The sequence below is a fragment of the Gossypium arboreum genome, chromosome 12 (assembly GCF_025698485.1).
Source record: "Gossypium arboreum isolate Shixiya-1 chromosome 12, ASM2569848v2, whole genome shotgun sequence".
In the NCBI taxonomy this organism is placed as follows: domain Eukaryota; kingdom Viridiplantae; phylum Streptophyta; class Magnoliopsida; order Malvales; family Malvaceae; genus Gossypium; species Gossypium arboreum.
In genome coordinates, this window is record NC_069081.1 from 105914211 (window position 1) to 106058389 (window position 144179).

General features: G+C 33.8%; 8 protein-coding genes, 3 long non-coding RNA genes and 2 pseudogenes across 14 annotated transcripts; 9 read left to right on the forward strand and 4 right to left on the reverse strand.

Annotated features, from left to right (window-relative positions):
• The first annotated feature begins 7322 nt into the window (after nucleotides 1-7322).
• On the forward strand, nucleotides 7323-11392 carry LOC108479523 (uncharacterized). Its single transcript, XM_017782185.2, has 6 exons — nucleotides 7323-7842; nucleotides 9017-9102; nucleotides 9188-9304; nucleotides 9438-10265; nucleotides 10356-10566; nucleotides 10673-11392. Exons 1-6 carry the CDS (start codon nucleotides 7551-7553, stop codon nucleotides 11197-11199), a joined length of 2061 nt encoding a protein of 686 aa, XP_017637674.1. The 5' UTR covers nucleotides 7323-7550; the 3' UTR covers nucleotides 11200-11392.
• Nucleotides 11393-11623: 231 nt separating this feature from the next.
• LOC108479525 (uncharacterized) lies at nucleotides 11624-13348 on the forward strand. Of its 2 annotated transcripts, none has more exons than XM_017782188.2 (3): nucleotides 11624-12405; nucleotides 12496-12577; nucleotides 12933-13348. In XM_017782188.2, the coding sequence occupies exons 1-3, from the start codon at nucleotides 12286-12288 to the stop codon at nucleotides 13094-13096; spliced, it is 366 nt and encodes a 121-aa protein (XP_017637677.1). In that variant the 5' UTR covers nucleotides 11624-12285; the 3' UTR covers nucleotides 13097-13348. The 2 variants fall into 2 exon arrangements, with proteins under 2 accessions (XP_017637677.1, XP_017637676.1); XM_017782187.2 differs by having other exon boundaries at nucleotides 11988-12405; nucleotides 12930-13348.
• Nucleotides 13349-13564: 216 nt separating this feature from the next.
• On the forward strand, nucleotides 13565-14544 carry LOC108477821 (heavy metal-associated isoprenylated plant protein 25-like). 2 transcript variants are annotated; one of them, XM_053022812.1, is made up of 3 exons: nucleotides 13565-13652; nucleotides 13944-14025; nucleotides 14139-14544. In XM_053022812.1, exons 1-3 carry the CDS (start codon nucleotides 13638-13640, stop codon nucleotides 14312-14314), a joined length of 273 nt encoding a protein of 90 aa, XP_052878772.1. In that variant the 5' UTR covers nucleotides 13565-13637; the 3' UTR covers nucleotides 14315-14544. The 2 variants fall into 2 exon arrangements, with proteins under 2 accessions (XP_052878772.1, XP_052878773.1); XM_053022813.1 differs by lacking the exon at nucleotides 13565-13652 and adding an exon at nucleotides 13694-13788.
• Nucleotides 14545-40198: 25654 nt separating this feature from the next.
• On the forward strand, nucleotides 40199-42837 carry LOC108476786 (aluminum-activated malate transporter 9-like). Its single transcript, XM_053023467.1, has 6 exons — nucleotides 40199-40788; nucleotides 40882-41019; nucleotides 41148-41417; nucleotides 41499-41635; nucleotides 41740-41883; nucleotides 42052-42837. Exons 1-6 carry the CDS (start codon nucleotides 40452-40454, stop codon nucleotides 42670-42672), a joined length of 1647 nt encoding a protein of 548 aa, XP_052879427.1. The 5' UTR covers nucleotides 40199-40451; the 3' UTR covers nucleotides 42673-42837.
• A 13633-nt stretch (nucleotides 42838-56470) lies between these two features.
• On the forward strand, nucleotides 56471-59437 carry LOC108476785 (aluminum-activated malate transporter 9-like). Its single transcript, XM_017779119.2, has 6 exons — nucleotides 56471-57419; nucleotides 57513-57650; nucleotides 57779-58048; nucleotides 58130-58266; nucleotides 58371-58514; nucleotides 58684-59437. The coding sequence occupies exons 1-6, from the start codon at nucleotides 57104-57106 to the stop codon at nucleotides 59305-59307; spliced, it is 1629 nt and encodes a 542-aa protein (XP_017634608.2). The 5' UTR covers nucleotides 56471-57103; the 3' UTR covers nucleotides 59308-59437.
• Nucleotides 59438-66607: 7170 nt separating this feature from the next.
• LOC108477820 (uncharacterized) lies at nucleotides 66608-70595 on the reverse strand. Its single transcript, XM_053022971.1, has 4 exons — nucleotides 70502-70595; nucleotides 70305-70396; nucleotides 67177-67461; nucleotides 66608-66875 (listed from the first exon to the last, which is right to left on the reverse strand). The coding sequence occupies exons 1-4, from the start codon at nucleotides 70593-70595 to the stop codon at nucleotides 66744-66746; spliced, it is 603 nt and encodes a 200-aa protein (XP_052878931.1). The 3' UTR covers nucleotides 66608-66743.
• Nucleotides 70596-85085: 14490 nt separating this feature from the next.
• Nucleotides 85086-89274, forward strand: LOC108479746 (aluminum-activated malate transporter 4-like). 2 transcript variants are annotated; one of them, XM_017782515.2, is made up of 7 exons: nucleotides 85086-86151; nucleotides 86257-86616; nucleotides 86707-86844; nucleotides 86949-87218; nucleotides 87324-87460; nucleotides 87549-87695; nucleotides 88401-89274. In XM_017782515.2, exons 2-7 carry the CDS (start codon nucleotides 86259-86261, stop codon nucleotides 89037-89039), a joined length of 1689 nt encoding a protein of 562 aa, XP_017638004.1. In that variant the 5' UTR covers nucleotides 85086-86151; nucleotides 86257-86258; the 3' UTR covers nucleotides 89040-89274. The 2 variants fall into 2 exon arrangements, with proteins under 2 accessions (XP_017638004.1, XP_052879044.1); XM_053023084.1 differs by having other exon boundaries at nucleotides 87549-87623.
• LOC128285559 (uncharacterized) lies at nucleotides 88288-88707 on the reverse strand. The gene is made up of 2 exons (XR_008276019.1): nucleotides 88587-88707; nucleotides 88288-88478 (listed from the first exon to the last, which is right to left on the reverse strand). It is a non-coding gene; the product is annotated as an uncharacterized LOC128285559 (long non-coding RNA).
• Nucleotides 89275-90729: 1455 nt separating the features above from the next.
• LOC108477295 (serine/threonine-protein phosphatase 2A 65 kDa regulatory subunit A beta isoform-like) lies at nucleotides 90730-96761 on the forward strand (annotated as a pseudogene).
• A 12172-nt stretch (nucleotides 96762-108933) lies between these two features.
• LOC128285695 (uncharacterized) lies at nucleotides 108934-109528 on the forward strand. The gene is made up of 2 exons (XR_008276237.1): nucleotides 108934-109003; nucleotides 109269-109528. It is a non-coding gene; the product is annotated as an uncharacterized LOC128285695 (long non-coding RNA).
• Nucleotides 109529-110565: 1037 nt separating this feature from the next.
• Nucleotides 110566-111408, reverse strand: LOC108479132 (CENP-B homolog protein 2-like; annotated as a pseudogene).
• Nucleotides 111409-130931: 19523 nt separating this feature from the next.
• On the reverse strand, nucleotides 130932-131645 carry LOC108477819 (uncharacterized). Its single transcript, XM_017780305.1, has one exon. The coding sequence runs from the start codon at nucleotides 131643-131645 to the stop codon at nucleotides 130932-130934; it is 714 nt and encodes a 237-aa protein (XP_017635794.1).
• Nucleotides 131646-141479: 9834 nt separating this feature from the next.
• On the forward strand, nucleotides 141480-142451 carry LOC128285139 (uncharacterized). Its single transcript, XR_008275556.1, has 2 exons — nucleotides 141480-141779; nucleotides 142082-142451. It is a non-coding gene; the product is annotated as an uncharacterized LOC128285139 (long non-coding RNA).
• Nucleotides 142452-144179: the final 1728 nt, after the last annotated feature.

Sequence of the window (144179 nt, forward strand, 5' to 3'; positions counted from 1 at the left end):
CTATTCAGTTTTAAGTTCATGGCTACAACACAAATGTTAAACCATATTTCCCTAAATTTAATGCTGCATTTCCTAAAAATGCTAAAAACATATTACACAGAGAGAAGGAAGATAAAGAATGAAGTTTTATGACTTCCTCTGCCTGTTTTACTTCTAAAGGGGGCAAATCAACAGCTGCAGAAACAACCATTTAAGAGAGTGTCCATCTAATTTACAAAAACCCAATCCGTAGCTCCAAAGGTTGAACCGCAAACAAGGAAGTTTTTGTTTACAAAAAAGGCCAAAGTCACAGAAATCGGTCTAGTGAACTTCATTTACATACATTTGGGTGCCTACCAAACATTTGGGTGCCTATCAAAGGTTGAACCGTAAACATTTGGGTGCCTACCATTTACATACAGAGGATCCATTTACAAACTGTGAATATGGTCGCAAGAAGAACCAGAGAATATGGTAGCAAGAAGAAACAAAGAATATGGGAATGAAAAGAAATTACTTACAAGAAGAAACAGAGAGACTTTGCGCTTCACAGGCTTGTCGGTCGTCGGAGGAGTTGAAGAGCTTCACAGAGAATTTGGTTGTTTTCTTCACAAATCTGAAAACAAATAAGGTTCGGGAAGGAATTGGGCCAAAATTTCAAGGATAAAATGGTAAAAAAAATAAATAAAAGTATGCCTATTTTCCCAGTTGCCTTTAATTGCTGCTGAAAGCTTCATTCCGTTTCAAAGACCAAAGAAGTGAGATTGAAATGAAATTTCATCAGACCGGACTGTGAACCAAGCAAATAGCTTCAGTGAGGTTGGGTAACCCAACTGAAACTCACTGGTAAAAAAAGCAGTACTAAAGGCAGCCTTAGTGATGTCATACAGTGCGAGGGCCCCTACTAAAATGCTTAACAATAAGTTGAAATTTTTTTGACATTTCCACAACGTTGATCGGAAAAAACCCATCAATAAGCTACACACCACTATCCGTCACTATTGAAAATCACTAACTGTTACCCAAATATTCTCCACTAGCTTACTTAACCATAGATCTAGTCAAAGAATAGAGGCAGTAGCCCTGTAAAGCAAAAATATGGCATCCAACAACACTAGTACTTCCTATTAAAGGAAGTGCCCCTTTCATGATCGAAGGGTAAGGTTAAACCCACAACCAAGGTTAAACCCACAACCGACTGCCATATGATCGGTATGTCATTATTTTGCCTAAAATAGCCAAAGAGCTAAACTCCAATATGATGTTGATGAGACCTCCAAGAGAATTCACTCACATCTTCAACTAGGATAGGCCAAGCGACATAATCCATTAGTCTATTGGTGACCAGTTATGGTCAATATCTGGTGAAAGAAAAGAAGAAATGAGCAAAAAAAAAAGTAAAAAAGAAAACCAATAGAGAGAACTCTAAACTGTCCGAACAGGAGAAAGACATGATGGGAGAAGGTGGGTAGATGATGTAAGCATCGATTAACCACGCTGTCAGAGATAAAGGATACCTTAGCTAGGGTTAGGGGTGAGCATTCGATCAAATCGAGTAAAAAAATTTCAAGTTAATCAAGTTGATAAGTCCTATTTTATCATCCAAACTCGATTTGAATTTCTTTTGAATTGATTCGAGTGAGATGAATTCGAGTCAAATCGAGTTAAATTATTTGAGTTAAATTAAAAAATTAAACATCTAAAATTAAAATCTTGTTATAATATAACTAATCCATGTTAGAGCATATAAATTTGAAACCATATATATTTGATGACTCTTTAAAAGCAAAATAGAAGAAAAAATACTTTAGTATGATAAAATTAAATTAAAAATTAAGTTCCTTAAATTTATGATGATAGAAATAAGCTTAATTTTTAAAACTCATATGAAATTTTAGAATTAAAAAATTATGAAAATTTTGAACTTTTATAAGTTTTTTGATTTTTTGAAATTATTTTAATTATTTTATTATTTTTTAGAGTGGCCAATTTTCCCATTTTTCGAATTTGACTAAAACCAAAATGGTATTTACACTAACTTGTTATTCAAATTGTAAAATTCAACTTAACTCAAACTCACAAAATCGAATTACTTATTCAAGTTGACTTGAAAAAACCCGAATAACTCGATTTAATTAACTCAAAATTTAATTTTTTTTGAATTTAGTCAAATCAAGTTTTTCTCATCCCCTAATTAGGGTTAGAAAAAACTTTTGAGCAACTTAGCGAGAGATAAATGAATACATAGTAATAAGGAGAGAAGAAAATTAATTAGATAAAAGAAATAATTTATCTCTCATTATGAATATCCATAATAATTTATTATTTGTAAAACTCCTTCTTAGATATCCATAATTACATTATGTGCCTTGTTAAAAACTTACTAGGAAAAACCTAGTGAATGAATAGAATACACATTATTAACACCATTGACTATTGAAAACCTTTACCAAAAAAGCTCAATAGGGCAAAATTATGGTTAAAGGAAAAATAGTGCAACATGTTTTTTACTCTCACTCATGATAACATCACTTAATATTTCTAAGTCAACACGTTCTAATATTGACTATGGAAATGGGAACGAGTGACTATGGATTTCGTTAGTCGGTTGCCCTTGACACACACTAAGAAGAATTCTGTTTGGGTTATCGTGAACCGATTGACTAAATCCGCCCATTTTATTCCGGTTCAGACAGACTACTCTTTGCAAAAGTTAGCGAAACTCTATATTTCTAAGATTGTAAGACTGCATGGGGTTCCTATTTTGATAATTTCTGATAGAGATTATCGCTTCACTTTACGATTTTGAAAGAAACAACATGAGGCACTGAGTTCGAGATTGGACTTCAGTATTGAGTTTCATTCTTAGACCGATGGTCAATTTGAAAGAGTGATTCAGATACAGGAGGATATGCTTCAGAGTTGTGTGATTGACTTCCGAGGTAGTTGGGAGGATTTTTTACCACTAGCTGAGTTCCCTTATAATAATAGTTTTTAGACTAGCATCCAGATGGCACCTTACAAGTAAGTGTCGTACTCTGCTATGTTGGCCTGAGTTGCGTGAACGACGGATTTTGGGTCCTGAGTTGGTTTTGGAGATCGAAGATAAGGTTAGACTGATTCGGGATCGTCTGAAGGTGACTTCTGATAAACAGAAATCCTATGAAGATCTGAAAATGAGAGATATTGAGTACTCTGTGGGTAACTTTATTTTTTTTTTAAGGTTTTTCTGTGGAATAAAGTTCTGAGATTTGGTCGTAAGGGCAAGTTGAGCCCTAGGTTCATTAGGCTGTATCGAATTCTGAAGTGTATGAAACTGGTCGCTTATCAGTTGGAGTTACCTCTAGAGTTAGACCGCATCCATGATGTGTTTCACGTCTCGATGTTGAAGCGGTATCTGTTTGATCCATCTCACGTTGTCTCTGTTGAGGAGATCCAGGTTAGAACGAACTTAACTTATAAGGAGGAGCCGGTTCAGATTTTGGATCGTGATATTCTGAGGAGGAAGTCCATACCATTAGTGAAAATTCTGTGGCAGAATCATAGTACTTAAGAAGCCACGTGGGAACCCAAGGACTTGATGCGTCAGCAATATCCTCATCTGTTCGGACCAGGTAAATTTTGAGATCGAAATTTATTTTAGGGGGTAGAGTTGTAACTCCCTGAATAATTTATTTCTATTTCTGTAAATTCTGACACAAGTATGTATCTATTTCAGTGGTTAAATGTCTTGGGTGTGTGTGAGAGAGGTCTTGGGTTCAATTCCCACTTTTGACAAAACTTTGTTATTTTAGATCCAAGCCTTACTGTTGTTGAGTGGGCTTATATAAAACTATCTGTTAATCTATATCAGAATGAGCCTGGTTCGAGTGGTAAGGGAGCTAAAGTGTTGGAGGTCCTATGTTTGAATCCCTGCGCGAGTGTGGATGATATTTTTGTTTGGGTGTCTGATAGAGTTTCGGTAGAGCTAAAATTCTGAGGTGGTTGTGAGTTAGTGGATGTAGTGAGATTGTGATCAAAGTGGTTTTTGTTTTTATTTTTTTATTTTATTAAATCTTTTTCAAAATTCCTCTCTCTCTTCACAGGAAAAACTAATATCAATGTTTGTTTTTCCTTTCTCTGTTCTTTTTGTTCTTCTTTTCTTTTGCTATTTCTTTCTAATCTGTTTCGATCTGTCATTAAATCTCTGTATCTTGCTTTTCCATTTTCTTTCGGTTGTTCGGTAAATGGGATTCTAGTTTGGCTGTAGTTTTCGATTTTCAAATTGTCGGTTGGAGTTTTATTTTTTATTTTAGTTGCAGTGAATTGTGAAGAACGAGGCTCTCCTCTTACGGAATCATTGTCGAAATCGTTCGGGGTGTTAGGGTAAGTGAAGAACGCTTGAATTGAATTGTTGTTGATTTCGTAGTTTCGGTTTAATCGTAAATTAAGACTAATTTTGTGAGTTTGGTTTGTCGATTTTAGGTTCTGATGGTCTCATCAAAATCAAAACAGGTGTGTTCCCAAAACCCAAAAAATCGAGCTTCGGCAAAAGTGGAAAAACCATATTATCGTCACTACATAGGCATGTGCTTGGCCATGTGGTTGGTCGTGTGCAAGACACAACCATGTGTATGATGAATGTGTAGCCGTGCGCAAGACAGGGTCGTGCGGTGGTGTAGGTGTGACCGTGTGGGCCACACGGGCTAGGCCAAGTAAGGCGTGTGGGCCATACAGGAGTGTGAGTTTTGGGCCAAGCCATGTGGGCCACATGGGTGAGGCCAATTTGGGCGTGTGAGCTCACATGCCCTTTTCTCTGAGGTTGCACGGGTCATTCCGATCGACTGTGGGCCTATTGTAGGGTCGGTAAGGGCTAACCAAACCCTAAATTATGTGACCTGATATTTTGATAGTTTAGTTTGAGTAAGACACTGTTATGTATGCTTGATTATTCTGCTATATATATCTAATATCTGTATGTGAACATGTTAAGCATGATATTTCTGTATTTGTAATCTGTAATTATGTTTGGGGTAGGGATTGTACACGTGGAGGAAGTGTTTTACATGACGACTTACGCCTATATTCTAGCAGCTTGGCTGTATATTATCTAATATGTGTCGTAATGACACAATATGGTGTGTAGGGATGGGTGAGTGTTTTTAACCCCACATGGTGCGATGGGATGATCAGAATTGATGTGTAGAGGATGGGGATAGGATTCTGTATATCTGTTCTGCATATCTGATTCTATTATCTGTATCTGTAAAGAATTTAGGTCCGAATCTGAATCTGATTGTATATGTGATTTCTGTACGATTAGTATGTCTATATCTGTTGGGTTACACAATGAGTTCATAAAAACTCACTTCTGTCTTTCTATTTTGTTCAGGTAATCCACAGATGTAGGCGAATCAATGCAGCGAAGTCTTGTGGTGACCACTAGACTATGATGAGACTTTAAATAAAGGTTTTTAATTTACTTTAAGGATTATTTCTGGAGTTTTGTAATAATTGAACTCTCCAGAATATTTGGTTAAATTTTGAGATTTGGATTTTCGTTTTAACACATTATTTGCGACGGTTATCTGAAAACATGGTTTTTACTAAAACGAAGGTTTTTCAAAAATACGAATAAGATTTTCAAATGTAACGTTTTCTATGACTTCCGCTGTAAACTACGCTTTGGCAAATAAATAAATTAAATAACGCTTTCGATAATAGATATAAACGAATATGAGTTGTAAAACTTGAATGATTTGTCGAAACGACTCGGTTTGCAAAACCGTTCTTTGTGACACTTCAGATTCAGCCAAACGTCCAGGCCGGATTTGAGGTGTTACACGATCTAATCCCGACTTGTTTCTAACGTGTATTTTGGGCTTCGATGACTCGTATAAGGGACAATATGTTTAATTTCGATTGATTTCTGACATGAATGTATATGATATGAAATGTTTGTTTATTTGTTCTGTAAACTCTGGTAATGCTCAGTAACCCTGTTTCTGTGATAGATACGAGTTAGGGGTGTTACAAAGTATGTATTAATTTAATAAAATTCTCCTTCTAATTCTCAAATTATAAAATGTCATTACATAGAATATTGGTTAACTACACCATAGACCAACCTAAAATAGCTTTGTTTCTATTTCGGTCACTTTAATTTTTTATTAATTTATTCACTCTAATTAGGATAATTGTTTGAATTGAATACTACCATTAAAATTTATGTTAATTCATTAACGGATTGATGATATGACATTTTTTTGACTTTTGAATAAAATTAGGGAGCTCTCTATAATTAGTCTAAAACACTTTTTTTTGTTTATTTGCAACATGAAATTTTAATAATAGCATTTTTAACGTTTGGATCCTCTTTAAGAAGAGAAAATCCAATGATGGTGATGACGAACCATAACCACGATCCCACCCTTTTTGATGAATCCACCCGCAAATATAATACCACAACGGCTACCCTTAGATTATATCATAAACATTGTTCATCATAGCATAAAAAAAAATCAAAAGCTAATTATTTTACAATTTTTTATTAAATTCGTTTTTTATCAGCCAAATTTCATAAAACCATTCATTTTTTTTTCATTTACTCTTTTTAATTCATCCAGCTTTGTATAGACATGAATTCTTCTTTGAAATCGAAAGATTTTCAAGATGGTAATTAATAGATCCAAGTTTTGCTTATTAGATTTAAATGTTAATAATGTGAGAATTGAAATTTTTATATTGTAAATAAAGTAAAAAATATTGTAAACTAAATTTAGTTAAAATAAATAAAAATTGAAATAATCAAAATAAAAAGTTATATAGGTTGTAATATAAGAAGTCCAAATTATTAAGGCCGAGGGGTACTAGTCAACGTGCACTTCACTAACATGTAAAGATAATGAATTTCTGATTTGTAGTTGAAGGTAAAGCGTTGAAAATGTAAGGGGTATTATTTGAAATAAATTACATGTAAAGCTTTATTTAACGTTAATGAAATGATTCATTAAAATCTAAAAAATTAGAGATGATATTGCCAACTAATTTAGTCTATTCTATTCATGAAATAGGCTTTGGTTTCTCAAATTGTTCCCAAAATAAAACATGATAAATTGAACTAAAATGCTAGAGAAATTTGACTTTTAAGACTCATCAAAGCAGAGCTTTGATTTTTAATTTTATTTTAAAAGAAAATAGAGAATACATTAAATCTGACAACTGGCAATGAAGGCTGAGGGAGTCTGAGTCCACCTTTAATAGAGCGGTAATTACGGGCTCCACTTCTCTTCTTTCCTCAACTTGTGTTTTGTCCTCTTCTTCAAAAAGCCCCCCACTTCTACATATATCAATTGGCCCGTAATTCCAATATCCCTTCAAGGGTATTTTAGGAATCCAGAACTTTCTTCTTCATTTCCTCCGTGTCATCCTCATCTACCCCATCCTCACCGTCCATTCCCAATCTCCAAAATAAAACCCTCCCTCGTATAAATTTTCAAATTCCCTCTCTCGCCCACCATTTTCTCTCTCGAGATTTTTGAATCCCCGTTTCTAAAATTCCAATCTTTCCCTTCTTCTTCTCGGAATTTGACATGGACGGTGTGACGGTGGCGTCGACGCCTTCGCCGTCGTACTCTACGACGGCCTATGTGAGCTGGGACGAGGTGAATGTTTCAAGCGATAAAGGAAGGAGAGTGGTTCACTATTATTTGAAGAGAAGGGACGGCGTTTCAGATCTGGCTGTGATTGGTAAAGAAAAGAGCTTGAGGCACATGTCTTATCATTTCGCTATTAAGAACCGTTCTCTTTTCTTCTCTTCGACTTCTTTTTACAAGCTCAAGTCTCGCCGGGAGGTCGTCAATTGGCTTAATTCTGTCGTTTCCGGTAATTACTGCTTATAATATTATGTTTCTCTTCCTCTTATTCGTTTATTGAATCTTGAGGTTTTTGAGATTTAGGGCTTTGTTAGGGATTGCGCTGGGCTCAATATTATTAGGGTTTTTGTTAGATCTGAGCGTTTCTGGTGAATATTGATGAGATTTGATTCTATTAGGGCTTTTTCTCTCTCTGTTTATGTCTCCCTCAAGCAAGCAGTTTTTCACTACTCGATTTTGATCTCCTTTCTCCTTTACTTTTTCTATTTTTAAAATTTTATCTAATATACAATTTTGCAATACAGGTTGATTATACTAAGCATTTTTTTGCCCTTTTCCATAGCAATAATTATATATGTTTTTTCAAAATTGGCTGGATTTTTTTGCCTGATGCAATGGATTGGTTTGGGTTTTTTCTCTCTCTCTCTCTCCCCCAAACAACCAGTTTTTCGTTACTATTTTTATCTCCTTTACTTTTCTATTTTTTGAAGTTTATATGATTTGTAATTTTGCAATACAGGCCAAACTTTTTTTTTTGCCTTTTTCAGAGTAATATTTATATATATATTTCAAATTTGGCTTGATTGGTTTTGCCTGATGCAATGGATTTGCCGGATTGGGTTTTTAGTTGGGTTTCTTTCGTCTATATATATTGTAAATATTCTCTTTTGAAATTATCCCTTTACCTTGATTTATTGTCTTTATTTTTAAACCTAACCCCTTCTTTCTTCTGGCTCTAAAGTAACCTGGGCTTTCTTCTCCGCTCCCTTTTTTGGATGAGGTTTTTATTTCTGTGATTGGCATGGTTCCGTTTGGTTCCACTCACCATTGTAAATATTAACTGTCTATAATCTGGGCTGCAGGATTGATTATTCACTTTTTAAGAGCCGATTGAGAGCGTCACGATTCTTACGCCCTCAAATATCTAGGTCAACATCTTTCATGACCAAACATTTTTGCTTTCAATGAACAAGTTTCATACCACAGAAATCATCTATTAATTCTTTTGAATGTGAAAAGAATCAATATAAGTTCTTGTTATTGTTTGCATCTGATTTTGATTTTCCCTTTCTCAAGTATAGTTGTTTTCATTATGTCTGTGGTATTGTTTTAGTCTTTGAGGCATCTTAACGGAATAGAGTATTTATGTTTTTGTCTTACTAATTGCTGTTTAAAATGCACAGATTCTTCTTCACGTGAGTCTCACTGTTCAGTTGATGGCATTTGGAATGGAAAGGACGTGAAAAGTATGGATTTTGGAGCCGTCAAGGTATGAATTGTATTTTGAGTATTTCAATTGCTTTCTCGTCTGTCAATTCTTCACGTAATGATATTTGAAAATTTTCATTCTACAGGATCTTCAGTCACAAAAGCTGGTCCAAAAAGAATTTTTATGGTTAGGTTCTTCGTGGACGTGCAAGAGAAAAAAGAAACACTATGAGTCTTTCCGCAGGAATGGTGTAATAATTTCGGTAAGTATAATGGTCTATATCAACCCTTTCTTCTATTTGTGCTTTGTCATTTAAGGTTTACTGCATTTTACAGCTTGATTATATAGCTCATTCTTTTGTCCTTTTGTATCATATTCCCTTAAAATCTTATCAGGTTCACGACTTCGTTTATGTCTTAGCTGAGGAGAATAAACGACTTGTTGCCTATTTGGAAGATTTGTATGAGGACTCTAGGGGCAACAAGATGGTTGTGGTACGATGGTTTCACAAAATTGATGAGGTTGATATTGACCTTCGTCACAATTATAATTGCAGAGAAATTTTCTTTTCTCATTGTCTTCAAGATCTCAGTATTGAATGCATAGATGGATTGGCTACTGTCCTTAGTCCTTTGCATTTCAAGAAATTTTTGAATGAGGCAACACACACTCGGCTGGAGCCATTTGTATGCTGCAAGCAATTTGAAAATGATGTTAAGCCTTTTGATGTGACTCAAGTTAAGGGTTACTGGAAACAAGATATACTTAGATATATGTATGGTCTTTCTCCTTCAAATGATTGTGTGACTCGTCAGCAACGTGCTGACGACCTGAAAACTGTTTGGGATGTTGATGACGATGTTGGGATTAGGCCTAGAAAGAGATATTGTCGATCAAAAGATGATTATATGCACATGCATTTCAGTGGCAGTAGAGAGTCAATGGATACATCATTTGCAGATGTGCAAGACTTTCACAAAAGCAAAAATGGAAATGCATCGTTCAATTTCAGTGGTGGGAACTTTGCGTTCCTGTCCACTGGTGAGGCTAAGCGATATTCTTCTCACCATTTAATGGTAGGTTCCGAGGTTGAAGTGCTAACTCAAGATAGTGGTATGAGAGGGTGTTGGTTTAGAGCTCGTATAATTAAGAAGCACAGAAATAAGGTGAAGTTGCAATACCAAGACATCCAGGATGCAGCTAATGAAGCTAACAAATTAGAGGTATATATACTTCATGGGTTCATGGATCTCATATTGTTTAACTTTTATGTTTGTAGTTGTTTAATGCTTATGCATGGTTTTATCTTCTAGGAATGGATTTTGGCAACCAAGGTTGCCACTTCTGATGAAGTGGGTATTCGTGTTTCTGGCCGGACAACTATTCGACCGTCTTCACAATTCACTAAAGGTAGTACTTCATGTATTGGTGTTGGGTCTGTTGTTGATGTCTGGTGGCATGATGGTTGGTGGGAAGGCCTTGTTGTTCAGGAGTTGGAAGATAAATTTCGTGTTCATTTCCCAGGTTTGTAAATGGCTTTAAATCTTAATGTACGATTTTTTTATGCTCATGAATGGTGGAATATATATTGTTGTTTTTTCTTCCAGATCTGACATAATTGCCTTTGCAGGAGAAAAGCGGGAATCAGTCTTTGGTATCGGTGATATAAGACAATCTCAGGAATGGATAGGAAATCGGTGGATAAATATGAAGGAAAGGCATGATCTTGTGAGTACCATCATCCAGGCCGGAAAGCAAGAGGCAAGCAAATCCTATAATTTCAATACCGACAAAAACACCATTTGTGTGAGTGGACAGTGTGGTAAAGAAGCCACTGAGTGTAAAGGTTCTGCTGTTGAACCAGGAAATGAGAGGGCACAAGATGCGAGTGTTGTTCCAGATCTTTCAAAGGATGGTCGGCTTTCTCAGTTGAAGTGGAAGTCATCTAGGAAGAGAAAACGTGTGACTTCAACCTGTGTACGGAAACTGAATTGCAGTCGAAACCTCATCAAAAGCACTGCACAGTCAGTTGCTTGTGAACGATTTTTGATCCCTGCATCCTTAAAAGTCGATAATGAGAACTGCAAGAACATAGGTGATCCGTTATTCAGTTCTTCAGTAGTGCCGCCGCTAACAAGCTTGGTAATGACTAGGTGATTAGAGTTGTTGCTTTCTGTTTTGTTTGGAAGTGTTCATTTCGGAAGTCTGGCATTGCGGCATCCATCTCCCTCTTTTATTTTCTTGTATGTAACTTTCAGCCTATGGGGCTCTTAACTTATGGAGTCTTGCAAATTTCAGGCTACAGTTTTGGATGCATTATAATAACCTGGTAGATCTCTAACTTACTAAACCTCGTTTGTCTAGGATGTTTCCATTAGGATATCTGCTTGTTTTGTATTCTATTTATTGTTTTTGGAAATAAAAATTTTCAAATTTTCAACTGTGAGCTCTTCATAGCACAATGCAGGGATGCTCGGTAGAATAAAAAATTATTCGTTAGAGGAAGTTTAATACATGTTACGCCATGTCACATTCATCACTTTCTACTTTGGTCCAATCAAAATAGTTAAAAGTTTACCCTTTTTCTGAACAGGTTTATTGTGCATCAAATATAAAATAGCAAATTCTTGTGTTAATTGTGGTTAAACAAAGATCGATAAACTTGTAATCGAGACATTGGAAACCGCTGCGTGAACTTGGAAGCACGAACCATTCATTTTTTTCTTTTAAGTAATGAAATTTATCTAACAAGACAAGTGCGAGTCTTTTTCTTTAAATTTGCTGGCATCGTCCTAAAATTTTGAGAGTTCCTTGTCTTATTCTACAGCATATCTCCTTCATGGTTTCTTTTCAGAGGACCATACCCAATATAACTATGACATGATGGATTAAATGAACTAAAAGTTGGACATGGATTTGAGATTGGTCCCGTAAGCAACTTCTTTTAAAAGTAATTATTATTGATGACAAATTTTCACCCCCAAGAAAAAAAAAAACCCTCAAAAGTAGGATGTGGGGGCGCCCTCTGTGACTTGAGCATCTTTCAACTAGGCATGAAAAGGACCCTTTTCTCATTTCCTTGTTTAACAGCTTAAGATGCTCTTTCTTCATCCTCAAAAAATGGGCTTGTTCTCTAAGTAGCTCAGTTGCAACAGGAGGCAGTTGGTGCGGTGATTTGAACTCGAGATTGACCCCTGGAACCTCCTCCTTATGTATGAAGTCCTTTAACAGATAAAAGAAGCTATGGTTCTCCCTAGTCAGGTGCCTAAGAAAGAAGCCAGAAGAATTGAATTCAACAACCCAAGGAGCTTTTTACTTCCTGGAAGTAGCCTTGCCTCTGTTGAATCCTTATCCATGCCTCTCGTTAGTGCTCCTACTCTCTCTTTTGTATGTTGAATGAACTGATCTTTAACAGTTTTTGGTTGTAAGTATTTTTCTATTTGCTGAGAGCAGGTCCACGAAGTTGTTTACTCAGCAGATATTAGATGTGCAGAGTGTCAAATGAGAATAGTAGACATAATCTCAAGAATGAATGGTACGTTTTCTTCATTACCTTAAAACTGTGGCCAGGATTCATACATGCTTCATACAATGAAATTTTCAGGGAACATTGGGGGTGATAAGGGGATGGCCAGTGGCCGGTTAGCGGTGAGGGTTTTTTGGGAAGTACTGCATGAATGCATAGTTTCACAGTCTCTAATCTGGTGTGCACTGTTTCAGATCAATGCCCGCAATTATTATAATAATTGCTTGCTCGATCCTAGCAGAACTTTCTTTGACAAATTTTCTGACAGTGACAGTTGCATGAGATCTAGCTAGAAACCAGGATTTATGGTCTTAATCCAGATTCCTGCATTAACCCAAATCTTAATTATATTGTTTCTTAGCAGATACAGATTCTGTTTTGGTAAATGTGTTGGAGAACAAGGTAACACTCACCTCTAGATACCCTGGAAGTACTAAGTTGGGTTCAAGGCAAGTTCCTGTTATTTATAGGAATCCTATCAGCACAATGGCCATGATCAAGAAGCTCTTTCGCTTGTCCCGTAGTTGAATACTGATGGACAACCATCCAACATGCTACAGAATTCTCGTATGGAGATTTGCTTGTTCTTATACTTTTTGTTGTAAAAAGGTTACTGTTCTCATTTTTTGGTCGTAATATCTCAAATGTATATGGAAACATAGTGCACTGTTGGACGTGTTTTAAGTTATCAACCGAATTCTTCACCTTTGTTATACTATGTTACTTGATCCAAACTATTCATTTTCTATAAAGCATCTGTATTTTGCGATATTCAGATAAGGGTATGAAGAGAATACCTGTAACTCTCTTATTATTTTTCTTGTCTTTGAGGCAAACTCAAATCAAAGGCAACTACTGATGCTTAAATATAATGATAATGCAAACAGAAACCTTAGTAAAAAAGAAAAGGATACTTCATAATCCTGTACAGGGCAACACAATATTTACATGAAAGAAAAGGATTCTTCACTTTATTACTTGATATTTAAGTCATGGTTAGTTAACCTAATATCATCATTTTGCTGGTCTTCGAAGAATCAGATTCCAAAATCAAACAAATGGAGTTCCGATGAGAGAACCAAAAGTAGAAATATTCTCCCTTGAATCCCTCTAATTTCTACATTTCCTTTATACCCAAACTATTAACACCAATCAAAAATCAAATCCAATCATTGATCTCAATTTTCTTTTGGTCACTTACCATCTTCATGTCAGGAAGGGCAAGTTTAAAGGCGGCATCTTCAATATTACCTATTTCTTCTCATTTCCCTGCTTATTTTAACAATTAGCTCAGACTAATTATCACTTACATTCATATATTTGGAAAGAGTTAACACTAATGATTCTTTTTCCTGTTTTATTTGCATGTTAGCAGCTCTGTTGCATGGTGCTGAGACTTAACATAGACTGCTATGGCTGTTTCAGGAAACTAAGAAGAACCCTTCTTAATATGAAAGGTAAGTTGTCCAACCCATTAACAATCTTTAAATCTGTGGGTCATTTTTGTATCAGTTAAAAGTTTTATGCAATGATAAATTTGACAAAAAGTTCCCTGGTTTCCACATTGAAGAAATAGAGACGCACTTGATAGAGAAGCAGCAATGCAAGGTAAGCGTATGTGGGAGGTTAAGACCCTCAGATGTGGCGATAAAGATAAGAAAGAAGATGAATCGAAGAGTAGAGATACTGGAAATTAATGAGGTTGAGGATGAACAAACAGAGCAAAATCAAATCACTGGCCAATGATTGGTGTTTATGTTTCAGCTTATGGAACCAGCCCTTAATCCATTATCATACTAGCTTCGAAAAGCTTTGAGTTGACTGGAACAAAGAGAAATTGTATACATTGTCATGAAATTCTGGGTAATTGTCGTCAAGAAGAACAATGGAGAATTTCAGACTTGCAAGTAGAAATGAAAGATGAAATGTAAATGATTATGGACATAGAAATTTATAGCATGTCTCAAATTCCATAATTTTATTGGTTTGGCAAACCAAATCAACTTTTCCCCTAATTTAGGAAGCAAGAATATTCAGTGAATTATGCGTTTGATTATTAAACAATTTTTAATAAACTTTTTCCCCCCCTTTTTTAATGATTAAAAAGGGGGGGCTCAGTCCAAAACTGAGAAATCTACAAAAACTCTAAATTATGGCATGGCCTCCTAAAAGCATGTTGGTGCAAACATCTCCAAAGGCCAGCTGGTGGGTGGTCATAGAGACTCCTCATCAGATTCAGAGGTGCATTTCAACAAATGATCTGCGGTTGTGTTTGACTTCGGAGCTTGATGTCCCAATCACTCCTCAAAAGATCGACAATACTCCGAGCAGAAGACGAACCTGCATTAATCATCTGGACAACATTTAAATTATCACATAATCACACTCCACAACAACCTTTTCATAACCCATATTCCAGGCCAGATCGATACCATCCCAGACTCGCCAAAGCTCGGTTTGGTTGACAGAGCAAACTCCCAATCAATTGCCCATATCCCAGACTCCCCATATCGATCTAGCTATCGACTCCCCCGTCGCAGTTGGCTTTAACCCAATCAACTGGGGGAACTAGCCACTCATCCAAACGGGACGCATTCTTCTGCTGCGACAAGTTCGAGAGCTATGCAGTGTTAAATTAAATTGCACAAGCCCTGCTTTGTGCAACAATACTAGAAGAATGAAATTGCCGAAGTCCTTCTTTGTGCACCAATACTAGAAGAATGAAGGCTCTCCCTGCAAAACATGAACTTACACCTAGCTTCAGTTTCCCATTCATAGTTCATTAAATTCAAAATAGCAGCATTTGAAATATTTGAGAGCATCCATCTTTCCAACGGGCACTCAAACAAACTAACAATTGCATCACTCGGCAAAATGCTCAACCAAGCAGCTCGCGCAGATCCACAGTCCCTCAGCTTGTGGAGTCTCGTTTCATCAGTCCTCGAAAATTTCACATTTATCCACAGCCGCTAAGCCTCGATGATATCTTTCAGCATTTGTGAGCACTTGCCATTTAACGACCAACCAAGGAACTGTTTCACTCTACGAGGGCTGTGCATTTTCTGTAGGATTCCAGGCCTCCTTGGACATCATAGAGTAGGTGCCCGAGACTGAGAACCGCCCCTTCGGACACCACCGCCACGATATCTTGTCTTTGGCACAAGCCGGATTAGGTGGGGGGAACAGCGGTCTCTCTAAGTAAATTGACAGTATCCAGGTTATTAGAGAAAGCATTCCAATTCCAAGACCCGTTAGGATCAATCACGTTTTCAACCGGAGCATCAAGGTCATCAATATGGCCAACATAGTGGTTACTCAATTTACCCGACTCCGGATCCAGCAGTCACTTCAAAATTCGCTGTTCACCCATCACTGAGACTCCAACAGAGGTTCTCTTTAAGAATTGTCCGAGTTAATTTCTGGCTAATCCTTAGAAAGTTGTTGCCCGAGTTAATTTCACCAATGCCGTGGCATTTATTCCGGCCCGTTTAATTACAGATAACATGATGGTGGCTTTTGAGATTGTGCTTCACATGAAGAACAAAGGCCGAGGTGAAATTGGGGAGGTTGCATTGAAAATCAACATCAGTAAGGCTTACGACAGTGTGAATTGGGAGTTTCTGAGGTTCATGCTGAAAAAGTTCAGATTTGATTGGCGATGGATTGACTGGATAATGTTGTGTGTAACTACTGACGGAATTCTGTTTCTTTTAATGGTGATGAACTTGGGCCAGTTTTACCACATCGAGGTTTGCGTCAGAGTGATTCGTTGTCTCTATATTTGTTCATTTTATGTGCTGAGGGTCTAAGTTTTCTGTTTAGCCAGGTGGAGGTATCCTGGTTGTTTCACACTTACTCTTTGCAGACTATAATTTTTTCTTCCTCCTAGCTTGAGAGAATGAATGTCGGGTGGTGCGTGACATCCTTGCTACTTATGAGGCAGCCTCGGGGCAGTGTTAATTTTCAGAAGTATGGGGTCCTGTTCAGTTCGAACATTATCATGGCTGATCGTTCGATGGTGCATTTGGTTTTAAGGGTCATGGCTTTGCCTGATCACGGGCGGCTTTCTCTCATTGGGCGGAACAAGAAACAAATTTTTGGCTTTATTCTTGATAGGCTTTGCAAGCTCTTGGAAGAACAAGCTTCTTTCTCCGCCAAGTAAAGAGGTGATGCTCAAGTCGATTGCACCAGCGGTTTCGGTATATACAGTATGAGTGTCTTTTTGTTACTCTTTCGTATTTGTGTTGATTTGCAATGGCTGATGAATTCGTATTTGTGGTGCTCAAATTCGGGTAACTCGGCTTGCCTTCACTGGGCCTCTTCGGAGAGGCTTTGTATGGCCTAAAAGGATGACAGCATGGGCTTTCGTAATCTAACATTCTTTCAATCTTGCAATGGCAGGCAAGCAGGGGTGTAGGATTCTCTCTAACCCGAACTCTCTCCTTAGTCGTCTCTTCAAGGTTAGATACTTTTCGAGGGGTGAGTTTTTTCCTTCGTTGGAGGGTATCAATCCCTCTTTCGTTTGGAGGAGCACTTGGATACGAATGTTATTGGTTTCGACCGGGAGGTGGGGCTTTAGGCTTGGGTATGCGAGGGGAGCTTGTTAACTTGGTGATGCCTATTCTCTTAATTTTGGCTTGTTATTGCTCGCTTTGATTAATGCTATTACCTTTTCTAAAAAAAAAAAAAAAAAGGTTTTCTCCAAATTAGTGACCCCATAGATGTTAATATAAAATGTAAATGTATGGTTCTGATACTGTGTTTTGCTTTTTAAAATTCTTAAGTATAGAAAGTAATTGCAAATAATTGGATGGGTTGGACTATTATCAGTTTACCAATTGGTTGCCCGCCTAAAGCTCAAGTTTAAAATCAATGTAATCGGTTTCGCATCGGTTATTATATCGCTTAAGTAACAAATAGAATGATCATTTTCTTTTTGTATTAGTGTAAATTTTGATTTGTACCAATTGCACCGACTCATTTCGACCATCTCTGGAGACACCGACCGGTAAATAAAAAATGTTAAAAACTAGATAAAATAATTATTTTAACTAAGATAAAAGGAGCAACCTTAAAATTTAAGTAAAAAATTAATAAAAATTAAAAGTAGATAATTTATATAACAAAAACTAAAGAGAAAAAAGAGAATTTCTAAATGCTTCACGAAATACAACATTTTATGTATAATTTTATTAAACTTTTATTTTATATATTTTGTATGGGATGATTCTATTGTAGATTTTTTTAAAAATAATGTTGCAGATAATTTTATTGTTTAATGAATGAGATGTTATCTTTTTCTTTGTTTACTTTAAATTTGTTAAATGATGAAATTTTATTTTGTGAAGTTTATTAATGAATATTCTATAGAATAAATTAAAATTTTTATATTTGAAATGAGTTAATCTAATTCATTTGATATATATTAAATAAATAAATATTTTTAAAAATTGATAAATTCAAAATAATATACAAAAATAAATTAATATTGATATATGGCAAATCCAATAATAATAAAAAGAAGTGTGTGGTTTTGACTACTTTAGTAAAAACATCGCCTAATTTAGACAAAAGAAAGCCCAATATGGAGCTTTTACTATTGACGGAATCTTCTCTCTTTTTAATGGATTTTGGAATTGACAAACATAATATATATTTTTTTTGTTAAATTTAGTTCTTAATCTTTTAAAAAAGTTAAATAATTTTTTATTAAAAATATTAATTAAAATTTATTTTTTAATAATATTCGCGTAATAATTTATGAAACAATTTATGTACTTCAAATTTCACATTGTATAGTAATTTAAAATTTATGAAAGTACTTAAAAATAAAATAACAAAATTATCAAATTAATCATAAAAAGTAATATGGAACACATATTAATGATAATATTTAAAAGTTTAATGTTTTAGTTAATATTTTTATAAAAAATAATTTATAAAAGAGTAAAAGATAGAGCGTCGAAATGGATGGCCACTCAGTAATTAAATGATTCATAATAATAACAATAATAATGTTGAAATCATTACTGTAGCATGCAATGATTGGAACATTCCTGTCCTACCCCCACATGTTAAAAAGAAAGGTGGATAAGGAAGGGGAGAGAGCCACACATGTTGTAGGATAATCCTCCCTCACATGTGAAACATGATAAGGATGTAACATCAACCCTCAATTTCTCAATTCAAGATGGCCACACCACTCAAATAATTGACTCCTCGTTTATTTGATTGTCAAATATATAATCAAGGGATATTACCACTAATACACGCACTGCACTTTTTGATTCTTGGCTGATACTGCACGTGGTAAGTCTCCACTGCACTTTTTGAACTAGATAAAAGCAAACATGGTCTACTGTATCCGTACATGTAGTATGTAAGAGGGACCTCACTCATACCGTACGCTCATTTTTGAGAAATTTTAACATCTGTAGAGCAAAGAAAATATTTAACCAAATGAGAGAAAGATAGATCCAAATCTTCATTTAATCAAGGATTTTCCAACAATCCTTTCATATTTTAAAAGAATTAAGGAATTTTTTTTTAGTTTTTTTTCCTAATGTGTTGTATAAACTACAAGTCAAAGTTAGAAAGAATGAGATATAATTAATAAAATAATTATAAAATTTTAAATATTTATAGAGCAAAAATTCATTTAACTTAAAATTATCAATCACATTATACTCAATATTATTGTTCGACGTCATTGTATGCTAATAGGCCATATGCTTGCTTGGATTAATTTTCATGAGTGCTCTAAAGATTTTGCCACAAATACTATAAAAACGGTCTTACTTCACACTCGTATAGGTTAATTCATCAAGTGTACATTGCAAATTAATATACCACTTATAAATGAAATAAATTTGATGTGAAGTTTACTCAATCTTATTTTCTTTACAATTTTAACACTATTTACACCATAATAAAGATATATTTATAATGTTCAATGAATCAACTAATGACTTGTTATTGCTCATATAAACCTAATTCATGGAATCATCAATCACATAGGTTGAGTTACCACCATTATTTAGATCTCAATTTGGAAGTAATTCCATTCCCCTAGATATTTTATTTATTAGTTTTGTCCCTAAAGGTTTAGTCAAAGAACTAACCAAATTTGTTTATGACTACATCATCTATGAATAGTGACTCTATCTTTTTGCAGTTGCTTTATCACACACTCTTAGATGAATATATCTACTTTTTTTTACCATCGACAGTTTTATTCCTTGTAATAGCTATTGGCAATTGACTATCACAATGCAAAAACACAAAAGGTTTTGTGCCCAACAGAATACTTCTTGAGAAGTTTTTCAAACACTTAGTCTCATTCCCAACAAACTCTAAAGCAATAAATTCTAACTCCATGGTAGATTTCAATATAAGATTTTGTTTGGTTGTTTTCCAAGTAACTGCACCACTGTCAAGGGTGGACACATAACTACTAATGAATTTTGTTTCATATAAATTTAAATGCAGTTAACACTATTAACCCAAATATTTGTGTACAACAGAGCACAAAGTATTCTGAAGATTGAACTCAAATGATTGAAAGGGAAATGTAATCATCAAGTTAATTACTAATGTTGGGATCGACCCGATTAAGCAACAAGTAAAAAAAAATAGCGAAATAAATTAAGAAATTGAACATACAAATTTAACGTGGAAAAATCCTTCCAAAGAAGATAAAAACCACGAGTAAAAATAATTTTACTATAATGGCAAAAGAACGAAGAGTACAAAAGATGGAAATAAAAACTAAACCCCGAAAACCCGAAAATAAAAAACCTTCAAAACATAAACACAAAATTCTCTAAATGTGTTATGAGGTCTAATATCTAATGGATGTATTTTCTAATGTTGTAAAATAGCCTATTTATAAGCTAAATTTATAGATCAAATAATAATAAAATAATCTAAACTAATCAATATTTGATTGAAACAAATAAACAGAGTTTAACTAGAAGATTATTTCTCAAATTTGACTGAAATAGAGTCACAATTGAATAACTAATAAAGTAACTATTAATCTAATTAATTTAAAAATTATTAGTGTAACAAAATAGAAATTGTATTAAAATTAATTTTGAATTAACAAATAAAGACACTAATTTAACCTTCTTCATTCTTGCTATAGACAATGCAAATGGTTGAAAGGATGGTCAATTGATTCATTAATAACTAACTAAGCTAATAAACGCATCTCGATTATCTTGTTTGTCATTCCTAACTAGGAATCTTCTCTCAGTCTCATCTTAAACTAGCAATTACCACCCAAGATCTGTTGAGAATTAATTCAAAGTAGTGGGTTGTTAACCAAGTATATTGGTAGAATATTTGTTAGTTTAGAATTTATTTTCAGATTTTATTTTCAGTTTAAGTTGTTAGCTATTTTTGGGTTAAGGTAGTTTTTTTGTAAGCCTATAAATATAGGCATTTATACCTTGTTTTTAATCAGTTCAGTGTTCATCAATAATAGAACAACTTTGATGCATATTGTAATTGTCTCTTTCACGTTTCCTTCTTCAACAAATTTGGCATTGGAGCAAGGTTCGATCTTTTAGGCAATTGAGTGAAAGTTAGGTTTGGGTCTATTGGGTATTTGAGAGAAACATCTTTTTTGGGTCTTTGGGAAACACGAGAGAAGAGAGTGTGTGTTCTTGGAATGGCATCAGCTAGTTTTTCTTCCTCTCAACCACTCATACCCATTTTCAATGATGAGAAATATGAGTGGTGGAGCATTAAGATGAAGACATTGCTTAGATCACAAGAGCTATGGGACTTGGTCGAGTACTGGTTTGCTGACATAGTTGAACCTGATGAAGAAGAAGAAAAGAGATTGAAAGAAACCAAGAAAAACGATGCCAAGGCATTGTTCATTATCCAACAAGCGATTCATGACTCTATTTTCTCACTAATTGCTGCTGCAACCACGTCAAATGAAGCATAGTCAATTTTGCAGAAAGAGTATCAAGGTGATTCAAAGGTTATATTGGTGAAATTGCAATCACTACGACGTGATTTTGAAACCTTAATGATGAAGAATAGTGAATCAATTGCTGATTTTTTATCACGAACAAGGACAATAGTCTGCTAATTGCGCTTTTATGTAAACAAATTTCAGACGAGATAATTGTAGCGAAAGTTTTGCGAAGCTTGACGATAATATTTGATCATGTTATGGCTGCTATAGAAGAATCCAAAGATCTATCAGTTCGCTCCCTTGATGAACTAATGGGGTCTCTTCAATCTCATGAGACAAGAATCAACAAATCAGCAGAAAAGAGTGAAGAGCAGGCATTTCAAGTGAAAGAGACATTCACAAATCAAGGCGACAATGAACGTTCAACAAACAATGATCGAGGAAGAGGAGGATTTCGTGGTGGTCGTGGCTGTGGTTATGGTAGAGGCAGAGGCAGTAGAAGGAATGATGGACAGAGGCAATATAATGAGCAAGGTAATATAAAATATGGCATAAAATGTTATCATTGGAATAGATATGTAACATCCCTTACCCGTATTCAACACCGGAACAACGTACGAGGCTTTACCAGACTCAAACATAAGCAAGCATATAAAACTGAGATATAAATCTCCATCCAATTTAAAATTTTTCACATTCATTTGGGTTTTCTTATCGTCTTTATTGTGTAAATTATCAGACATGGCTCATCTTTAAAGTATGTTTTTTAGTCTGTGATGACTATGTTTATTATGATTATATTCCTGGATTCGATAATAGGAATGGGGTGATGTCTGGATTTCTCTGATTTTCGTGGAAGGAATTATCTTTAGCAAAGGTATAAATAATGAGAGCACAAGTTCAAAATTATATGATGGATCTCTTCCCTCAGGTAAGCCTGACTAAAGTTAATGAGTTAAATCGGATATTCTGTTTCCTTGAGTTAATATGGTTGCAAGACCTTCGATTAACATGTTAAGAGAAATTTGAAAGATTATGTGTATGAGTTGCTTTATCAGCATGAAGAAAAGATTATTTTGATATGATATTATTCGATAGTTGAAATCAACTCAGTTGTTTTGTCAAAGTGAACAAGTCAATGGAAATATGAATTGAGTTGTGTGTATTTAAAGTATCTTAGAGTATGGTAATAAATTTTGTGTATTCACGAGTTTGTAAACGGATAGTCTAAATGAAGAAATGGTATTCTAGAAAGTATGATACAGAGATATGCCTATTGGATTGTCCTAATCGAGTAATATTATTATGATTAAAGCTGTTCTGCTTGATAAAGTTATAGCATGTAAAAATTTGAATGGTCAGTTGCATATTGCCAAAGTTGAAACAATTGAAGGTATTATTAACCGAAGCTTTAATTTCGAGTTTAGTTTGAATTAAGTAATGAATTTATGAATTTCAGTGATGCACTATCGAACAAATTGGTATGTGTTTTATTACTTGAATGTAAAGTGATGGCTCCGTTTTTCAGACGATTAATGTCACATTAAAAAGAATGGTTCGACTAGTGATTTAGAGACAGTCACTATTATGTCGGTATTGAGAATTTGATGACATTGTTTGTTCTACGAAGATTGTCACATGTTCCCTGATCTAAAAGTTTAATGTATCTAATGGAACAGAAAGATCTGAGTTTAAGACAGTAGAAATGATTTGAGATATTGAAAGATTTCGAGTAGTTATTAATTAATCATGGAAAAAGCAGTTATAGTTACAGATACCTGGATAGAAAATATTTGTTTATCTTTGTGAGTACGGGTTACTTGATTGATCTTATTTGATGATGGTCTAATTATAACTACATTAAATTCTAAAGTGAGGTTTTTTTTGTGAGACTGAGAAGCTCAGAAAATATGATAGCGTGGAGTAATCTAAATGAGTTCAAAATGAGATTACTCCTGATGTCGGATTTCAAGTCGGACCTGATTCCTGTTATTATTATTGTCCTGAGAAAGAAAGTTGTGAACAGATGAACCTTGAGCTTATGTAGAAGTCTTTATATGAGACTCAGTAGCAACACGTTTGTTTATACCAAAAGTAATAAGATGTGCAGTTATGTAAAGTGGATGCGTTAGTGATTGCGTACGTTACATGATATTTTAGATCCGTATTCAGATGCCGATTTGCTAACAGATAAAAGTCGATAACCAAGTATACTCAGGACTACTGCAGTCAGTGATGGTACGGGAGTGATTAAGAAGTAAAATTACTATAGACTTCGTATCAAGATTATTTTATCTCTAAAAAAGATGTTATCTAGATTGTGGTTGATATGATTTGTGATTTTGAGAAATTTGTGAAAGTAATTCATAAAAGTTGAAAATAACTTCTTCTGGTAAGATTTTCGGGGACGAAAATCCCTAAAGGGGGGAGAGTTGTAACAGCCCAATTTTGGGCCTAGTCGAAACAGTGGTTCCGAGACCACAAATCTGATGTAAGAAAATTTATTTTTATTATATTTTTATGGTCTACAATTTCACGAAATAATTTTTTGAAAATTTATTTTGAAAATTTTGACGTTTGGGCACTCAATTTAGTCAAAGGACTAAATCGTAAAAAGTACAAAAGTTGAGTTCTACATGCTAGAGGTGTCCAATTGTTATGAAATTTTAAATTGGAGGTCCTTATATGGTAGTTAGACCATTGGTCAACTTGTTGGACAAAAATGGACATGGAATAGGTGAAATAAAATATTTTTAAGTTAGGGGCATTTTGGTCATTTAGTAATTAAAATGAATTAAAAACAAAATTAAAAGCCAATTTTTGTCCATATTCAAGCTATGGCTGAAAATTACATGGAGAAACCATGGCTAGGGTTTTTCAAGCTTCCAAGCTTGATTGTAAGTTCGTTCTAGCCCCATTTTTAATGATTTTTACGTTTTTGCAATCCCCGTAACAAGATCTACCTATTTCTACCATTTATTTGAGCTAGGGTTGATGTTTAAAAACTTAAAAATGTACTACATGTGTGTATTTTTATGTTTAAGGGAGGAATATTAATGTTTGTTGTATGTTAAATGACTTTTGCTAAGTAGTTTTCGGTGAAAACGCTTAGAAGGACTAATTTGTAAAATTCATAAAATTTGTCATTAAAGTGTGATTTAGTGGAAATTGTGGGCTTCTATAGTTATGAAAATGATTCGGCTAGGCTTAAAGAACAAAAAAATTGAATGAAAATCATTTTACGAGCCTAGGGGAAAAAGTGTAAATATGTGAAACTTTAAGGGTAAAAACGTAATTTTACCATAATGTGATTTCTGGATAAAATTGAATAATGTGACTAATAAATAAGCTAAATGTGCTATTATAGATCAAGAGGGACGAGGGATAGACCTTGACCGAGGAAAAGATAAGGTTGTGGATTAAATCATAAATTACCATATTTTGCATCGAGGTAAGTTGTGTGTTAGTAATTCAAAAATTCCATTATTATGCGTTTAATAATTGACATTCTATGATATATGTATGTATGCCCTAAAGAAATTGGCTTGCGACGATTTAATGAAAGTTTGGTGATAGCTTTATATCTCGGAAGTCCGGGGTGACCCTGAGGAATGCTTAGGATTCGAAAATCATGACACCATGGTTAATGAGATCCCGTGTAAGACCATGTCTGGGACATGACATCGGCATCCGAGATTAGAGCTAGTGTAAGACCATGTTTGGGACATGGCATTGGCGTTGATATGTGTGCCAGTGTAAAGACCATATCTGGGATATGGCATCGGTATCAATATGTGATTTCATGTAAGACCGTATCTAGGATATGGCGTTGATATGAGATTTCATGTAAGACCATGTTTGGGACATGGCATCGATATATGGTCCCGTATAAGACCATGTCTGTGACATGGCATCGACACCGTTATGAGACTTCGTGTAAGACCATATCTGGGATATGGCATTGGCATCAGTATGAGATCCCATGTAAGACCATATCTGGGATATGGCATTAGCATCGATATGAGGTCCCGTATAAGGCCATGTCTGGGACATGGCACTGGCACCGTTGTAAGACTTAGTGTAAGACCATATCTGGGGTGTTGGCATCGATGTGAGATCCCATGTAAGACCACATCTGGGACATGGAATTGGCATCTTTTCATGTGTATGAGATTTTCGAGCATCCTTTAGTATTCCAAGTGGTTCAACGGGTAATTCAAAGATTATATCAAAGTTGTGATAATGTATGATTACGTTACGAAGTGGTATAGGTATGTACGCAAAACTCATGAGAAATGATTTCGGTTTATGATGCACCTCTAGTAAGGATGCAAATAAGTAAGTCATGCTTATGAGATTGAAATTGTGATGACCTTATGATTATGGGTCTAGGCTTGTGATGTATAAAAAAAATGTATTTTTACCATGATGGTGGAAATGATTTGTAAAGGTGTTATAAAGTTAGTATCATCACTTTACACTAAAACAGTTTTGGACAGCAGCAGTAATTCAGCTTTAAAAATCCACTAAAACTTGTAGAAATTGAGGTGGAGGTTGAATAAAATATGAAATTAAATCTTATTGAGTGTAGTCTTACATAGAAGAAACGATATAAGCAAAAGAATTTCATATTATGAGATATTTGAATTTTTGTGAGACAGGGTCAGAGTGATTTCGGGATCCCCTATCTTAAATTTGGAAAATCATTAAAAATTGTATGAAAAAAATTATCAGTTAGAACTTGTATGATTAAAATTATTAATGAGTCTATTTTCAAGAGAAATAGGTGGGAACATCATCCAAATCCCGTACTAAGAGATAATTAATTTTTAGTAAAGAAAGGTCGAAGCTGTCAAACAGCAAAACAGGGGTAACTTTGAAGAATAAACTGTACTTATTGGTTAACCCATAAATTCTAAAAACTTTATGGTAGAAAGATATATGAGTTTAGTTTCAAATTCTTTTAACAGATTTTAATTTAGAATTCTGTAGCTCAAGATATTAATAATTTAGTGACTATGATGCGAGTAAACAACTTGACATGAACATAAGTAAAAAGTGCAATTATGATTGTTTTACCTTGAGATCATGATGTGAGAATTGGTAGAAGCATGTTATTAAATTGCCTATTATTTTTATACGGACTTACTAAGCTATATAGCTTACCCCTTCCTTTTCATTTCTTTAGTGTTGTCAGGTTAGCTTGGGGTTGGAGATCGTCAGAGGCAGCATCACATTATCAAATTATCAATTTTGGGGTATCGATAAACCTTACGTGTTTTCAAGTGAGTGGCATGTATAGAGACTTAGTCCTTTGTGTTATGTGTTTAATGGTTTGGCCAAATGTATTGGCTTACAATGATTCAAGTGTATATAACCATGATATGTGGCTTATATGGGTTATGGGTTTGTGAACCTATTTATCCATGTGCAATGTGCTAACACCTTGAAATGTGATCATGTACTTATATGTACCAAGATCTTGTGTGATGTGGTTATACTTGTTTGCTATAATTAAGTTAAAGTTAATTAGTATGATGATAACCATGGTATAAAAGTATAAGTGGTATTATAATAGACAAGGCCAAATGAGTATGAGAAACACAAGCATGATGACATGCAAATGTTATGTGATCGTGTGATTCGTAACAAGTAATAAATATTTATAATGAAGATCAAACTTAGACTAATTATTATCACGACGAAAAGGCAAGCACACCTATCGAAAAATAGTATAGTAATGGCAAGACCGGGATATCGTGCCCAATGGAACCAAAAGTACTAGTAATGGCTATCTTTTTATTATCTAGCTTAAAAATAATGGGGTTTTGTTTTAATTAACTAATTAAACTAAGAACGCACAGAGAGAAGAATTGGGGAATTGCTTTTGGGAAAATCGATTGAATGAATACAATACCTAAGGAAAAATCCACCTAGACTTTACTTGTTATTCTGGCTTCGAATCGGACGATTTATTCATTCAACTTGTTCCGTAGAGATTTCTAAGTTATGTTATTATCCCTATTCAACACTAATAACGTCTAATCCCTAGATTTAATAACCGAGGCTTTTCTCTAATTAACATTCTAAGGTTGTATTAACTTGATTTATGAATCCCCTTATTAGGTTTCACCCTAATTCGGCAAAATCTTGTCACCCTATTTCTAGGCGTGCAATCAACTCCGCTTAATTATAAAAAAAGTACTCTTAGACAGGGTCTATTCCTCCTTTGAATAAGAGCATGTCTTGAATCAGTATCCTGGGATATCAAAACAAGAATTAGGAACACATAATTAAGAACAAGTTAAATATTTATCATACGATTCAGAAAATAATAACAAGATTCGTCTTAGGTTTCATTCCCCTTAGGTATTTAGGGGATTTAGTTCATAACTAAATAAGAAAGCATATCAGAAGAATAAAGAATACAAAACATAAAGAAAACCCAAAACTCCTGAAGGGAAATTGAGAAGAGATCTTCAGTCTTGATGATGAATCCGGCTTCTAAGATCAATTGGCTTCCTTGGGGGAATTCTTTACCTCTTTTCTCCTTCCCCTATTTTCTTCCTCCTCTAGTGTGTATTTATAGGCTTTGGAATGCCTAGAAACCCTCAAAAGTGGCCTTTTTCGAATTGGACTTAACTTGGGCTCGGCAGGGATACGCCCGTGTGACACACCGTGTGACGTGATTGCTAGGCCGTGTTCAATCCGTTAAATTGCACACGGCCGTGTGGGTCAATGGCCAGGCCGTGTAAATCGTGAAAGCCTTGGTCGACACCGACGAAAGACGTGGGCGTGTGAGCTGGCCGTGTGGCAAGGCTTAGGTAGTGTCATCTTCTCGATTTGGTCCGTTTTGTCCCTTTTTGGCTCCTTTTGACTTTTGGTGCTCTCCTGAGTACAAAAAATGAAATTAAAGCATTAGGAGCATCGAATTCACCAATTCTAATGAGAAATCATCTATAAAATGCATTAAACATGGGGTAAAAATATGTATAATTTACGGTTTATCAAATACCTCCACACTTAAGCATTTGCTTGGCCTCAAGCAAAATCCGCAACTCATAGTCAAAATAAATTCTCTCCAACTTATAATTCTTATCGATAATATCTTAAAATAATCCATAGGTAATGGAATATATTGAGAACCCAACTAAAAGAACATAAAAGTTTCAAGCATTCCAAGTTGAGTATATAATCATGCAAACATAGGTGTCTCTTCGCATCTAAGTAATTACCTTTGATTTAGAATATCATAAAGTTTCACATCCTCACTAAAGATTCACTCAAATCACTCGAGGTATTTAAGGACAATAAATGAAACACTCAATAGTCAATAATGAAAAGTCATTACCATAGGCTTGCATGAAAATCAAATCTCCACCACTGTAATTTAAGATGATACATCAATCAAAAGGTCTTTATAAGGTTGTAATGAGGCTTGGTTAGGGGGTGTGGTCACAAGTTGAAAGAAAGGGTTAGAATCAATATTGACTTGAGAAGTTGCCTTAACTAGAAAAAAGAGTTAATCTTCACTTGCGTACAACAGAGCTTTTCTCAGAATATGAAATTACAGATATGTATACATAGTTTTTTTTTTTTAAGAACAAGTTAAATAATATAGACTAAATATTAAGACAAAACATAGCTAGGCAATCCATTTAACTCAAATCTCGACAAAAATAGGGATTAATTTAGGGGATTTCAATAATAATGGGTTAAAGGTTAATATTAAGTGTAATACAAGAATTGGTTTGTTGGGCTCAAGGGGGTTTACGAGGGGTTAATCGTGGAGGTAGGCTTTTCATGGCATGAATGGGTTAATCCTAAGTGCCTTAATCATTTTGATATATCAAATCAAATGGTGTGGTCTCGATATGCATAATCAAGCAAGTTCTAGAATAACAGTTCAATACTGATGCATTCAAAGCAATAATAAAAGTGAGCATGAAAGGATGAATAGATGCTCAAAAGGCTCAAAAATCTCACAAAAAATTATGGCTTTTTGATGTTTAGACTCGTGAATTCTAATTCAAAGTAATACCTAGACTTGGGGAAACAACCTATAATTTTAATTTCTTAAAAATCAACTTATCATGCTTGATGCTCTAATGTCTTAAAGTTTAAATAATCAATGCATAAATCCCTATGTTTTAATTCAAGATATATCAATCAAAATCATAAATCTATTAAAATTTATCCTAAATATGATATGAGAGTTTTTCATGAGAACAAGGTGATTATTCAGGAATTTTTCTGATAGTGAAATAAATACCCCCCACACTTAAGATGTACATTGCCCTCAATGTACAAAGATAGATGTTAGAGAATAAAAATAAGATAGGGAGAGAAGTGAAACTTCCTGTATGATGAATTCGTCGAACTAGAGTTTTGGAGAGTGATCGGTTTGAGAGTGGAGGAGGATACTCCGGCGGTCGTAGAGGTTCATTAGGCCATAAGTCTTGTGCCAAAAGAATATTATATCTAGTGGTAGCTATGGTCGTGGTCGAGCAGGACATGGCAGTCGTGAAGAACCTTCCCCGGTGGAGTTGTAGTTCCTATGTGATGATGAGCTTAGGAGCTCTATATAACTGTGATAAAATCAGAAACTTTTTAGGAGATATTAGGAAGAATAAGGACTCGAAAAGAAATAACCAAAATAAAAAAAAATTCTAAAATCTAACAAAAATAAAAATTAGTTTTGATAAAAATTAAAAACATAAAATAATAAATAAATATTTCTAAACATCTTCATCGCTGGATGGTTCGTAAGGTGGGACTGGCGATGAGATGTGGATGTGCTGACAAATCTGCTGTAGAATAGCATCAATATTGTCAAATCGTTGAAAGCATTGCTGCTCGAATCAGGTGAGACGCTCAGAGATGTTAGCATATGAAGCCGCCGCATGAACTGGACGAGAGGGTGGCCGGGATAGGGATTAGGAAGTGGAGAAGGGTAGATTTCGGCTAGGGTTTTGAAAAGGGGGAGAAGATGAATAGTGGTTTGCTTATATATGGGAGGTTCACACGGCCTAGGGCCACGCCCGTGTATGTTAAGGGTGAGCCTGTGTTTTTCGAATTTTACGAGTTAAGTCGTGCCCGGCTACTATCCTACGCCCGTGTGTCTTGGGCGTGTGTCAAACACAGCAATGTCGCATGGCTGTGCCGAGCTTTGTTCGTTTCTCCTACGCCCGTGTGTTATGGTAGCAAGCCCGTGTATTGTTGTACATGGCTGAACGATACGGGCGTGTCTCAAGCCCGTGTCGAAGAAACAGAATCGAGCCTTGTCTCTGGCATGCCTGTGGTTTTCCATTCCCACACTCGTGGTCACTTATGGAGTTCATCCACGGCCATGTCGCACGGCTGTGGGGATGTATCGCATCTCGTGCTTTGGAGAAATCATGTACCCTGTTTTTACACGACCGTATCGCACAGCCGTGTTTGGTCCCCTGTTTGGCCACGGCTTTAGGCACGCCTGTGTGCCTGGTTGTGTGTGCTGAAAAACTTTGCAATTCAAAGATTAAGTTAATGATTCAAAGTGTTAGAAATTAAAAATAAAGAAATCGAAATATGATAGTGCTCGGGTTTCCTCCCGATAAGCGCTTATTTATAGTCTAAGCTTGACTTACCTCTCCGTTGAATAATCATGGTGGTTTGAGGAGTTCATACTCCTCATTCCTGCTGTCAATCTTAAAATAAGGTTTTAATCAGGTGTTGTTTACCTTAAAAGTGCCGAACTTGGGATGACTCACCTCCACCGTACCGAATGGAAAAATACTGAGTACCATAAGAGGGATTTCCTCATTTTATGTGGTAGTGACAATGTGGGGATCTGCGGCATCTAGTAAGACTTTATCGCCAACCTTAAGTTGATTAGAAGAGGTATCGGGCTTGTTTTGGTGTAGTTTTGGTTTATCATGTGTTCTCGATTTGCGTGCTCGCCATTCATCTAGCTCCTTTATTTGAAGCCTTCGTTCCTCATGGTTGTCTTTGTTCGTTACTGGATAATAGTGCACTGTTTCTGTTGTCTTGGTTCGAGGAGGTTTCTGCAAGAACGATTGAATATTAGTTTTTTCATCGACAAGTTTCATAGCATTATCTTGAGTCTTAGAGGTTTTGACTGAGTCGCGTGCTTGGAGTGTTACTGCGTCGTCTCCTGCACGAAGTGTTAGCTCTCCTATGCCTACATTAATAATGGTTCTGGCAGTTGCTAAAAAGGGTCATCCTAAAATTAAATGTACCTCGTTATCCTCATCCATATCTAAGACGACAAAGTCTACTGGGTAAATAAATTTATCAATTTTAACGAGAACATCTTCAATAATACCCTTAGGAAATCTAACTGTTTTGTCAGCCAATTGTATGCTCATCCTAGTCTATTTGGGTTTACTGAGACCTAGTCGTTTAAACATTTTATACGGTATAACATTTATACTTGCCCCTAGATCAGCTAAAGCATTATTCACAGATAGACTACCAATTAAGCAAGGAATTGTAAAACTCCCTGGATCTCTCAATTTGTTAGGTAGCTTATTCTTTAGAATAGCTGAGCAGATTGCATTGAGTTCCACATGCGATGTAGCGTCTAATTTTCTTTTATTGCTCAGAAGTTCTTTTAAGAATTTTGCTGAGTTGGGCATCTGTGACAGAACTTCAATAAAGGGTAAGTTAATATGTAATTTCTTTAAGAGTTTGACAAACTTACCAAATTGTTCTTCTGTTCTGTCTTTCGTCATTACTTTAGGATATGACACACAAGGTTCATAATTCGTACTTACCTGTTTAGGATCATCATCGTTTACCTCTTCTTGAACTTTGTTTATCACGTTGTCTTGCTATAATTCTGGCTCCGGTGCAATGAATTCTTCTTTATTTTGAGTACTAATTGCATTGAGGTGTTCCCTCGGATTAGGTTCAGTATTACTTGGTAAGCTACCTTGTGGTCGTTCGGAGATTAGTTTGGATAGCTGGCCTATCGGAGTTTCGAGTCATTGGATCGATGCTTGTTGATTCTTAAGTGCTGTCTTGGTATTTTGGAAACGGGTTTCTGACACCGAGATGAATTTAGAAAACATCTCTTCAAGGTTTGGTTTCTTCTCTTGTTGATAAGGTGGCTGATGAAAATCCTGAAGATTTTGTGGCTTTTGGTTCCCTTGACCACCCTAGGAGAAATTTGGATGGTTCCTCCAACCTGCATTATAAGTATTACTGTAGGGGTTATTTTGAGATCTAAAGTTATTGTTAGACTTGTTCTTCTTCAGTTGTAGGATTGAAGGATTGGTATTCTGTATGGACATCTCCGCCACTTGAGTCACACCTCATTACTGGATGTACCTGCGTAGAACCAAGTAAATCGTCAATCTTTTTATTAAGAAGTTCTACCTGATTAGAGAGCATGGTGACTGAATCGATGTTATAAACGCCAGCTGTTTTCATTGGCTTTGTCCTCATAACTTGCCACTGATAGTTATTCAGTGACATCTCCTCTATAAATTCATAGGCATCTTCTGGTGTTTTATTGTTGATGGTTCCGCCAGCAGCTGCGTCAACCATTTGCCGAGTCGAGGGATTCAGACCATTGTGACAATGTTTGTACTTCAAGCCAAAGCGGTAACCCATGGTGAAGGCACCTTCTCAGTAAGTCCTTGTATCTCTCCCATGCACCGTAGAGTGTTTTTAAATCCATCTGCACTAAAGAAGAGATATCATTACATAATTTAGCCGTTTTAGCCGGCGAAAAATATTTTAGTAAAAATTTCTCGGTCATTTGTTCCCAAGTAGTGATAGACCCTCGTGGTAACGAGTTCAACCACTGTTTTGCTTTGTTTCTCAGTGAAAAGGGAAACAACCGAAGACGTATGACATCATCAGAAATGCCATTGATTTTAAATGTATCGCAAAATTCTAAAAAGTTCGCTAAGTAAGCGTTGGGATCTTCATCCTGCAAACCATCAAAATGAACGAATTGCTGTATCATCTGAATAGTGTTAGGTTTTAGTTCGAAAGTATTTGCAACTATAGCAGGTCTAACTATGCTAGATTCAGTTCCTGTTAAAAAAGGTTTAGCATAATCATACATAGTACGTAGAGCAGGATTTTGATTAGTCGCAATTACGGGAGGTAGCTGATTGCCTTGGTTTTCAACCATCTCGTCGGTTAGGGGTCGAGTATCGTAAGCTGTGCCTTATTTCTCTTTGATTTCTACGGACTGTACGATCGATTTTTTCGTAAAAAAGTAATGGTCCCGACGGGTTTCTTCTAGTCATAAACTATAAAAACCTGCCAAGAGAGAGAAAAAGTAAATTAATAAATAATAAAATAAAATAAAATTCCAAGAAAAATAAATGGCTAAAGTAATAAAGATTTAGTGTTCCTAATATTTCAGTTCCCCGGCAACGGCGCCAAAAACTTGATCGCGTGATTCTTAACAAGTAATAAATATTTATAATGAAGATCAAACCTAGACTAACTATTATCACGAAAAAAAGGCAAGCGCACTTATCAAACAATAGTATAGTAATGGTAAGACCGGGATATCGTACCCAAGGGAACCAAAAGTACTAGTAATGGCTGTCTTTTTAATTATCTAGCCTAAAAATAATGGGGTTTTGTTTTAATTAACTAATTAAACTAAGAACGCACAGAGAGAAGAATTGAGGAATTACTTTTGGAAAAATCGATTGAATGAAGACAATACCTAAGGAAAAATCCACCTAGACTTTACTTGTTATTCTGGCTCCGAATCGGACGATTTATTCATTCAACTTGTTCCGTAGAGATCCCTAAGTTATGTTATTATCCCTGTTCAAGACTAATAACGTCTAATCCCTAGATTAAATAACCGAGACTTTTCTCTAATTAACACTCTAGGGTTGCATTAACTCGATTTATAGATCCCCTTATTAGGTTTCACCTTAATCCGACAAAATCTTGTCACCCTATTTCTAGGCGTGCAATCAACTCCGCTTAATTATGACAAAATTACTCTTAGATAGGGTCTATTCCTCCTCTGAATAAGAGCATTTCTTGAATCAGTATCCTGGGATATCAAAACAAGAATTAGGAACACATAAATAAGAACAAGTTAAATATTTATCATACAATTTAGAAAATAATAACAAGATTCGTCTTAGGTTTCATTCCTCTTAGGTATTTAGGGGATTTAGTTCATAACTAAATAAGAAAACATCTCAGAAGAATAAAGAATACAAAACATAAAGAAAACCCAAAACTCTTGAAGGGAAATTGAGGAGAGATCTTCAGTCTTGATGATGAATCCGGCTTCTGAGATCAATCAGCTTCCTTGAGGTAATTCCTTACCTACATTCTCCATCCCCTCTTTTTCTCCTCCTCTAGTGTGTATTTATAGGCTTTGGAATGCCTAGAAACCCTCAAAAGTGGCTTTTTCCGAATTGGACTTAACTTGGACTCGGTAGGGACACGCCCGTGTGACACGATCGTGTGACGTGATTGCCAGGTCGTGTTCGATCTGTTAAATTGCACATGGCCGTGTGGGTCAATGGTCAAGCCGTGTGAATCGTGAAAGCCTTGGTCGATACCCTTGAAAGACACGAACATGTGAGTTGCCTGTGTGGCAAGGCTTAGGTCGTGTCATCTTCTCAATTTGGTCCGTTTTGTCTCCTTTTGGCTCGTTTTTGGCTCCTTTTGACTCTTAGTGCTCTACTGAGTACAAAACATGAAATTAAAGCATTAGGAGCATCGAATTCACAAATTCTAATGAGAAACATCTATAAAATGCATTAAACATGGGGTAAAAATATGTATAATTTACAGTTTATCATTATGTTTGTAACTTAATTGAGAATGTTTAATCTTTAATTGGATACCATGTTCTATGCCTTTGATGTTGTATAAGTGTGTGAGGGATTAAGGTTGACCAAGGCTTTGAAAATAGCCTAAGTGTTGGCCACATGGACAGAGACACGGCCGTGTGCTTCAGTCGCGTGGAAGACACGGCCTAGCACACAAGTATGTGTCTTGACCATGTGACCTTAAAATATTGCTGACGTCATAAACAAAGAGTTATACGGGCTAAGGACACGGGCGTGTCCGAGCTATACTGGTGTGTAGGACCACATGGCCTACCCACACGGGCTTGCGACTCTCCAAAACTAAAAAATTTTCCAAGTGTTATAAAAAGTTCATAAGTTCTCGGTTTAGTCCCGAACCACCCCGATGTATGTTTTGGGCCTTGTAAGGCCGTATAAGGGACATTATGAATATGAATAAATGTTTTTAATTTGAACGAATTTTTTTTATGACCCGATTTTACATAGTTGTGTACGTTTAATTCTAGTAATGCCCTGTGCCCTATCCCGGCCTTGTACCCTATCCCGACCTTGAACTTGGGTAAGGGGTGTTACAAGATATGGGCATATAAAAGTTGATTACTGGTATAAGGATCAAAAAATTAACTTTGCAGTAAAAAGTGATGAGGAAAACAAGCTTTTTATGTCCTGTATTGATACTAACCATAAGCCAAGTGATTTGTGGTTTGTGGACAGCGGCTGTTCGAATCATATGACAGTCACTAAATCCTTGTTCAAAGTGCTTGATGAGTTACAAAAGATAAATGTGCAGCTTGGGAACAAAAGGGAGATGCAAGTTGAAGGAAAAGTCACGGTGAAATTTTTTACTAGCCATGGAGAAGGAAAAATTTTAGACAATATTCAATTTGTTCTTGATTCAGGATACAATTTATTGGGTGTTGGAAAACTAATAGCTAGTAGCTATTCTGTCATATTTGATAATGATGCATGTATTATTAAAAACAAAAAGTCAGGCAAACAAGTCCATGTCCAGATAACTCCAAACAATATGTTTCCGTTGGATGTTTCAAACATGGAGAACTTTGTTCTTGCTACAAGTGCAAAGGATGACTTAAAGCTATGGCATTTGAGGAATGGACATCTCAATATTAAAGGCCTGAAATTGCTAAGTGATAACAGTATGGTTCTTGGACTACCAAAAATTGGCTCTCTTGATTTATGTGAGGGGTGCATTTATGGAAAGCAAACTAGGAAGCCATTTCCTGTTGGAAAAGCATGGAGAGCTACTGAATGTTTAGAATTGATTCATGCCAATCTATGTGGTCCTATGCAAACCGAGTCCTTAGGTGGGAGCCATTACTTCTTGTTGTTCACTGATAACACTTATATATCTTATCAATTTGCTCTAGCTGTTTCAAATCCTCTGTATTATGAAGAAGCTGCTGATAAGGAGGAATGGCAAAAGGCGATGATGAAGGAGATGAAATCCATCGAAAAGAATAGAACTTGAGAGATGGTCGACTCGCCAGAAGACAAAAATGCAATTGGTTTGAAGTGGGTGTTCAAGAAAAAATTTGTTGCAGATGGAAGCATCCAAAAGCACAAAACTCGTCTTGTGGCGAAAGGTTATTCACAACAATATGGTGTTGATTTCGAAGAAACCTTCTCTCCAGTAGCTCAGTTCGAAATGGTAGGGCTTGTTCCAGCATTGGTTGCACAATTGCAATGGCCTATTTGTCAATTTGATGTCAAATCAGCATTCCTCAATGGAGATCTACAAGAGGAGGTTTATGTAGCACAACCAGAAGGTTTCATAGAGAAGGGCAATGAAACAAAGGTGTACAAGTTGAAAAAGGCGTTGTATGGATTGAAGCAGGCCTCTCGAGCATGGTACAATAAGATTGATGGGTATCTTTAGAAGAAAGGGTACGTGAGAAGTGAGAATGAGCCCACCTTGTATGTGAAAAAGGAAGGTAAAAATGATTTCATCATTGTTTGTCTTTATGTTGATGATATCATTTATACTAGTTCCTCTAACTTTCTTATTGATGAGTTTGAGTCTCAAATGATGAATGAATTCGAGATGTCGGATATGGGTTTATTGCATTATTTCTTTAGTCTAGAAGTTCATTAAGCTGAAGATGGAATTTTTATCTCACAAAGAAAATATGCCAAGGATCTTCTTAGTAATTTTGGCATGTTTAATTGCAAGTCTGCAGCTACACCCATGAATATCAATAAGGAATTGCAGCTAGAAGATGGAGAAGAAATGACAGATGCAAGGAGGTTCAGAAGCTTGGTTGGAGGTTTAATTTATTTGATTCACACTAGGCACGATATTGCATTTCCTATTGGTTTTATTTCTAGGTTTATGCAACAACCTTCAAAGGTTCATTATGGAGCAGCAAAACGGGTCTTGCTGTACATTGCTGGAACTTTAGAGTATGGCATTTGGTACTCAAAAGCTTCAAATTTCAAATTGTGTGGGTTCACAGATAGTGATTGGGCAAGTTCTTTAGATGATAGAAGAAGTGTATCAGCAAATATTTTCACTCTAGGTTTAGGGGTGATCACTTGGAGTTCTGAGAAGCAAGCTATAATAGCATTGCCAACCTCCGAGGCTGAGTATGTAGCAGCAACTACAACAGCTTGTCAAGCTATTTGGCTAAGGAGAATGTTAGTTGATCTTCAACAAGAGCAGAAATGTGCAACAGAGATATTTTGTGACAGCAAGTCAACTATCTCCATGACAAAGAATTCAACATTTCATAGTAGAACAAAGCACATCGATATTTGTTATCATTTCATTCGTGATTTGGTAGCAAAAGAGGAGATATCTTTGGAATATTGCAGCACCCAAGAGCAGCTAGCAGATGTGTTAACAAAGGCTTTATCAAATGAGAAGTTCAGTTATTTTAGAAGTCAACTTAGTGTCTATAACTTTGAATTAAGGGAGAGTGTTGAGAATTAATTCAAAGTAGTGGGTTGTTGACCAAATATCTTGGTAGAATATTTGTTAGTTTAGATTTTATATTCAGTTTAAGTTGTTAGCTATTTTTGGGTTAAGGTAGTTTTTTTGTAAGCCTATAAATATAGGCATTTATGCTTTGTTTTTAATCAGTTCAGTGTTCATCAATAATAGAACAACTTTGATGCATATTGTAATTGTCTCTTTCACGTTTTCTTCTTTAACAAGATCTCTTATCAATCTCACCTAGGCATGTAGATCTCTTCTCGGTCTCACTACTTGGCACAATCATATCATATTCTTATCCACGAAACTCTCCTCACGATCTCATTTATCTAGATTTTCCACTGGAATTGTCAATTCTAATGTATTAAACAATTTGATGTAATTGAACAAACAATTAACCAAGTATAGATGTCAACCTAATTAAACAATCAACATGAATTTTAGCATATAATAAAGCTTAAGAACCAAATAAACATTTCATCAACATTTGGTAAACAAAAGGTAAAAAAAAGGGTTGAGAAATGCTCATTTATAAAGGTAGATCAAATAGAGAGAAAGAGCCTAAAAATTCTCCATTTATAAAGTTTCTAACAAGAGTGAAGAAAGATCTACAACAAAATAATGCCTATGTTAAAAGCAAACTAAAGATAACCTAAACTTGCTAAGAATATTTTGTAAAAAATGAGCTAGACTATGAAAAAAGTTTGTAGAAATATGCTAGGAACATGTTTATATAGTTATAAACTAAAATGCTAGTATACCCTTACTAAAAATTCCATTTACAAATGTTAAGGACCTAAAATGACACCAAAATATCCCTTAAAACCATTTTAGATCTGAGTAGTTTTGTATTTCATTGTTGCGACTATGAAAATTCATCATTGCAAATGGCGTGTGGTTGCGAAAATGATGTATCTATCTTCAAGGATTCATTCCAAACAATGGAGATGTCATCGCGACCATGGCAATTCATCGTTGTGATAATGACTATGCTTGCATGGTTCTCTACACCATTTGAGTGCTTAATCGTGTCATCATCCATAGGGACCTAGAATGTCATTTTCACACAAGTATGTTCACATTTAAAGGGACATAATGCCAATACTCAAAATATATGTAAAAATACTAAAAAAATTATATCTAATATAACTTTTACTACTTAAGAAAAAGCACACAAAATTACTCTAAATGCAACTCAAAACATGCTCTTTAAGTGTAAAAATGACTTAATTTATCATATCAATCTACAACACATTACTTGTTTTCCACCAAGTTGACATATACAACAGTAGGAAGTATTGCCATCGTAGTATTGTTGGCAACATGTGAAACACTAATAGCAATTACGACGACACCAACATTGGTGACATCAATAGCAGGAACAATATCCAAAATATCTTTAAGATTCAAGGAGAATGGTGTACTAGGTAGGTTTCTGAAAAAAAGAGATGAGTCATAATGAACACTCTAGGTACCAAGTCTTTAGAAAGCAAGAGCATGGTGCACCTGGGAGATTCTAAGAAAAGAGAGACAAGCCATAATGAATACTATTAAGTACCAAATCTTTAAAACACAATAGTTAAACTTCAAGTGTATTGATGTATTGAAAACTGTCCTCGAAGATATTTCACCAGCAATATACCCCTCCCTTAGGGTTTGACAAGGATTTCTGTTACAAGAATAGGAGTAGGAATAATCTAATTAACTATATTTTAAAAATTATTATCCATTTTTACTTTTTTATTTTTTATTTTAAATTTTATTGAAAATCTAAATTAATAAAAAAATAAGCTACTTTTCTAAACAAAATCAAAACAATTGAAAAAAATATTGATATCTCGTGAAAATTGAAAAAAAAAATTGTCTGTTATTACTGTGAGATTTTTTTAAAACCAAAGGTAGTAGTTAAAAACAAGAAAATATAACCATTTGATTAAATCCCGTGCACCTTTTAAATTAATTACGGAATATATTGCGAATGCAATTTCTCTAGATCTTTAATAATGAAATCGGTTGAATTGGTAAAAGGATATCATTGAAAGAAGCCAAAAAGCTTTCGTCTTTACTGTCTTCATCTCACTCATATCCTTTTCAAAGCTATTCTTCTCTTCAATCACTGACATAGATTTACTCAGGTTCAACAGATCTGTTATCAAATTTCCACTCTCTGCAGTAAAAAGGGTGGCAAAAATGGGGTCTGTCAAGTGTAATTGGGCAGATAACAGTGGGGGAAAGCTTCCTCTTTTGGTCAGCTTCTGGGGAAATGAAGATGGAGGAAGTCGACGGACGGGACTGAAAGTTATGAGAGAAAAAATTAAGAATTCTTGGGTTGAATTCAACGATTTTGCTAAGAAAGTATTGGAAATGGGACGTTCTGATCCCAGGAAAGTTATGTTTGCGATAAAAATGGGGCTGGCATTGTCACTTACGTCTTTGCTCATATTCTGGAAAGGATCATATCAGGATTTTGCTCAATATTCAATCTGGGCAATCCTCACGGTCATAGTGATGTTTGAATTCAGCATTGGTACTTCATCTACTCATAATCTTTTTTTCTCTTTTTGGTGAATTTCATCAAAGTTTCATTATTGGTTAGACTGTTTGGTTTGCCTCTGAGCAGGAGCAACCTTCATCAAAGGATTTAATCGTGGATTGGGAACACTTTGTGCTGGGATACTTGCATTTTGCTTTGCTGAGTTATCTGTGGTGGCCGGAAAGTTCGAGGAAGTTGTCATTGTAATAAGCATTTTCTTAACAGGTCAGTGTTTTTCTTATTTTCTCTTCTAGAAATCCCCGAATTATATCCATATCCGGCTTCCCTGTCGATTTAGGTTGAAAGCAACGGACAGTTTTTAAGTCTTTAACATATTTCTTTGCCGTGGATAGGATTCTGCGCATCCTATTTGAAGCTGTACCCGACAATGAAGCCTTACGAATATGGATTTCGAGTATTCGTATTGACATATTGTATCCTTATGGTAGCTGGTAACCGGACCAGGGAATATAGTCAGGCAGTTTTAACTCGGTTGGTGCTTATAGCAGCTGGAGCTGGTGTTACTTTGGTCGTAAATATATGTATTTTCCCAATTTGGGCTGGTGAATCTCTGCATAAATTGGTGGTGAAAAATTTTAAGGACCTTGCCACTTCTTTGGAAGGTTGCCTTTTCATTCACGTAACAAAACAGTCTAACCACTCCTTACATTCCTTTCTTCACTAATTTTGTTCTTGTTATTCAGGTTGCGTCAACGGGTACTTGAAATGTGTGGAATACGAGAGAATTCCGTCGAAAATTCTTACATACCAAGCTGCCGATGATCCACTTTATAATTGTTACCGATCAGTGGTGCAGTCTACAAGCGAAGAAGATACATTGGTATCTGCAATTGCATGAGCTATAAATTATGCAACAGTTTTCACTTGTTTGCACAACAGATTCCAGGGGTTGAAATGATGTTAATCAAATCTGTCCTTTTGCAGCTTGGTTTTGCGACTTGGGAACCTCCTCATGGACCTTATAGGCATAATTATCCTTGGGAAAACTTTGTCAAAGTAAGCGGTGCTGTGAAGCACTGTGCTTTCACGGTTATGGCACTGCATGGTTGCATCCTTTCGGAAATACAGGTTAGTACTCTGCTTCATCTAGTGCATCCTTGTTATAAAAACTTATCTAATTAAGAAGCGCGTCATTGAATTGGAAAGTGTAAGGTAGGCTGGCCATAGATGAAAGCGGAATTTGTATTATTGAAGTACTGATTCATTTGGCTTGATGCGGAAATGTTATAAATATAGGCCCCTGCAGACCGAAGGCATGTCTTTTCCAATGAGCTTCAGAAGGTGGGGTCGGAAGGCGGGAAAGTGTTACGTGAGCTCGGAAGCAAATTAGAGAAGATGGAAAAACTGAGTCCAGGTGACATACTTAAAAATGTACACGAGGCAGCTGAGCAGTTGCAGCAAAAGATAGACCATAAGTCGTACGTTTTAGTGAATTCTGAGGGCTGGGAAATTGGGGGAAGGCCCATGGAATTAGATTTAGAAGACCTGATCAATGCGGCTGAAGATGAAAACATGAAACTGGGATCTAAATCGTTGAGTGAAGCAGTGCTGGAGGTGAGGTCAGTCTCTGTTGGGACAGCTTTCTGTTATGACGCCAAAAACACGTTAAGAACATGGCCATCAAATGTTTCAGCTAATGAGGGATCAGTGGTTAAGGGGGACGAATTCAAAACATACGAAAGTGCTAGTGCTTTGTCCTTGGCCACATTTGCTTCACTTTTGATTGAATTTGTGGCCAGATTAGGCAATGTGGTCAGCTCTTTTGAAGAACTCAGTCTAAAAGCCAACTTCAAAGATCCTCCCATCATCAACATGCCCACTGAACCTTGTAAAGGAGTCGCTACTCGGGTTGTTTAGGTAGTAATTATGTTCTTTTATTTCTTTTAGCTGGAAAGGATGCGAGTGTATGAAGGAAGAAGCATTATATTTTCTTTAGAATTCTTGATTCTTACGAGTGTATGAAACTATAATACCTTGTTTGGTTAATAGTTTAATAGAGGAAAAAAAGACTTATTTATTATATTCGTTAACTTGACTCAAAATTTTTTTGACTCGAGTTGATTCGATTCGAAAAAATTTTAAATTAAGTTTTGTTGCTACAATAGGATTTGTCAACCTGACTAATTCGAAATTTTTTGACTCGACCGAATGTTCTCCCCTACATAGATGCACATATCTTTTGAATTGTGCTTGTTTTTCCATTTAATACTTAAAATATTTTGAATTTATATATATTATGAATTATTTTATGTTTTATAAATTTCTTATTTTAGTAAGTGGTATATTATTAAAAATTGAATGTTTCAATTTAATAATTTTTAATATATTTTTATATTTTATATTTTGTATAATATTTTATAATTTTTGTTTTATAAAATTGAAATATTATATTTTTTATAAATTTTATATACAAGTTTGAGCCCGACTCATTCGTGAATATGTGTAAAGTACGACCTTTGTTTGTTATGGCCATAAACTTGTGCGCATTTGTCCTTCATGCAAGTCGGAATGCCAGTATAATGGCACATGACATGTCTTATGCATTTCATGAGTCTCAATCATCTGTGTGCTTCTGTCATGAGTTGCATATGGGAGCTTGTAATCATGGTGCACTTGAGTGATCCATCATGTTCAAGGGAGGTTATTTGATACAACCAGACTAGTCTGTTGCTTAAAAAGATGCGAGTATATGAAGAAAGAAGCATTATATTTTTGTTAGAATTCTTGATTTTTACGAGTGTATGGAACTATAATACCTAGTTTGTTAATAGTATAATAACACGAGGAAAAAACTTACTTATTATATATATATATATATATTACAATAATTAAACATAAAATAAATAATAATTAGTAAAAATATAAACTTGAAATTAGAAAGATAGTAATAGCTTTAGTAAACAATAAAATTTCTTTAAAGCAAGCAAAAGTTTTTCCTTTCTTTGCTAAAATAAATTATAATAATGACTAAATATTATCCATTAAATTAATTTGTTGTTAACTCATATACTAAAACATAAATAAAAGATAAAATAATTGGTAGCATTTTTCTATAAACAATCATATAACTTGTTTGTAAAATTCTATTTTCTTAATAACCCATTTTCAAAATCCTAAAACCACGCGGACCCACACATCTATGCACATATTTTTTGAGTTGTGCATTTTTTAATACTTAAAATATTTTTATATTTTGTATAATATTTTATAATTTTTGTTTTATCTAATTGAAATATTATACTCTTTTGAATTAAATAAATTTATTAATAAATTTTATATACAAGATTTTAGCCCACCTATTCGTGAATATGTGTGAAATGCAGCAACATCAAGCATTTGGGCTTGTTTCAATATATTAAACAACTGTGGATGAGAGCAGTATGCAAGTGTCTTTGATGAAACGTGGCCTTTGTTTGTTGTGGAAATGAACTCGTGGGTCTTGTCCTACATGCAAGTTGGAATGCCAAAATAAGGGCACATGACATGTTTTTATGTTATATTAATATAATTGTGTCATACCTCCATCCATCCGTATTAAGACATATATAATAAATTAGTCATCAACAAATCAAGAGAACACTTGTAAGCTCATCTTTTATTTTCCTTTTTAAATCCTTAGTTTTTAAGTCTTCATCATCTGTCATTCTCCAAAATTTTTAACTTTTCGTACTGATTGAATAAACTCACAACCACAACAACTTCCATATTCCTTCCTTGTTACATCTGTCAACAAGTTCCACGTTTATAAACAAATAAAATGAATAAAGGAGGCCCAAAGATAGAAGAGACAGCTAGGCTGTCAGATGTTATTGTCTAATTGATTAAGGCTAAATTAAACACTTAGTTAGCACACAAATGCCTACTTTAATTACTTAGCGTTGAATGCTCTAGATGCTTCAATTTTTTTAATTAATTCAATAATTATGATTAATTAAGTAAAATGTTTGATTTGATGATAATTTTAGGGTTTACAGTTTTTAAATTTTTCTTAATTTTTAGTTAATCATTAGTAAGTTTTATTAAAATTCAATTAATCAATTATTATTTTAAATTTTATATTAAACTATAATTAATATATTATGTTTTGTTAATTATAAAATTTATATACACTAATTTTCAGCATAACGTGTTGCACGTGATATCCATATTTATTAATTCCATTTTTAAATTTTAATATTAATTTTTTAACATTTTATACTGTAAATATAATTGTATTACAAGAAACAATATGTAAATAGATAGTCCAAATGAGAATGAAAATGTAATTGAAGTTAAGTATAAAGTGTAATTTAATATTTATTAAATTTCAACTCATTTAAATTTTTATTTAATTATTTTAATATGATAAAAATATTAATATATAAAATGCATCCTACTTAAATACTTTGAGTTTGAATAAAGTTACAACAGTAACTCTATCTTTATAATTCATATAAATATCTTAAAATTAAAAAAGTATTTTGAGCATATGAAGTTTGATTTAATTTGAATCCAACAATTTTTTGACCAAGCAACAGAGAAGATGAAAAAAATTTAGGTATTAAAATAAAAATTCCAAAACTACGTCATTTCAATATTATTTGGTTTAGAAACAAAAGTTGATACGAAAACTAAAAATTAGGTGGAATTTAAAAATAATGTTATTATTTACAAGAAAAATTCATGTTAAATATTTGCTTGTCATTTAAAGAGGAGTGATTAAAATAATTAAATTATGTAATATGATTATTTAAATTGTAAACTTTTTATTTGAGTGTCTAAAATGAAAATAAAAATAAAAATTTGATGGTCATTGTGTAATTTACTTTATTTTATTTACCTTTCACTTTTAAAAGAGTTTTAGTATTAAGGAGTCTAAACATTAAAATTTTAATAATTTAACTTTTTTTATATTTTTAAAATTAAATATTTTAGAAAGATATTTCCTCAATTATAATAATATATATAGATGTAGATGATATATAAATTGAATGCTATACAAAATGTAGATTGCCAAGGATTCCTCCATGGCTATTACAGGAGTATTTGGTTTTAAGTAATGTGAAGTTTTGGCGAGTAATATGAGATTTGTGTACAATATTTTTATGTTTGGATTTGACATATTATATTAGGATTGTACATTTTAATAATGTTACAAATTTACAATAAAATTTAAAACCACTTCTTGTTTAGTTAATTTTCATTTTATGACAATTTTATTTTTCCTCTTTGAGAAATTATTTTATTGACCCTTCCCATAATATTATCTATGGTCCCTTTTCAATTATTTAATGACATTTCAACAAAATTTTTCATGTCATTTACATATAATTTTAACATTTTTTTTTATTTTGAACCCCGAATCCTAAACCTCGAACTTTAATATTGAATCATGAACCTTGAATCCCAAACCCAAATCATAAACCTTAAACCCAAACTTGGGTTGTAACACCCCCTAACCCTAAACCATCACCAGAATAGAGTTACGAGGTATTACCGGATTATACACTAGCATTTATACAAAACCGAGTCATAAATTTGCATTTCAAATCGAAACTTCTCAAATTACACTATAAAGTCCCTAATATGGGTCTACGGGGCCTAATACATGTTTTAGAAGTAATTTAGGATTAAACTAGCAACTTTGGAAATTTTACCTTGAAGATAGGGCACACGCCCGTGTAGCCTGGGACATGCCCGTGTGGCCAGTCCGTGGGGTTTCCATGGCCGTGGGGCCAGGTCGTGGGCAGATCTGACTTGCACAAACGATTGTGGGAACAGCCCGTGTGACATAAACAGAGAGCCACACGGCCTGAGCACACACCCATGTGACTTGGCCGTGTGAAAACATGATTTTTGACCATTTTTAAGCTATTTTCACATGCTAAACACATCTAATTCATGCCCAAACATTTACTAATAGTTCTTAAATCAAATATCATTCGTTATGCCATTCAAACTTAGCAAATATTCATTCATTCACTTCAACACCTCTTAAGGATTATATACCACAACTCATCAAGATTATACTACATTATCATACTAGTCAAACTCATGTAAGTTTAACTTCCAAAATATGCATATTTTACACTAACTGTTTCAACATCTTTCATGCTCATTCTTATTATTTCCAAAATAAAATCTTATCAGCCTAGGTACATGCCATTTTACCAAAAGAAAAGTACTTCACCACTTTGAGTTCGGGATTGGTTTGGATGCTGAGTCCTTAACTTTCTTTCGTACCTAACCTGTGCACGGAAACAAACAGTACGCTGAGTATGCACTCAGTGGTATTTCTATAAACTAATACTTAAACAATAATAAGCTATGTATATACATTATAACTTAAACTTTACTTTCATAATCTTAATAGCTTCACCCCTTACATTCATTTTACATCTCTTTCTTGTAGTTAAGCAATTCATATATAAATAATTATATTTCATGTCATTCAATAACTTAAACATTCGTAAATCAGTCACAGTCACTTAATCGATATCAGACAGTCTTCAGTACTTTCATTTACCCCTATTAACATAACTCGGACCTAAACGGATACGCGGATCCAACCCACACACCAGGGATAATATACAGTGTTTCATCGGCCGAAACCGGAATACACCGTAGGGTAACAGTAACAGTCATAGTCAGGTGCAAAGTACCTCTTCGGAACGAATCCAGAACAGTCACAGTAATCGACACATATAGTGTCTCATCGACACACAGTCGGAATATCCCTGAGCACTTCCAATCCTATAGCATGCCAATTGTATTCGACTAGCCCGACACTGTTAATAGGGTATTTCAATCATTTCATTTACATACAAAAGTAGTAATAGTTTCCATCATACCATTCATTATACATTCTAATTATTAAAAATAACAATTACATTGTATTAAAACATTAAGCATAGTTTATAGAAATACATACCGAAATTCTCGAGTTTACTCAATATCCTCGTTCACTTTCTCCTTTCCCTTTTTCAATGATGTTTCCGGTGCTACGTTGGCTACATAAAATTTAACATTTAAAATTATCAATATATGTTATTTAATAACACACTCTTTAATTTCCATATAACTTTTACTATATTTTCAATTAGCTCCTTCCACCATAACCATTCTTTTTCTTCAAATAACCTTATAAATTTCATTATACCTACTTTTAACAAGTTTCAACTCTTAATATTCAATATAAAACATCAATTCTACAATTTAAACAATTTAATCCCTACTATAACAAAAACTTTTATCTATCTTTACAAATCAATCATTTTCCCACTTTTAACTTGAATTTCTATCAATTAAACCAATAATTCATCAATTCATACAACCTAATCAACATCAACAAATTCATTAACTTTCTAAATTTCAACATAACTCAAGTAGTATTTCTTCCTAGGATTCCATAAACACCAAAATTACGAGAAAAGGGATCAAATTGACTTACCAATTAAGAAACTCTAAAACCCTAAATTTTCCTTTTCTTTTTCTTTCCCTTTTTTTCTTATTTCTTTCCCTGCTATTCCTGCCCTTCTGTTTCCTTTTTCTTTATGTTTTTATTTCTTTTATTTATTATAACTATTATAACTATTATATTATTATATTTTAAATTATAATTATTTTTCTTAAATAATAAGTAAATTCTTATTTATACATACATTTGTACCAATCAAAGTAATGCAAATGTATTTATACATACCACACACTTGTCACATAAGACTTATTTGTTAATTTAGTCCCTTGGCTTTCCTATAGTTTATAATTAAACCTTCACACTTTATTCAATTTAGTCCTTTCACTAAATTAACCTTAATTAAACTAGATTTACGTAACTAAAATCTAATTAATCTCTCACTTAACTTCATAAATATTTCTAATAAAAATTTACGAATCTAATTTTCAGAATCAAAGACCTGAAAATTTACCTTTTTCAATAACCTAAAAATTTGGGTCATTACATGGGTTCAAGGTTTAGGGTAAAAAATTATCAAAATTATGTGTCAATAATATGAAAAAGAATTGTTAAAATATCATTAAATAATTAGAAAGGAACCATGAATGATGGGATGAGTCCATAAAATAACTTTTTCTCTATTTTTTTATAATTTTGTTAACTTTACCCTTGAAACCAAAGAAAATATCATGTTTTATTAAAAGAAAACTTTATGTTTCTCTTATCTTTCCATGGATATTATTCTTTTAATAATTGAGATAAACTTTAAAACAAACTTTAAAACATTATAATGATTAGTTGTATTTGATTTTGGATTAATAGAATCAAAACCATCTAAACTTAGAACTGCTCATGGGTCAAGTCATCCGCCTAAGTTCAAAGGCTCGCTCGAGAAAAGTGAGAGGGTTTAAACAAAAATACAATACTTGAAAAATGGGTTTGAGTAAAATTTTAGGCTCATTTTCTATATGGGTTAAACATTGGGTAAAATTTTTGGCCCAAGCTTGAGCCTAGTCCAGGCTGAATATATTATATTATAAAAATTAAATATATTAATTATATATTTAAAATTATATCTATTTATATTAAATCACTAACCCAAAACAATTAAACTCATTATCCAAAACCCAAATAAACCTACCCAACTAAATATGTAACACCCCTAACCCTTCTCCGTCGATGATTTAGGGTCACGAGCATTATTAACAAATCAAATAATTAATTTAATCATAATCAACATATAAGCTAACTAATAAAAATATAATACACAGGGGCAGGTCATGACAATTTAATACTTTCATGCTAGATTCTTATACATATGAATAATAAATTATGCTATGCATTTTTAAACTTGGTCTTCTACTGTCTACACTCTTATCACTATTTATCCCTTCTAGAATGTTAGAATTTGGATACATACAAGACTATTCCAATTATTAGCATCAGAGTATTAATCCATACTATGTCTATAGTTATATTTTTAATTTATCTTCGATCATGTTAGTAGAATGCACCTAATATAGGTTTGCTAATCCCTTCCAATTCAGAGTTAAAGTTACTCTTACAACCCTTACTACGAGTCTACCAGACCCTAAAAGTAGTTTAAAAATAGGCAGGGACTAATTTGAAATAATTCTGGAAGTTTAAGAAATAATTAAAAAAATTTAACTGCAGGGGTCACACGGTCATGTGGCTAGGCCGTGTAACTCACACTACCAAGTCACACGCTCGTGTGTCTGGCTGTGTGGGCATTTGAAGTAGGGCACACAGCTGTGTCCCAGCCCGTGTCTGTGCCCATGTAACTCACTGACTTGGGTCACATGACCAAGCCACACGCTCGTGTGCCAGGTCGTGTACCCTTCGAAATGGCCTCGCATGCCCGTGTGCTAGCCGTGTGAGAGTCACACGCCCATGTGCTTAGCCATGTAGACCTAAAATGTGCCTTAAACAACAAGTTTACCATTCCTACTTGCTTGGGCATTAAGCAACTCAAAAACCATTCATTTAATATATTCAAAACACGATCAACCATACTCAAAACATGCCAAAACAATCATCCTAAGTGTCTAACCAATGTACCTCGTTAGTACTACATTTATAACATCAAAACATATTGCTAATGCATCATTCAAATCCTAATTATAAACATACCAAAATCACTCCATTTAGCCTAGTTCATAATGACTTAAACATCAACTAAAATTCACAAACACCTAACCTATCTTGGTTCAATTCAACATATCATATTATGGCATCAAACACAAACACATGATTACATATACACCAACCAACATTACACCTATAGCTTTATTTACAATCCATCCACAAAATAACTATCGACTAAGCATCCTAGGTACATGCCGACACAAAAGATAAACATCACCACATTTGAGTTCGGGATCATTGCTGGATGCTGAATCGACAATCAAAAGAGAATTACCTAACCTGTACACGGAAAACAAAACCGTACGTTGAGTAAAACTCAGTGATATTTCTATAATCCAAACATTTAAAAACATAAAGATACATGAATGCTCAATTTAAATTACATAGTCACATTTCTATCTAACAAGCAATTGTAAATTTATCACCATATCAATTTCATGTACAAGAGCATATCATTTCATACTATACTCAAATTGCACATGCTATCATCTTTTATTTGTTTAACAATTATCTCAATTCACATCTCTTGCTATATAAATAGCTTTTCACATATTAACCAACATAACATTTATACAATGACACAATTCATTCCATGTTCAATTCATGAATATTTAACTCATATATTTCATTTGATCACAACATTTTTCACTTTTCATGATTCAATTCTCTATATCATTTCCCTTTCATATATCATGCCATTCCAACATCAATTTAGAAATTTAATATTTGATTACCCCTATTAACACGACTTGGACCTGGGCAGATACACGGATCCAACCAACACACCATTTGGCACCCAGTGCCTTATCGGACAAATCGAAGTAATAATTTTGCCCAGTGCTATATACATTGACACCTAGTGTCTCATCGGTTAAACCGAATCAAATTGGCACCCAGTGCCTCATCGACTCGAAGTCAAAGAAATCTATGAACTCTTCATATCCTATGACATGCCATCTATATCCGACTCAACAAGATATAGTTAATAGGGTTTAATTTCACATTTCAAATACAACCATTATCCAAAATAAAGTTTTCATATAATCACAGATACACATGAATTCAATTCAATCTATAATAATCAATATCCAACTTTCACATTTGTACATATATTCATTTCAATTCAATGATCAATACATTCATAATGTATATACCAACTCAATCCATATCAATCAACTATCAAAATGTCAAATACTCGCCTTAAACACTTACCATATGCATTAAATCAAATTACAACAATTAACAACTAGGTTCGAATTATAGAAATACAAACTGTGGATTCCGAGCTATTCGACGTCGATTTTATCCTTCCCTTTTTTAGTTGAGGATTTCGATATGACGTTAGCTACGAAAATAAAACAATTAAAATACATCAATACAACACAATTAATTTTTACATTGAATACTTCAATTTTTACTCAATATTTACCTAAATTCCAATTTAGTCCTTAAATGAGTCTAATTTTTATTCTTCATATTTAATTTATATTTTTATACAAATTTTACTTTAAAATAAATTTAACTCCCTATTTTCACTTAAACCCCTAAATTTTGAAATTTTCACAATTTAGTCCTTCATACTTAAAATTTACAATTTGTTCTACAATTTAATCCTTTTCCATTTCTAGCTTAAAAATTTATCAATTCGATCCTGAATACTAAAACTATACAATATTTACAACATTTAAAATCTTCATCAATGTTAAAATTACAACATAGGTCGGGTAGCCCTAAGTATCAGAATTCCAAAAATATAAAAATTACAAGAAAAGGGACTAAATTGACTAACCAATTGAAATTTGAAAATTTAAAGCCCTTAGGTTGTGCCTCTCTTCTTTCTTCTTTCTTTTCTTTTTCTTTCTTAATTTTACATGTCTTTCTATTTCTATTTCTTTATTCTTTCTTTTAATACCTATTTTGTTTTATTGTAGTAATTATTATTATATAATACATATTAATTTCATTTTACTAAACATGATATATAACTTATATATTTTAAACTATTATAAGCTATGATGCACACTAATGTCGTCCACTATACATATATATAGGTATAATTATTTCTTTAGTCCCTTTAATTATTTTTAAATCATAATTAAACTTCTACCTTAAACATGATTTAGTCCTTATACCTAATTACTTTTAATTCAAGTAAATTCTGTAACATCTCGATTTTGGGCTTAGTCAGAACAGTGGTTTCGGGACCACAAATTCGAGGTTGAGAAAGTATTATTATTATTATTTTAGTGTCATAGCATGATTAATTGAGTACATGAAAATTTTGGTGAACTAATTTTGGCGTTTATGAGATAATTGTGAAAAAAGACTAAATTGCATAAAGGGCAAAAGTTTTGTTTTAATAGCCAAAGGTGTTAAACTGCTAAGGAACCTTAATTGGGGGTATTTAAAGTGCAAATAGACCCTTTTTAGGAGAGTGGCTGGCCATAGGGGACAAGAAAGGTCAAAGGTCAAATGTTAGGTGTGTTTGGTGACTTAATTGAATAAAATAAAAATAAAAGAAAGAAAAAGAGATATTATCTTCTTATCATTTCCTTATCCACCGAAAATACCAGCAAATTAAGGGTTTTGTAAGCTTGAAATTTTCAGCCACTCTTCATCTTTGAAAGTAAGTAATTTAGATAGCTTTACTTGATAATTTTTGTATTTTTGGAACCCCTAAAGCTTAATCTAGCTGTTAAGGGGACTATTTTGAAAAATGGTTGAGAGTTTAGGGTTTTTCCATGAAATCATAGATGATTTTAACTGAAATTTTATGGAAGAATATGAGTTATGGTTGTGAAATAAACAATTTTTGCAAAGTAATTTTCATGGAAAACACTTGAGAGGGCCATTTTGTAAAGTTTGTAGAATAGATAGTAATGTTGTGAAATAATGAGAATTTTGGGTTTCTATATGAGTAAGAAGGGTTCTGCTAGGCTTAAGACTTAAAGAAATCAAATAAAAATCGATTTACGAGCCTAGGGGTAAAATCGTAATTTTTACGAAGTTTAAGGGCGAAACAATCATTTTACCAAAGTATGAGTCTTGAGTTAAATTTAATGATTTGAGTATTAAATAAGCTAAATTTTGACATTAGATTCGAGACTTGATCGGGGAAAGAATAAAGTTTACAAGGATTAAGCTCGTTCCCATCATTTTGTGTCGAGGTAAGTACGTATAAAAATAATGTGTCATGGTAGCTTACTTTTAAATGTGTTGATAACATATATATTTAAATGTTGTGTTGTTATCATGTATCATAATCTTACTTGTTACCATGAAAGTATAAATAATGCGATATAAGAGTAACCTACATTATGAGCAAGTCCGATGACATCAGGTTAGGTTTGAAATCCTGTTGAACCTCAAGAATAGTATAGGATACACAAAGTATGTCATGAGAAACTATGTGGTCTGAACTCATGAGTTGTGTCTGAGTTCATGATATGAATGTTATATGTAATGTGGGTCCGAGTAATGGCTTCGTGACTAAACCCGTGAGTAACTCGCTGAGCGAGCAATTCATGTTAACGCTATATGGGTCCGGGTGCTGACTTTGTGTACAGACCCATGAGTAGCTTATTGAGCAGGCGTTACATGATAGTGCTATGGGGTCCGGGTACTGACTTGGTAAAAAGGCCTGTGAATAGCTCAAAATGCGAGCATTACATAGTATGAGGTAGCTCTGGCTACTTATATGGCACTTGGGTGCAAACTTCCCGTGTATCCATTAGTATTCCGAATGTTCAACGGGTAACTCGAAAAGTGAGTTGGTGATAATTCCAATGGGATATGTCATTAGAGAGAATGAACTTGAGTTATTTTACGGGTGATTACAAGTATGTGTACTAAACTTATAAATAAGGCCTTCTTATGTGACGAGATGTAGCAAGTATGCGTAAATGAAGTGAACAGTAAGATAGAGAGGTCTAAATGAGATAATCATTCAAGTTTAATAAATTATCATCTGATGAATGAGTTCCTATTTATATATTATTTGCATATATGTACTTACTAAGCTTTATGCTTACTCCCTTCCTTTCCATTTTCTTATAGTGCTGTCAAGCTCGTATCGGGGATCAAGGGACGTCGGAGGCATTGATCACACTATCACTTGAAGCTTTTGGTATAGTTAATTTAAATGTTGTAATTTTGGCATGTATAGGGACTCGAATCTTTGGTTTAGTGTCTTGTTAGACTAGACACAAGTGTTGGCTCTTATAATGGATGTGATAACATTTTGTATAGGCCATTACTGTTGGCTAATATCAATTATTATTAGATGCATTTGATGCAAATTTCCAATGATTGTGGCTGATTTGGTTATATACGTTACACTTGTATTGGTTTGGTTGATCTTGTGTAAGTTAGTGTAAGTAAGGGTGGCAAAGAGGCTTGGTAACTAGCCTTAATTTTGTCAACATGGGCAGACATACGGGCGTGTGTCAAAACTTTGTACGACACATGGTCTGCCCCACGGGTGTGGAGTCCGGCCGTGTGTCCCCTGCACTTCAGTTTTACAAGTCAGTATGCATGGTAGTAAACATACGGGCGGAGACACAGCCGTGTGTTTTAGCCGTGTGAAGGGCACGACCTAACACACGGGCGTGTGCCTCGGCTGTGTGACCCTTAAGAGTTGATGATGTTAGAAACAGAATGTCAAGGTTTTTACACACAGGCTACTCACGGGCGTGTGTTGGGCCATGTGAAAACCCCTGTAGATTCGAATTTGGAATTAAATTCACACAGGTTTAGAGCACGGGTGTGTTCCCTTGTGCTTAGCCCGTGTGAATCACACAGGCCTTTAGCATGGCCATGTCAAAATGGGCACACGGGCGTGTGGCCCTGTTTCATAATGAAAATTTCCTAAGTCCTCAAACATTTCTAAAGTTTTTCGGTTTAGTCCCGAACCACCTCAATGTATAATTTGGGCCTTTTAAGCCCGTTTGAGGGATGTTGCACATGAGAACGAAAAGTTTTAAATAGAATGAAATTTTTTTATATAGCCCGGGTTTGGCTGAATGCTTATGTTAAAGTCCGATAATACCTCGTATCCTGTCCTGGTGTCGGGCACGGGTAAGGGGTGTTACAAATTCGCTTAACCGTAACATAATTAACTACAGAACCAACTTAAAAATATTTACGAGTCCAATTTACGGAAACGAAGTCCCGGGAATACGCTTTTCGACACCCCTGACTATCGAGTCATTACAAAATAACTCAATCCGAAATATAAAATTTTAAAAATCATATTTAATACAACAAAATATTTATTATATTTGTTGCTACGTTGGATGATATGGTCTAATCGCAATTATTTTGTTTGGACAGAGGAAGATGTGGTAGCGGCATTAGTCATTCGGCTGCTGATGCTTTTCAGACCCATTGGTAGCAGTCAATTGGGGTGTTTGTTGCGACTGATGCGAGTAGTGATTGCGATGAAGTGACTCGTGATCGAGAAATGGCTAGTTGGGCACCTTTACAAGGTGACTTGCTAAAATGTAATGAAAATTTTTCATGTTTGGAGCAAGAAGGGCTACAGGGTATGCAGCCGTAGTTCAGGATTCTACGAGTTGTGTGCTTAAAAGTTTTTTAAGTTTTATTTATGGTTATTTCAATCCTTCCATAGCTAAAGCTTTTGCCATTAGGGAGGCCTTGTCATGGTTAAAATCTTTTTGGCTTCGATAATTTTATAGTTGAATTGGATTGCCTGCTTGTAATTTCGAATTTGTCACGCCCACCTTCTGATTTTTCTGAACTAGGTGTGTTGTTACGTGATTGTTTATTGATGAAGAATAAGTTTCAACACACGTCTTTCTATTGAACTTATTGGTGTGTCAACAAGGCGGCTCATTCCTTAGCTCGAGTGACTTTGTTATATGCAAATCACATGGAATGAGATGACTTTTCCATCGTTTCTTTTAATAAGGATGTTTCGTCTGTAACTGAAGATAATTTGATTGAAGAGTATGGTTGATAGGTTCAAGTGTGTGGGGTGAGCCTACTATCTTGGGTTTTAATGAAGTTAAATTATTTTAGTTGTTTATCCTGTCATATCTATTTGCTTCCAAAAAGAACTCATTCGTATCTTGGTGAAAATTGACTGATCCTATTGTACCACATGGGTCATGGAACCAACAATCAGCCATTAGCGGTAGTATAGGGACGTGACGCGGCGGTGTTACTTGTAAGGCTGTGGGTTGAATGTGGATGGGCAAGTACCAGTGATTGTGGAAAGATCCGAGCAGGAAGAAACTTGAAAGTGATGGCAGGCTTAGGTAAAACAAGTTTGAGCGCAAGAACAAAAGGTTCAATGGCGTCTTCAAGCCATAAACGTCACACGACAATGATATTCATAATTGTTAACTTGGAATAGTTTAAAATTCAAATTGGATTTGATTATAAAATTAACAATCATTGATTCAAATGATCTGATTCTACTAATTAAAATATAAAAACTATAATATATCATTATATTATATGAAAACACCTCTTCAAAGCACAAAAAGAAAAGACACATTTATTAGTAGAAAATTTAAGCACTTGAAGATACACTGTAATTCGGCTAATGACAACACTAAAATTAAGATACCTGGACAATGACTATAAATTATAAGGAAAAAGAAAAAGAAATTCTCGTGAATTCAGATCGTATTCAAGCCGCTGAGAGTCCTTATTGCTCCTCACATGGCAAATAACAGTGGGGGAAAGCTACCTCTTTTGGTCAGCTTCTGGGGAAATGAAGATGGAGGAAGTCAACGGACGCGTCTGAAAGTTATGAGAGAAAAAATTAAGAATTCTTGGGTTGAATTCAACGATTTTGCTAGGAAAGCATTGGAAATGGGACGTTCTGATCCTAGGAAAGTTTTATTTGCGGTAAAAATGGGGCTGGCATTGTCACTTACGTCTTTGCTCATATTCTGGAAAGGATCATATCAGGATTTTGCTCAATATTCAATCTGGGCAATCCTCACGGTCATAGTGATGTTTGAATTCAGCATTGGTACTTCATCTACTCATAATCTTTTTTTCTCTTTTTGGTGAATTTCATCAAAGTTTCGTTATTGGTTAGACTGTTTGGTTTGCCTCTGAGCAGGAGCAACCTTCATCAAAGGATTTAATCGTGGATTGGGAACACTTTGTGCTGGGATACTTGCATTTTGCTTTGCTGAGTTATCTGTGGTGGCCGGCAAGTTCGAGGAAGTTGTCATTGTAATAAGCATTTTCTTAACAGGTCAGTGTTTTTCTTATTTTCTCTTCTAGAAATTCCCGAATTATATCCATATCCGGCTTCCCTGTCGATTTAGGTTGAAAGCAACGGACAGTTTTTAAGTCTTTAACATATTTCTTTGCCGTGGATAGGATTCTGCGCATCCTATTTGAAGCTGTACCCGACAATGAAGCCTTACGAATATGGATTTCGAGTATTCGTATTGACATATTGTATCCTTATGGTAGCTGGTAACCGGACCAGGGAATATAGTCAGGCAGTTTTAACTCGGTTGGTGCTTATAGCAGCTGGAGCTGGTGTTACTTTGGTCGTAAATATATGTATTTTCCCAATTTGGGCTGGTGAATCTCTGCATAAATTGGTGGTGAAAAATTTTAAGGACCTTGCCACTTCTTTGGAAGGTTGCCTTTTCATTCACGTAACAAAACAGTCTAACCACTCCTTACATTCCTTTCTTCACTAATTTTGTTCTTGTTATTCAGGTTGCGTCAACGGGTACTTGAAATGTGTGGAATACGAGAGAATTCCGTCGAAAATTCTTACATACCAAGCTGCCGATGATCCACTTTATAATTGTTACCGATCAGTGGTGCAGTCTACAAGCGAAGAAGATACATTGGTATCTGCAATTGCATGAGCTATAAATTATGCAACAGTTTTCACTTGTTTGCACAACAGATTCCAGGGGTTGAAATGGTGTTAATCAAATTTGTCCTTTTGCAGCTTGGTTTTGCGAGTTGGGAACCTCCTCATGGACCTTATAGGCATAATTATCCTTGGGAAAACTTTGTCAAAGTAAGCGGTGCAGTGAAGCACTGTGCTTTCACGGTTATGGCACTGCATGGTTGCATCCTTTCGGAAATACAGGTTAGTACCTACGCTTCATCTAGTGCATCCTTGTTATAAAAACTTATCTACTTAAGAAGAGCGTCATTGAATTGGAAAGTGTAAGGTAGGCTGGCCATAGATGAAAGCGGAATTTGTATTATTGAAGTACTGATTCATTTGGCTTGATGTGGAAATATTATAATTATAGGCCCCTGCGGACCGAAGGCATGTCTTTTCCAATGAGCTTCAGAAGGTGGGGTCGGAAGGCGCGAAAGTGTTACGTGAGCTTGGAAGCAAATTAGAGAAGATGGAAAAACTGAGTCCAGGTGACATACTTAAAAATGTACACGAGGCAGCTGAGCAGTTGCAGCAAAAGATAGACCATAAGTCGTACGTTTTAGTGAATTCTGAGGGCTGGGAAATTGGGGGAAGGCCCATGGAATTAGATTTAGAAGACCTGATCAATGCGGCTGAAGATGAAAACATGAAACTGGGATCTAAATCGTTGAGTGAAGCAGTGCTGGAGGTGAGGTCAGTCTCTGTTGGGACAGCTTTCTGTTATGACGCCAAAAACACGTTAAGAACATGGCCGTCAAATGTTTCAGCTAATGGGGGATCAGTGGTTAAGGGGGACGAATTCAAAACATACGAAAGTGCTAGTGCTTTGTCCTTGGCCACATTTGCTTCACTTTTGATTGAATTTGTGGCCAGATTAGGAAATGTGGTCAGCTCTTTTGAAGAACTCAGTCTAAAAGCCAACTTCAAAGATCCTCCCATCATCAACATGCCCCCTGAACCTTGTAAAGAAGGAGTCGCTACTTGGGTTGTTTAGATAGCAATTATGATTTTTTTTTTCTTTTAGCTGGAAAAGATGCGAGTGTATGAAGAAACATTATATTTTTTTTAGAATTCTTGTTTCTTACGAGTGCATGAAACTATAATACAAGTTTGAGCTTGACCCATTCGTGAGTATGTGTAAAATACAACATTTGTTTGTTATGGTCATAAACTCGTAGGCCCTGTCCTTCATGCAAGTTGGAATGCCAATATAATGGCACATAACATGTCTTATGCATTTCATGAGTTTCAATCGTCTGTGTGCTTCTGTCATAGGTTGCATATGAGGAGCCTCTAATCATAGTGCACTTGAGTGATCCATCATGTTCAAGGGAGACTAGCCCGTTGCTTGGAGAGATTGAAGACCCATAGACAAAACATGGCAAATATGTAATGTAATCTTCGAAGATATGCAATATTGTGATGATTTGTAACCTTAGAAGATATGATTCTGTAAATCTTACAGATTTGATTTTGTAGATAGTTAATCTTACCTACTGATGTACTTTAATCTATACCGTTATATTTGGGGAGGCTCAACTATAAATAGAGATCTCTCCCCTTCATTGTAAATTTCTTCAGTTTATTGAGTAATAGAAGAAGTAATAGAATTCTTAAGAGTATTCACTCAAACACTCTATTGTGCTTTTATGCTTTTGTGCTTTGGCTTTTCTCATCTTTCAAGTTCTTTTATCTTTTCGAGTTGCTTCTGCTTTGCGTTGGTGGCTTAGAGAAATTCTATTTGAATCATCAATTGTTAGGAGTTTGGTTGACTTTGGCATTTTTTAAAAAAATAAATTGCCTAAAATTGAATGGATTGCGAGACTAAAGTTCTAGTCCTGTGACACTTGCATTAATATAGTTGTATTATACCTTCATCTGTGTTAAGATATATGGTAAGTCAAGAAGATGTGTAAACAATAAGTTAACCATCAACAAGTCGAGAGGTCACTTGCGAGCTCACTCTCCATATTTCTCTTCAAGTCTTTATTATCGTCATTCTCAATAACCTCCAACTCTTTACTTTAATTGAATAAATCGACATCCAAAACAATCTCCATGTTCCTTCTTTATTGTATCACTATTTCAACCAGTTGTATGTTTATAAATAAATAAAATGAATAAAGGAGGCCCAAAGATAGAAGAGACAGCTAGGCTGTCAGATGTTATTGTCTAATTGATTAAGGCTAAATTAAACACTTAGTTAGCACACAAATGCCTACTTTAATTACTTAGCGTTGAATGCTCTAGATGCTTCAATTTTTTTAATTAATTCAATAATTATGATTAATTAAGTAAAATGTTTGATTTGATGATAATTTTAGGGTTTACAGTTTTTAAATTTTTCTTAATTTTAGTTAATCATTAGTAAGTTTTATTAAAATTCAATTAATCAATTATTATTTTAAATTTTTATATTAAACTATAATTAATATATTATGTTTTGTTAATTATAAAATTTATATACACTAATTTTCAGCATAACGTGTTGCACGTGATATCCATATTTATTAATTCCATTTTTAAATTTTAATATTAATTTTTTAACATTTTATACTGTAAATATAATTGTATTACAAGAAACAATATGTAAATAGATAGTCCAAATGAGAATGAAAATGTAATTGAAGTTAAGTATAAAGTGTAATTTAATATTTATTAAATTTCAACTCATTTAAATTTTATTTAATTATTTTAATATGATAAAAATATTAATATATAAAATGCATCCTACTTAAATACTTTGAGTTTGAATAAAGTTACAACAGTAACTCTATCTTTATAATTCATATAAATATCTTAAAATTAAAAAGTATTTTGAGCATATGAAGTTTGATTTAATTTGAATCCAACAATTTTTTGACCAAGCAACAGAGAAAATGAAAAAATTGACATCTTTAATTTAGGTATTAAAATAAAGATACTAAAACTACGTCGCTTCAATATTATTTAGTTTAAAAATAAAAGTTGATATGAAAATTAAAATATTAGGTGGAATTTATAAAAAAATTCATGTTAGATTTTTGTTTGCCATTTTAAGAGGAGTAACTAAAATAATTGAATTATGCAATGTGAGTATCTAAATTGCAAACTTGTTTATTTGAGAGCTTAAAATGAAAAAATTAAAAAATTGATGATCATCTGTGTAGTTTACTCTTTTTATTTACTTTTCCTTTTAAAAAGAGTTTTAGTTTAAAAGAGTGAAACCATTAAAATTTTAATAATGAATTTATATATATATATATATATATATATTAAAATTAAATAATTTAGAAAGATATTTTCCTTAATAATTTTTAATAGTTTTGGAGTTGATACTTATAATAATAAAATATATAGATTTAGATGATACATAAATTGAAGGCTATACAAGTATGTAGATTGCCAAGGATTCCTCCGTGGCACTTGAGGAGTATTTGGTTTAAGTAATATGAGGATTTCGTAAGTAATATGAGATTTGGATATAATATTTTCATGTTTGGATTTGAAATATTATATTAAAACGCTACATTTTCAATAATTTTGTAATTTTAGAATAAAATAATAATCTTAAAACTACCTCTTCTTTAGATAATTTTCATTTTATGGTAATTTTGTCTCTCCATTTTGAGAAATTATTTTATGAATCATCCTCACCACATAATCTATGGTTCTTTTCTAATTATTTAATGACATTTCAACAATTTTTTCATGTCATTGACACATAATTTTGATATTTTTTTATCCTAAACCTCGAAATCGAACCCTAAACCTAAGTTCATGTTTGAGGTTTAGGTTTCGGGTTTGGGATAAAAAATTATCAAAATTATGTGTCAATAACATGAAAAAAATTACTAAAAATGTAATTAAATAATTGGAAAAGAATCATAAATGATATAGTGGGATGGTGTAACAACCTGTTTATCAGTGGTGTCAGAAACAGTGGTTTCGGGGCCACAAATCTGACAAGTAAGTTCGTAAATATTAGTATCTAATATTTATGAGTCAAATATGGTATTAAAATAAATTTTGAATTGCTATTTGAATGAATAATTAGGTTCAAGTGGTATGATCCTAAAGTCAAGTGGTTTTAGAAAATGAGGTATCGGGACCTCGTTTCTATAAACTGAGCTGTAGATATTTAATAAAATATTTAAAGGAGTATTATTAAGGTTGTATTAAATTTTCGTTAAGAAATTTTGATATTTAAATGATTCTTCATTCTTCATTTCACAATCGAATAGCTATGGTAAGGGGAGGAAAAGCATTCGACCAAGCTAATTTTTTAATTCATGGTATGTGTTTTGATCCCGTTTTTAATGATTTTTATGTTTTTAGGCTCATATTAGCTTAATCTATCTAACCTGAGGGTCAATTTGTTAAATTTTTAAATGTTTAAAAATTTACCATGAATTGATTTGAGATGTTTTTGAAACTTTATGGTAGAATCTTAAGCTTGGTTGCTAGATAAGACTATTTTGTGAAGTAATTTTTGGTAACTTTAATGTTTAAGGATTAAAATGTGAAATTAGTAAAAGTACAAGGACTTGCTGTAAAATAACAGAAAATTTGGGCTGTAATAGGATCCCAAAAAATTTGGGTAAACTTGAAATTGAATAAAAATGGTTAATATGCATGTTTTGGGCTGAAGGACTAAATTGTATTAAAGTAAAATGTTGGGGGTAATTTTGTAAAAATTTCAAAAAGGACTTAATTATATAAAATGAATTCATTTTTCTACTAGAATTAGTGAATTGAATGGAATTATTATTTTAGATCAAGAACGAGTGGTAAATCGAGGAGAAGAGAAATTTACCAAATAGCCCCTGTACTTAGTCGTTACTGCAATTTATTCTAGTAAGTTCGTATAAAATGTAATCACTTAAAATGTTGTTTAAAATGAATGTTCATTATTTTGTTTGATCTAAATGAATCAAAATATAAATGTATCAAAGCTATGATGAATTGACAGATATCGAGTCCCGGTTGAACCTTAAGAATTCTTAGGATACAAATGACATGTCATTAGGGATTTCATGTTTTAGGTGTTGGTCTTGAATGTCCTACCGATGGCTGAGGTCTTACATTTGTTGCGGATTCTCCACAGAATGTGTGAGCAGCATCGTGTAGCTTACATTTCGACCCATAGCTCGTATGAGCATGCCCACTTCAAAGCTTGTGTGAGCATTCATGTAAAGGAAATGTTACGGTTATATGTAAAGGCATAGTTCATGTGAGCTTTCCCGAGTATCCGATGTAATTCTAAATGGTTCAACAGGTAATAAAAGGAATGGAACAGTAAGTGACTTAATGGAAAGGTTTATGATTATATGAAAGAGTTGATGCTTATGTAATGTATCTTATGAAATTCTACTTATGATGTAAATGAGTTTATATGTGTTGTTGATGAACCTATTAACATGTGAGTTCAATGATGCTAAATAGGCTTATACTAAACTCAAGGAATTGATAATGGTTTATACTTAACCTTTGAATTGTAAGATTGGAATAGTAAGTATGCAAATGGAATGAATCATGACCGTATGGTAACGATGATGAACTAAATGTTATGTTTACACATGATTGACTTCATTTAAATCATGAACAGATGTACTAACTTGTGAGTTTGATGGTATTATATAGGCTTCTACTAAGCTTATGACATTGGTAACGGTTTGTACTTATTCTATAAATTTCACTATTGAAATGGTAGGTTATGTTTTAAGTTTATACGAGCTTACTAAGCATTCATTGCTTACGTAGTTATTTTCCTTTATTTTATAGATTATCGGAAGCTCGATTAGTTGGAAGCTCGTTGGAGACCTATTACACTATCTAGTAGACAATTTGGTAGTTTTTGAGTAATTTGACTAAGGTGTATAATGGCATGTATAGGGTGTTTGTAATGGTATTATGGTGTATGTATTAATGGTGCGTTGGCATGTATAAGCTTTGGAAAGCTATGTTGGTTTGGTACACTTTGATGCCTCACTAAGTTATGTGATTTTGGTTACTTTAAAGTGCTTGTTTATAAGGTTATCTTGGCATGATGATGGTGGCTTGAAAATGTTTACTTGTGACATGTTTTAGTTCATACTTGAATTAGGTTATCATGTATGAACATGGCAATGTTAACATGTATAAGTCTTTTATGTTGCTGGTTTATGGATATATAAAATGGTTGATTTAGTATGTCTAGGTCTTTGAAGATGGTGTTAGTTGAGGAACTTATAAATCTTGTTAAGTAAAGTCTTGTTGACTACTTTAGGGTAATTGAAATGTATGGTGTTATGGTATGCTTGTAATGGCTTGAAAGTGATAGATGTGGTATGATTTGGTAGGTGTTTGAATTAGGTATTTTTGTTGTGGTTAAGCACATAATGAAATTAGTCTTTATGCATGGAATTAGGTAATGTTAACATGTTTTGGTAAATGGTGTTGAATGTAATTGTGGTGCCTTTGAATGGCATATCGGTTAGGTGATTTTGGTTGTTTGAATTTGCAAGATTATGTGTATTTGAATGATGTTTAAGTCCCTTGAAAGTGTGCACAAACGATATACTGAGTTATGCATGAAATGGTTGCGAAATGACTTGTTTATAGGTAAATTTTGGGTTCACACAGCTTAGCATATGGACGTGTGAGGCACACAGTCTGGTGACATGGCCCTGTGTCATCGAAGGATTTCTTAGGGTTCAAGTCAGAGAGTTACACAGTCTGATACACAAGGGTGTGACATGGTCGTGTGACCCTACTCAAAGAGTTACACAGGTGAGACATAGGCTAGGACATGGTCGTGTGTCTCTTGTTTGAAAGTTACACGGTTTGGGATAATTCCATATGGCCGTGTGTCCTATGTTTTGAATTTTCGCAAGTTTTTCCTAAGCTTTCCTAATTGTTTCAAATTGGTCCTGAATAGCTTTTAAGCTATTTTTAGTGCCTCGTGGGCTTGTTTTAGGGATAGTATGCATGTATATGTATGGTTTATGATGTGATTAAACTATTGAATGATATAATGTTTGAATGTTTTTTATTGTACGGTAATGTTTCGTAACCTTAATCCGGTGACGGAGACGGGTTAAAAGTGTTACAGAAGGGTCCATGAAATAATTTCTACTTTTTTATTTATAATTTTGTTAACTTTACCTTTCAAACCAAAGAAAAATATCATGTTTTATTAAAAGAAAAACTTATGTTTCTCTTATCTTTCCAAGGGTATATTTCTTTTTAATAATTGAGATCAACTTTAAAATATTTATATTATCCATGAAATTACAATGATTAGTTATTTTTTTTTTATTTTGGATTATTAGAATCAATAATTTTATTTCCTTAAGTAATTTAAACTCAGAGCTGCTTGTGGGTCAAACCACCCGTATAGGTTCAAAGACTTGCTCAAAAAATCAGAGAATTTGGATAAAAATACAAGACTTGAAAAATGGGCTTGATTAAAATTTTAGGCTTATTTTCTATATGGGTCAGGCCTTGAGTAAAATTTTCGGCTTAAGCCTAAGCCCAATTTAACCAAAATATATTATATTATAAAAATTAATTATATTAATTTATATATTAAATAATAATTATATCTATTTATATTGAATCACTAACCTAAAACAATTAAACTCATTATTCAAAACTCAAAAAACCTACCAACGGTGGGTTTGGATGGACAATCGCTTTACTTGCGGTTAGTGTAAAAACAACGGTGACTGTGTGATTAGATACTGTAGTGTGAGATAAAAAGTAAGCTAAACGTATTAGATTGCACCCAATCGTCCATCCAAACCCACCCTAAATAATCCAATCAAAAATATAAAATTTTAAAATTTATATTTAATACAGTAAAACATTTATATATTTATTTTGTGTTTTTTAATATAATAAATTATTTATTATATTTGGTGTTATGTTAGATGATATGGTCTAATCACAATTTTTTTTTTTTTTTTGAAAAAGGGAAGATGTGGGCATGGCATCAATCGTTCGAGTTGTTGATGTTTTTCGAACCCATTGGTAGTAGTCAATAAGGGTGTTTGCTGCGACTGATGCGAGTGGTGACTAGGACGGAGTGACTCGTGGTAGAGGAATGGCTGGTTGGGCACCTTTGGAAGGTGGCCTGCTAAAATGTAATGTAAAATTTGCCTATTTCGAGCAAGAGGGGGCTATGAGGTATGCGACCAAAGCTCGAGACTCTACGGGTTGTGTGCTTAAAAGTTTTTTATGTTGGAAAATATGGACATCACATATATAATAAGGGTAATTACATATTATTATTTACTATCATAATAGGATAGCCCAAATTAAAAGTGATCTAATTTGGTTAAAATTTTATTAGGATTTAATTATTAAATAAAGTATGGGTCAAATAGGTGTAGATACTCTAGTAATTGAGTTCTAATCAAATTCTAATTAATGATGGGTTTGTAAGGCCCAATTTCTGCCTGGGCCTAATCAAAACGGCCTAAAGCAGAAACCCAATTTTCCTAGCCCGCAACCATTTTCAGCACCACCATGCACCCACATTCTCCACCACTCCTCCACACCAGCATACCCACGAACGGTTTCTCTCCACGCCATACACACCTGCAAAACATATTAACAACTCACAGTAATTGATAGTAGGAAGAAATGACAGCAAGGAATTTGTATTTTATTTTTTTATTTTTTTGGCTATAAAACCGAATAGAATCAAATGTATATGGGGGGTCGTTTCTTTTTTTACGAATACAATAGCAAAGGGAATACATTTGAATAGAAATCGATCAAAAAAGAAAAGAAAAAATTCAAAAAGGTGATTCTCAGGTCTCTTTCTTTCGATTTTTTTTCCTTTTCTTGCATCTTTGTTTCTTTCTTTGCATGTGAAAATAAAAAGTGAGGGACATACCTTCACAAGTGCGCTATCGGAGCCTTTTCTTCTTCGTTGCAATTGAAGCAAAGAAAGGTCTTTAGGGTGGAAATTATTGAGGCTTCTGAGCTTGGTTTTAAGAGAAGAAAGAGAGGCTAAATGAGGGATAAAAGAATGGGGGGTTAGGGATTTGTGTTGATCTTTGTAGAAAATGGCAGATTGCCATTCAATTTTTTTTCCCCTTTTAGTTTTAATAATTAATGAAACGGTGCTGCTTAAGAAAGAGAGGAACCGAACATCACAAACCCCACGATCTGCGTGATTCTGCTTTTGGGCTAAATTGTGAAAATGGTCCCTCCTCTTTTCTGATCCTTTCAAATCGGCTCATGGTTACCTTTTTAAATTTCGCCCAAAATATTATTTCAATTACATTTTGGTATTTGTTAGAACGGTGCCATTTTGATGGTGTGGGAATAATCCCATTTTGGTCCGTCCCCTTTTGCGCGTGTTTTATTTTGATCCCTTAATCGGACATGTTTTTATTTTTGAAAATTCGCCCCAAAATGTTGCCCCAATTGCAATTGAATCCTTGGCCATTTAATTTACATATTTTCAACTTTTTCTTATTATTTATTTTATTTATCTTCATTCTTTCGCATCAAATAGATTATTCATTTTTTTTATTTGGTGAATTTCATTATTACTTATGTTTTTATTAATTTATTATTATTATGTTTGTTAATATTTTTGTATTATTATTTCTATTATTACTATCACTATTATTTTAATTAGTATTGTTATTATTATTAGTAGTATTACTACTATTATTATTATTATCATATTATTAAATTGATTAGCTAAATACTTAGTCTTCATTCGTTTGTTTATTTACTCATTATTTTTATATATAAATTCGTTTTTCCCATTTCATTTGTTTATTTCAAGTTTTACATAATATTTATTTCCAACCCTTATACATATTATTTATTTTAAATGTACTTATTGTTTATTTTGAACTTTTTACTTCATGTGATTTATTTTGCTTTTTATATATGTTATACATTATTTTTTTGGATTTTGTCATATATTATTATTATTTTTCTTAAGAAATCATTTTGTATATTATTGATGTTCAGATTTTTTTCCCTCACATTTCTATTTTTTAGCTCATTTATTATCATTTTCAATTGTTTTTACACCCAATTTCGATTTGCTTTTTTTATTCGTTGTATATGTCTTTTAATTTATTTGACTTCAATTATCATGTTAGTTTGTAAATAATGTATATTAGGTGACCATCACAAATTGTCTTATTAGTGCATTCGATCTTGTTTATGTGGCAATTACATTCACATATCATGGTTTCAAAGTAAAATACACCGCTTTAAAAGCAAAGCACTCGATATTGTTATTCAAAAGTTTTAGAAAATAAGACAATATTTCGTGTTTAGAAATTCGAGAAATCGTGCCCGTGTTTAGAAATTCGAGAAATCGTGCCCTAACGTGTTGGGTCTCGATTTACTGTTTGACCAAATAACCGAATACCCTTTTTAAATTTCGTTGTGTGTTTTGGAAATCATGAGGTGATCTCAGTTTTTGGAGGCTTAAAATATCGTATCCTAACGTGCTGGATGTGGTATTTTATTTCTTTGGAATGAGTGAATCATAAAACCTAACTCAAATTGTTCACACATTTTTAAAAGGGACCATATTTTAATGTTTTTCCTTCAAAATTTCAATGATAGGACATTAAACAGTCAATTGGTACTAATTTTGGGCGTTACGAGGGTGCTAACCATTCCTCGTGCGTAACCGACTCCCGAACCCTTTTTCTCAAATTTCGTAGACCTAAAGTTATTGTTTTAATAAATCAAAATGTTTTATTAAAATGATTAATCTCAGGGTGATCCGATCACACTTCGAAAAAGATCAGTGGCGACTCTATACCCCGTTTTAAAAAGTCGATTTCTGTTTTCCATTAAAAATGGTTTCGACAGCTTGACAACTCCACTGGGGAGAATAAGAGAGTCAAGCCGTAAAATTGACCGTTGTATTTCATGGGTTTTATGGTTTTTGTCATTTTATTTGTGTTTTGCATTTTGAGTTTTTCATATCCCCTCGCATCATCTTGCATGACCATTGTGGCCGCACCTTTTTAAGTGGAAGTGAGAAACTATGCCTTCGTGAGGTTTTCACCTCCGCATGGGCTAGTGGCCTACTTCCGGGATACATCCGTACCTATGTCTTCGTGAGGTTTTCACCTCCGCATGGCCATAGGGAAATATATTCTCCTGAACTAAACTCGATCCACATGAGCCTATAACGGGTGAGGGTTGAGGAATCTGCTGGTTCAGGTACCCTTTCCTTAGAACTGAGCCACATATAGTGAACTCTAAAAGCCCACCCTAGATAGAGCTATGTTGAACCCCAGCGGTTACCCAAGTAGGTATCCTATATTATCTTTTTCCTCCTGTGCTAACGTGTTTTGTTTTGTTTATGACTGCATTGCATTACATCATCATAGAAAGGGGGGGTTGATTTATATTTGATTGCTAAATAGAATAGTTTGTCATAAGAAAACGAATTTCTTGATAAAGTGGATTATAATGCGGTTGTCTGAATATGGTCCAATTAAACATAATGAAAGAAGGCTGATAGTTCATAGAGGAAAATAAGACTTTACCTGAGGATTCATTCATAGAGGAAAATAAGACTTTACCTGAGGATTCAAGTCGATAAAGATTATTCGAGAGCCATCACGTCCCGACTTCTTTAAAGGAGCTAACAAGCATCGTAAGGATAAGTGAGTAATAAGTCGCAGCCCGGATTAAGCAAAAAGGAGCTAATGGATGCATCTATTGGAAGTTGGCATGGTTTGACTTTTACAGAAAAAGAGATCGCCTGGAATATGAGGGCAAAGCCGCATATGTAATCTGTTTTATGCAAAGGAATTTGTTTTCTAGAAAAGTTGTTCGAATATAATTGAATTCAGAATCAACGCCTTACTTTCTTTTGCATTCATTCCATGCATTTGCATTGCATTGCATCATGTGCACTAAACTTCACAAAAAAACCCTAATTAATTAGAAATCGTGTTATAGTTACCCTGGAACATCACTACTACACACGAAGAAAAACTAGAGTTATGGATCAAAAGCTGGAAAAACTGGAACAAATGCAGAAAGAAATGCAGGATCAACTGCAAGCACAGATGCAAGAGCAACTGGCCAAGATTCAGTAGGATATGAAAGATCAGATGCTAGAATCATAGAAGAACATGATGAATCAGTTAACCCAGTTACTGCTTGGAGGGCCAGGAAAGGGGAAGATCCCTATGGTCAACTCCGGGGATGATAGTGAGGACCCTGTCTACCCACTGGGTTTTGCCCCCAACAAGCACCCCAATATAGCCCAACGCATATCCACCAAGGGTGTCTGTTAATCTCAGTCCTCAGCATCAAGCCGGCATTTCGGCATTAACACATTTCCCGACAAGCTCAGGCACCGAAAACAATCTGGCAAATCTCGGTGCCCCTGATTTGGATGACATGGTAGAGGTAGAAAGGGTAAAAGGAGAACTCCCAAAGTAGTTGGAAGACTGATACAAATGGCTGGAAGAGAAGTTCAAAGCACTGGAAAGTACTGATTATCAGTGTGGTATGGATGCTAAGGAGTTAAGTTTGGTTCCGGATCTAGTGCTCCCTCCGAAGTTCAAAATGCCAGAGTTTGAGAAATACAATAGAACTAGATGCCCTGAAGCCCATATCACGATGTTTTGTCAGAGGATGACTGGTCATGTCAATAATGATCAGTTATTAGTTCACTATTTCCAGGATAGTTTGATTGGAGCTGCGGACAAATGGTACAATCAGTTGACTCGCACCCAAACCAAATCATGTAGGGACTTAGCACAGGCCTTCTTGAAGTAGTATGGCCATGTGACAGACATAATGTCTGACAGGATCACGTTACAGAATATGGAGAAAAATTCGAGTGAAAGTTTCAGGCAATATGCCCAGAGGTGGAGGAGAGTTACTATACAAGTCCAACCACCACTGCTGGAAAAAGAAACAACCATGCTCTTCATTAATACTTTGAAAGCACCCTTCATTAATCACATACTGGACAGTTCAACTATGAGTTTCGCGGACATAGTGATATCCAGTGAAATGATAGAGAATGCGATAAGGTGCAGAAAGATAGAAGTTGGGGAAAACACAATGAGGTCAACCCCGAAGAAGAGAAAAACGAGGTTAGCAATGTGAGCGTGGGTTATGCAAAACCAATCACAGTAAAACAATCAAGAACGGTGGTTACGAGCCAGCAAGCTTCACCAAGACAAGAGCCTAATACAAAGCAAAGTACGGAGAAGCTTCAGTTTACTCCCATTCCAATAACGTACCGAGAGCTGTACAAAAGTCTATTTGATGCACACGTCGTATCCCTTATCTAATTAAAACCGTTGTAGCCCCCATATCCCAAATGATACAACGCAAGTACTCAGTGTGAATACCATGCGGGAATAGCGGAATACTCGATAGAGAATTGCTTCTCTTTTAAAAAGTTGGTCGAAAGGTTCACTGAAATGGGAATTGTGTAGTTCGATGATTCCTCAGAACCAAATCACTCTGACAATGGAGTAAATGCGATATTTGAAAGTAGGGGAAAAAGGGTTACGATGCCTTGAACAAATCAGAAGGGAAAGGAACATCGAGGAATCTGAATGATATATCCGAAGAGAGAATCGGGGAATAAAAGTTTCCAAATCCTTGCATACTTGGGAGTGTTTTGAACAATGGCACTGTGGAAGAGATCCCTGTATTTTTAGAGCTAATCTAAAGTAATATTCAAAACATGCTTATTGCTTTAAGCCTAGAGTCAATAAGAATCCTTTTGTAATATAGGGTTGTGTCCAGAATTTTTATTTCAATAAAATGCATCTTTTTGAGCAAATATTCTTTCATCATTTCCATTTTATAGTATACATTCTTTTGTTCTTTGGACTGTCTTTTAAATATTCTTTTATTCTTTATTTATGATCATATCATACAAATAATCATCCTTAGAATCATTTATTCTTTGAAAATATACCTTTGTACCTACAATAGGTCCCCAGATATCAACGACATGAGCAACGCTGTAACTGACACCCTTTTAGGGTGAGATATGTGTTTAAGTGGATCTCAAGACTTTGAAGATGACAGAGATTGTAACCTATATCCTGATTTTGTTAAGGATGGTAGAATGAGATGAAAAATAGATCCTACTCTACAAAGGGTCAGTAGACATTGTGAACAAGAGGTAAAGATCGGATCGTGCATTGCTACGAAGACAAAGCAAATCGTCATTGAGTTACTCCAAGAATTCAAAGATGTTTTCTTATAATCATGTCAGGATATGCCTGGGCTACTAATATTTATGGATGCTAAAAAAAGGTCCATATCGGTGTTAGAAGGCAACATGCTAATGATTTTATGTTAGCCAAGCTAATCATGAGGTTCAGGTACTGATAATCCACTAAGGAAGGGGATTGTATCAGTTATGTCGTAAATGCCAAATGGAGAAAGACAAGACTTATGTGACACCTCTATTTCTTCACAGATTTTCTATATGTGGGGCATGGTTGTTGTCAGGCCGTTCTCGTCTAATATACACCGACTCATCTTGGTAGTCGTCGATGTCTTCACGAAGAGGGTGAAGGTCGCTTCATATACCAATATTACAAGGTCGATAGTCATAAAAAAGTGGTGCCGACAGGTAATATCAGAAAAGATCATGTCCAATACAACTGTACAATGTCAAAAGATTGCAGTTTATTTAAAGATTAGACATCATATCAAAGTGCAGCAAAAGTAGCCAAAAAGAAAGAAACAAAAAAAATAACAATAACAATAAAAAAAATTGTGGAAGGTGATCGAGACTTGTAAAGATTGACATAAAGAAGTTACCGTTTACCCTTTATACTTATCAAACGTCGACTAAGACCTCCATCAGAGCAACGCATTTCTCATTAGTTTGTGGAATGGAAAAGTTTTATCCATCATCTTTTTTCTCTGAGTCTTGCCAGAACTAAAGGTTGGATGAGGTAGAATGGATCCAATCTCAATATGATCAGTCGAATTTGAAGGATATACGTCACAATCAGATAATGCAGGCTTGCGAAAAGGGGTTCATCCTAGAGAATTAGGGACCTGACATTGAAGAAGATCCTTTCTATACAAAAAGACTTTAGAGGGAAGTAGATGCCAAACTAGGAAAGACCTTATGTAGTACAGAAGGCCTGTTTTGGAGGAACATTGATATTGTCTGAGATGGATGGTAAATACCTGCCCAATTCGGTGAACTCAAATTCAGTCACAGTTAATAGTTTAAAAAAAACACACACAAAAAAGGAAAAGAAACTAGAGAGGCTAATGCGAAAACTCGCAAATGGCGCCTTGAGACCAAAGGGGATTTGAGTTGAAAACCTTAAAAGGGCTGCTCAAATTTGGATCAAAGTGGGGCATACAATAGTCTTGCTATGTCTGAATTAACAATGAAGAAGTATGCTACATCTTGAGGGCATCGACAAAGTACTCTGGATTCCCTAAACACAAATTGAGCTCAAAATGGTCCTCAAGAAGTTGGTACAAAGAAGTTCAAGCTGCGATATCTAGGGCATCTAGTTTTCTATTTTGCCTATTTTAAATTTGCTATCTTTGATTACTTTATTCTTTTAAAGATACGTCTCAATAAATTTCCTTCTTATTACGTTTACTATCTTTGATTAATTTATTTGTTTCGAGTTATGCTCCCAATTATTCTCTCTCTTATCCATTGTTATGATCTTTTTCAAACATTTTGCATTGAAATAATGATTAATGGACTAATAATACCTTCACAATAGAGGTTCTGTATATTACTCTAGAAGCTTCTAAATAATACAAGAACCTAAAACAGAACTATTGTTTAGAACTTACCAAACTTACCAAACTTAAGGGTTGGAAAGAGGAGTCTAAATTGTGACTATCTCTTTAGATTTTTTATCAAAAGTATCAGATACAAGATATTTCATCGGTGATACAACCTCGACGAATGACGAGAAATGTTCACCCAAGCATTAAATGGGATCACCTCGGAAAAGAAAATTAATATTTTGCATACGCATTTGGTCATGTTACCCAAAAAGGGGTGTGGCAGATCATTTGATTGAAGAATATGGTACAAATATTATACCTCTGAATTGCAACAAGATGGATAGAAGAAACCAAATGTTATTCCTCTGAAGTTGCAGTGGGAAATACAAACTTTATGTCCCAGAAGGTACAATGGAAGGGACTTTGAAACTACAGTGGGGCAAGTTTGCTGAGCAGAATGAGATTGTTTCTTTGGGTTTTTTGTCAAGAATAGCAGCCAAACAAGATGGCAATGTAATACGTTAGTGATAAGGCCCTGATGAACAACGAGTAATGATACCTGAAGCCTTTTAAAAAGGATCATTTACATTTTTGCATTCATATATCATTCATAACACATCTAGTTAGGAGCATTTGATTTATTTTGATCATAGCATCCTAATTATTTGGCATAAGCATAGATACATGAAACTGATTCTACAGGTTATGTCCTTAAAGGACAGTGTAGCAACATCGGTGAATTCACTAGCCTTATCCCCCTAAGCAGTAGGGAAATAGGCTAAAAATGACAGACCACCCTATCTCCCTAAGCAGTAGTGGAGTAGGTTGAAGACGGTGAGCTTTAACCCCCTAAACAGTAGGGAAACAGGCTAGAAATCACAGATCTTATCTCCCTAAGTAGTAGTGGAGTAGATTAAATATGGTGAGCCTTAACCCCCTAAGCAGTAGGGCAACAGGCTGGAAATTACAAATCTTATCTCCCTAAGCAGTAGTGGAGTAGATCGAAGACGGTGAGCCTTAACCGCCTAAGTACTAGGGAAACAGGCTAGAAATCACAGATCTTATCTCCCTAAGTAGTAGTGAAGTAGATCAAATACGGTGAGCCTTAACCCCCTAAGCAATAGAGTAACAGGCTAGAAATTACAGATCTTATCTCCCTAAGCAGTAGTGGAGCAAATCGAAGACGGTGAACCTTAACCCCCTAAGCAGTAGGGAAACAGGCTAGAAATTACAAATCTTATCTCCCTAAGTAGTAGTGGAGTAGATCAAATACGGTGAGCTTTAACCCCTAAGCAGTAGGGCAACAGGCTGAAAATTATAGATTTTATCTCCTTAAGCAGTAGTAGAGCAGATCGAATACGGTGAGCCTTAACCCCCAAGCAGTAGGGAAACAGGCTAGAAATCACAGATCTTATCTCCCTAAACAGTAGTGGAGTAGATCAAATACGGTGAGCCTTAACCCCCTAAGCAGTAGGGTAACAGGCTGGAAATTACAGATCTTATCTCCCTAAGCAGTAGTGGAGCAGATCGAAGACGGTGAGCCTTAACCCTCTAAGCAGTAGGGCAACAGGCTAGAAATTACAGATTTTATCTCCCTAAGCAATAGTGGAGCAGATCGAAGACGGTGAACCTGAACCCCCTAAGCAGTAGGGAAATAGGCTGGAAATTACAGATCTTATCTCCCTAAGCAGTGGTGGAGCAGATCGAAGACGTTGAGCCTTATCCCCCTAAGCAGTAGGGAAACAGGCTAGAAATTACAAATCTTATCTCCCTAAGTAGTAGTGGAGCAGATCAATGACAGTAAGTCTTATCTTCCTGAGCAGCGGTGGAGTAGGCTGAAGATTACAAATCATATCTCTCTAAGCAGTAGCAGAGCAAATTGAAACGAAAATCCCTATACCCCTAGAGATGTAGTGGGTTAAAGCGAGGCTACTTGAAGAAGAGAGGCCAAAAGAAGTCAAGACTCAGTGAGACCGGGCAAAATTGGACTTTTAAAAGTCTTTGCTCCTTTCTCGTTACACGACAACAAGCAAAGAGGGGTAGCTGTAAGGCCCAATTTCTACCTGGGCCTAATCAAAACAGCCCAAAGCAGAAAGCCCAATTTTCTTAGACTTAGCCCACAACCATTTTCAGCACCACCATGCACCCACGTTCTCCACCACTCCTCCACGCCAGCACACCTACGAACGGTTTCTCTCCACACTATACACACCTGCAAAATAGATTAACAACTCACAAAAGTTGACAATAGAAAGAAATGACAACAAGGAATTTGTATTTTCTTTTTTTATTTTTTCGGCTATAAAACCGAATAGAATCAAATGTATATGGGGGGGTCGTTTCTTTTTTTATAAATACAATAGCAAAGGGAATACATTTGAATAGAAATCGATCAAAAAAGAAAAGAAAAAAAATTCAAAAAGGTGATTCTCAGGTCTTTTTCTTTCGATTTTTTTCCTCTTCTTGCATCTTTGTTTCTTTCTTTGCATGTAAAAACAAAAAGTGAGGGATATACCTTCACAAGTGCACTGTCGGAGCCTTTTCTTCTTCGTTGCAATTGAAGCAAAGAAGTGTCTTCAGGGTGGAAATTATTGAGGCTTCTGAGCTTGGTTTTAAGGGAAAAAGGAGAGGCCAAATGAGGGATAAAAGAATGGAGGGTTAGGGATTTGTGTTGATCTTTGTAGAAAATGGCAGATTGCCATTCAAATTTTTCCCCCTTTTAGTTTTAATAATTAATGAAACGGTGCCGCTTAAGAAAGAGAGGAACCGAACGTCACAAACCCCACGATCTGCGTGATTCTGTTTTTGGGGTAAATTGTGAAAATGGTCCCTCCTCTTTTTTGATCCTTTCAAATCGGCTCATGGTTACCTTTTTAAATTTTGCCCAAAATATTATTTCAATTACATTTTGGTATTTGTTAGAACGGTGCTGTTTTGATGGTCTGGGAATATTCCCATTTCGGTCTGTCCCCTTTTGTGCGTGTTTTATTTTGATCCCTTAATCGGACATGTTCTTATTTTTGAAAATTCACCCCAAAATGCTGCCCCAATTGCAATTGAATCCTGGGCCATTTAATTTCCATATTTTCACCTTTTTTATTATTTATTTTATTTATCTTCATTCTTTCGCATCAAATAGATTATTCATTTTTTTATTTGGTGAACTTCATTATTACTTATGTTTTTATTAATTTATTATTATTATGTTTGTTAATATTTTTGTATTATTATTTCTATTATTACTATCACTATTATTTTAATTAGTATTGTTATTATTAGTAGTAGTATTACTACTATTATTATTATTATCATATTATTAAATTAATTAGCTAAATACTTAGTATTTATATATAAATTGATTTTTTCCCCATTTCATTTGTTTATTTCAAGTTTTACATAATATTATTTCCAACCCTTATACATATTATTTATTTTAAATGTACTTATTGTTTATTTTGAACTTTTTACTTCATGTGATTTATTTTGCTTTTTTATATATGTTATACATTACTTTTTTTGGATTTTGTCATATATTATTATTATTTTTCTTAAGAAATCATTTTGTATATTATTGATGTTCAGATTTTTTCCTTACATTTCTATTTTTTAGCTCATTTATTATCATTTTCAATTGTTTTTACACCCAATTTCGATTTACTTTTTTTATTCGTTGTATATGTCTTTTAATTTATTTGTCTTCAATTATCATGTTAGTTAGTAAATAATGTATATTAGGTGACCATCACAAATTGTCTTATTAGTGCATTCGATCTTGTTTATGTGGCAATTACATTCACATATCATGGTTTCAAAGTAAAATACACCGCTTTAAAAGCAAAGTACTCGATATTATTATTTAAAAGTTTTCGAAAATATGGCAATATTTCGTGTTTGAAAATTCAAGAAATCGTGACCTAACGTGTTGGGTCTCGATTTACCGTTTGACCAAATAACCAAATACCCTTTTTAAATTTCGTTGCGTGTTTTGGAAATCATGAGGTGATCTTAGTTTTTGGATGCTTAAAATATCATATCCTAACGTGCTAGATGTGGTATTTTATTTCTTTGGAATGAGTGAATCTTAAAACCTAACTCGAATTGTTCACACATTTTTAAAAGGGACCGTATTTTAATGTTTTTTCTTCAAATTTTCAATGATAGGACATTAAATAGTCAATTGGTACCAATTTTGGGCGTTACGAGGGTGCTCACCCTTCCTCGTGCGTAACTGACTCCCGAACCCTTTTTCTCGAATTTCGTAGACCTAAAATTATTGTTTTAATAAATCAAAATATTTTATTAAAATGATTAATCTCAAGATGATCCGATCACACCTCGAAAAAGATCGGTGGCGACTCCATACCCCGTTTTAAAAAGTCGATTCCTATTTTCCATTAAAAATGGTTTCAACAGGGCTAATTAGAATTTGATTAGAATTAATATGCCAATGTTATAAATATTAGGGTTATGGTCCCCAAATTATATACAGGATATCTTTTCTAATATTCCATCATTAGGAAAGAGTAGATAATAGAGAGCACATATTCTCTGAATTTCTTGTGTGCTATTTTGGAAGATCAAATCCCCAAGATCGGGTAAAACTTCAAGAAATTCATAGATTCAGGTACGCTTCCGCATCTAGTTTTGTTCTTAATTTATTCTTGATGATTAGACATGATAGATCCTAGTTTACAGTTCTAATTCTATATTACATATTATTTAAAATTCTAACAAGTGGTATCAGAGTTTTGCCATGTTGAATCATTGAGAATGAATTGATTCTTTATTAATTTTGGATTGATTCGTTTTTTTTTTAATTTTATGGATTTGATATTTTAATTATATATTATATTTAATCTTTGAGATTCTTGATAAATATTTTAGTTTTAATTCTTTAAATAAAGTTTTAAGGTTTTATAAATATAATCTATTTTAATATTTGCATATGCTATTCGAAAGATGAAGGTTTATTTATTTATTTATAATCAATTGATAAAAATTGATTTATGAGATTTCTTTCTTCTTTTCACACAATTATTTTATAAATTTTGGTTAAAGTTATTATTAAATTAAAATTATAGACTTACAACTTTTTGTAATTGAAGAATTCCAATTAGGTTGTATAATTGGTTTTGAAAGTTAAGTCACTTGATAATCGAATAAATGAATGTTGGTAAGATATATTTTTTTCGCACTATTTGTTTCAAATTTTCTGTTTGTAGTTGAATATATATGGAATCATCATCCTTTATCTTTATTTACGATGGATTATATTCACCATTGAATTCAATTCATATATACAAATGATTACTTTTGGTTTCTTTTATAATTATTTTATGTAAGTTTTAGTCTTTATGGAATCTGGCTAAAATTAAAATATTTGGGATTAATTTTTAAATATGGTGGCTATGAATTTTCATAGGTAGTTACATATAAAGACCTTTCTATAATTTGAGATTTTTTTATATTTTGTGGTTATAGAATTTTTTAGTATTTGTGCGTATAAAGAAGTTTTATGATAATGTCTTTAGTCATGAATATAAATTTGAGTTTACATGAAATATGTAAGCCAAGTTAGTATTATTTTTATATTTGTGTGTATATATATATTATATGCATATCAATGATTTTAATGATTAATGCATGATTATAGTTTGTGTGAACATGTGTTTATAACCATTATTCAATAAGATATCTTTTATAGTTTAATTGGTGAAATTAAGTTTTGATGGATATCATTGAAGTTAATTTTTTTTGTTATGGCTATATATTCAATTTTATGGGTACTTTGGTGCAAATTCATGTCAACTATATACATATTTAAATATTTTGGTTTTAAATTTGGTTATATAATCTTAGGTTTTGGCATCTTATGGTTCCAAATATTTGGTTTAATTATGATGATATGGTTTATTGTATGAATTGTGGGATATGCCAACTATTATGATTTTGTTTTTTGAGATTTATTGGCTTGAAAATATTTTTCAAGTATTTATGTGAATATCTGTTTAATCATAAATACAACTTTAGATTTACATGATAAATTCATGGTAAGTTTTTCTATTTGATTATGAATACATGTATATGCGTGAATTACTTTGGTGTTTTTATCCATGCCAAAATTACGAATACATGTGCTTGTTAATTATTTGGCTTTGAACCACTATATTATTTCTATTTGGTTTTGATATATATGATTTTGGAACAAAAAAAAAAAAGAAGAAATAGTCAAAAAATGAAGGTTTTCGATTTTTTATTGCATTATTAAGACGACCTTATTTTGGATTATTTTAGAGTTTATAAAGTAATAAAAAAAATAGTTTTGACATTTGACTTTTGGAGAAATTTAAATTTGAATGTTGGTATATTTATATATATATTTTAAAATAACTTAATTGAAGCAAAAAGTCACCAAAGTGATTTTTTCTATAAATTATTTTGTTTTAAAATATAAAAGTTTATGCATGTAACTTAAGTTATATTAATATTGATTGGCCCAAATGAAGGTTAATAATATTACATGTGCAACTATGGTGATAAATATGTGATGGTTATTCGGTTTTACATGTGAGTAATAAATTAGCCCAAAGGAAGATTTATTATTCGACATGTTCTTATTGTCAATGTTTGATTACTCCACCAAGATATCACTTACAAGTTAATATTTTGTCCAAAGATGAAATATTAATGGAGTGTCCGATATCTTGATATGAGGTTTTCATTTATTCAAATTATTTTAGTTTAAATTTAAAGTCTTATGTGATGTTATTTTGATTTATTCAGCTATTATTATATTTGCCAACATCACTATATGTTGTTTTGGGATAAATATATATAAATATATATTATTATCTTTTAATTTGGTTGAAAGATGAAATTAAGATAAATATTTTGAAACAAATAAATTCAGATTTTGGCTTTTAATTAAGGATGTCTAATATTTTAAATAAATTAGTTGAAACAAAATGCCGCCAAAGTGACCTCTTTTGTGTAGATTAGTTTATTTGAAATATTAAGATGATTATATGTTTTTGTGATTCATGCATTTATTAATTGATTCCAAAGGTAAGTTAATATTTGGCAGAATTACAACGACATCTGTGGTGATAAATGTGTGGCAATTATAAGGTATTTTATGTGAGTAAGAAGTTAGTCCAAAGATTAATTCATTGTTTGACATATTTTATTGTCAATGTTTGATTACTACAACAAGAGTTCCGCTTACTGTTAATATTACTGTCCAAAGACTTGATATTAATGTTGTGTTTGGTATCTTGAGATGGGATTAGCCATTATCCTGAATTTATTGTTTACTTATAAATATTGATGTAAGCTTTTTATTTATTTTTTGTTCTATATTCAGCTAATTCATATTCTACTGCCACAATATCTGCTAATATAAATTCTATACCCATGCTTAAGGGGACTAATTTTAAGGAATGGAAAAGGCACTTACTTATAGTGCTTGGTTGTATAGACATAAACCTTGCACTAAGGGAAGAACAACTTGCACATCTCACTGCAGAAAACACCCCTTATATTAAGAGAGATTTTGAGAGGTGGGATCGGTTCAAATTACATTAGTCTAATGATCATGAAGCACAACATTTTAGAAGCCTTTAGGGGTATAGAATCTGAAAAGATTACTTAGGCCAAGGTATCCTTGACGAAATTGAAAAACATTTTGATAAAAATGATAAAGTTAAAATGACATCATTTCTAACTTCTTTGATGTCTTTAAAGTATAAGGGTCAAGGAAATACTGAGTGATCTAAGGGCTATGAATTTTATGATCCCACAATTAAGAATATTTTTGAGACGAGAATTGCAACATTCTTTTAGGATGTTGAGTTTGGAAGGAGAAATAAGGTTAGAGACATTGTTTTTAAGGAGGAATTGAACTTTAACTCAGTTCCTACTATCACTTTTGATGATGTTTAGGTTCTCATACCTATCATTGATTAAGAAGTGAATCTAGAACCTCAATAAGACAATGTCAAACAACTCCCTATTCAAGATGAGGTAATTATTCTAGAAGAACAAACTCAACAACCTCAAAAATAAATGTTATTAAAAATGTCCACTAGGGAAAGGGTTATAATGGCTTTAGTGGAGTATTTTGGCATTAAGCTACATCAGATGAATATTAAGTTAATGGTTTCTCAATGGTAACATTGATCATACATTTATATGGTGCAATTAAAAAACTTTGTGTCTGATGATGCAAAGGTAATGATTTACAGATTAAAGAACTTCATCTATGGGTTTTAGTAGACTTCTCGTCAATAATATTACAAAATTTACGAAATGATTATCTCATTCGATTTAGAGATGAATTTTGTTGATAATCGTATATACTATAAGTTTAGTGGGAGTAAGGTTCTATATTTGATTTTATATGTTAATGGCATACTGCTTGTCAATAATAAGTATAGCTTCAATCAATGCCCTAAGAATGATTTTGAGATTACAAAAATGCATAAGATTTTTTACATTTTAGCAATGGAAAATCTAGTGTACATTCAAGTTTATATACATTGGAATATTGTGTATATTATTGGGATGTTAGGCAGATATTTTAAGCAACCCTGGTTTGGACCATTGGATAGCATCCAAAAGGGTTATAAGGTATTTTTAGAGAACAAAAGATTATAGGCTCACATATCGGAGATCTAATTAGTTAGAGATCATCAGGTATATAAACTCCGATTTTGATGGAATATGGATACAAGATTTTGTCACTAAGGTGCAAATTGTGAAAACAAATTGCAATCTTTTATTCCAATAGCAACAGGAGCACATTAAAGTCAAAACATATAGACTTTAAGTTCCTGGTTGTTAAAGTAAAAGTTCAGAGTGGTTAGGTGCTTATTAAACATATTACGAGAAACTCCATGATTGCGGATCCGCTTACTAAAGAACTACACCTAAGGTTTTATAAGAGCACATTGCTCATATGGGTGTAATGTCATTTAAAAGATATTTGGTTTTAGTAGGAGTTTGTATTTTTAAATGCTTTTCTGTTATAGACACATTTTCAGTTATTTCAGTTTAAAGATAATAAGTTTATTTTCTGCAGAAATAAAGTTTATTTGGTTTATTCACACTTTGATTTTGGTAAGGTTTGATCTCACTAAAGAGGACCAGTTGGAAATAGACGTGTTTAGATCATATTGCATGTAATTTCCATGCTACACATCCATACTTGATCTATGTCATTTGGTTGTGTTAATATACGTGATCATGGATGGATTTAGTTATGATATATGTAACGAAAGTCGCATTGGTTCTATGTTAACATAATTAATGGACGAGATTGTTCGGAATACCTTTTGGATATGATAGTAAAATTTTGAGCTCATAAGGTTATATAATGACATGTAATTATAGAGTAATTAGTATATATATGTGGTCCAAGTGGGAGATTGTTGGAAAATATAGACATCACATATATAATAAGGGTAATTACATGTTATTATTTACTATCATGATAGGTTAGCCCAAATTAAAAGTGATCTAATTTGGTTAAAATTTTATTGGGCTTTAACTATTAAATAAAGTATAGGTCAAATATGTGTAGATACTTTAGTAATTGAGTTCTAATCAAATTCTAATTAATGATGGGCTAATTAGAATTTGATTAGAATCAATATGCCAAGATTATAAATATTAGGGTTATGGTCCTCAAATTACACACAAGATATCTTTTCTAATATCCTATCATTAGGAAAGAGAGAGCATATATTCTTTGAATTTCTTGTGTGCTAATTTGGAAGATCAAATCCCCAAGATCGGGTAAAACTTCAAGAAATTCATGGATTCAGGTATGTTTCCGCATCTAGTTTTGTTCTTGATTTATTCTTGATGATTAGACATGATAGATCCTGGTTTACAGTTCTAATTTTATATTAGATATTATTTAAAATTCTAACATTTCAGGCTTTATTTATGCTTGTTTTAGTCCTTCCATAGCTGAAGCTTGAAACTTTTGCCATTAGGGAGGGCCTTGTCATGGTTAAAATCTTTTGCCTTCAATAATGTTATAGTTGAGTTGGATTGCCTGCTTGTAATTTTGGATTTTTCATGCCTATCATCTAATTTTTCTGAACTAGGTGTGTTGTTACGTGTTTGTTTACTGATGAAGAATAAGTTTCAACACACGTCCTTTTGTTGAACTTATTGATGTGCCAACAAGACGGTTCATTCCTTAGCTTGAGCGACATTATTATATGCAAACCACATAGAATGGGATGGCTTTCTCACTGTTTCTTTTAAAGGAAATTTTTTGTCTGTAATTGAAGATAGCTTGGTTGGGAAGTACGAATAATAGGTTCAAGTGTGTAGCGTGAGCCTGCTGGCTCGAGTTTTAATAAAGTATCACACACATAATTTTTGTTCTTAAGTTCATTTAATTCATACGAAATTCCTTTGATTCTTTTAATTTTCACCAAAACTAAATTTGAATTTTTAAAATGTTTGAATTTCTTTCTTTGTACACGCTTCAAAAGAAAAAAAAAGAAAAGAAAAGATAAGAGCTAATACTATAATAAGAAAAAATTTGTAAAATGTTGATTTAGATAATTTTATGTTTTAGAAAGTAAATAATAAAATTTTGTAATATAACCAAATGAAAATTTGATAATTTACTAAATGATTTTATATTATGATATTTTTATTATAAGAGTAATATTACATTTGATAAATTAAATGGATGTGGTTGAAGATGTGAGTATGATTGAATGTTAGTGAGAGTTAAAAAGCGAAAATGTAATCAAAGGGTAAACTGTGGCAGACATATCAGCAAAACTTCCATTCATCCCCAATAAATCACGAGACTATGTCTGCCTTAGTAAAGTATCCACATAAGCCCAATGAAAGAATTGCAATAAGCCCAATTGGAGCAATCTTGGTCTAAAACCAAGTTTCATTGCCAGTTGTATTATTATGGTAATGTAATGTACCAAATAATTAAATAGTGCAAGTAGATATGATAAGCTGTACTTTTTTTGAGTGTGGGTAAGGAACTTTAAACAATTTCTCTTAGCCATAAATATGAAATTAAATTATTTTACATGTTTAGCCTTTCATATCTGTTTGCTTCCAAAAACAACTCATTCGTATCTTGGTGAAAATTGACTGATCCTATTGTACCACACGGGTCATGTAACCAACAATCAGCCATCAGCGGTAAGAGAGGACATGTGACGCGGCGGTGCTACTAGTAAGTCAGTGGGTTGAATGTGGATCGGCCAGTAGAAGTGATTGTGGAAAGATCCGAGTAGGATGAAACTTGAAAGTGATGGCAGGCTTAGGTAAAACAAAGTTGAGCGCAAGAACAAAAGGTTCAATGGCTTCCTCAAGCCATGCACGTCAGGACAATAGATTAAAGAAAAATAGCAAGTATCTGATTCAGATCGGATTAGATTATAAAATTAACAATCTCACATGCCTAATCACTAAAACAAATCTTCAAAGCTCAAAAAGAAAAGACACATGAATTAGTAGAAAAATTAAGGACTCGACGATGCACTGTAAGTTGGCAAATGACAACAGTAAAATTAAGATAAATTATAAGGAAAAGGAAGAAAGGATTCAAGCCGCTGACAGCCCTCAAATCGGTAGCGGCGAAAACAAATCTGTGTTATTCCTCATTGGCCAACAAATGAAACAAACCAGAAAAGATTGATTGGAGATAGTGTTATTGTTTTTAATCTTTCTAATCATTTATTGTAACACTGAATTTTATAAAGCAAGATGAGGCACTTCCTTCAATGATGCTAAGCATGAAGTAGACAATGATTTCTGTCAAAACTCAGCTAATTATGAATGCAAATTGTATTTATTGAAAACCAAGTGGGTGGTGACCCGTGGAGCCAGGTGATATTGAGCCTCTCTCTTCCTACTCTACGACTCTTTCATAGTTTCTGTTTTGGATACTTTGTTTTACATTCAATCCTCCTTTCCACTTCGATCAAAATCTACCACCTACCTTTCAATTCTATCCTCACAGAGACCGAACACTTTCTCACCACTTTATCTAGATGTATGGACTCGTATGCTCTTCCAACTTGTGGTTCTACCCCTAACTTCATCTGATCTGTTATTCACCTTTTATCAGGTATGTTTAAAGAAGTTCAATTTTATGATAAAATAAAAGATTTTGTTGGGGATCTTCTACATCACTGTTTATGTATTTTTGGGGGGGTTGGATCTGTTGTTGCAGAAATGTCGGGTAGGTCTTTTTTGCGGGGTACTGAGAGCAAAGAAAGGCTGCTTCCAAGGAAAGGGTATTCGGAATTTGGTTTCAACAGCTCGGATGTTTCCGAGGATCGAGTTAAATGCAGGTGTTTTCGATCATGTTGTGATTCGATTGATAACTTCTGGAGTGGATTGCAAGGACTCTTTGTCAAGTTATATGAAATGGGTCGATCAGATCCCCGCAAGGTGATTTTTGCAACGAAAATGGGGTTTTCGCTAATGTCTATATCATTGCTTATGCTTTTCAAAGAGCCTCTAAAGGAAACTAGTCAATATTCTATCTGGGCAATTCTTACTGTAGTCGTGGTTTTCGAATTCAGCGTAGGTATATGATCCAATATTCATGATGCCCCATTTCTGCTACAATCCAGACTGCCTGCTATTTTAGTTCCTTTTAACAATTTCTATATTATAGGTGCAACACTTAACAAAGGGTTCAATCGAGCTATAGGGACTTTCTCTGCTGGAGCCCTTGCTTTAGGCATTGCACAAGTATCAACATTGTCTGGGAAGTATGAAGAAATTATTATTTTGATAAGCATTTTCATAGCAGGTTGGAGTTCTAGCAGTTAATACTATATAAATATTTACATATGAGAATTCTTGGGTATTGTGTTCATTCAACTTTATAAAATATAAAATTTCATTCTGCTTTAGGATTTGCTGCTAGCTATTGCAAATTGTACCCTCCCTTGAAGACATATGAATATGGTTTTCGGGTATTCTTGTTGACATTTTGTATTGTACTGGTGTCTGGGAACAACTCAAGAACCTTCTTCAGAACTGCTTTTTACCGGTTGTTGCTTATCTTCATTGGTGCTGGCCTGTGTTTGATTATAAATATATGTATATACCCCATATGGTCCGGAGAGGATTTGCATAAATTGGTGGTTAAAAATTTCAAGAATGTGGCTTCTTCCTTGGAAGGTTAGCTTTACTTTTCAAGTAGTGCTCTCTGAGTAGTTTCTCATTGGAATTCCTTGATTTACTGTGCTAGATTGATCAATCATAACCTTGAACTTTCATTTTTAGGTTGTGTTAATGGATATCTGCAATGTGTTGAATATGAGAGGATCCCTTCCAAAATTCTCACTTACCAAGCATCTGATGATCCTTTGTATAGTGCTTACAGATCAGTTGTGCAGTCTTCAAGCCAAGAGGATACTCTGGTATGTTTCACATGCCTTCATCCTGTCTTCCTTTATCTCCAAGAATGTAGGAGTTCTTTTCTTTGTTTAATGTACTTCATTTTTCCAGCTAGATTTTGCCTTATGGGAGCCTCCACACGGTCCTTATAGATCATTCAACTACCCATGGAGAAACTATGTCAAAGTAAGTGGTGCATTGAGACATTGTGCATTCATGGTCATGGCAATGCATGGCTGTATACTTTCAGAAATTCAGGTGAGAACACCATCTCCTTTCATATCTTCAAAGAAATTATTTATACCGAATGCATGATTTTATCATTATATACATCTATAAATCAAAATCTATCTGATCCACTCCTCCTAGACCTCTCTTTTTCCAAAGCATGAAAATAGGTTGCCAGACTTTCCTTTCTGCATCAGTCACTTATTTACAGGAACCCCTACCCGACAGCTGTAAAGTGCCTATATATCATATAATCATATATGATAGGTCCTCTCAGGATCATGCCTGATTTTATAACTTTGTCAAAAAGGAAGACAGCAAGACCCCATTATCTTTGGCTGAGCCTAAAAAGAAAAGAACACATTGGCAATCGTTCCACTTATGCAATGATACAATGTTCTCTTTATTTTACTTTTCCTGTTTATTCCAACACCGGAATTCATCGTATCATGTATTCATGTCTTCAATATTAGGTTTCCGCTTACGCAATGACTTTAAGTTGTCTTTATTTTACTTTTCCTGTTTATTTCAACTCTGGCATTTGTAATTTTTATGTCTTCAACTTGATGATAAGAACCAAAATTGTAATGTTAATAGTAAAAGAAATAGTTCCTCAAGGCCATGAAAGAAACCTCTGCTAGAAGTTGACTTGCATTGCTGATTTGATATTGGCAAATTTACATAGCTCGATATGTTAGCTGCATAATCAGATTTTATGAATTTCTCTACATGCAGGCACCAGCAGAGAAGAGACACGTGTTTGCTCTTGAGCTGCAGAGGGCTGGTAATGCAGGAGCTAAAGTGCTACGTGAGCTGGGACAGAAAGTTGAAAAGATGGAAAAGTTAAGCTCCGGAGACATACTGAGGGAAGTACACGAGGCAGGAGAGGATTTGCAAATGAAGATAGACGAAAAGTCATACCTTCTAGTCAATTCAGAAAGCTGGGCAACTGCACCGCCTCACAGGGAATTGGAAGAATCTGGGAGCATGGCTGATGTTAAAGACAATGAGCATAAAGTGATAAAATCCCTGAGCGATATGTGGGAAGTTCAGCACACGATTGATCCTCGTGCGCCGGACTTAATTACCTCGGAGAGCATGCTCCAGAAACCATCATGGCCCCGTCTCTCGTTTACTGCAGAAGCATTGCTACAGCAACAGGAATCTAAAATATATGAAAGTGCTAGTGCTTTATCCTTAGCAACGTTCGCATCACTATTGATTGAGTTTGTTGCAAGGCTCCAAAATCTCGTGGATGCATTTCAAGAGCTTAGTGAGAAAGCAAATTTCAAGGTTCCTGTGGACCAATCACCTCAAAAGGAGGCTCCAGGATTTTGGAGAAGATTAAGAAATTGCTTTCAGTCAAAGAACTAAATTCTATAAAAGAAGACAAAATGACAAAAGAAAAAAAAAAAGAAAAAGAGAGTGTGTTTTGGAACATATATTTTGGGCGTTTTTGGAATTAAGTAGGTTCAAATACAGTTGTTAAGGGAGACAAAAGCTTTTAGATTGATTTCTACACTGTTGTAACTTTCCAGATGCATTAAATTTGCATTGATGGGAAAGAACCTTCATATAGAAAGGCAAAGGGTGAGCTTGGAAACTGAAATTATCTTGCACAAAGCTTCTTTTCTTCAAGTTATTTATTAAATATGTTAATGGTAAAGCACAGTAATTGAAGTTTCTGAAGGAATACATGGAGAACTGAAAAAACAACATCCTTACCTTTCTGATGGTAATAAAAGTTCTATCTATCTCCAGCTTCGATCTTTCTCTTTATCCAATCAACTCGTTTTCTGATGTTTCTAGTGCGGGGGATCTATTTATGCGGAATGAATGAATATAATTATTACATTCCTAATTTGTTATAATATCAATTAATATAAAAAATCCATGAAAAAGTATAAATATATATAAACCGATTTGTTGCGTAGTCATATCAATTACAAAATATAATTATTTGCTACAATGCGGACCTTAAATCTATTGCTATGTGTCTTTAATAAATATTTAAATAAATAAAATTTTTTAATAATATGATCATATCTATTTCTTTTGATACAATCTTTATAACTACTCGTAGTTTTTCTTAACTTATAAATAGGTAGATAATGTACTTCAGCGCACTAAAACCTATTTTCTCTTGCATTGATAGTAATATACATACAATTGAGCTATATTAAAATAAACAATTAGGAAGAAATGATGGTGGGTTAAGGTGGATTATGAAGAAAATAATCAACTACCAATAATAATTGAGTTTAAAAGAAATGATGAGGTTAAAAACTTTTGGAGGGCCGAAATAATAATTTACCTATTTCCCCTTCTTCTATTGGCCCAAAATCCTCATTAGTTGGGCTTCGGACGTTTTTGTAAATGAAAATAGTTCATGAGCAATTGATATGATTCCCATCACTTCTTTTTAAGAAAAGGAAGAAATAAATACATACAAACAAACGAAAATACAAAACATTTCATTTCTCTTACTTTCTGTTTATTGGGAAACAGCCGGCGGGAAGGCGTCGAGATCGGTAACATTACCTCTCCCCATTTCTTAGTTTCATCCCCCTTAGCTAACATTTTCATAAATAACCATTGGTTCTTTTAGTTATTAATTTGGAATTTTATCAACCTCCTTCGTCAATGTTGTTATCTCCCGATCTTAGGTGCCGGGTATTTTCAAATTTTAAATTCGTATTCAATTTTCCTTGCTTTTCTTTTCTTTACATCCAAACAAGGCCGTGGTTTTTTAATTTTTTCCCCTCCTCCATGTTTATTTTTGGTTTGTTTACTTTCTGGTGTTGCATTCCAGTGTTTGTTTGAGATATTGTTCTTTGAAGTGAGCTGTTTATCAACTTTTATCTGCGTTAAGTGCTTGTAAGATCTATGAATACGATAACATCACTAAAAAAGTATTATTGAATCTTGAGATGTTAAGGATCAAAAGATGGGACACTATTACTGTATATTTGTAATTAACGATAGGTTACGGGTTTTCTTTTCTGTACTATTGCAGGTATAACTAGTTAATTGAAGCTTCCAGACTTTGAAAAAATATGTCTAAATAGCTGTCCTGATAGATGAGCTAAAAAATGATGACATCCAGCTTCGTTTAAACTCAATCCGTAGGCTTTCAACCATTGCTCGTGCTCTTGGGGAAGAGCGAACCAGGAAGGAATTAATTCCTTTTCTGAGTGAAAACAATGACGATGATAATGAGGTGCTTCTTGCAATGGCTGAGGAGCTGGGAGTGTTTATTCCCTATGTTGGGGGTGTTGAACATGCCCATGTTTTGCTGGCCCCTTTGGAAACCCTTTGCATTGTTGAGGAAACCTGTGTAAGGGACAAAGCTGTCGAGTCATTATGCAGAATTGGATCTCAGATGAAGGAGAATGACTTGGTTGACCGGTTTGTTCCTCTAGTTAAGGTTAGATGTTCTGTTATTTTCAATATTTATATTAATGCCATTGTTTTTCAATACTGTTTAGTGATATTTAGCTGCTGTGCACAAAGCTATAAATTTGAGCTTATTAGATACTTATTTTATATGCCAAAAGCTGTTAATCAGGTTGTACTAACTGCAAACAATGAATTTTAAGAGCTCAACTTTCAACAACTTATGAACATTGCTAATATAAAGGACAGTGAAAACATTAACAGAAAGGAATTTAAGTAGTAAGGATAACATGGTTTATGCGCCCTAAACTTGGTAGCCATATTTCTGTTTTTGATGTTTTATTTGTTTATTTTAAATCTTCAGAGGCTGGCTGCTGGTGAGTGGTTTACAGCTCGAGTTTCAGCCTGTGGGCTGTTTCATATTGCTTATCCAAGTGCCCCTGAGATGTTGAAAACATAATTACGGTCAATGTACAGCCAATTGTGTCAAGATGACATGCCAACGGTAAGAAGGTCTGCTGCATCAAATCTGGGGAAATTTGCCGCAACAGTTGAAAATGCTCATTTGAAGGCTGAGATCATGCAGATATTTAATAATCTTACACAAGATGGTAAGTGGAAGGGTTAAGACATGCTTGATTGAAAAAACCTCTCTACTTGTTTTTTTCTTGGTTCTAGTAAAAGATTAGTAGCTGAAATGATTTTATTTGAATATGAGTTCTCACAAGAAACTTCTTGTTTTAAATTGTATGTCAGATCAAGATTCAGTTCTGTTATTGGCTGTTGAGGGATGTGCCGCTCTTGGAAAGTTGTTAGAACCCCAGGATTGTGTTGCACACATTCTCCCTGTAATTGTCAATTTCTCCCAGGTATATCCATAGATGCTTCTCCTGTTTACATTTAATATTGTGTGAATTTTACAAATTATTTCTTATCTTCTTTTCAGCAGTCTTGCCAGGTATCTTACGAAAAATGGAACTGTTCATAGCCTCATGTTAGTTGTTGGCATGTGTCACTAAAACTCTGTAGCAAGTTTTTAGTGATTTTTCTAGTGAATAACTTTCTAATGTTTCATGATCCATGGAGTATCATGTTGAAACCACATAAAGTTAGGGTTTCATAATGTGGAGGTTGAAGTTTAAAAGTTGGTCTTTAAATTGTGAGAGGAAGACTTTATTTTGTTGCATTAGTAATATCTGTCATATACTGCGGATTTGACCTATTTCATGCTTTAACTAAAATTTTTTAATTTAGGTGTGGGGTGAGAATGCTATTGAGTGACCTGAGTATTCCGTTGCATATAAATAATTCTGTAGTGAGTTCAGGCATCTTTAGCAGGAAAACAGCTTCTTCTTTTTTTTTTCTTTTAATTCCACATGTGCTTATATTTGTTCGATTTTGTGTAATTAACAGGATAAATCTTGGCGTGTGCGTTATATGGTTGCAAATCAATTATATGAACTTTGTGAAGCTGTAGGACCACAGCCGACTAGGTATTTATGTACTGCAAAGCTTCTGATAAAATATGCTAATGCTATATGAGGAAAATTTCCTCTTTATCAATGATATGTATCACTATCTTACACAGTTACATGGTCAATTGTTTTCAGCTTGTTGTGTGTGGGCCAGAAATTGTATTTCTTTGATTATTTGTCATACTATCCTAAGGTGGTTTATGTTTTACTTTTTACATATGTTGATTGTGCTTTCAGGATGGACTTGGTGCCTGCATATGTGCGCTTGCTTCGTGATAATGAAGCTGAAGTTTGCATTGCAGCTGCAGGAAAAATAACTAAATTTTCTCAAATTTTGAGTCCAGAACTTGCAACCCAACACATTCTTCCTTGTGTTAAGGTACTGATGTTTATGTTAAGAAGCTTATGTTCCTCAAATAAAATTTCCTGTTAGAGAAGAAACTGCTGTTTGTTTCATGTTACATTAAATATTGGTCATCTTCTTACCCCAAAGCATTGCAATACCTTTTTTAGGAGCTGTCGTCGGATTCTTCGCAACATGTCCGCTCTGCTTTAGCTTCAGTTATTATGGGAATGGCTCCTGTCCTTGGAAAGGTAAGAACATAGAGTAATTCCTTGATTGGGAAGTACCCTAGGAAATTCCAGGGTCTGTTTAGTGCTGGTAATGCAGGACAAACACGTACAAGCTAGAGGTACCAATATAAATTATCTCCTATGGGATTGGACTGATAGAAGGTCTTTTCATTCAGTTGTGGTTGTTATAACAGTTGTCTCAATGTTCATGCTGGAGGTATCAGAAACTGGTTTGAATTGGGATTATTGAATTTCATTTGTTGGTCCTTGCAGGATGCAACTATCGAGCAGCTTCTTCCAATATATCTCTCTCTTTTGAAGGATGAATTCCCTGATGTGCGTCTTAACATAATCAGCAAGCTTGATCAAGTGAATCAGGTTAGGTATAAGTTGGAGCTTCCCTTTGTTTCTATGTGTGCTGTTCTGCTTATGTTTTGCATCCTCGGTTGTTTTTCGTCTGCTCGAGATTCAGCTTTTATCCAACTTAAAGCTATTGAAGCACAATGGCACCCAGGTCTTCTGAGTGGCTATTAATACTGAATAAATTTAATTTTAGTTACAACTTGTTAATTGGTATACATGCTATTATTGCGTTCTACGTGCAAACATTATATTGACATTAACTGCATGTTCTCAAGCAGCTTTTTAAGTTTTCTTTTTTCTATATATAAACTGACTCTTTCTCGCAGGTTGTTGGAATTGATCTTTTGTCCCAATCCTTATTACCAGCCATTGTTGAGCTTGCTGAGGATAGACATTGGAGGGTTTGGCTTCCTATAATTGAGTATATACCATTATTGGCTAGTCAGTTAGGTGTTGGATTTTTTTATGATAAACTTGACACCCTTTGCATGCAATGGTTGCAGGATAAGGTCTGTGTTTTTTTATCTTGCATGTGCAATAGCTATAAGTTTAAAACACTTATTTCTTTATGTATTAGTCATTTTCTTTTTGGCAAATTTGCTATATTTCTGTACTCTCATGGTTTTATTATATTTTTTTATTTTCTTAGAACCTTCATATATATATATATATATCTAATGTTTTTCTCTGAGAAGACTGATACTTTTTGAGGGTGCATTGACTAAAGACCCGATATGAAAATTTGTAGTTTATTCACCATCTAAGGTTTCATGAAGGGAAAATAAATTTTAAAAGATTTCAAATGATTAAACAGTGGAATTCCTGATGTTGATTAGTTTACAAAATATCGTTCCTATCTAAAATTTTCCAGTTTGATATTGCACAAGTAAAATGGGTGTAATGCATCCACATTTTTTGTTATGCTTTGTATCACATGTTCGTAAATGATATCAGGAAGTACCAATGCTTTTGGCTTGTGATTATTGCTATTATTTAGAAGTCTGCAATCGGCATTGTAAGTATTGTTGTAAATTGACTGGGAACAGATTTTTTGGCTTCTATGGGAAAAAACTGGAAAGTCTTTTTTAATAAGTGAATGCTTTATCCACTGTGTTGTTACTATTAATTTACTTATTGCAAAACAATGACATAATTTTGATTAATTTCTAAACTAAGCACTATTTTTGCATGGTATTTTTACAGGTTTACTCTATTTGAGATGCAGCTGCTAATAATTTGACGCGTCTTGCTGAAGAATTTGGCCGAGATTGGGCAATGGAGCAGATTATTCCGCAGGTCTGTGCAATAATATTGACAATTGATCCTTACCAAGCAAGTAGGAAGTATTTTCTAAAAATTATACAGATGCCTGTGCTAATCCTTCAGTTTTTTCTTGTATTATGAGAATCCTCAGTGACAACATAAGACTTTATGCACTATAACATGGTTTTTACAGGAATTCCCTTCCATTTCTCATGTGCTTTGCTTGGTAGAGTAGATAGAAAAGTAAAATGATAGAAAAATGGAAGAGACAATGGAAAACATAAATTTCTTTCCATTCTTGGTAGGAAAGATGCAGAAGTTGGAAGCAAATATAAATTTCTTTCAATCCATTACTTTGTAAAGTTTTTATCTGAATATGATGAATAATATTGTTGATGTATAATACTTAACTCGCATCTTTTCCCTTTTCTCTCTTATCCTTTCAATTTGAAATAATGTGATATTGTGAATAAAAGCAGAATATTAGTATCTTTTCCATTTTCGTTCCGCAGTTTTTTCTATTACCAAGCACGTCCTAAAATCATTTTCTTTCCACTGTCCATCATCTTCCATCCACCCTTCCACTTTCATTCTAACAAGCACACGTTGTTCTTTTTCTCTTAAGCCATGCGTTACCACACTTTGAAGTAGTGAGATATGATGCGATAGCATCCATATGGATTTTTGACTCATTGTTGCATTCTTTGGCTTGCTAATAATTACACAGAGACCTTTTCATTGTGTTAGTTGCCCCTTTGTTTAATTTATATTTTAATTGGTTTTTTTGTTTCTTTTGGGCATCAACAAAGTTGGTTTATAGTTTTGTTTAACGGGGAAGTTTGGATGTTATGTGAACAGGTACTAGAGATGGCAAACTCTCCACACTATCTGTACCGGATGACCATTCTTCGTTCCATTTCTATACTTGCTCCTCTTATGGGATCAGAAATAACATGTTCTAAACTGCTGCCAGTTGTTGAAAATGCATCAAAAGACAGGTTTGTAAACAAAATCAATATGGAAGGTGTATGTAGCATTCTGATAAAGTATCTGTAATTGGTGGTCTGCATTTTGCTTTCTGCAGAGTCGCCAATATTAAGTTTAATGTGGCAAAAGTTTTGCAGTCTCTCGTTCCTATTGTTTATAAGTCTGTTAGTATTCCAATTTTGAACATACTTGACCATCTCTTTCAATTAGTTCGAGTTCTTCCCTTCCGATCGCACCTTTCTTTTATCCTTTTTTATTGGTTTGTTATTGTTGGCCAACTGATTGCTGCAAATAGGTGGTGGAGAAGACAATCCGTCCATGCTTGTTTGAGCTGAGCGAGGACTCAGATGTGGATGTTCGTTATTTTGCTAACCAAGGACTTCAGTCGATCAATCATGCTACGATATCCTGTTCGGCCTAAGCCAGATTTATTTACCACGTTGCTGGGGGAGCTTTAGATTTTTGCTTGCTAGGTTTGGTTTTGTCATTTACTTTCTCCAATGCTGATTTTTAGTTGGTTAAAATATGCCATAAAAATCCCTGTACTCTTAATAAATTTGAAAATTAATCCTTGTACTTTTATTTCTAACAATTTAGTCTTTCTACTTTTTAGATTTTAAAATACAAGTCCAATTGTTAACACTCAGCACTGTCAAAATTATTTTTTTTGTTGCATGGTTTACAAGTATCTTTTTTAATTTCAAAATATCACATCAATAAATTTAACTAAATTAATAATTGGACTTAAATTTTAAATCGAAAAAGTAGAGGAATTAAATTCTTAAAAATAAAAGTATAGAGTCTAAATTTCAAGTTTATAAAAATTACGACATATTTTAATCTTATCTTGTGCCTGTGGCTGGCTTGTATTTTTTTTTTTTTTTGTTCAACACCTGTGGCTGTCTTGTAGAAAGTTACTTTTGGCTACTGAAAATTTGCGAGACTCACATCCCAAATTAATCTTTCTAATTTGTGATTTTTGGTTGAGCTCATGATTGATTAATGTAAATAGAAATATGACTATATTTTGGTAGTTCAATGGTTTCTGAATTTGAGACCTCTAAAAGCAGTTAATAATTGAAACATTCCTGTTGGAAAAATATTTGGACTTTAAATTTTATGAGTTTAACGCATGTATGTCATATGCTATGAAGTATAATAAGAGATACAATTATATTTACGTGATAAATTTACCCACTTAAATTAAGAATTGATCGATTAATTTAACATAAAATTGGACCGTTCATTGAGTTTAATTTCCTAATTCTTTTTCCAGTAAATCCATGTCTAAATGACTTTTTTTTTTCAATAAAAGCGAAAAGCTAAAAAAATTTCCAAGGGGTCATTTTATTTTTGAAATATTGCTTCAAGCTTACTAAAATGACCTTCATAACATAAGACAAGTCTAAAATCATATTCTACGCATGTTACTTTGTTTGATAAAAGTGTTTAACAAATAATATTTGAAAATTCATTTCCGTGCTTAATAAAATAAAAAAAATCAATAATAACTTAGAATTTTTAACTCTCATTTCATTATAAACTATAAATTACTAACCTTTTTGATGAATTAAAATTATTAAACACACTACTGAAATAAATTATTTCAATATTTTATAACATGATAAATTGATTATTTATTAACCGGGCTGTGATCAATTGGGCCTTGGGTTTTAGTAGGGCACAATGTTAAAACGACAAAGTTTGTAAGGGCGGAACGCATTTGGTAAATTAGATCACGTGATGTGGTAGGTAATGCTTAAAGAATTAGGATGATTTTATAATCTAACAAGTTATAGTCAAGGCAAGGAAGGAGAGAGACTCTTTCTCTTGTTCATCACCAATAAATTTCTTTCTTTTATAAAAAAAATACATTCAAAATTATAAATAAATTAATACCTCTTCTTCTCTTTTTCTAACATGAAAATTATTTATTAAAATAATTATTTTATAAATAAAATAGCTATTTTTTAAAAACAAAATCGTTTAAATCAAATTTAAAATTTTCCTTATTTTTAGTTTCATTTTATAAATTATAATTTATTCATTATACATCTGTCATCTTTCTTTAGTCCTCAACAAATTTGTCGAGCCTTGCGATCGCCTATGCCCACAACCACCGACACCAATACCATTACTCTGAACCCCTAATTATGCTTGCCCTCAAGTACAATCTCAAACGCAACAAGTTCATTCTGGACAGCAATCTAAAAAAATTGATTCTTACCTTTTTCTACCTCCAACATGTAATTTTTATCCAACTTGACCATGGTGGTCTTCATGTGTTTTTCCTTAAATAATTTTATTTTAATAAATAATATCACATTAGAAAATGAGAAAATAGACATTAATTTACTTATAAATATTTATAGAATTTTGTATATATTTTATAAAATATTATGTATTTTCATAAAATGAACGTTTAAATAATTTATTTTTATTTTTTGAATTTTAAAATTTTAAGAATCAATGCTAGATTGACATAATGTGTAAAGTTGAGAATTAAATTTGTTGAGTTTTTAGATTTAGAACCAAATTGATAGAATCTATAAATATTGGTAGGCTAACTTAAGTTTAATCAAGACTTTATATAGGGAGATCCTAGAGAGTTCAACTATGATTAAACTTAATCACTTAAACATTAAATTAATATAATATTTATCAAAATAAATATTAAATTAAATTTAACATTAAATCTTATTAAATTAATAAAATATTTATCTACAAGATAAACATTAAATTAAATTAAATATTAAGATAAGTATTAAATTAAATTTAATATTAAATATATCAAAATAATATTATTTTTGGAATAGCTAATCTAAAATCAAATTTTCTAGTAGAATTCCAGTACGAGTGTAATTCTTCCACTGCTCAACCATTGAAGACCCCCTGCCATCGACCATTTTTCGGCCACTAGAATGCCACCGTTGCAACCGCCGACATCCCAAGCTGGTTCAATTTCTGCCTATCCGATTCGGGCCAGTGATAGCTCGACCGGTCCGGTCCAACCGGTCGGTCCGGTTTCACATACCAAGTCTAATTCGACCAGTTTTGGGTCTTGGTCTTGGATTTGGGCTTTTAAGCCCAAGTTACGATCTTAGATCCAATTTTCAAGTTCAATTACCCATTGGACCGATTGTTTGTCTTGAAAATTAATTTCTAAAAATATCATATTAATTTTAATTAATTTAATTTTACTTGATCAAAATTAATTTTCTCAAAAATCACTTAGATTTTCAAAATTAATTTTTCAAGAAAATTCTTTAATCAAATTCTCTAGTTGAACAATTCTTATGACTGCCCAATTTAATTTCACATCAAATAAATCGATTCAATTAAATTATTTCCACAGATGTAGAAGTTTCTTTTGATTCAAAAGCAATCTGATCGAGCTTTTGTTGAGCTAGTGGAGGGACAAACCAGACATATACAATTAAGCTCTAATAATTGCAATTATATCCAGAAGTATCGTTTCGATAATTCCCAATTACTTAATCATGGAGTCAGTCTACAAGAAGTAACATGATTGAAAACTCCTTATTGTATACTCTTTACGAAAGCAATTCATCCAACTACTTTGTCCAATGACCTCGTCATGTGTGTGTTACCCTCATATGATCCAATGACCTCGTCATGTGTGTGTTACCCTCATATGATATCCTTGATTCCTTTGAGTTAAATCCGTTCACTCAATACAGTCTTATTTTATCTCATTGTTACCATTGTGTCTTCTTAATGATTAATATGATCACTGTTAACAAATGACTATGATAAATGGCTCGTTTAAGAATAAGCAACCCGTGGTCACATTCCATATTTATCAATCCACACAATGCCAATGAGAGGATCGTTAACTTTTTAATTGAGTTATGAATTCCACTGTTGCTAGTAAAGTCATGCCATACACAAGTCATGTACCCAACATACCGGCTATCGGCTCAATCATCTCTAGAGTATAAGCCTCCACTTATATCAAAGTACATGAGTTACATACGCATGATCAGTGACTAACTCAGGATTTATGTAAATCACACCATGTATGTCACAAGTGAATTAATTCACAAACGAATTCAGAATTAATTCATCTTGGCTTCAATCCAATGTATTGTTTTGTCAATGAATACATCTATGTCTCTACCCATGGAGTCAATTGCTCTGATAGCCAAGACTAGCCATCTCCTCAATTGGAATTGTGGACGACATAATAATCATTCCCAGCATTTGAATCAAATGCTCACTTTGATTCTTTTATAGGATTACAGACTCGTTAGATTATCTACTGAAGTAAGTTGTTTTCTTGCAATGTAAACGTTCTTACAATGCTACTTACCATTTTTTTGAACTTAGACAATCAATGAGCTAATATTTGTTTGTTACAATTTCGCTATGTATGCAAAATATGAAAGATAGAAATACAAAAGATATAACAGTGAAATGTGAAATTAACTTTGTTTATTTATTCATCGTTCAAATACATAGAAAACAATTACATGTTTACTACAATATGGACACATTTCCCAACAGTTTGCCCCTTTAAATTTTTTAAAAGTACCTAGTTGGTACTTGAACTTGTATTTTGTGAAAAATAAAATAAAATAAAAATAAAATAAAGAACACATAAATTTTACGTGAAAACCCTTTCGGGAAAAAACCACGGGTAGAGGAGAAGAAAATTCACTATGTCGAAAATTTGAATGAATACAAGAGGAATAGACTATGTCTATTTATAGGCTTGTAAAACCATATTCTAGTGGGATTGAAACACCTTATCCTAATCAATATAAAATAGATGGAGTTTAATAAGGTTTAAAAAACCTTATTCTAAAATAAAATAAAAGAAGTCTTGTTCTATATGGATTTTACTTTTATTTTATTTTCCATTGTATTTTATTTAAATAAGAATTCGGGTCACTTAATTCTAACAATCTCCACTTTGACACAAACTCTTAATGAATAAGTTCTTCATCGCGAACTTTTAATGAACAAGTTCTCCACCTTTTCCATAAAACCCCTAAAGGGTTTAACTTCAACAATGAACACCAACCAAGTCTAAGTAATGCTCAAACTTGGTTATAGGAAGTGACTTAGTCATCATATCTGCAGGATTTTCATGAGTACTAATTTTGCTCAAACAATATCACCACGAGCAATAATATCACGAACAAAATGATACCGAATATCAATATATTTTGTTCTCTCATGAAATGTTTGATCTTTTGTAAGGAAGATGGCACTCTGACTGTCACAAAATACTGTACTGATTTGAAGGTCTTCATTGAGTTCACTAAATAGTCCCTTTAACCAAATAGTTTCTTTACAAGTCTCAGTAATCGCCATGTACTCAGCTTCAGTGGTAGACAAAGCGACTGTAGTTTGCAAAGTGGCTTTCCAACTAATTGCACAACCTCCGATTGTAAAGACGTAACCTGTGAGAGATCTTCTTCTATCAAGGTCTCCAGCAAAATCAGCATCAACATACCCTATGACTCCATCTTTAGTTCTTCCAAACAGTAAGCAAACATCAGTAGTGCCTCGTAAGTATCTTAAAATCCACTGAACTACTTTCCAATGTTCTTTACTGGGATTTGCCATGTATCTGCTAACTGCACTGACTGTATATGATAAATCTGGACGTGAACAAACCATAGCATACATGAGAGATCCCACTGCACTAGAGTATGGAACATGTGACATGCACTCAATCTCATCATCTGATTGTGGAGACAAAGCCGATGAAAGTCTGAAATGGGTTGCTAAAGGAGTGCTAACAGGCTTAGCACTCTGCATATTGAACCTGCAAAGAACTTTCTCAATGTACCCCTTCTGACTTAGGTACAATTTACTTGCTTTTCTATTTCTAAGAATCTCTATACCAAGTATCTTCTTTGCTAGTCCTAAATCTTTCATCTCAAATTCTCCACTTAGTTGGGTTTTAACCTTTCTTATCTCTCCTTTATCTTTTGCTGCTATTAACATGTCATCAACATAAAGAAGTAGATACACAAAAGAACCATCACTGTTTTTCTTAAAGTAAACACAACTGTCTAAACTACTTCTTTTGAAATCATGAGAAGTCATAAAGGAATCAAACCTCTTGTACCACTGTCTTGGTGACTGTTTCAAACCGTAAAATGACTTTCTTAGCAAGCAAACATAGTCCTTTTTTTCTGAGACTATAAAACCCTCTGGTTGTTGCATGTAAATATCCTCTTCAAGTTCTCCATGCAAAAATGCAGTTTTTACATCTAACTGCTCAAGCTCCAAATCATGCATGGCCACAATACCAAGTAAAGCTCGAATCGAACTATGCTTAACAACTGGAGAGAACACGTCTGTGAAGTCCACTCCTGGAATTTGATTGTAATCCTTTGCAACAAGCCTTACTTTATATCTGGGTTCTTCAACTCCTAGAGTCCCTTCTTTCTTTTTAAACACCCATTTACAACGAACAGCCTTTTTACCTTTAGGAAGTTTCACAAGGTCTCATGTTTTGTTTTTGTGGAGTGATTCCATCTCTTCTTGCATAGCAAACATCCACTTTTCTGAGTCTTCACAACTAACCACCTCAGAATAATTAGATGGCTCTTGATTCGCATCTATATCTTCAGCCACATTTAAAGCATAAGCAACTAGTTTAGCCTCGGCATACTTCTTTGGAGGTTTAATTTCTCTTCTAGTTCTGTTTTTGGCGATAGAGTATTGTGGTGAAGAAGCAACTCTATTTTCAATTTTTGTTCTACCTTGAGGAGTTGACTCTGTATTAATCTGATGCTCCACCTGCTTTTGATTTTCTTTATTGGAAGAGTCTTTAAGAGATAAGTTAGGTAGCATAGCAGTTTCATAAAAAACAACATCTCTGCTAATCACAACTTTTTTATTTTCAGGACACCATAACTTATACCCTTTTACATCAGCTTTATAACCAAGAAAAACGCATTTAATGGATCTCGGTTCCAATTTTCATGAGCATACGCAAGACACCCAAAAATCTTTAAATCAGAATAATTAGCAGGATTACCAGACCATACCTCTTGTGAAGTCTTTTTCTCAATGGTAATGGATGGAGATCGATTGATCAAAAAACATACAGTAGAGGCTGCTTCTGCCAAAAATGACTTCGGTAAGTTGACATTTGACAACATACATCGAACCTTCTCCATGATCGTTCTGTTCATTCGTTCTGCAACACCGTTTTGCTGTGGAGTATGACGAACTGTCAAGTATCTTATGATCCCTTCTGACTTGCACAATATATTAAACTCATCAGAACAGAACTCTAAGCCATTGTCTGTGCGGAGGTATTTTATCTGTTTTTCCGTCTGTTTTTCAATCATAATTTTTCAAGACTTAAATGCGGAAAACACATCGCTTTTCTACTTTAGGAAAAACGCCCAAACTTTTCTGGAAAAATCATCAGTAAAGGTTAGCATATAATTAGCTCCACCTCTCGAAAGCACTCTGGATGGCCTCCACAGATCAGAATGAATATACTCCAACGTTCCCTTCGTGTTATGGATTCCTCTAGTGAATTGAACTCTCTTTTGCTTTCCAAAAACATAGTGCTCACAGAAATTCAGTTTGCAAATTCCTTGCCCATCAAGAAGTCCTCTTTTGCTTAATTCTGCCATGCCATTCTCACTCATATGCCCTAGGCGCATATGCCAAAGTTTAGTAATATCATCATTTGACAAGGAAAAGGAAGCGACAGCTGCATCACCAGTAACAGTAGAACCCTGTAAAACATATAACTTGACAATCTTTCTCTGCCCTTTCATCACAACAAGGGACCCTTTGAAAATCTTTAAAACCCCACTTTCAGCTGTGTATCTGTACCCTTTTGAATCAAGAGTACTCAACAAAATTAAATTTCTTTTCAATTCTGGAACATGCCGTACGTCACTAAGTGTTCTAACAACTCCATCAAACATCTTAACTTTAATTGTTCCAATACCTGCGATTTTATATGAAGCATTATTTCCCATCAAAACAACACTTTCAGACACTGTTTCGTAAGTTGTAAACCAATCCCGATTGGGACTCATATGGAAGGTGCAGCCTGAATCAAGTATCTACTCATCGCTTTCTTTAGAATCATTGACAGAAGCGACTAGAAGTTCACCATCGCTGTAGTCTTCTACAACATCAGCTTCATCAAAATTTTCTGGTTGTTTTCCCTTTTGATTCGCAGCCTCCCTTTTAATATTATTTTGTAGCTTATAGCACTCAGATTTAATGTGCCCTTTCTTCTTGCCTCTGTTTTAAGACTTCTATCCACCCTTAGATTTACTATGAGGATTCCGTTCCTGTGTCCTACCACGATCATCAGCAGCATTCCGATCTTGTCTCCCACGAACAATGAGACCCTCTCCCTGAGAGTCAGGTTTAACCACAAGATGCTTCATCTTATCATACGAGGTTAAAGAATTATAAACCTCATCAACTGTGAGAGACTCGCGGCTATATAAAATCGTGTCTCTAAAGGTTGAATAAGACGGGGGAAACAAACAAAGTAGAATCAACCCTAGATCTTCCTTATCATACTGAACCTCTATGGCCTCCAAGTTTGAGAGAATTTCTTTAAACACTGTTAAGTGTTCGTGTACAGACGCACCTTCCTCCAAACGATGAGCATAAAGACGCTGCTTCATATGCAACTTGCTTGTTAGAGTTTTCAATATACATATTTGTTCTAGCCTCTTCCATAATGCAGCGGCAGCCTTCTCTTTCATTACATCCTGCAAAATTTCGTTGGACAAATGCAGATGTAATTGTGTTAACGCCTTTCGATCCTTACGCTTCTTCTCTTTATCTGTTAATGTCGAAGGCATCTTATCTATCCCTAGTAGGGCATCCTCCAGATTTATCTGCGCAAGAACTGCTTGCATTTTAATCTGCCACAATGCAAATCTGGTATTGCGATCCAACAGCGAAATTTCATACTTCAAAGACGCCATTACTGTGATTGAGATGAACAACTTGGAAGCTCTGATACCAATTCGTGAAAAATAAAATAAAACAAAAAATAAAATAAAGAACACACAAATTTTACGTGAAAACCCTTTCGGGAAAAAACCACGGGCAGAGGAGAAGAAAATTCACTATGTCGAAAATTTGAATGAATACAAGAGGAATAGACTATGTCTATTTATATGCTTGTAAAGCCATATTCTAGTAGGACTGAAACACCTTATCCTAATCAATATAAAATAGATGGAGTTTAATAAGGTTTAAAAAACCTTATTCTAAAATAAAATAAAAGAAGTCTAGTTCTATATGGATTTTACTTTTATTTTATTTTCCATCGTATTTTATTTAAATAAGAATTCGAGTCACTTAATTCTAACATATTTCGTCACCCAGGTTGATACCTTCGCACTAACACTGTTAGTTTGTGTTGATGTGGCATTACTGGCCAATCCTATAACACATGGCAGAAATAAAAAAAATTAAAATTATTTTAAAAATATAAATTAATTTAAAAAAATATAATTTTTTTGGACAAATTTTGTAACATCCCCAAAACCCCCGAGTCGAAAACAATGTTAAATCGAGAGTAAATATGTTAGAAATTGATAAGGTCAAAAAATAGAAACCATCAATGTTAGTAGAGGGAGAAGATGGACACTAAACACAATTGAAAAGGCTTGTATATTATGAGAAATAAATCCGAGATATTAACTAAATTGTAAGAGAGTGAAAAATATTGGTGCGAAATGAGAAAATTAAGAGTTGGAATGATTAGATTGAATTGAAGGAAAAAAGGAAGAGGGACTAAAGATGAAAATTTACCAATAGAGAATATGACTCATGAATGGTATTTTAGAGAAAATTGAGGGACTAAATGGTCAATATTCAATTTAGATAAATATGACATGAATAATGATTAAGGACTAAATTGTGTTATTTGTGATTGGTTGGAATAAATTGGAATTATTTTATTTTACTTAATTGTTAAGTTCATAAAAAGATGAAAGAAAAAAATGATGATCATCATCGTCATCTTTGTGTCGTCCCTCTAGGAAGAAAGAAACAAAAACTTCGCAAACCTTACATTTTAGTATTTTTCCACCATTTCCAAGCTTTTTGAGTTTAATTCCTCCAATTTCTTTCATGAATATTTAGTGAAATCAATAGAGAAGTCTAGTAATTATCTTGGTTTCATGAGAAGTGCATCCATAGTTGTTTTGGAGGAGAGAGAAAATAAGAATTAGGGTTTGATCATAAAAAATAAGATAAGAATGATAAGTTTTTCATGAATTTCATGTTAGTTTTGTTTAAAGAATATATATATGTTATTTGATTATAATTTTAATAAGTAAATCTTGTATGTTTTGATATGAAAATGAAAAAAAATAAAAGAGAAGTGATCAACAAGTTGGGGACAAAGGCAAAGAGATAGCCAAAGAGTAGAAAAAAGAAGAAGAAGAAATCTTAATGCCAAGCGTTTGGTTGTAAGTACAACAAGAATTTACTTCAATAATATTTAAGTATAGAATTTTGTTAGATTAATTATATTAATATTTATGTGATCAATCTTATACATGGATATGTTAATATTTAATATGATATTGGTTAGTGAATGTATAAAAATTTATTGGATATTATCTACAAGACAATATTATGTTTTGTATAGAAAATATGGGAAAAAGACTAATTTGTAAAATGATAAAAAACTTGATCTGAAGGATAAAAAATATGATTGAATGAATATATATATATATATATATATATATATATATATATATATATATGAAGAGATATATGTTATTGAATGATTTGTGTATTGATTTTGAACTACTATAAGAATGACTATTGAGTTTTGAATTTCTAGGGACTAAATTGAGAAGAATTCAAAAGTATATAAATTATGTTCTGAAATGTAAATGAAAAATTGATTATGTTATATTTAGCCATGTAGACAAAATTTGAACTAGAGAGATATAGATGACATGCCATTAAAAAGCATTTAGCGCACGTTCTATTCTGTTAATGTATTTTGATACCACTCTATTTTGATTAAGCACTTTAGTGTTATTATGTTTTAACATTGCACTTTGGTGCTACTCTATTCTATTACTGCACTCCGGTGCATCTTTGTATTATTTCTGCATATATTGCATGTTTTGTTAAGTCTACATGAGGCCTTCGATAAATTCTAAAATATAAAATAGAGTTATTTTCATTGTGACAAGATTAAATGTAAGTGATTGGAATGATAATGAATCCAAGCTTAATAAATAAGTATAGTATAGGAGTTCTATTGTTATTAAGTTTTAAACCTATTTATTATGACATTTTTTATTTAGTTTACATTTAATTAATGAAAACGTAAATTTAATTCTCAATGTACTTACTAATCTTTTACAAACTTATTGTGTTATTTTTAACGTGTAGGTAAAGATATGAAGTAAGGATTTGTTGAGGTTGGATCTCTTCACATCTTATCACATCTCAAAGACTTGGAGAAGAGTATGCAAAATCCTTTTATTTTGATCTAAGTGTATGACATGTACATAAGTGAAGTATTGGTGTATGTAAGTGTTTAGGTGATCTTCCTCTTGTGTTTAATGTGTTTTGGAAGGTGAATATAAGGTATTATATGATTTATGAGTTGTGGTATATGTTTGGATTGATTTTGGATGCTTAAGTGGTTTAGAAATGTTTTTTAAATGCATATTTTTCAGGTGCCCTATTCCAGGTCTCGAGACTTGTGTCTCAAGACAGAAACTTCAAAGCTAAAAATCTACAGTAATAATGTCAAAGGACTTTGTCTCGAGAAAGGGAAACTTCAAAGTTAAACTTCTATAGTGCCATGGTAATGTCTCTAGACATGTAGGTCTTGGTCTCGAGACATACAGACTTGCAACTGAAAATTTTTAGTTGAATTAAATGAAGGCTGAAACAAATTCTATACGCAATTAATCTTTGTTAATAGTCTAATTATGTTCCTAAAAGTGTAGTAAGGCCTTGAAATCATAGTTAAAAGTCTAATTTAAAAGTATTTGAAATCGTAAATGCATGTTCAATGTTAAATGTAACATTTATTGCTCGAGTTTACTTGAATAATGGGTGTTATAAGTTCAAGAACCAATTAGGTACTTTTAGACAAGGTCAGAGGGCAAATTACATGTTAACTTTTAAAAAATTAACGCTATTAACAGATTAAGGCAATGTGTATGACGAAATACAAGGTCAGACACCAATTATGTACTAAAATGTTCAAGTACTAACTATATACTTTTAAACAAGGTCAAGAGATAAATTACATATTAACCCTTTTTAAATATATATATTTGTTAATAATTTTTTTCACTCAAAGGAGTAATAATATTGCTATCCCATAAAGCTTGCAATTTATTTTCTCTACCAGTGAAGCCGTGATAGTTAGATCTCCCATGAAATCCCTAAATTTAGTAAATTCAACAGCAACACGTGAAATTTCAACTTAACTTATGTAAGCTTTATAATCAAGGAGGAGGTTAGTCACAGCAAGCAAGCTTAGTTCAGCTGCCTACCACCATCGTCACCACCACCACGTGAATTTTCATCTTTATTGTTGGCTTGGTTTGGGCCCTTTTTTAAAGGAAGATGTGCAAAATCCCCATGCAAAAACATCTTCCCAAACAAGGGTGAAGTCAAAAAAAAAATTTAGGAGTTAAAATTAAATTGTAATTTTATAATAGTAAAATACAATTTCATCATTTGAATAGCCTATATTTTTAAAATTTTAAATAATTAAATTAAATTTTTATTATTTTTAAGGGCAAAGTAACTTTTAGGGGTCAAAATTAAATTTTAATTTTTAATATCTTATATTTTTATAATTTTTAAATGATTAAATCAAATTTTTATTATTTTTAAAAAGACTAAAGTATAATTTTACATTTATTAATTTAAAATTTTAAAATTTTAAAATATCTAATAAATAATTTTTATTTTAGGAGTAACCGATGGACTGTTAGCCCGTACATACGCCACTGTTCTCAAACTCGTCTTACCCCATGTCGATTCTTAATCTCCGTTTCTCATCACTCTTCGCACGTTCTGTTTATGTAACTGTCACCCCCATGCTCCTAATTCCTTTTTATTATAATTATAATTATCATTAAATATCTCTGCCCACTCAAACAATGTTGACTGGTGGCTCAACCCATTCAGTCCAACCACCAAAGCACCTGTATATTTAAACCTTGTCGTCGTCTTAGAGGAACAAACATGGAAGCAACCCTCCGACAAGGAAAAGAAACCCCAAACATTAGTCATTCCAAAATTCACCAGGTATATGCATTTTAATGAGTACATATAAATATTATATATATTTGCTTATTACTGGAAATTCTTCAAATTTAATTAAATATAAAGATTGAAGGCTTTGATTATCATCTAGGGTTTTTTTACTTTTTTTTTTTATCATGCATGTTGCATGTCATATAAGGATTGGGTTAATAATGTTAGACTTAAATCTTCATCTTTTCCAATAAATAAATAAATATATAGGTTTCTTTTTTTCATTAAGTAAATAATTTTTTTTATGAATTTGCAGGAAATGAGATATTAAGTATACGTGGAATATTCATTTGAGCAAGAATATGAAGATATGAGCCACAACATGAAGGTATTAAAAATGAGGTTATCGAAAGCCTCGACCTCAGACCTTAAATGAGATTTACATATGTGATGCTTTCACTAGCCAAAAGTTAATGTATTTATAAAAGAAAATTTAAAGATGAAATGTGGCACTAATCGGTCTAATTTAAGTTACTCCATAAAATATACTCTTTAATTTAATTTAGAAAGATAAAATCTTTTTAACTTTATTTTTTTTTTTAAAATATGTTCTATTTGGAGGAACCCGTGTTTAATTTATTGATTGGATATTCACTTAGGGAATATTCAAAAAGATATCAAAATCCTTGTTGTTCAATACTATATTTTTATAATCCTAACATATGTAAGCATGCATATGTATATTTATCTGCAACTTCCACGGTTGAAATTTTGGACAATTTATTGTTATTTTGCAAAGAAAGATTGAACGACGTGGCACCACTTGTAATATAAGTCAACGCTGGCTGAATATATATAATATTATATATAGAGAGGCTTAAACAATTGTTGTTGGTTATCTTAGATACTTCCGATGTAAGATTTTGAATAATTTCAATTAACTGTATTTACAATAAAACCTCGATAAATAAATATTCGATAAATTAATAATTTTGATTAAATAATAATATTTTTGTCTTCATTTAAGCTAAGGGATAAAATAATAACCTCGCTAAATGTATAAAATAATCACTTTTAGAAAAATCTTTAAGGGTCCAATGAAAATATAAAATAATAATTCATTAAATATATTGAAAGTTTTATATACAATACATAAAACTAAAGTGCTTTTAGATAACTCTTATTTTTTCCAATTTTATTCTTTACTAAAATATGCATCTATAGTTAACTGTTTTTTTCTTTGCATGTGAATCAAATGCATTTTCATCTTTAACTTTTAGAATGGCATAAACTAAATCTGGTGTATTCTTCTCATGTTATATTAAATAATTCTTCAAGATATCCACAGCTAGAAAAACCTCTTTTGGAGAAACATGTGGTAAAACACTACTGTTATCTGGACCTTGCTCGTCATCAGCCGACACGTCCATTATTCCTTGAATAATTTCTTCATCCCTATGTGACTCCATCAAAGATTTATTTTCACTTGGATAATTCAAAATCTGCTCAACATCCATGGCATTTTTATACTGTGAATCAGAAATTACTTCTTTTAATTTATGAATGCCTTCAACATCACCAATTTCTTATTCGAGAGGCATATCCTCCTTAGATCAAATTTTGCAATGTCGGAAACAATTTGCAATAGTTGTAGGCTTCACATCAATATTCTAGGCATCATTAATAAAATGGATTGCATCCAATAAATTAATCTTTTTAGGATTTATTTCTCCTTTCTCGTAACCTTCTAAGATGCTAGAATAAAAGCGATGCCGATAATAATTCTTAATTGCTCTAATAATTCCAGCACCACATGGTTGAATTTTTTATGTTGAATTTGGAGGCAAAAAGAATAATTCAACATTTATCAAGCCTTCAATAACCTTGGCATAGGATGGGCAATTGCCTACTATAAGTAACACCTTTCTACTAGTCACTCTAGCATTAAACCAACGAACAAAATCTTGAAAAAGTAATCCGGTCATCCATGCTTTTTTGTTGGCTCGATAATGACAGTTAAGATTGTTAATATTCACATTTTTAAAGCATCTAGGATTAGCAAACTTACCAATAACCCAAAGAGGCAGTTTATCTAAACCATCCCTATTGCAACAAACCACAACAGTAAGTCTTTCCTTATCCTTTTTTCGTCCTTCTAATTGCTTTGTAGCTAGTGAATGATTTGCTTGCAAACGATAAAATAAGCTTGTTTCATCCATATTATAGATATTGTTCCAATCAAAATTTTCCAATTTAGCTCTTATTTGAGGTAATGCATCTTCAATATTCTCCATAACAATTGAACCACATTCACTAAATCTTCTATAAGACTTAATCACATGTCTTGCCTTGAACCGTTCTAGCCAACCAATTAAGAAGTTAAATTCAAAATTTGCATCACCATACATTTTCTGCAGAAACTCTTTTGCTTCAGTTTGAATCATTTCTCCAGTCATGTTTACTTTCTCTTGATATTGGAGAAACCACTCATACAATACATTCTCTAATTCAAGATATTTGATTGATTTGTGCCTTTTAACATTGCTATTCTTTATCTCTTCTGACAAATATTCAAATGACCTTTTAAGAGCATTTGATATTGTTAATTGGCTAACAGAGAGATAAAATGTTTATTGAACCCACTGATGCAAATCTTTTTGACTTGAAGAGGGATGCTCATTTTTGTACACACATAATGTTTTTCTCATATCATCTATCAATGTAGGCTTTTTTTACACCTTTCAAATGGGAAGCCATGGAGAAAAATATTATATGAATTACAATATTTTGGTACATACATGTGTTTAGTTATAATAAAATTTTTAATCTATCTAATGTGTCGAAACCATTTTTATTTTGAAAACGGGGATCGACCTTTTTTAAAAAATGAAAATGGAGTCTCCACTAATCCTTTTTGTTTAGGTGTGATCGGATCACCTGTAAAGCATTTTATTTGATCAAAATATTGATTTTGGCCTACGAAATTCAAGAAAAATGGGTTCGGGAGTCGGTTACGCACGAGGAAGGATTAGCACTCTCGTAATGCCTAAAATTGATACCTAATTGATTGATTAATGTCCTAATGTTGAAAATTTGAAAAGATTTTAAAATACAATCCCTTAAAAAATGTTTGGATAACTTGAAGTGGATATTGATATTCTCTTGTTCCGAAGAAATAAAATATCATATCCAGCACGTTAGGATACAACATTTCAAACCCTCGATACCAAGATCAACTCAGGATCTCCAAAACTCATGCATTGAAATTTTAAAGGAATATTCGGTTATTTGGTCAAACAGTAAATCGAAACCCAGCACGTTAGAGCACAATTTCTCAAATTTCCAAACACGAAATATTGCCTTGTTTTTTTTTAATTGAAGAAAACACAGACGGAATTTTAAAAAGGGTATTTGATCATTTGGTCAAACGAAAAATCGAAACCCAGCACGTTAGGGCACGATTTCTCGGATTTCCAAAATGCAAAATGTTACCATTTTTTAGCATTTCTCTCTTTTTTTGAATTGATAAATTTTTTAAAAACGATATGCAAATGAAATATCATTTTTTGGCCAAGAACGATGACGGATACATTAATATGACAACACATAAGAATCATATAATATAAACTATTTTAACACTAACTAGCACCATCAAGTGATAAATAAATCAAATAGAGACAATAATCATAGCATTAACGCATACACATGTGGAACGATGTCAATCGAATAATAGAGTCGAAAACATGAATAAATGTAAAGGGAAATAAATTGTACAAGATCAAAAATAAAGAAACAAGTAAAAGTGAAAACGAACTTATGAATATAATTTGAAATCAAATATATAAATAATAATAATAAGGAGAAGAAATATAGGTAATGAAAATATAAATAATTTTATTTTATTATCATTATATATATATAATTTATGTACGTATAAAAGGATGATGAATAGGTAGATGAATAAATGGTAATAAAATAGTAATAATAATAGATGGTAAAATGATAATAGTAATGGAAGTCAAAACAAAACAAATAATCAAAGAGAGTGAGCAAAAATCTAAAAGAAATAAAAACGACAATAAATAAATACAAGAACAGAATACAAACTAGTAACATATATTAATAAGTAAAAATTAATGAAATAGAGGAATAATGAATGTAAAGTAAATAAATAAATAAAAGAACCAAATGAAAGCTTAATTGAAACTTAAAAGGAACCAAAAATAAATGAAAAGGAACAGGGGACCAAATTGCAGTGTGCGAATGAGATGGGGAACTAAAAGGGAAAATATTCCCTCCCTCTAAAACGCAGCACCTCATACGGGATTAAAATGAAACAGAGATAAAATTCTAGGGTAAAATTAAAAAAGAAATGAAAGGGAAATGGGACCACATTGGAACCGGCCTCAAAAGCGGAAGGACTGGGGGCGCAAATAGACCCCAGTCCAAAAACACGCGGATCCTAGGCAGGTTAGGGTCGGATTTTGGGTCTGGGATGCTAAACGACGCCGTTTTGAGGCCACTAAAATGGCCCTAAACGACGTCGTTTTAAACATGCTATAAAACCCTAATTTTTTTTTAAACCTCATTTCCTCATACTTTCTAAAAAAGAAAAAAAGAAAGGGGTTTCTTTCTGGGGCCTCTGTTTCCAGCGATTAGACCACTGTCCTTTCGTCGCCGACGAACGCCATTCACGGCGACTAGAAGTACAAAACTGGCCCTTTTTAATCCTTTCGCTCTCCTCACCCCAAATCTCAGCCTCAAACATGCAAAAACCGTCTAGAAAATCGGAGAGAGCCAAAGGAACCTTTCAGTTTCGGCTTCCCCAACCCGAAGAAGGTAAGAAAGATCGTGTTTTTTTTTATATCTGTATATGTATGCATTATGCCTGGAATGAACTCGTGAAGGAAAATGAAAAATCACCTTTTTTTTGCCCATATTGTCTCTGTTTTGATTGATATGTATGCGTGTAACCAAATACAATTGAAAAAAAGATCGCCTTATAGCCGAATGAGAAAAAAATACAACATTTTTGTCTCTTTTCTTCTTGTGCCATTGTGCTCTTGTGACAGCCTTAATTTGGCCCTAGTCGAAAAGTAGTTTCGGGATCACAAAACCGAGTCACAAAAATAATTAAATGTTATATTCTGTGTTTATTATATGTGAAAGTGCATGTGTGAAAATTTCATGCTCTGATTTTGTCATTTGAGAGTAAAATTATGAAATAGGACCTATGTGAAAATTTCTGAAAATGCTATAGGCCAAATTGTAGTGGCCAAATAATTTGTAGTGTAAAATAGGAGGATTTGCATGTCAAACCTCCCATTTTACATGTAGTGGCAGGCCATCATGTTGGTGGTAGACAACATGTGCAAATTTTTTTATTGAAATTATGGCATGAGTATGGCACAAATATTATATGCCATTTTGTGTCATAAATTGTTGGGTAATTAGAATAATAAGAGTAACAAAAGGAAGTGAAGGAAAAGTTTTGTTCATCCTTGTTCATGGTAGCCGAAAATGGAAGAGAAAGGAGAGGAAAAGAGCTCTTGAATGTTCGGTCACTTGGGGAAGAAAATCCAAGGTAAGTTCATGGTGTTTTGCTTCTATTTTGATGTTCATGGGTTTTTCTTGTTTCTACCTTAACCCATGAAGCATATTTTTGAAATTTGGTTGTGTTGTGAGCATTCGGTCATGAATGGAAATGAGAGAAATGGTTGTTGTTTCATGTTCTTTTGATGAAAAATGGAGAATAGATGAAGTTGAGCCAAGCAAATGAGCATGCATGTGCCTTAGATGCTAAGGGGAAAAATCGGCTAACATGTTGTGTGTATTATGGCCGAATGTGAACTTGGATAATATTGAGTAATGTTGTGCTTTAAAATGATGAAAGGAAGATTATGCTTAAGTGAAGTTATAGGTATGTGATGATTGATTTGTGATATGCATGTTTAAATAACATGCATGCAAGGTATGTGTGAAAGAGTGAATTGGTAATAAATCTGCTTGGGAAAGCAGCAGTAACGTGATTTTTGAAAATCACCATAAATTGTGGGAGATGAGTTAGAAGCTGAATAAATTATGTAATTAAATCTTAATGAGTCTAGTTTCTTATAAAAGAAACCGTGTAAGCAAAATAATTGCCGATGATGAGATATTTGAAGTGATGTGGGACAGGGTCAGAATGACTTCTAGATCCTCTGTTCTGTTTTTATAAAATCATTATAAATTTTAAAAAAAGGTTATAAGATTAAGTTTATATGTTTAGACTCCTTAATGAGTCTAGTTTCAAATGAAATAAACGAGAACATATTTTGAATTTTTTACAATGAGAAATTTGATTTGAAGTGAAGAGTGGTCAGATTAGTCAAACAGCAAAATAAGGGAAACTTTAAGAAAAATCTGGTATTGATTGGCCAAACCAAAAATCCTGAAAATTTTATAGGTAAAATATATATGGGTCTATTTTCATTGAAAATTAACGAAACTTGATTTGGAGTTTCTTAGCTCCAGTTATAAATGATTTAGTGACTGTTGCTCAGGAAGACAGCTTGCAGTGAAATTATGATTATGTGGTAAACATTGACAAAAATTTGTTAATGAGTTGCTTATTGATTTCTTATAAGTTTACTATGATCAGTAGGTGTGAAAGTTGAATATATATATATATATATATATATTATATTTTGAAAGTGATGCTTGAATTGTCGAATAATGACTAGTTTAAAATATTTAAATTTTAAGCTTAAGAGCATAGAGGGGCAAATTCGGATAAGAGAAAAGAGAAAGTAATCGAATAGCCGTTGTAATCATTTGACAACATTCGAGGTAAGTTCTTAAGTGTTTAAGCTTGATTCCTTTTTATATGCCCAAGAGTTAAATTAATATGGTAAAGGGAATGTAAATTTTATTTAGTTAATGTGCCGAATATGTAATGATTTAAGGCTATAAGCCAATTATGGCTATTATGCTTAAGTTGAATTGGATTTGGAAATTTGATGCACTAAATGAGTGTTACAATGAATAAACTATGTCGTATATGTGCTGGTGGAGATATCACGATTTGTGATTATTAAATACCTAAAGGAAACCATGATGTGTATAAAATTATTATTATTAGTCCTTTGTGATAGACGAATATGGCTTGGCACTAAAGTGATTAAATGTGAACTTCGATGAGGTAAACCATTAAAAGTGTGGTGCTATAAGACTATGGGCTAATACGATATGTGGATTCGTTCCGTAAAGTAAATTATTCAGGTATGCGATATGTACTTAGGCATGTTAAATCGATTGGAATTGAATCATGAATGTGAATTGAGAAGCATAGGTAAAAATGCCTATGACATATATGTGAGTAAGGGTAAAACCATCGTAAATTATCGATAAGGATGGGCTATGTGTGGAACCATCTTATAATTGCTAATTTGAAAGGTTGTGTGCAAATCAGTGAGCAATATGTATATATTAGATGAATCGTGACCTTTTGGTTCTACTTGAACTAAGTTGCGCGATAAATAATTTATGCATATGACTTATAGTCGAATGGTCACTATGGGTTAAGTTTGAATGGTGAAATGGAAATGTGATATGTTGAATGAGATGTGTTAATATATAATTAAATATGAATGATATTTGATGTGTATTCAGGCTTAAAGACCCGCAGGCTTCATGCTGGTAAAATATCTGGGTTAAATCCCACAGGCTTCATGCTGGTATTATATCTGGGATAATTCCAGCAGGCCTAGTGCTGGTATTATATTCGGGCCTTCGTGCCTAGCAGGCTTTGTGCCGGTGATGTGTATTCGGACCTTCGTGCCTAGCAGGCGTAATGCCGGTAAAATGATATGTTATGTGAATTTGATGTTCCTTGTAAGATAAGGGTTTAGCCGAATGTTAAAGATGAAATGATAGTGTATTGTATCATGCTTATATGGCCTAATGGCAAGTATAACATGTTGGTAAATATGCAATGTGCTTTTATAATCGAATGATAAGTTTGAAATGAATGTGAGTGAAATGTTATGCATAAGCTATCAAATGTTAAGTGTGAAAATAAGATGAAAGAAAAGTGTTTGAGATGTATAATTATATATACTTTCGAATGATGTTAGTACTCAATTGATATGAATATGTTATATGGAACTTGTTGATTTGATTATTCGGGCCTTCGAGCTTAGCAGACTATAATGTCGGTAAGATACTATTCGGCTTTCGAGCCTAGCAGGCTATAAAGCCGGTGAAATGATATCGGCCTCGAGCCTAGCGTGCGAAATGCCTGGTGATTTGAGAAAAGCCTATGACTAAGGTACCTCGTGCTAGATTGTCAAATGAATACATTTAATACGTAAAGTGGGTCAGGTACGCAGTATGTACTCATATGTGAGTTTGATTTGAAGTGAATCATAAGGGAGTAATGTGATACGTACGTGAATAATGTTAAAACTATACCTATGATCATGATACACCTGGTCAGGATGTGATAGTATGTGAGGGTATTTGATAAAAATATGTTATATGAATTCAGATTAAGTGTGATAAGAATGCTGAACGTGCATTATGTGCTTGTGTATATTTAGCCAGATGGCAATAACCCTAGAATTTGGCCTCTTAAGAAATTAAATAATCGAAGTATAATTGCGTTTATTTGTTTGCATTGCTTAAGACTTACTAAGCTTATGAAAGCTTACTCCGTTGTTACATTTATCTGTTTTATAGATTGTTGACTTGATTACACTGCTTCGGGTTGGAGTTCATGGAGATATTATCACACTGTCGAGCTCACGTTATCGGTGTAAGTAAATCCTAGTATTTCGAGTCTATGGCATGTATAGGGTTTTAATGTTTTGGACCTCGTAAGCTCATATATGGGATAGATTGCATGTGAAAAGAAAAGTTTTAAATTGATTGAAATTTTTCAGCACGGTCTTTGTGTGATTGATTGAGTTTAAGTCGGGTAACACCTCGAACCCTGTTTCGGTGAGGGATACGGACGAGGGGTGTTACATTTAGTGGTATCAGAGCTATGGTTTAGTCGGTTCTCGGACTAACATAGCAAGTATAAGAGTCTAGCTATACATGCCGTAAGTAAAGCGTGATAGTGTGATATCTCCCGGCTCTTATAAATTGTTTTGCTCAGGTAATGATGTGTTCCAACCGAGCTATTATTAATTGATCCAAAAATGCTATTGAACTGATTGTGATATATTGTGATATGACGGAATTGAAAGGGAATAAGTACGATCGTTCACTAATGAATTGACGGAAAAGACCATGGTTGGACCATAGCAATACATGAGACAGATGAACTAGTGTAAGACCCATCGGGGACGTGGCATCAGCTCGACTTGTGCTAAGCGTAAGACCTATCTGGGATAGGCATCGGCACAGCCCAGTGAGTGCTAGTGTAAGACCTATCGGGAATAGGCATCAGCACGAGCAGAGCAGAGCTAGTATAAGACCATAGTTGGACTATGGCATCAAGTAAGCGATGTACTCAAAACCGTAAGACGTTTTTCGATTTGATAAATATTGACAAGTGATCAATACTAAATGTGGAAACTTGATAAGACATTATTGGTAATTTGAGTAAGAGAAATGAAAGTGTGAATTGTGATAAATTCACTTCTGTTTTGCTAATATTCACTTGAAATAATGTTGCGTGTATTACTGAGATATGTGAAATTGTATCTGTAACGAATTGGAAATTTGAAATGTTTGAATCAATATGCATAATATTATGATGAGTGATAAAGTTATCTGTGTATACAAATATGAAGGTTCCTTTCGAGGCTTAACGACTCCACCCCCTTATCAGTGTTATTATTATAAGATTTCATTGTAGTATGATCGGAATAAATTCGAGGATAAATTCATACGATGTTATTCTTCTGTTTCTATTAAATGGTATTCCATCTTATAAAAGTATATGACATGTGATAGTTCAAAATGAGTTCAGAGTAACAGTTATTTGATTTTGGATATCTGGACATATAAGATTTTTGTTGATGTTATTATTGTTCTGATATGGAATAAGTATACAGATGGGTTAAAGGTTATGTAAAGGATCTTTATATGAACTCCGATTGTGAAATGTTTGTTTATTTGAGTTGTAATAGATTATACAAGTATATGGAATAAAAGAAATCAGTGGTATTATAGAAGTGGTTGTGAGATAGAATTTTTATCCAAATTGAATCAAAATTTTTATTATTTTCTAAGAGAGAAATCTTATTTGATTATGATTTATCATCTGACGAGAAAAGATCGGTAAGATGGGGTTTGCATGTGCAAGGTTTTATTTGATGAAGTGACTAAAGTATCTATGATGTGATCTGTTGGTGTAGACCAAAGTTTTGGATTTTTGGTAAAAAGAGATACATGTGAAGAATGGAAAAATTGTGATTCCAAGAATTTGGCGAAAACGTTTTTAGAGTGGAAACTATTTCTTCTGGTAAGATTTTCGGGGACGAAAATTCCTAAGGGGGGAGAGTTGTGACAGCCCTAATTTGGCCCTAGTCGGAAAGTGGTTTCGAGATCAAAAAACCGAGTCACAAAAATAATTAAATGTTATATTCTGTGTTTATTATATGTGAAAGTGCATGTGTGAAAATTTCATGCTTTGATTTTGTCATTTGAGAGTAAAATTATGAAATAGGACCTATGTGAAAATTTCTGAAAATGCTATAGGCCAAATTGTAGTGGCCAAATAATTTGTAGTGTAAAATAGGAGGATTTGCATGTCAAACCTCCCATTTTATATGTAGTGGCCGACCATCATGTTGGTGGTAGACAACATGTGCAAATTTTTTTATTGAAATTATGGCATGAGTATGGCACAAATATTATATGCCATTTTGTGTCATAAATTGTTGGGTAATTAGAATAATAAGAGTAACAAAAGGAAGTGAAGGAAAAGTTTTGTCCATCCTTGTTCATGGTAGCCGAAAATGGAAGAGAAAGGAGAGGAAAAGAGCTCTTGAATGTTCGGTCACTTGGGGAAGAAAATCCAAGGTAAGTTCATGGTGCTTTGCTTCTATTTTGATGTTCATGGGTTTTTCTTGTTTAAATCAAACGTAAAACCACAATCCAGAACGGTAGGGCATGATTTTTCGAATTTTTAAATACAGAACAGTGCCTCCACTTTTCAAAACTTGGAGAAATTCAATAAGAAGGATATTCGAATATTTGAATCGAACAAAAAACGAAACCCAATACGGTAGGGTACAATTTTTCGAGCTTCTAAATATCGAAAATTACCATTGTTTAGGAGAAAATTTAAAGAATAAATCGATTAAGAAGGATATTCGAATACTTAAATCGAATAAAAAACGAAACTCAATACGGTAGGGCACATTTTTTAAAACGATTAAGTATAGAAAATTGCTTTTATTAAAAACTATTTGGGAACAAAATGTTGAATAAAATACTTAAATCGAATAAAAAAAACGAACCCAATACGGTAGGGCACTTTTTTTTAAAACGATTAAGTATAGAAAATTATTTTTATGTTAAAAACAAGTTGAGAATACATTATGGAATAAAATAACTAAAACGATTAAAATTTGGAGAGGAAAAAACGATAAATAATGATGGATGACAGAAAAATGACAATATGAGAATCATGCTAACCCTATATTAATAACAAAAAAATATAGTTTTAATAAATAATAAAAATGGAAACAACAATAGTCATAAATATGATAATATAATAAACATGACAATAATAACAATATATCAATAGTATTACTAAATATAATAATAATAGTAAAATTAAAATAATAACGATGCTAAGTTAACAATAATGATAAATAATAAATAATAATAAGTATAATAAACTATATTTAAAATAATTAACTTTTAATAAAATAGATAAAAAATGAATATCATATAAAGATAATTTTTAGAAAAAACCCAAAATAATAATAATATACAATGGTAGTAAAAAAGATGATAAAAATAATATAATAAGTTAATGATAAATAGCATTAGAAAGTAAAAATAATATTAAAAAAAGTAAGGATAATAGCAACAAATAATAAAGATAACAATAATTATATATGATAAATAAATAATTAAGACAATAATAATATAAAACACCATAATAATGGAAACCATTTTAATTATTAAAATAATCATAATGAAACATAAATACGGGAATATTGAATTAATTAGCATAATAAATAAGGAATAAAAGTAAAAAAAAACCCTTCAACAACATTTTCCTTTCATTTTCCTTAAAACCATTTGAAAAGCTCTCCAAATTCTCTTGCCCCATCCAATTCTTCAAGAACGGACGAGCTTCATCCCGTCCGTCGTTTTGTCATTGTCGTTGGCCACCACGCGATGGCGAAGTTAAAAAAGTAAGTTTTTTGTATTTTTATTCTTTTTAACAGATATACATAGTAAAGAGTGGTCAAATCCAAAAAAGAAACGAAAAAAAGAAGAAAAAAGAAAAGAATCAAAACAACAACCTTGGTAACTTTCGATTCTACAAAATTGCCTTGTATGTTTGCTGTCTTCCCGATTTGTGTGACCGTCTGAGTTCAATCTCTGCTTTTATTTCTTTTGGGTATTTAAAATCTTGGTATTTGGTGTTAAATCTTGTGTTTGTATTGAATCCATCTTTTTTTTTTTTGCCTTGTTACAATCTTTGGCTTTTATAGCCTTTATTTTTACAGGTACAAAAATAAAATTATGGCGAACATGGAGCCATTGGAGCTGACATGGGTGAGAGGCGACGTGGGGGAAACCGACGTGGGCGTGCGAACTTGGAGGACGTGCGTGGGAAGGCTTACGGCGGCTGCAACAGAAAAGGGTGTTAGGGTTTTTCTTTTCTTTTTGATTTAGGATTAAATATTTAGGTCTGGTTAATTTAAGGCTTGGGTAATTTGGGCTTCAAAATTGGGTTAATTTTATTTTGTTTTTGATTTGATTTTTGGTCTATTTTTGGTCTTTGGGGTTTGTTTTTGGTTTAAAAATTTAGGCTTTAATGGTAAATAGGCCCGGGCAAAAATTTGTAACGCCCCCTTACCCGAGACCGTCTCCGGAGTCGAGCACGAGGCATTACTAAACTTATTTGAGCACTTAAACAAATTCGGACAAGCTGTCCAACTGCGTCATAGTTGCTTAAAAATTCATATCTCGAGTTTCGAAACTCGAAATCAAATTCTGTAAATTTTTCCTTAAACTAGACTCATATATATATCTACTAATTTTTTTCTATAATTTTTGGTTGGGCCAATTAGTACACTTTATTAGTTAAAGTCTCCCCTGTTTTAGGGTTCGACTGCTCTGACCTCTGTGTATTACGAATCAGATATCTCCCTGTACAGAGTTTCAATGACTATGCCGTTTGTTTATAATAAAACTAGACCCAATAAGGAATCTGTAAATATAAAGAATAACTTCTAATTATCTTTGTACAATTTATGTGAATTTCCAAAGTCAGAACAGGGGATCCAGAAATCGCTCTGGCCCTATTTCACAAAAATTTAAACTTCTCATAAAATATAACTCATATACCTGTTTTGTTCCATCCATATGAAAATAGACTAATAATTATTCAATTACATATTTTATTCATCATCTAATTGTATCTCTACTATTTTTAATGATTTTTCAAACTCACATCACTGTTGCTGTCTGAATCTATTTTATGGTAAATTTTGCCTATTTCATGGTTTCCATGGATTAGTTAGCAATTTAGCATACATAACACCAAATATGATCATGATTAGCCATTCCAATGGCTAATCATTACCAAGCATTTCCATACTACTCAATATCCATATCATAACACCATATATACAAAATGATTATAATGCTATACATGCCATACTCAAAATATACAAGCCATTATGCCAAGATGGTATACGGATAGTGTGAGTGGGCCTCCGACCGTTCCCGATTTCCGAGCTGGCTTGTCAAAACTACAAGGAATGAAAAGGAGGGAGTAAGCATAAATGCTTAGTAAGTACATATGAAATTAATAAGCAATTACCAACATGCTTTTAAGATAAAACACCACAATTGTACAATTATACATACTGAGCTTAAACTGTTTTATCAAGATACATTTAATAAATAATTTATTTCTGGAGCTACGAAACTCCAAATTAAGTTCTGTTAATTTTTCTTGAAACTAGATTCATATACCTTTCTCCCATAAAATTTCTAGAATTTTTGGTTTAGCCATTTAGTACAGTTTATTCATTAAAGTTTCCTCTGTTTCGCTATCCAACAGTTCTGATATCTCTTCACTAAAAATTATTTATCTCATAATTCGGGACTTGGATGATGTTCCCGTCTATCCCTCTTGAAAATAGTCTCGATAAGGATTTTAAATATATAAATTAAAACTCATAATTATTTTTTTACAATTTCTAATGATTTTCTAAAATCAGAACAGGGGATCTCGAAGTCATTCAAACTCTATCTCACAACAATTTAAATATCTTATAACATAAAATCCAATTGCATGGACCGTTTCCTCTATATGAGACTAGACTCATCAGGCTTTAATCTCATATTTTATTCAGCCCTTAACTCAATTTCCACAATTTATGGTGAATTTCAAAAGATACACTACTGCAGTAACCCAAAACCGCCAAGGCCATATTTATTCATTCACCACTATTATTCACTAAATCCATACAATATCATTTCATCCATCATGGTAAGAACACATAATTATGCTTCATAAGCATAGGTCCATAATCTCAATGTCATCAAGTATCAAGAACTTATTCCAAATCGTGTCATTTTCATAGTATTCACCAATTTTTAATCTTTTCGGGCCATTTTACATTTTCGTTCATAATCAAATTAGGGAACGATTACGGAATTGAGTACCTCATTATCACAATGCCATAGTAAAACTATGGTCTTGCACATAGTCACATATCACATACCGAGGCCATAACCCAGCCATGGTTTTACACGGATCACATATCACACTGATGCCATATCCCAGATATGGTCTTATACAGTAGCACATATCACACCGATGCCATATCCCGGATATGGTCTTATACGGAAGCACATATCACATTTCTCCGAAGCCATAGCCCAGCTATGGTCTTATACGGAAATCACATTTCACATGCTACCATGGTCCAACCATGGTCTTTTCCGTCAATTCGTCTTAGCCACTGAATGAAAGTACTCAAGTCCGTTGTTCCATTTAATTTGTACTTTTATTCAAATATCATTTTACAATTATCACAGTTTAATGACATTTTATATGCAATAATATACTATATCATTCATGAAATTTTCATTTCAAAACATTAAATTACACATTGCATTATTAAAAATCATATGAACTTACCTCGATATAAAATATTAGCAATCGAGCCTATTCCTCGTAAACTTTATTTTTCCCTCGATCACGACTTGAATCTCGTTTCTCTTGATCTATAATATAAATTATTTCTACTCATTAGCATTTATTTGATTTCTATTTCACTTCACAATTTATGCTGTTTAAATTTTGAAATTGCACTTTTACCCCAAATTTACAGTTTTTACAATTTAGTCCCTACTCAATTCACCCATAAATTGAACTATTTTTTCTCAATTAACACTTTATTTTATCATTATAAACTATTTCACAACCTTTTATATTCTGAATTTCAACACCAACATCTAATTCACAATTTTTTTCACAATTAGGTCCTAAATACCATTTTCTATCAAAATGACTTAATAAAACAACCTTAATATGAAATTAGAACTTCAATTTCATAATAATTCATCATAAACTACCCTTACTCAGCCAGGGGAACTTCCAATTTCATCCACCAAATCAAAAACTAATGAATTAGATGATTGAACCTAATTGTAAAAGTCACAAAAACATAAAAATTACTAAGAAAAAGTAAAAATTGAACTTACATGGTGCAAAAATATGAAAACCAGCATAGGAGACCTGCTACGGCGTTTCTGGCTGAGAAAGATGAAGAAATGTCTAGATTTTTCAATTACATCATTATTTAATTACTAACTTTTATGCTATTTCTAATTTTGCCCCTTGTTCACATTGTTTTCTTGCTTATTTCATACCCAAACCGTCCAGCCATTAACTTTTGGGTCTAATTGCTCTTTAAATCCATATTTTTAAATACTTAAGCTATTTAATCACATCTCACAAATTTTGCACTTAGTTCAATTTAGTCCTTTTCACCTAAATAATTACCGAAACCTTAAAATTTCTTGACGAAACTTTAATACTAACTTATTTACACTCCATAAATATTTCTAAAAATATTTATGGCTCGGTTTATGAATTCGAGGTCTCGATACCTCGTTTTTATTCCATTTTATCTACAACTTCCTATACTACATAATTTCATTTAATATCCTAATGACCAAAATGCCCTTACTACTAAACTTTCCAAAAATTTTCCATCCATGTCTAATTTTTGTCCATAGACTTACAAATTGGTCAAATTGCTCTGTAAGGACCTCTAATTAATAATCTAATTCAATTTTATGCAAAATGCTTCTAGAACACAAGTTTTGCAATTTATTCAATTTAGTCCCTAATTTCAAATTAAGCACTTTATGCATAGAATTTCTTCATGAAATTTTCACACAATCATGCAATCATATCATAGACCTCAAAATAATTATAAAAAAAAAATTCTTTCTATCTCAGATTTGTGGTCTCGAAACCATTATTCCGACTAGGCCCAAAATCAGGATATTACAAAATTAGTACCCACAGCTGCCCCTCTTTGCTCGTTGTTTGTGTAACGAGAACGAAGCAAAGACATTAAAGAGCCAATTTTGCCCGGTCTTGCTGATTCCTTACTCCTTGTTGTTCATCTTGCTCAAGTAGCCATATTCCATCCCACTGCATCTTCAGGGGTATAGGAATTAACATTTTCGATCTACTCCAATAAGTTTCAGAGAGAAGAGATTTGTAGCTTCACTCTACTCTACTGACACATGAAGAAGATAATAACTGGTCACTTCAACCTGTTCCACTACTGCTTAGGGACACAAGGTTTGTATCTTCAACTTGCTCTCTGCAACTTCAGAGAGATAAGGTTTGCTATCTTCGATCTGCTCCACTACTGCTTAGGGAGATAAGATCTTGTAATCCTCCAGCCTTTTACCCTACTGCTTAGGGAGTTAAAGCCTGCTCATTATCTTCAATCTGCTCCACTGCTGCTTAGGGAGATAAGATCTGTAATCTTCAGCTTGCTCCACTGCTGCTCAGGGAGATAAAGCTTTCCATTTTCGATCCGCTCCATTATTGCTTAGGGAAATAGGATCTGTTTTCAGTCAGTTACCCTATTGCTTAGGGGTTAAGACTCACCATCTTTGATCTGCTCCACTATTGCTTAGGGAGATAAAGATCTGTCATTTTCTCGCATATTACCCTACTGCTTAAGGGGTTAAGGCTCATCGTCTTCGATCTGCTCCACTACTGCTTAGGGAGATAAGATCTGTAATTTTTGATCCACTCCACTATTGCTTAGGGAGATAGGATCTACCGATATTTAATCTGTTCCACTCCTGCCAACGGGATGAGATCTGCTAAAATTTGATCTGCTCCGCTCCTGCTCAGCGAAGATAAGATCTACCGAAATTTGATCTTCTCTGTTCCTCTCAGCGAAGATCAGATTTGTAGTTTTCAATTTTGCTACACTGTCCACTGGGGAATCTGTCTGTAGAATTGATTTCCTAGGGTATGCTTATGTCAAATGATTAGGATGTCATGATCAATATAAATCAAATGCTCCTAACTAAATGTATTATGACTGACATTTGTATGAATGCAAAATGTCATGAGAATGATCCCTTTTTACATGTTTGGCCTGACATTACTCGTTGTCTGTTAAGGCTATTGCTTCACTGACATGGGTCTTCTCGTTCAGCTGATACTTTTCGATAGAGAACTCGTAGAAACAAACCCATTTTTTCAACTGGTTTATCCCACTATAACTTCAAGGTTCAGTCCACCGTGCTTCTGGCTTGCACCATTTTCAAACTCTCCCACTGCAACTCAGGGGAATATAATCTGATTCCTCTTCAACCATTCCCCTCGTAATTCAAGGGTATAAGATCTGAACCTTCCTTCATTAATTTGATCTATCACACCATTTCTTGGGTGTCATGATCAGATGTGTATGCCTGATATTTGCATGGATGCTGAATATCATTTTTCTCTCGAGAATAAGCCCCCTTTTCAAACTTGGGTTGACATTGCTCGTTATTCGTCGAGGTACCTCTGACAAACAAAATCCCGAGAAGTGTACTAACTTAGACCCCTCTTTTCAACATTTCCCGCACTTAGGCTTGGGGAGTTCTGAGCAATAGTCTTGTTTCCAGTTCTTGTAACATTAGAAGCTTCCAAAGTAATATACAAAACCTCTTTTGAGAGAGTATTATTAGTCTATTAATCGTCATTTCAATGCAAAAAAAAATGCTCGAAAGAAAAAATAATAGGCTAACAGAAAATTGTTTAGGAACATAGCTCAAAAAACGTTAATCCAATATGGCAAATATGATAAGAAGAAAATTTATTGAGACCATATCTCAGGAAAAATAGAGTCAAAAATAAATACAACATGGGTAAGATATGAAACTAGGTGCCCTAGATATCACATCGAGCTTCTGCACGAACACCTTGAGGCCTATTTTGAACTCAGCATGTGTCTAGGAGATCTAGGGTACTTTGTCGATGCCCCAAGATGTAGCATACCTCTTCTCTGTCAATTCAGGCATAGCAAGAATACTATTTTCCCTTACCTTCGATCAAAATTTGAATTGCCCTTTTCGGGTTTTCAACTCAAAACTCCATTTGTCACAAGGTGCCCTTTGCGGGTTTTCACCTTGGCCTCTCCCCATTTTTTTTTCAAGCGAAGTACTTCTCAATTGAATCTGCATTGACTGGGTTAGGTAAGTTCCCGCCATCCATCTCAGCTAATATCAACGCTCCTCTAGAAAAGACCTTTTTTACCACATACGGTCCCTCCCAGTTTGGCATCCATTTCCCTCTAAAATCCTTTTGTATAGGAAGGATCTTTTTTAACACCAAGTCCCCCTCATGGAACACTCTAGGGCGAACCTTCTTATTGTAAGCTCGCATCATTCGCTTCTGATACACTTGTCCATGATGTATGGCTTTTAGCCTCTTTTCCTCGATCAAATTCAACTGATCATATCTGGATTGGACCCATTCTGCTTCATGCAATTTTAATTCTGACAACACTCGGAGGGAGGGGATTTCAACTTCCATAAACTAATGAAAAAGGCGTTGCCCCAGTAGAAGTTCTGACAGATGTACGATAAGCAAAAAGAGCAAATGGTAATTTTTCATGCCAATCCCGATAAGTCTCAACCATTTTCCCCATAATCTTCTTTATATTTTTATTAGCCGCCTCAACTGCACCATTCATCTTCGGGCAATATGGCGATGAGTTATGATGCTTAATTCTAAACTGACTGCAGACCCCTGCTATCATGCTATTATTCAAATTCAACGTGTTGTCTGATATGATCCTTTCTGGCATGTCATATCGACATATAATCTCCTTCTTTAAGAACCTGCTGATTGCTGACTTCGTGACATTGGTGTATGAAACAGCCTCTACCGATTTGGTGAAATAATCAATGACCACAAAAATGAATCGGTAACCCAATGACATCTATGCCCCACATTGAAAAAGGCCATGGGGAAGTCATAACATGAAGCAGGGAAGGAGGCACATGGATCTTATCTGTAACGCCCCTAACCCGAATCCGTCACCGGAATAGAGTTACGGAGCATTACCGAAGTTACCGATTCATTTATCAGATATTTCATTAATCTGATATCTTTTCTTTTCCACGTTCAATTCTCGTATTCAAGTCATCCAGATCTTTATAAAGAAATTTGATCGTCGTTTTCATTTATTTCATGTTATAATACATTCAACTAATGCTCTAAACAAAATTATCATTTTACCCTAAACTTTTAATTAATGACGATTTCATCCTTAGGTTAAAATAAAATAAAATTATTGCAATTTAATCCTTATTTCCAGTAGTTATTCTCACACAAATTGATAACAACCTATGAATTCTATAAAATGTCGAATTTTCCATAATTTTAACACTTTTCAATTTAATCCTTAAAACATGTTTTTCCCCGATCTTGAGTGAATTAATAATTTCATTCAATTTTGTAATTTAAATAATAAAATAATCCATTTCATGCAAATTGGTCATTTTAACATTTTTTACAAAATTGCCCATAAAATTTTACTTTTATTCAATTTAGTCCATGAGCCTAAAACATACAAATTACCAATGCTAGCTGAATATTCATACATATTTTCCTCCTCCTCTCCATTCCACATCCTTAATTTATATAACATGCAACAAGTAACATTATCAATAATTTCACTATTTACTTATGTATATTCAAAACTGTCCATTTGCGTCATAGTCACTAAATTATTTATATCTTAAGCTACAGAACTCGAAATTAAGATCCGCTAATTTTCCCTGAAACTAGACTTACTTATCTTATTACCATAAAATTTTCAGAATTTTTAGTTTAGCCAATAAGTACAGTTTATTCTTTAAAGTTGCCCCTGTTTTGCTGTCTGACAGTTCCGACCCTTCTTCACTAAGAATTAATTATCTCATCGTACGAGATTTGGATGATGTTCCCGCTTATTTCTATTGAAAATAGACTCTTTAAGGATTTTAAACATAAAAATTTAAACCCTTAATTATTTGTCTCAAATTTTTGATGATTTTCCAAAGTCAGAACAGGGGAACCCGAAATCATTCTGATATTGTCTCACAAAACTTATTATATCTCATGATTTACAATTCCATTGCTTACACCGTTTCTTCTATAAGAAACTAGACTAATAAGCTTTAATTTCATATTTTATTCATCCTCTAATTAGATTTCTACAATTTTTGGAGATTTTTCAAAGTTAGACTATTGCTGCTGTCCAAAACTGTTTTAGTGCAAAATGTTGATTTTCATTCTGCCCCAAATTTCACAGTTTATACAATTCAGTCCTTACTTAATTAACCCCTCAATTAAACTAATTTTCTCAATTAATACTTTTCCTAGACATTATAAGTTATTTCATAACTATTGAAATTCAGAATTTTTACATAAAACTCTAACTTCAAACTCTTTTACAATTTAGGTCCCAAACATTCACTTTCTATTCAATTCTTTCAATAAAATCAGCATATAAACAATTTAAAGCTCTAATTCTATGTCAAATCATCATATACTTCCAGCACATATTCATAGAAACTTTCAATTTCTTTCATAGAATCAAGAACTAATGAATTCAACAAATGGACCTAGTTGTAAAAGTCACAAAAACACAAAAATTTCAAGAAATAATCAAGAATTGAACTTACTTGCAGTAAAAATATGAAAAAACAGCTTAAGGGAACTCTTCCATGGTGTTTTTTCTGAAGAGAATGAAGAAAATAAAGAGAAATCTAGATAATTCCACTTTAATCCTAGCTTTATTAAGTAAATTTTACAATTTTCCAATTTTTCCCTTAATTCCCCTTATTTTCTTGGTGATTTCATGCTCTTGCCGTCCAGCCCAAATAGACCTTGGGTCTATTTGCCTTTTAAACCCTCTTTCTTTTATCATTTAAGCTATTTAATCATTTCCCGCAATTTTGCATTTGATATAATTTAGTCCTTTTTGTTCAATTAGCTATCAGTACTTTAAAATTTCTTGACGAAACTTTAATACTAACTTATTAACACTCCATAAATATTTATAAAAATATTTATGGCTCGATTTAAAATTTTCAAGGTCTCGATACCTCATTTTCAATTTTAATTATTTTAATATATATATTTTTAGTACATTTCACTGTTTCAAAATTTTTCCTAACTTCACATTTAACTTATACTCACTAAATTAATAATATTTCCTACTCATTTTTCGGATTTAGTGATCTCGAATCATTGTTCCGACACCACTGAAAATTAGGCTGTTACATTATCCCCATAAATTTGGTACTTATGGCACTTCTTGGCGTAACTGATGCAATCTCCCTCCATCGTAGACCAGTAGTACCCAAATCTCATGATCTGCCTAGCCATTGTAAACTCATTGGCCTGCATTCCACAAACACCTTCATGGACTTCTTCCAAGATTTTCTTCGCTTCCACAGCGTCAACGCACCTTAATAGTATCTGATCCTTCCTCTTTTTATACAGGATTTCTCCATCTAAGATATAGTCATTAGCGAGCCTTCTCAATATTCTCTTGTCATTTTCAGTGGCTTGATCGGGGTATTCATGATTCTTCACATATCGCAGAATGTCATGATACCAAGAATGGTTATCTCTCTCATCTTCTTCGCCTATATTGCAGCAATGAGTTGGAGCATCACAAATACTCATCTGAATTGGCTTCATATCACCTTGTTTATTTATTCTGATCGTAGAAGCTAATGTAGCCAGGGCATCGGCCATCTGATTTTCATCACGCGGGAGATAAAAGAAAGTGACGTCATCAAACTGCTCAATTAATTCCAAAACTAACTTTCGATAATTGATAAGTTTGGGATCTCTCGTCTCCCATTCCCCTTTGAACTGATAGATCACCAATGCAGAGTCTCCATATACCTCTAGCACCTTGATTTTACGATCTATGGCCTCACGAATTCCCATGATACATGCCTCGTACTTTGCCATATTATTTGTGCAGTCAAAATCCAACTTGCAAGTAAACGGATAATGATCTCCATTCGGGGATATCAGAACTGCCCCAATTCCATTACCAACGTCATTTGATGCTCCATCAAAATTCAGTTTCCAAAAAGAATTTTCGGATGTGTCTTCCTCGGTAGTTGCCACATACATTAAATCTTCATTGGGAAAATCAAGGTTCAGAGGCTCATAATCTTTTAAGGCTCTACTGGCTAGAAAATCTGCTATGACACTTCCTTTAATGGCCTTCTAGTTCATGTAGACTATGTCAAACTCAGAAAGCAGAATTTGCCATCGGGCCATCCTTCCACTCAACGCAGTTGATTCTATCATGTACTTTAAAGGATCTAGCTTCAAAATTAACCACGTCGTATGGTACAACATGTACTGCCTTAATCTCCGAGTGGTCCAAACCAAAACGCAACATAAATTTTCAATTGACGAGTATCTCATTTCACACTCAGTGAATTTTTTACTGAGGTAATATATAGCCTTTTCCTTCCTTCCGGTCTCATCATGTTGGCCAAGCACACATCCCATTAATTGTCAAATACTGTTAAATACAATATTAATGGCCTATCAGGACTAGGCGGTGTCAGCACTGGAAGGTTGGACAAATAATGTTTAACTTTGTCAAAAGCTTTTTGGCACTCATCATCCCATATACCTGGATTATGTTTCTTACGGAGACAAAATATGGGGTCACATTTCTCTGTTAGTTGTGAAATAAACCGGGCAATGTAGTTTAATCTTCTTAGGAAACCATGAACTTCTTTTTGAGTACGGGGTGGAGGCAGTTCTTGTATAACTCTGACTTTGTCCGGGTTAACTATAATTCCTTTTTCACTGACAACGAAACCGAGTAATTTTCCTAACCTGGCTCCAAAAGTACATTTCGTCGGATTGAGTTTAAGTTGAAATTTCCTCAACCTCAGAAATAACCTCTTTAAGACTTGTAAGTGCTCATTTTCTGTTCGAGACTTTGCGATCATGTCGTCAACGTAAACCTCAATCTATTTATGCATCATGTCATGAAAGAGGGTTACCATAGCCCTTTGATGCGTTACTCCTGCGTTCTTCAAACCGAATGGTATCACCTTGTAAAAAAAGTTCCCCACAGGGTTATGAACGTAGTATTTTCCATGTCTTCAGGATGCATCTTAATCTGATTATACCCCGAGAATCCATCCATAAAAGAGAATAGTGAGTAGCCTGCCATATTATCTACTAGGGTATCAATGTGAGGCAAGGGGAAGTTATCCTTTGGACTAGCTTTGTTTAGATCTCTGTAATCCACACACATCCGCACTTTTCCATCTTTTTTAGGGACGGGGATAACATTAGCTACCCATTCTGGGTAATTAACCGCTCGTAAGAAGCCAGCATCAAATTGCTAATTGACCTCTTCCCTTATTTTTACTGCCACATCGGTTCTCATCCTTCGGAGCTTCTGCTGTATGGGCTTACACTCCTCCTTTGTAGAGATACGGTGTACCGCAATATCGGGGTTTAAACTTGGCATATCTTGACACGTCCACGCGAAGACATCTTTGAACTCTCGTAATAATTCGATAAGGTCTTGTCTTATTTTCTCATTGATGCAAGTGCCAATTTTCACCTTCTTTCCTTCTTCCAAGGACACGCTCTCAATTGTCTCCTGGTGAGGCAGAATCTATTTCTCTTCCCGTTCTACCATCCTCAACAAGTCTGGAGATAAACTATAATCCTCGCCATCTTCAAAATCCTGAGATCCCTCTAAGCACAAACCTTGCTATAAAAGAGATTCAGGGTCCATATCAGTACTACTCGCGTCATTGATATCTGGGGACCTGTTGCAAATATGAAAGAATGTCCAAAAATGAATCTAAGAATAGCTTATTTGTAACATGACAACGAATGAAAAATAGAACAAGATATTTGCTCAAAGAGTGATGAAAATGCATTTCTCTATTGAAATAACGATGTTTAAACATGAGCCCATTTCACAAAAGATTATTATTGCTCTAGGCCAAAACAATAAGTATGTTCTGAACATTACTTTGAATTTGCTCTAAAAATTACAGGAATCTCTTCTGCAGTCCAATTGTTCAGCACACTTCCAGGCACATAAGGGCGAATACCCAGTAAGTTTCCTTCTTCCACTTCTTCTCCAAGTATAGCATTAATGCTCAGGCTATCGAACATGTCTTCAAAATATTCTTCCCTTGTCATCCCGCTCTCTAGATAAATCATTCCTCCTGACACAAAAGTTTCAGATATGTGGGGAAAGCTCATCGGCTCCCATTTGATTTCTGCCCCACTTAAACGTGCTCTTCGTCTCTCTTGTCTCTTCTCTGCTTCCTTCCTTTTTTGTTTTGCATCCGACTTATATCCCAAGCCAAAGTAATCCCGCTTATCAGTCAAGACTGGTACCTCGACCAGTCCATGCAGATACTTTCTGAGTCCTCTTCTAAGCAATGCTCCACTTCCAACCATCAATTGTAAACCCATTTTCGTAGCACTAGACACTTTGAGTATCAGGATCTTACTTCTCTCCATACTAAAAGTGGCATTCACAAACTCTAATGAACGAAAAGAACACTCCAACGCCTCATCATCCTTCTCAATGTATGGTGCATCACAGGTAACAGATGCAATAATGTCCTCTTCCGCGTTATTGTTATCAATCGACCTTCCATTATCAACTTCAACTTTTAATGCAATGATGACGGTACTGCCCCTGCCGCATGAATCCAAGGCCTCTCTAAAAGGCAATTATAGGAGGGCTTAATGTCCATCACTAGAAAATCTACCTCATATGTATTCAGACCAATTAAAAGAGGTACTTCGATTCTTCCTATCACCTTTCTTTCAGTCTCGTCAAATGCTATCACCATGTTCTGACACGTCTTCATGTGAGAGATGTCTATTGGTAGCTTATTCAATGTAGATAAGGGTAAAACATTTAGTGCTGACCCATTATCAATTAGAACCCCCGGCACAGTATATCTCTTACAACGGGTAGTGATGTGTAAGGCCTTAGTAGATCCCCTACCCTCCGATGGTATTTCAGCGTCGCTGAATGAGATGAAATTGTCTGCGCTTATATTATTGATAAGGCAGTCTAGCTTTTTACTGTGATGTCATTCGCAACATAGGTCTCATTTAACACCTTCATTAATGCGTTACGGTGTATCTCTGAGCTTAAAAGCAAGGTCGATCTTGAGATCTTGAAATGGCTGTTTGTGTAGCAGCTCCACGACACTATATTCACTGTGTTTTAGGAATTTCAAAAATTCCTTTGCCTTATTCTCAGCTATTGGCTCCTTAACAGGTAGCTCCTCCATTTGCTTCAATAAATATTTTCCTTTTACTAAATCGGCTTTAGTATGGAAACCTACATCCTAGGCTTCTCCTTGCGTGTTGACCTGGTTCTTCCCTCCTGGGATTGTCATATTACAATTATAGCTCCAAGGTACCCTCTTGCTATCCTTATAAGGGAAAGCAACGGGTTTCTGTATCACTATTCTTGGTGCCATTTTCAATCCAACTTCATTAATCTTTGGCTGTGAAATAATTACTCTTGGGCGATTAATCTCACAGTCTTTTCTTAACGACCCTCATTCCGAGGTGCATACATCTCTCTCTTCTACATATTTAAAGAATTCCAGCTCTTTGTTGTCCATAACTTCCTGTATTAAGGCCCTAAATTCATCACATTCTTGGATCTCATGATCATCCTCAACATGGAACTCACAATAGTTCCTTATTTTCTGGGGTCTGTTTCCCGAACTCTGCCTGATTAACCCCCTCTTCATTATTTCCTTCCAAACCTCTCTCAATGGTGTTCTTACTTCAGCCACAGTCATTCTAACTCTCTTCTCGGTATTCTCAATTACTGCATTTACCCCCTTGTCGGCATGATTGGGTAACGAATTTTCCCCGCCAGATGACTCATCGAATTTTATGATGCCCATTTCAAGGAGCTTTTCCACTAACCTCTTAAATGTGGTGCAATTTTCTATCGCATGTCCTGTGATTCCCGCATGGTATTTGCATTGGACATTTTCGTTGTACCACTTAGGATACGGAGGTTGCATCGGTTTCAGGTAAACCAGGGATACAACATGTGCATTAAATAAAGTTTGATATGACTCATTATACGTCACTGGAATGGATGTAAACTGGAGTTTCTCCGTATTCCGCTTTGTATCAGACTCTTGCTTTGATGAGGCTTGCTGACTCGCGTTTACTATTCTCGGTTGATTCACAGTGATCGATTTTGCATAACTTCTACTTACATTGTTTACTTCATTTTCTCTCTTTTGTGGGACCGACTTCTTGGTGCTCTTCCCAGCTTCTATCTTTCCGCACCTTATTGCATTTTCTATCATCTCACCGGATATTACTATATCCGAAAAGCTCTTGGTTGCGCCTCCTAGCAAGTGATTGATGAAAGGTGCTTTCAAGGTATTGATAAACAACATGGTCATTTCTTTCTCAAGCAGTGGCAGTTAAACCTGTGTAACGATTTCTCTCAATCTCTGGGCATATTGCCTAAAACTTTCGTTCGGCTTCTTTTCTATACTTTGTAAAGTGATTCTATCAGGCGCTATATCTGTCACGTGGCCATATTGCTTCATAAAAGCTTGTGCCAAGTCTTTCCATGAACTAATTTGGCCCCGATTCAACTGGTTATACCATTTGGACGCTACCCCAATCAGGCTATCTTGGAAGCAGTGGATTAATAACTGATCATTATGGATATATCCTGTCATCCTTCGACAGAACATTGTAATGTGAGCCTCAGGACAACTGGTCCCGTTGTATTTCTCAAACTCCGGCATCTTGAACTTTAGAGGAAATACTAGGTCTGGGACCAAGCTCAGATCCTTAGCATCAATCCCACCATGATAATCAGCATTCTCCAACGCTTTGAACTTCTCCTCAAGTCACTTGCAACGATCCTCTAGCTGCTTTGGGATCTCCATTCTCGCCTTTTCCACTTCTACTGCCTCATCGAAATCGGGGACTGTAGGATTCGCCAAACTATCCTAGGGGTTAGAACTTGAGCCTATTGGGAAATTCATCGGGGCTGAAGTACCAGTTTGACACGGAGGTTTAATGTTAACAGATACCCTAGGTTGTGGCATTTGAATGCCCGCCGGGGTAAAGCCTGGGGGAACAGGTGGGTCCTCATCATCGTTTCCAATACCAATTATAGGATTCTTTCCTTTATTCGAAGCTCCAGCCAACATTTGTGCAAATTGGTTTATCATGTTTTTCTGGGATTCTAACATCTGATCTCTCATATCTTGTTGTATTTTGGCTAACTGCTCTTGCATCTATAAATGCAGTTGCTCTTGCATTTCCTTCTGCATCTGTTCCAATTTCTCTAATCTTTGGTCCATGGCTCTCGTTTTCCTTCGCGTATTATAGTGGTGCTTAATCGGTGAACTTTCACGGTTTTTCAGATTAACTAAAATAAATTTTAATCAATTAGAGATCTTTTTATGAAAGCTAATGCATATGATATGATGTAAATGCAAATGCATGAGATGAATGCAAAAAGAAGACGTCGATTCTGATTCAATTCCATTTAGAAAACTTTACTTCAAAAAACAAAATCCCTTACATAAAACGGATTACATATATGGCTTAGCCCTAATGCTCAAAGTCTTTACTTTCCTAAGAAGGGAGGCTAACTCCTACCCTCGTTCTGACACTAACTCATATTTGGCACTCAGCACATCTGCCTGAACTGCCAGAGTCTGTAAGTAATCAGCCACTTCTCGTATTTGGATTATAGCTTCGCCCATGAGGTAATATCTATCCCGGACCTGATCTTGAGATCGATGAAGTTGCTTGCTTAACTGACACTTATTTGCTTTCAGTCGTTCAATTCGGAGCTCACAATTCTGAAGTTTAGACTCCAGTTCTTCTACTTTTCCTTTCAAATCCTCGATCCTACTTAAGCTGGCCTTTAATTCAATCACCGAGTTTTGACTCTGATACTGGTGTAGTGCCTTCTCTAACTCAGCTACCCGGGCCCTTAACATTTCCTTTTCATTTTGACTATCATCCAAGCTTTTCTCTAACCCAACCTCTCGTGCCTTAGTATCATGGAACTTCTTCTTCCACTGATCAGTTTTAGCTTTTTCTTCTTGGATTTCTTGCCTCCACTGTTCAGACGTTTTACCTAAACCAGCGTTTTTCACTGATGCACGATATCTCTTGTAATATTCCTTCAAGCTAGCAAGGTCCTCTTCAACTTTTCTCTTTCCTTTTCTCAAATTCTCGGCCTCCGACTTTTGAACATCTACATCCAGCTTCAAGTACACCTTTTCCACTTCCAACTGTTCTATTTTCTTTTTTAACTCCGAACTTTTCTTTTCAAAGTCTTGCTTTATAATTTCCAACTCAGAGGGGACCACTCGTAGATATTCCTCTATCGGTCGAGCATCTTCTAGATTTGGCCTCAGAATGTTATCATTAACCCTTCTTCTTCGCCATTCATTATACCTAGGGGTCACCATCGGGTTTACAGCAACTCCTTCCATCCGGTAGGTTCGGTTCCAAGCATTACAAATCTCTCTAACCTTTTTCTTGTAATTATCCCCTTTATAACAAAACTCGCTTTGAGCCAGCCCCTGTGTTGCAGGTATGAATTGCCTCGACCTGTATTGCCTCGATACGAGGAAAAAGGCATAACCAATGCCTCCCCAAATCCCTAACAAAGGAACCTAATCATAATCTCCACACCGGAAAAAAATCTCACCGGGAACCATCCAAGGAGCTCTCCACTCAATATCATCCTCTTGGAGATTTTGAAGTATTGCCATCCATCTCTCCTATGATATATTGTCCCTCCTCGGCGTAGCTGCTATTTCCTTCAAACGAGAGAAATTTCGGAGGAAGGGTTGATAAGAGTCCTTCTCCATCTTCCAGAAGTGGCTATTGAACCAAACTAATAAAAGCTGTGCACATCCAATAAATCTGTCTTCACTTGCTCTTCGGCATACTTTCAAAGATCTGAAAGTCTCAGCTAATATTGCAGGAACAGGTGTGATCCCTTTACCAAGTTGGTCAAATAAATTGGTAACTGCTTCGTCTATATGCCTTAAAGCCTTAGGGAAAACCACCAACCCATAAACACTCAAAGCAAAGACGTCGACTCTTCTCTTCATATCAGGATGCGTCAGAATCAGCTCTCTCAAACTTACCCAAGGGATACACTTCCCATCACCCTTCTACTGGACTCGAGCCACAACCCACTGCTCACTTATCCCAGTAATATTCATCAATCTTTTGACGAAGGTTGGGACATTTCCGATTCTAGAATAAATCTTGTCGGTTTGAAACTTCAGACATCTAAGCAAAGTCGTATATTCTTCTATAGTAGGCGTTAAATCCATATTTCCGAAAGTAAAACAGCTGTAAGCAGAATTCCAGAATTGAGCCACGGCTTGGAACAAATACTTATCTACCTTAATATCAAGAAGATAAGACATATCACCATAATTATAATAGAATAACTGCTTCATCTCACCATCCCAATGACTCCACATCTCTTTCAGCTGCCTAAGATCATTCTGTGCCACACTAATACGGGTAAAGTCCCATAACTCCGATGTATACCCTTCCACCAAACTGTCACCCTTCTCTAATTGTGTGTTCTCTGACCATTTCTGGGTAAACGCATTATACTCCACTTTATTAGAGAATTCGCTTTCCATGGCAAAACTTTCTATTTAGTAACTGAACCATAAATCGACACCTTCTTTTATGGTGAAAATGATATGCAATCATTGTTAAAGAAAAAATAAAAGTAAATCAGAATCAAAAATAAAAATCAAAGCAATCAAGCACCTACTTCGGTAACCACTAGGTCTCGGTGTAGTTCTACTTAAGGCAGGCTCCTAAGACGTGCTATATGTGGGTTGGTTCTAGAGTAAAGGTACCTGAACCCGCAGATTCCTCGATCATCACTCGTTATAGGCTCATACGGACCAAGTTCAGTTCAGGGGAATACATTTCCCTATGACCATGTGGAGGTGAAAACCTCACGAAGACATAGGTACAGATGTATCCCAGAAGCGATCCCCTAGCCCATGCGGAGGTGAAAACCTCACGAAGGCATAGTTTCTCACTCCCACTTAAGAGATGCACCCACAATGGTCATGCAATATGATGCGAAAACATATCAAAAAGTAAATTCAACAAGGACACAGAAGATGCAATGTGAAGATAGTAGATTTTTAGAAAACCAAATTTCAAATTTCGACAAGAAAACAGAAAATATCAATTTACAGCTCGACTCTCTTATTGTTCCCCAGCGGAGTCGCCAAGCTGTCGAAACCATTTTTTTAAAAACAGGGATCAACTTTCAAAAAACAAAAATTTGGAGTCGCCACCAATCCTTTTTGTGGTGTGATTGGGCCACCTTATAAAACATTTTGGTCTACAAATTTTTGTGAAAAATAGGCTTGGGAGTCAGTTACGTATGAGGAAGGACTAGCCCCTCCAATACACCCAAAATCGGTACTTTATTGATTAGTTTATGTCTTAATGTCGAAAACTAAAGATTTGAAAAGATTTTAAAGCACGATCATCCTTTTTGAAACATTTGAGTAAATTAAAAGTGAGTTAAAGACCATATCGCTCCAAGGTAAAACGTCACGTCCAGTACGGTAGGACACAACGTTTTTGACCCCCGATTATGAGCTTTTCTTTTATTAAAAAATTCGTGCACTTTTTTTTTTAAAAAAAGGGGTATTCAGATATTTAAATCAAACGTAAAACCACAATCCAGAACGGTAGGGCATGATTTTTCGAATTTTTAAATACAGAACAGTGCCTCCACTTTTCAAAACTTGGAGAAATTCAATAAGAAGGATATTCGAATATTTGAATCGAACAAAAACTGAAACCCAATACGGTAGGGTACAATTTTTTGAGCTTCCAAATATCAAAAATTGCCATTGTTTAGGAGAAAATTTAAAGAATAAATCGATTAAGAAGGATATTCGAATACTTAAATCGAATAAAAAACGAAACTCAGTACGGTAGGGCACATTTTTTAAAACGATTAAGTATAGAAAATTGCCTTTATTAAAAACTATTTGGGAACAAAATGTTGAATAAAATACTTAAATCGAGTAAAAAAAATGAACCCAGTACGGTAGGGCACTTTTTTTTAAAACGATTAAGTATAGAAAATTGTTTTATGTTAAAAACGAGTTGAGAATACATTATGGAATAAAAGAACTAAAACGATTAAAATTTGGAGAGGAAAAAATTGATAAATAATGATGGATGATAGAAAATGACAATATGAGAATCATGCTAACCCTATATTAATAACAAAAAAATATAGTTTTTAATAAATAATAAAAATGGAAACAACAATAGTCATAAATATGATAGTATAATAAACATGACAATAATAGCAATATATCAATAGTATTACTAAATATAATAATAATAATAGTAAAATTAAAATAATAACGATGCTAAGTTAACAATAATGATAAATAATAAATAATAATAAGTATAATAAATTATATTTAAAATAATTAACTTTTAATAAAATAGATAAAAATGAATATCATATAAAGATAATTTTAAAAAAAGTAACCCAAAATAATAATAATATACAATGGTCGTAAAAAGATGATAAAATAATATAATAAGTTAATGATAAATAGCATTAGAAAGTAAAAATAATATTAAAAAAAGTAAGGATAATAGCAACAAATAATAAAGATAATAATAATTATATATGAAAAAGGTACTCATATAAAAGATATAGCAGTGGTATTTAATGATGATAAATAAATAATTAAGACAATAATAATATAAAACACCATAATAATGGAAACCATTTTAATTATTAAAATAATCATAATGAAACATAAATACGGGAATATTGAATTAATTAGCATAATAAATAAGGAATAAAAGTAAAAAAAAAAAACCCTTCAACAACATTTTCCTTTCATTTTCCTCAAAAACCATTTGAAAAGCTCTCTAAATTCTCTTGCCCCATCCAATTCTTCAGCAACTGGACCAGAGCTTCATCCCCATTCGTCGTTTTACCGCCGTCGTTGGCCACCACGTGCAGTGGCCGAAGTTAAAAAAGTAAGTTTTTTTTTGTATTTTTATTCTTTTTAACAAATATACATAGTAAAGAGTGGTCAAATCCAAAAAAGAAACGAAAAAAAGAAGAAAAAAGAAAAGAATCAAAACAACAACCTTGGTAACTTTCGATTCTACAAAATTGGCTTGTATGTTTGCTGTCTTCCCGATTTGTGTGACCGTCTGAGTTCGATCTCTGCTTTTATTACTTTTGGGTATTTAAAATCTTGGTATTTGGTGTTAAATCTTGTGTTTGTATTGAATCCATCTTTTTTTTGCCTTGTTACAATCTTTGGCTTTTATAGCCTTTATTTTTACAGGTACAAAAATGAAATTATGGCGAACATGGAGCCATTGGAGCTGACATGGGCGAGAGGCGACATAGGGGAAGCCGACGTGGGCGCGCGAACATGGAGGACGTGCGTGGGAAGGCTTGCGGCGGCTGCAACAGAAAAGGGTGTTAGGGTTTTTCTTTTCTTTTCTTTTTTATTTAGGGTTAAATATTTAAGTCTAGGATTAATTTAGGGCTTGGGTAATTTGGGCTTCAAAATTGGGTTAATTTTATTTTGTTTTTGATTTGATTTTGGGTCTATTTTTGGTCTTTGAAGTTTGTTTTTGGTTTAAAAATTTAGGCTTTAATGGTAAATAGGCCCGGGCAAAAATTGGTACCCACAATTTACATAATAAAAAAATAAGATTATTTCAATTAATAAATAATAAATTATTAAATTTTCAATCACACATATTTTCTTTAATATTTTTATTTTTAAAATCTATATATTTTGAAACTAAACACACCTTTAATAATTTACATTCTCAATCTCCGACAATATTCACCTAACCGTAGCTTATACACAACATGCTATTGATTTTCTTCTTCTAGAAAGAACATTTTTTGAACAATATTTTTTTAAAGAAAATATGAACATTCGCGGTAATAAAGGCGAACCTAGACAATTTTTTGGGGCGACATTAAATTGTATATTAACAAGAATAAAATTTTATAATTGTAATAATTGTATACTAAAAGTTAGTATAATAGAGAAATTAAATAAGTTTTTTTATAAGTAGGTAAGGGTGAGCAAAATTTAATCTGACTAGAAAAAATTTCGAATTATTCAAATCAAATTAACCGAGTTAAACAAATCAATTCAATTTTTTTTTCAAATTTCAAATTAGAATTGAATTAAATTTTTAAATTCGAATAACTTAAATAATTCAAATAAACTAAATATCAAACCTTTTTACCTCCCTTCCCCTCAACCCCCTTCCAAACCCTTCTACTTTTTCCCAAAAGTTTTACTTTCACTCAAACCCCAAAAAATTTTTTTCCATTTATTTTCTTTTCAAAACTTCTACTTCCCCTCAAAAAATTTACTTACCCCAAGCCCCTCAAAAAAAATTTCTTTTACTTTGCCCCCAAATATTTTACTTCCTCAAAATCCCCCAAAATATTTTTCTTTTTGTTTTCCCCAAAACTTTTACTTCCTCCTAAACCCCAAATTTTTTTCAAATTTATGTCTACTATGTATATTATTGAATTAAATTTCACATTTTGTACTATTTATATTATTGAATTATTTAATCATGCTAGATCTTTATCAATTTCTGTTAAAATTGAATTATTGATGATGCCGTAAAATATTCGTGTTAAAATTTTCTCTTGGTATCAATTTCACATTTTATCTTTAGAATAACTTTTATTAAAAAAATCACAGTTTTACATTTAATATATTTTTAATTTCAAAATATATGGTAACAAAAATTAGAAGATAATTGAAGCAACTAAGTAAGCAAATAAGCTAACTCGAATATAAAATATTAATAAATAAATTACGATGGAATGAAAGTTAATAACAAATTTGATTACGGTGGACAAATTTTATTACGGTGGGTGGTAGTAGCTACAATGACTCAAAGTCATTTTTTTTAAAAATTTAACACGAATAAATATATTCGACTTGATTCGATTCGAATTCTATCTCACTCAATTTGATTCGAAAGATTCGAAAGAATTTCAAATCGAATTAGGATGATAAAATAAGATTCATCAACTCGATTAGCTTGAATTTTTTTCATTTGATTCGATTTGATTTGATCGAATGCTCACCCCTACTAATTACCAACATAAATATAATAAGGAGTACTAAGCCATGTACTGTGGCATAGTTCTTTAGTGGTTGGCTTCCTGAAGGAGAGTATTGCAAGCTTCACTTCCCAACTCATCATTCATATTTTTGTCTGTGAGTGAGTTAATTATAACTACACGAAAATGGGTTTTACTAAATTTTTTTTTTGGGTGACAAGATATAAGAAACTTCAATTACAAGCTAACAGTAGTATATGTGATGGATAGCATAACTCATTTGTCTGTCCGCAATTGATCATCAGCCTGTGGAGGGG

Excerpts from the sequence above, each read along its gene's own strand:
- LOC108479523 (XM_017782185.2), top strand. The coding sequence starts at position 7,551 with ATGGACGGTGTGACGGTGGCGTCGACGCCTTCGCCGTCGTACTCTACG. Across the intron at positions 7,843-9,016 it reads GCTTAATTCTGTCGTTTCCG|ATTCTTCTTCACGTGAGTCT; the intron begins GTAATTACTGCT and ends TAAAATGCACAG. Across the intron at positions 9,103-9,187 it reads TGGATTTTGGAGCCGTCAAG|GATCTTCAGTCACAAAAGCT; the intron begins GTATGAATTGTA and ends TTCATTCTACAG.
- LOC108479525 (XM_017782187.2), top strand. The coding sequence starts at position 12,286 with ATGGTTCTCCCTAGTCAGGTGCCTAAGAAAGAAGCCAGAAGAATTGAA. Across the intron at positions 12,406-12,495 it reads AATCCTTATCCATGCCTCTC|GTCCACGAAGTTGTTTACTC; the intron begins GTTAGTGCTCCT and ends TGCTGAGAGCAG. Across the intron at positions 12,578-12,929 it reads CATAATCTCAAGAATGAATG|CAGATACAGATTCTGTTTTG; the intron begins GTACGTTTTCTT and ends ATTGTTTCTTAG.
- LOC108477821 (XM_053022812.1), top strand. Across the intron at positions 14,026-14,138 it reads AACCCTTCTTAATATGAAAG|AAATAGAGACGCACTTGATA; the intron begins GTAAGTTGTCCA and ends TCCACATTGAAG.
- LOC108476786 (XM_053023467.1), top strand. The coding sequence starts at position 40,452 with ATGGGGTCTGTCAAGTGTAATTGGGCAGATAACAGTGGGGGAAAGCTT. Across the intron at positions 41,418-41,498 it reads CCTTGCCACTTCTTTGGAAG|GTTGCGTCAACGGGTACTTG; the intron begins GTTGCCTTTTCA and ends CTTGTTATTCAG. Across the intron at positions 41,636-41,739 it reads CAAGCGAAGAAGATACATTG|CTTGGTTTTGCGACTTGGGA; the intron begins GTATCTGCAATT and ends GTCCTTTTGCAG.
- LOC108476785 (XM_017779119.2), top strand. The coding sequence starts at position 57,104 with ATGGCAAATAACAGTGGGGGAAAGCTACCTCTTTTGGTCAGCTTCTGG. Across the intron at positions 57,420-57,512 it reads GATGTTTGAATTCAGCATTG|GAGCAACCTTCATCAAAGGA; the intron begins GTACTTCATCTA and ends GCCTCTGAGCAG. Across the intron at positions 58,049-58,129 it reads CCTTGCCACTTCTTTGGAAG|GTTGCGTCAACGGGTACTTG; the intron begins GTTGCCTTTTCA and ends CTTGTTATTCAG.
- LOC108477820 (XM_053022971.1), bottom strand. The coding sequence starts at position 70,595 with ATGCTGAGGACTGAGATTAACAGACACCCTTGGTGGATATGCGTTGGG. Across the intron at positions 70,397-70,501 it reads AAACCCAGTGGGTAGACAGG|CATCTGATCTTTCATATCCT; the intron begins GTCCTCACTATC and ends CTATGATTCTAG. Across the intron at positions 66,876-67,176 it reads CCGATAGCGCACTTGTGAAG|GTGTGTATGGCGTGGAGAGA; the intron begins GTATGTCCCTCA and ends TATGTTTTGCAG.
- LOC108479746 (XM_017782515.2), top strand. The coding sequence starts at position 86,259 with ATGTCGGGTAGGTCTTTTTTGCGGGGTACTGAGAGCAAAGAAAGGCTG. Across the intron at positions 86,845-86,948 it reads GATAAGCATTTTCATAGCAG|GATTTGCTGCTAGCTATTGC; the intron begins GTTGGAGTTCTA and ends ATTCTGCTTTAG. Across the intron at positions 87,696-88,400 it reads GTATACTTTCAGAAATTCAG|GCACCAGCAGAGAAGAGACA; the intron begins GTGAGAACACCA and ends CTCTACATGCAG.
- LOC108477819 (XM_017780305.1), bottom strand. The coding sequence starts at position 131,645 with ATGGCAAAGTACGAGGCATGTATCATGGGAATTCGTGAGGCCATAGAT.